This window comes from Chenopodium album, chromosome 24 (genome assembly GCF_948465745.1).
Source record: "Chenopodium album chromosome 24, dcCheAlbu1.1, whole genome shotgun sequence".
Taxonomy (NCBI): Eukaryota; Viridiplantae; Streptophyta; class Magnoliopsida; order Caryophyllales; family Amaranthaceae; genus Chenopodium; species Chenopodium album.
The window spans coordinates 25,413,008-25,525,494 of NC_137857.1; the positions used below are offsets into that span (position 1 = coordinate 25,413,008).

Below are 112,487 nucleotides of genomic sequence, written 5' to 3' on the forward strand. Positions count from 1 at the left end.
AGTATCATGCTAAGATTATGATTAGAAATTGTGGAAATATTGATATTGGTGATTAAATTGGAAAGCATGATTTATTTGTGATGGATTAATGGTTGGAAAATTATTGTTTGGCATGTTGTATATGAACCATACTTTTATTTATGACATGTTAGAATGCATGATTAATTAAACTACATGTTTAATTATGTTTGGGATATTGAAAAGGAATTTATTCATGGTTCATATAATTTTTATTGATGCTTTAAGCATGAGGAAAAAACTATTTAAGTGTCTTTGTACACGGTGCCTTAGTGCACTAAAGGTGTTTCCAACACCAAGGGATAGGATTTGTGGCGCTTTATGCTTTTAAGGTGTCTTTGAAACCGAGGTAGATTTAAAAAGGGTTCAACATTAAATATTATGTGGTCACTAATCATTCAAGAATTAAATTGGTGTGTTTGATCGATTGAATAATTATTGTTGATTGAATGAACATGGTTTGAGAGTCATCACCAAGTCTAATAATCTGTAAATAACGTAAAGTGAAAGAGATTACGCACCAAAACTCTTGGAATGTATATACCTTGAGTATGAACATATGGGGGGAGCTATGGGGTTTTATATTTAACCATAACTTCTACTGGAGTACAGGACGCTATACATTCCTTTTTATTATTATTATTATGCGCAGGAATTCCGCCACCTATGAGTGGTTTTGATGCTGGCACGATTAGCTCCCGTGTCAGTAACCTCATTTATTGGGGGATGTTGGGTGGGAAACCCGTTCGATGTGTAATCAACACTAAATAAATTATTTAGTGGTCTAGTTGAGAAGTCTTGTGGAATGTTGTGTGTACTTGTAAACAGGTGTATTGAGGTAAGTGTGTGTTGATAGGTTAAAGCATGATAGTGTGTTTAAATACGCTTATGTACTCAGCTTCGCTGATTGTGTGTGTTTGTGTGTTATTGGCGTTGTCTTTATCTTGGCTCTCTGATGACCCATTTTTAATGGTGAGTAGTGGAAACAAGTAGAGATAAGCTTTTCAGGTATTGAAGCATATTCATGATGGGGCATGAGTGAAGAGCGAATCATGCTAGTTTCTATTAGTTTATGATATGTTTAATGATTTGATTATTTATGATATTATTATTATGTGGGACTAACGCAAAGTTTTGTTTTTGGTTTGGTTTTAATAAGGGCCTACAATGGTTCCAAGTTGTAGGTAGATTTTATTTGACTTCGTTTGACTTTTGTTTTGACTTTACTTTCATTTGGTTGACTTTTAAGTTGACTTGTTTTGGATGGTTTTGAAGATAGTCTTCCGCTGTGTGTCTTTGATAATTGCCTTAGCCGTTTTCACGGTGGCAGTAATATCTTAGATTTTCCTATTTCGAGTTTTAAAAGAGCAAAACAGGTATTTTAAAGGAAAGAAATTTCTAGGGTGTTACAGTATCCAACACAGCAACAGGAGGCTAAGTGACCGGGACTGAGTTTTCTCGCTTACTTCCAAAACGGCCTCCAAATCATCCAAAAAATCAAGATCAATATCCACATTACCCTCACTCGACGTGGTCATTATGCTCACTGCAACACTATTTTCATAATCCCTCACACTAGCAAAAGGAAACTCGTTCTCATAAAATTTTACATCACGGGACACAAAAATATCACTCATGTCAAGTCATACAATTTCCAACCTTTTTACCATGAGGTAGCCAAAAAATACACACTTCCGACTCCTAGGTGCAAATTTATCTCCCTTGGTCTTTTGTTTATGGGCAAAGCAAAGAGAGCCAAAAACATGAACTCATCAAAGTTAGGTTCTTTTCCAAACAAAATCTCATATGCTGGCTAGTTTTGCAATAATCGGGAAGGAGTACGATTAATCAAATAAACCGCCCCTAGAATACACTCACCCCAAAAACCAATAGGCAAATTCCCTTGAAACATTAAAGCACGCCCCACATTAAAGATATCTTGATGTTTTCGCTCTACATGACCATTCTTTTGAGGTGTCCCAACACAAGAGGTTTGAAATAGAATGCCATGTTCTCTAAAATATGGGAGCATGCAATTGAATTCTGTTCCATTGGCACTCCTCACCAATTTGACGGACACACCAAATTGACGATTAATCATAGCAAAAAAGAACAAAATGCGGAATAAACTTCTGTTTTTGAAATAAACAAATCAACCCAAACACCTCTTGAATAATCATCAACCAAGGTCTCAAAATAATGTGCACCACAAGCAAAGGGAGTTTTATATGACCCCATAAGTCACAATGAATTAATTCAAAAATTCAACTATCTTTACTATCACTATTAGGATAGCTATCCCTTGATTGTTTCACTTGAGGACACACACCACAAACTTTATTAAAAAGTTTCTTAGCAGAACTACTACGAATATTAGGAAGTAATTTAACCACTATATTCGACGGATGCCCAAGTCTTCTATGACATAATCAAATTCTGACACCTCTGGAACTTGCACCGCATATACTATAGGAATTCGTCAAATTAGTATAATCCATCCTTCCGTTCACTGACTCCAATTAGGCTCCCCGAACGTTGGTCCTGTATAGCACACAAAGAATCAGTAAATCGTACAATACATTGTGAATCATCAATCATTTTAGACACCGATATTAAGTTGCATTGTAAATTAGGAACAAATAAAACATGCTCTAAGATTATATTGTCGGCCAAAATGACACAACCCTCCTTCAAAGCAACTAGTTGATCGCCATTAGGAAGGCCCACGGGCCACAGCGAGATCAAGTGAACATTCACCAAGCAAGATTCATTTCCGGTAACATGATGTGAAGCCCTGTATCAATAATCCAAGTAGACAAAACTCACCCTACATACGTTCTTGTTGATGGAGATGAGCCATATTCTGAAAATTAAAATCCGAACATCCTTAGGTTTGAGATCACCTAGAAAGACATTATCACCACACCCGGAGGATGCCACTGTCTCAAAAGCCAACCCACTCACTGCATTGGCATGGACAGCAATAGGAGGTGCTTCCTCGGAGCCCGAGTTTGAAGATGAGGCAACTGTGGTCATAGCAACAACCCCTTCCCACACCTCAGTTCATGCCACCAGTCAGGAAAACCGTGGAGAATAAAGCAGCCTTCAACGTCATGCCCTTTCTTCTTACAATTCGAGCAAAATGACTTCGCTTTATTACGACGATCCACAGTTCCCTTCGAACGTACAATTGAAACAACAAAGGCATGAGCATCCTTTGCCTCATCTTTTGCAGCCCAACCTTGAGCAATGGTGCGCAACTCCTCCTCTTCGAGAAGGGCTTGATAGGCAAGATTTAAATCAGCCACTGGTTGTTGAGACAACAAATTCGTCCTCACCAACCCATATAAATCATGATTTACTCCAAATAAAAATTGGCGCAACACTTCTTCATCTCTATCAATCACAATTTCGGCATTGTCACACAAACACTGACCACATGCACAGCCATAGGGTGGCTTAATTCGTGTGAGCTCATTAAACAACCACGTTAATTTGGTATAATAATCCTCGATGGTCATGCCTTTGGTTTGTTTACAATTAGTGATTTTCGACCTTAACTGTTGCAGCCTTGGGCCATTAGAGACACAAAACCGTTTCTCCAAATAATCCTAAAGCTTTTTCGCCTCATCAAAATAGGGTATTCTCACCGCAATCTTAGGGTCCATAGACCGTAAAATCAATGAAACCAGCATTGAGTTTACAGTTTCCCAATCAAGCAATTTCTTTTTCTCATTCAGCTTTGTAATTGTTCCATCAACATAGATGGATGTTCGATAAGATCGTAAAGACAATGTGATTACCCTTGACCACGCCAGATAGTTATCATTCATCAAGATTATGTGAGTAATCAAATTTCCGGGTTGATTACTCACGCCTAGGTAGAATAGAGAAGAGGGATCAAGCTTTCCATCCTCATCCATGGTTGAATATCAATCGAAATTAGAGAGGAAAAAAAAATCAGTGTTTAGGGATTAATTAGTAGGCCTAACACCATGTCAAGAATGTGAATCCTTAGTATGTATTGATGTATACATCGGTTTATATACAACCTAAATAAGAGTTCGGACCCTAAACGTTAGCCCATCATCTAATTGCAATATATGGCTTAACAATTCCTAATTTATGGTTACATTTTTAGCTTTCTACGAGGTTATGAGTATTAAGGATTTCTTTAGGAGTAGATAAAATGAGAATATTTGCTTTGTTTTAATTGATTTTTGGTATATGAAAACAGTATTAGAGTAATTTAGATCTGCCAATCCTGATCCAGACCCGACCCATGACCCGAAATTCACCTAGAAATAGTGACCCGAAATTGACATGAAACCCAAACTTAACCCGCCTTGAAGTGAAATTAATCCGACTTTGACCCAAAATTCGAAGATAATCCTACCCAAACCAACACGGCCTAAAGTTGACCAGATACGCGAAGTGACCCGACCTGAATCTAACTTGAATCAATTGACCCAAAAAGACCCGAAACTCGAAGTGACCCAAACTAAAATTACCTTATACCTGAAATGACCAAAAACCAATTTAAGTCAAATACTTTACTTGAGTAGACCCAAATAGAAAATAACCGCAATTAGGAATATCAACGGAGCGGATTCGAGTTGGATGTGGCTAAATCCGAATTTGATCCATTTCGGATCATGGACTCAGGTCTGAATCCGATTGACCCGAGTCCGATGACTCCGAATCCGACTCACATATTAACAGTTCGAATTCGGTCCATTTATTCGAGTATTTGGATTGATCTGAGTAATTTTTTTTAGAATAATATGTGATATGCGTATAAATGCTTGTAGTGTCTCTAATAATATTTTTTAATACCATATTAGTGCCTAAAAAATTCAGAAAAAACCCTAATAATGATATTAAAACTAACAACTATATTTTCCCTAACAGCAATTATAATTATTTCATATAATAAAAATAAACCTACGAATAAAGCTTGACTCAAAGTATCGCCCGAAATGACTTGACCTGATCTTGACCCAATACGTACTTGACCCGAAATGGACCCTACCTGAATTGACCCAACCCGTATTAAATCGACCAAAAATCATCTAACCTGACCTAAAGGCAACCCGAAGTATTAACTCGGTCTTGACCTGAAACTCAAAATGATGCGACCCGACCCAAAGCCAACCCGAATATCTGTTGACCCAAAATAACTTGACTCCAAAGGCCCATTTGCCAAGTCTAGTGTAAATGTGTAAAACAAATAAAAGGAAATTATTAAATTGTAACAAATAGAAAAAGGAAATGTTACAATAGATTAGGAATAAATAACTTAATCTTATTAATTAAAACTCGTAAATAAACTCCAAAAGCTCATTAAATTAAATAAACTCCATAAATTAAAACCTTTTTGAATAAATCCATTTTCTTTAGAAACAAATTAAGTCGATGATGAAAAAACACTATTAGAAACACAAGTCGCGGAAGAATTGACTGATCTTTGTAACTGCATTCCAAATATGGATAGGGAGCAATTCGCTCAAGGAAGTGGACAACAACCTCTCCATGAACACGTGACAGTCGTGGCTTATTGTAGGCGTCGTTCGAAGTACGCCTACGTTAAAGCATGTTGTGAGTATGCTTGGCACTCATAGGAAGTGGAAATTGACGTATACGATAGGGACAACGATTAGGGATGAGGAGAGTAGGGAGTCGCCAACAAGTTTTTAAGGAACTTGTAAACCGTTCACGGATCATTATAAGGCAACCACGAAAAGGGACAACGATAGGCAACAACGATTGACCCGTGAAGGTTACACCCTATTCATAATCCGTGAGATAACGAACCCCATATCGTTCGGAACCACGAAGGGAGGATCGGGGATGATAGTACAAAGTGAGTCATGGAGTCACATTCGCCCGTATTGGCCTCTACTCGATTCTTATTGTGAAAAGTGATAATAGCGTTAGTAAAATCAAATAATAATAACCCTAATCATGATACTAGCAATAAGAATAGAAATAAGTAATTAATTAATTAATTACTCACATTGCGAATGTTCCTTTAAATTGCTACATCATGAATAAATTGTTAGTAGCTTCAATAAAAATAAATCAAATTGAAATAATTAAATAAATAAAAGTAGAGTTGATTTGGTCCAAACCCTCAGTTATTTGTACCTTTTACGCCTTGGTTTAAAGACAGAACCTCGGGTCAAGTATAGACTCCTTGGAGTGCTTAGGGGAAGAAAATGATGGAATTAGAAATATAGGTTTAAGGCTTAGAATATGAGAGAAAGAGAAGAGAAATGATTTTAGTGTAAAAGAGAGGACGAAAGAATGATTTGGTGCCTCGAACTGTAGAAAGGAGGGGGGTATTTATAGGGAAAATGAGTAGGGGGAACACACGGAACCCTAAAAGGGATAAAAAAAACCCTAAAAAGGCTACCGTGACACGGCGGATTCTACCGCGACACGGCAGAAAATCCCGTGACACGAGGGAATATTGTGTGACGCGGGACAAAATTATGCTACGGGAGATAAAACGCATGAAGGGTTTATGCGGAAAGGACACGGAGCTGCCTTGTGTCACGGTAAGTGTACCGTGACGCGGAAAAGTCCACCGTGGCATGGTGCAGTATACCATGTCACGGTGAAAAAAGCACGTGGAAAATGACGCAAAAAGCACTGTGTCACGGTATGTGTACCGCGACACGGCAAACAACACCGCGACGCGGCAAGGTCCATCAAGGCACGGTACAGTACACCGTTTCACGGTGAAAAAATCATGTGGGGAATGACACGGAAAAGCACCGTGCCACGTCACTTTTCCTTGCGGCGCGGTAGTTTTGTTGCTTGCGCGACGATTCCAGTTTTTTACGCGTTATTAAAATTGCAATAACTTTTGATCCGTAACTCGGAATAAGACATATCATATATCATTGGAAATCTTATCAAGTCTACTTTCCAAATCAGTTAGATTCAGGTTAAAATAATATGTAGATTTTAAGATATGGCCGTTTTAGAAGAAGGGTGTTGGTTTTGGGCCGAGTTTAGCGTTTAGCTCATATCTTCTTCGTTTCAAATCAAAATTGGGCTTATGATATACCGTTGGAAATCTTATTGAAAGTCATATCCAACGAAATAATAATTGGATAAAAATTATAGGACCATAAAATCAGTTTCTCTCGGGTTTGTGATGTGGACACGAAAAGTGAAAAGTAAGTTATGGTTTAGGGAAATGACCTAGGAAACGGATTGGTTTATGAAATGTATTGAATGGAAATATGGATTGAGCACTCCAAAGGTTAAATACTCAACCCGACTAATAATGGCGGTGAAAGGTTGTTTATCATTGGTTTTGGTTTGGGGGAGACATTTTTAGGTTTCTACAGAAGCCCCCACTTTGACTGAGTTTGTAGAAACGTTAGTTTCAAAAAAGATAGTCAAAGTAGTCGATAGGGGCGGAGAATGATTTAAGACGTTCGGTGATCCTAAATCACTCTGTATACGCCAATACGTGCAGAAAAATGTTAGTTCCACAGATTAAAGAGTAAAGGGATAGAATGCGTGTCTAACACTAGTGTATCGGTGACAAATGAGTTTAGTAGCTTCCTATGCTTGAAGGAATCCACCGGATGACGATACTTTCCATGCTCGAGGAAAATCGATAGATGATATAATCGTTGACTTCTTCGCCTGGACTGGAGAGGTAGCAACGACCGACAATTTTCCATGCTTGAGGAAAAATTTGTCTGATAATGAGATTGCAAGTCTATGTGTATCGAGAACCTTGCGCTGTGAATCCTCTTTGCTTGGGAGATGATCACTAAAATGATGATGGTTCGCTTGTCGCCGAACGTGGGCTGTAAATGGTTTGCTTGTCCCCGGACGTGGGCTGTAAATGGTCCGCTTGTCCCCGGACGTGGGTTGTAAATGGTCCGCTTGTCCCCGAACATGGGCTGTAAATGGTCCGCTTGTCCCCGGACGTGGGCTGTAAATGGTCCGCTTGTCCCCGGACGTGGGCTGTAGATGGTTTGCTTGTCCTCAAACGTGGGTTGTAAATGTTCCGCTTGTCCTTGGACTGGGCTGTAAATGGTCCGCTTGTCCCCGGACGTGGGCTGTAGATGGTTCGCTTGTCCCCGAACGTGGGCTGTAAATGGTCCGTTTGTCCCCGGACGTGGGCTGTAAATGGTCCGCTTGTCCCAGAACGCGGGTTGTAGATGGTTCGCTTGTCCCCGAACGTGGGCTTTAGATGGTTCGTATGTACCCAAACATGGGCTGTAGATGAGACCTACAAATTAAATTTGCCAAAGGACTCGTATAGACTATCATTGACTTGACCAACTGACTTGATCAAGAATGAAATGACATGTGTATAACTTGTGATTGTGTGTATATGTGTATTGAGTGAGTGTGTGCATAGACACAAGCAACCGAAAATGCAAAAGCAAACATTTTCCGTCATTTTTGTCATGAGATGAGTGGAGGGTACCGACTTTCTCCGGAAAAAGAAAGACATGAAAAACTGAAGTTTCTTTTCCGAACTTTCCTCGATGAGAAAATTTTGAAAAAGTTTTAGAATTTCCTCAAAAGAAAAGACATAAAAAAGGGAAGAAGTTTTGAACTTCCTCGTTGAGCAAGACAAAATGAATCGCATGGATTGAATTGCTTATCTTGAAAATAATGTGTGCAGGATGCATGTTCTTAGGCCAGGAGGCTAAGGACAATTACATCATGTGTCACGATAGATGAATGAACTTAGGTCATGGAGCTAAGTATCACATTTGGTGTAAAGAAATGATCCTGAACGTCGCTTAGGTCTGGAAGCTAAGCACGTATAGGTGAAGTGATCGATGAGTTTTGCATAATGAAAGCTGCTTAGGTCAAGGAGCTAAGCACGATATGCAATGAACATTGCTTAGGTCTAGAAGCTAAGCAAACATACAATGTCTCTTTTGATGTTGTCTTGAAAGATGATGAAACATGCACAGTGTTGAAACAAGATTTCATGAACAAGGGTTCCTAAAGGGAAGGGTAATGATATGGCTATGTATGTGTGAGTGAAGTGTGTGAAAGTGATACTAAGGCTGGCTGCAAAGGTTGTGGTGATGGAAATAGACGTGAGAAGAGTCAAAGATGATGACTCTTGTTAGGTTGGGTAAGCGAATTGATGTGGGTTCAAGCCCCCAAGTCTAGTTCTATATGGGTAAGGATAAGCATTGGATATGACTTGATCATGCATAAATATGAATATGAATGTGGCCGCACCTCAATGTGAGGTTGCCTACGTATCTGTAAGGAATCAGGCCGAACGTAGCTCTAACCGAACTTTGCACAAGTGTATGTACACCTCAAAGAGGTCTTTCAAGGGTTGTAATATGGCTAAGCTGATGGTTTTAAGGAAGAAACGGGTACAAGGCTCAAGACTTGAGAGAAGCCCCCAAGATATTCAATTGTGTATTTGAAAATTTTAAATTCGCAAGTTTTAATTTTCACTTTTTTTTTTTTTTTTGCTTTGAATATTTTTTTCTTTTTAATCAATGTAGGCAATCCCGGATCATGCGGTCCATCACTCACTTAGCATTCTTGTTTCTCAGGCACGGTACCAAGAACTCGATTAGAGACGCAATTCGAGACATGTTCGTGTCAAAGACATTGGAACACTTGCCCTTAGACATTGTTTTATTGTTGCTTTGCTGCTTTTATTATTTGCACTTGCTTTCTGAATGTTACACAAATTACACATCTTTCCATCCCAAGGTTAGGTGAATGTGGGTTGAATAAATGAGGCCAAACGTTAGACGAGACTCAAAGTTATTGATGAAGAAATGGATATGTGATTGAATGGTTAATGAGAATAATAGGTTGCAAAGGTGCCTCAAGTCATTGGTGTACCTTGTGTTTAGTTCAGTGATTGATTTTTTTTTTCTTTTTTTTTGTGAATGAAAATTGCTATGATCGAGATGTAAAGGAAATATGCTCACTTTATTAATGGAATAAAGGTGAACAAAACACAAAACTCAGAATGGGAAATCTATGCTAGACTTGAAAGGGGAAAAAAAGAAAATAAAATGAAATCCTGCACGAAGGGCTCGCCACGCACTTGTCTTCATTTCTGCTTATCATTTCTTGCCACCTGGAGGGACTGGAAGTTTGTTGGCATCAACAAGATCTTGAATAACATCCTTCAAATTCCAGCATTGTTCGGTAGAGTGACCCCTTCCTTGATGGAACTTGCAATGGGCGTTGGGGTTCCACTTGGCGCTTTCTTCTTTAGGTTTAGGCTCTAAAAATGGCCCAATAGGTGTGATCAAGCCTTGACCGTAAAGGCGATCAAAGGCCACATCATAAGTCATTCCTAAAGGAGTGTAGGTTCTCCTTTTCTTAGGCAATGGAGCATCAAGAGCTAATACTTCATTGAGATCAACTTGGCTTATATTGTTGGTAGTATTTTCGTGCTTAGAAGCCGAAGAAAAAGGAAGGTCATTCTTCTTGTTTTTCCAAGTGTTGTTATTGTTACTATCAACAGTCTTTATTAGCTCGTCCTCGATATCGATGCCAATGTCAAATACAGCTTCGAAAGTGTTCAATGGAAGAAATTTGAGATGTTGCTTGTACTTGTGAGTCATATTTTGGATAAAGAGGCTAATCATGTCTTTTTCTTTGGGAGGATCTACCAAGAGTTCAGTTGTTTCCCTCCACCTGTTCAGATAAGAGGTGAAGCCTTCATTCTCTTTCTGTTTGAGAATGGAGAGTTCACGTTCAGAAGTTCTAGCTTGAATGTTACACTTGTAACGATTCATGAAACTTTCGATGACATCTTCCCAAGTTGCAATGTGTTTGGCATCTAGAGAATAAAACCATTGTTGACAAGCATGCTCTAAGGAGAGAGGGAACACCGTAGGGAATAGTGTTATGTCCAGTCCCTTGAGAGCCATGGTTACATAGAACGCCATCAAAGGGAACATTGGGTTGTCAGTTGGCTTGAACTTGGGGATATCAGCAGTGGAGAACTTCTCAGACAGTCTGTCCTTCATATCCAAAGGAGTGGCAGGCCGCTCCACATAGGTGAAATCCTCAGAAATCTTGCTCATTTGCTCTTTGATCTTGTCCATTGCAGCCCCAGTAACATTGTTTTGCTTCACTGTGTTGACTCTGGTAGTGAGTGCTTGCAACATGGTAGACATTGTCTCAATGGACTTGTTAATGTTCTCAATATCTTCCTTAGTGGCCATTGGGACAAACCATACTGAAAGTAGTTTGAAGGTGATGAGTGATGTGGAGATGACAAAGTTCTCTTTAAACGCCTCTTAGGTCTAAGAGGTTGATGCAGTAATGACTCGAACTGTACCAATCTACCCCTGCTCCTTGACCAAGTGCTTTGAAATAAAACAAATTCACTTAATTGTTTGACTCATTGCTCAAGATAAGGAAGGAAGGAGAAAAAAATAGACATTTGAAAAAAGTGAGAAAAACTCCACTCATCTTTTATTATGACGGAAAAGGGGTGCATGAACCTAGTATACGATCATAAACGACATGGTGTATGACTTGAATCGAAAAACAAAGATAGTGTGTGGACTAATACTAGACTCGTGAGTGATTAAGTGATGTTATAAGACTCGTGGTATGATCGTATGGCTAGACATGTAAATAGTAACCAAAATGACTGACGCGAGGACCAAATTAGAACGAAAGACTAAAAAACTGATTGGACATATTTCCTAGGCACCGTGGCACGGCAAACTGTACCGTGTCACGGTACAAGTTGCCGTGACACGACACTGATTGGCATGACGCGGCATTGATTGACGTGACGCGGTGATCAGTTCTAGGTATTTTTGTGTTGTTTTTTTTTTAGTTTTATCAATTTTAGAGTTTGTGCTAATTACTAAGTGAGTATAGTCCATTGGAAATCGTTAGTCATAAAATAATCCACCATAGACAAAGAAAGATCGTTAAGGTTAGGATCAAAACGATTAAATATGCACACGTAGAACACGTAGGCACAATGATGCAAAGAAGAGTTCGCAAGCTAAGATCAAGTTCTATGTTCGACTATGGTCAAGTTTATTTGGTGTCAATAGGGTACCATGGTTAAAAGAGTTTGGACGCGTTAGCAAGGTAGCCTCTCTTGAGGGTGCATGCCAACGAGCAGCTCCGCGAGTTCCTGATGAAATCGAACTTGACTCCATAGTTTGGGTGGATTTAAAAACTCAGATGAACCCTTATTGTCATGAGCATTTTTGGGTTGATAGAGCTTAAATCCCACGGGGCTAAGACGTATGTAGAACACACACGTTTTTTCAGAAAAATCGAAGGAAGCTGGCTATGAGAAGAGATAAGCCACTGGACAGATTTCAGGATTGTCGCGACACGGCAGAATCTACCGTGTCACGATGCTGGACACCGCGTCATAGTTCCTAGCGCCGGGACATGGCAAGCTCGCTCTGCCATGGCGCGGTAATCAGGAAACCTGATTGGTGCCCATATTTTCTTCGTTCACGACCAGATTATCCGATTTTTCCTACGGGATAGACTTGTTATGTCAATTTAATCACAGGAATATTTTCAAGAATCTTTCAAGTTTCATCCACTCATCTTAATTAAAAATCGATCACCCAAATCGATAAATAACCAAGAATCCTCCCAGTGGAGTCGCCAAATTGTAGGCATCGCTTGAAGTGCGCCTACGTTAAAGTATGTTGTGAGTGTGCTTGGCACTCATAGGAACCTGGAATTGACGAATACGATAGGGACAAGGAAAATAAGGAGCCGCCAACAAGTTTTTAAAGAACTTGTAAACTACTGACGGATCATTATAAGGCAACCACAAAAAGGGACAATGATAGGAAACAACGATTGACCTGTGAAGGTTACACCCCGTTCATAATTCATGAGATTACTAACTCCATATGGTTCGGAACCACAAAAGGAGGATCGCGGATGATGGTACGAAGTGAGTCATGGAGTCTCATTCACCCGTGTTGGCCTCTACTCGATTCTTATTGTGAAAAGTGATTCCTGCGATCTCAAAGGCATGCAAACAAAGATTCAATTCGCTCCAAACTATTATTATGCTAAATTGGTTAAATATTAATGCAACATATAATTCTAAAATATTTGTGATCACTTGATTAAATAATAAGATTAAAACGGAACCTAAACCGGTCGTCCAAATTATCTTATTAGGTGTTATTTTCAATTACATATTCCCTTTAAACATGAAATATGGTGATCATAAATAATAATAAAATAAACATTAAATATTGGAAGCAATTCAACAATAATAGCGTTAGTAAAATCAAATAATAATAGCGTTAGTAAAATCAAATAATAAAATCAAATCAATTCAACAATGATACTAGCAACAATAAAAAAAATAAGTAATTAATTAATTAATTACTCACATTGCGCGCGTTCTTTTAAATTGCTAAATCATGATAAAATTGTAACTTCAATAAAAATAAATCAAATTGAAATATTAAATTAAATAAAAGTAGAGTTGATTTGGTCCAAACCCTCAGTTATTTGTACCTTTTACGCTTGGTTTAAAGACGGAACCTCGGGTCAAGTATAGACTCCTTGGAGTGCTTAGGGGATGAAAATGATGCAATTAGAAATATAGGTTTAAGGCTTAGAATATGAGAGAAAGAGAAGAGAAATGATTTTTAGTTTAAAAGAGAGGAAGAGAGAATGATTTGGTGCCCTTAACTGTAGAAAGGAGGGGGTATTTATAGGGAGAATGAGTAGGGGGAACACACGAAACCCTAAAAAGGATAAAAACCCTAAAAAGGCTACTGCGACAAGGCGAATTCTACCGCGACACGACAGAAAATCCCGTGACACGAGGGAATATTGTGTGACGCGTGACAAAATTAGGCTACGGAAGATAAAACGCGTGAAGGGTTTACGCGGAAAGAACACGGAGCTGCCTTGTGTCACGGTAAGTGTACCATGACGCGACAAAGTCCACCCTGGCATGGTACAGTATACCGTGTCACGGTGGAAAAAGCACGTGGAAAATGACGCAAAAAGCACCATCTCACGATGTGTGTACCGCGACACGACAAACAACACTGCAACGCGGCAAGGTCCACCGTGGCACGGTACAGTACACCGTGTCACGGTGAAAAAATTACGTGGGGAATGACGTGGAAAAGCACCGTGCCACGTCACTTTTCCCCGCGACGCGGTAGTTTTGTTACTTGCGCGACGATTCTAGTTTTTTACGCGTTTTTAAAATTGCGATAACTTTTGATCCGTAACTCGGAATAAGACATATAATATATCATTGGAATCAGGTTAAAATAATTTGTAGATTTTAAGATATGGTCGTTTTAGAAGAAATGGTGTCGATTTTGGGCCAGATTTAGTGTTTGGCTCATATCTCCTTCGTTCAAATCGGAATGGGGCTTATGATATACAGTTGGAAAGCTTATTGAAAGGCTTATCCTACCAAATAATAATTGGATCATAATTATAGGACCATAAAATCATTTTCTCTCGGGTTTGTGATGTGGACACGAAAAGTGAAAAGTAAGTTATGGTTTAGGGAAATGGATTGGTTTATGAAATGTATTGAATGGAAATATGGATTAAGCACTCCAAGGTTAAATACTCAACCCGACCAATAATGGCGGTGAAAGGTTGTTCATCATCGGGTTTGGTTTTAGGGAGACATTTTTAGGTGTCTACACTTATCATTCCGTGAAGCTTACATGTTTGCAAATCTACGCATCTGCTCAATTTGGAGGCGTATCCATTAGGAAACCGCAACTGTTTAACCCACTCACACAACACTTTTCTCTGAACCTTGTCAAGAGAGAATGGGGCCTTTGTCATGAACTCTTTTCCTCTGTCGTCCTCTTGAAGATGAAGCTGTGGTCGTTTACAATATTTGGCTATGTCATTTCGAGCCGATGGTGTGTCACTTGTATGTTTTTTCACATCCATTATAGTGTGAATTAACTGATTAAAGAAGTTCTTTTCAATGTGCATGACATCTAAGTTGTGACGGATGAGCAAATGCTTCGAATAAGGAAGCTCCCAGAGCGAGTTTTGCTTGAACCACCCTTTTTTGGCTTTTTTGTGGCGTTTCAGTGCCTCTAGCCCATCTATTAGGTCTTTCACACATTCCCACATTTCCTCTCCTGACATGATGTGTGGTGGTGAACCTTTTTCGACTTTGGTTTTACAAAATGTAGTTTTACTATATCGAATAGGGTGATCTGCTAGAAGGAATTGGCGATGGCAAACAAACCAAGAAACTTTGCCACCATGTTCAAGCCAAAATTATTTGCTTTTCTCTATGCAATAAGGACAAGCCTTCTTACCAATTATGGTCCAACCAGACAACATACCGTAAGCCGGAAAGTCACTAATGGTCCAAAGGATGGTTGCTCGAAGATTGAAATTTTGTTTCCTTGAAATGTCATAAGTATTTGCGTCAACTTCAAATCCCATAATTGTTTCAACTCTTCTACCAACGGTTTCTTATACATATCCAAGTTTCCCTTAGGGTTTTTAGGACCAGGAACGAGCAACAAAAAGAACATGAATTGTCTTTTCATACACATTAAGAGAGGTAAGTTTTAAGGGGTCAAAATGACAGACCAACAAGAATATTGTACCCCTAACTTACCATGAGGAGCAAAACCATCTGTGCACAAGCCAAGTCAAACATTACGAAGATCATTGGCAAAATCGAGAAAGCAACTATCGAGTTTCCAAGCTTCACTATCACTATGGTGGGCCATTGTGCCTTGAACGCGAGGATTTTTCGAATGCCATATCATTTCCTCCGATATTTTCTTGGTTGCATAGAGCCTTTGCAACCTGGGTGTGATCGGGAAATAAAAAAGAACATTTAAAGGCACTAAAATACCTTTAGAAGTCTTCTTGTATCTGTTGCTACCACATACCCTACATGTGGATAACTGAGCATCATCCTTCTAAAACAGCATACATCCTTTCAAGCATGCATGAATCTTTTCATGAGGCAACTCCAACCCCTTCACAATCTTCTTCACCTCATAGAATGTGTCGGCCATATGGTTGTTGTTAGAAAAAGCTTCATTCACCAAAGAAGCAAACCCGTTAACACATCTGTAGGGCAAACTATACCCGCACTTAAGACTAGTAATTCTGGCAGCCATCTCTAACACAAACACTGAACTCCCTTCGTATAATGGTTGTTCCGAAGCCTTCAACAAATCCAGAAAATGCTTAGCTTGTGTGTAATACCTCGTATTTTTATGGTATTTTATAAATTATTTATTTATCTATAAAATAGGTTTTGGGTCAACCTATTTTGAATTATTGGATTTTGAATTAAATATGTTTTAAATTTTGGGTCAATAAGTATTCTATCCAAATACAACTGACAACCAACTATCCTATTTTTACATTTGGGCCAACTAATTTATCATCCAAGACCAAATATTTCTCCATTTATCTCCAAAAATTTCCCACACAACGTCAACAAGTCAAGAGGTTAGCTTTTCTTCTTATTTTCCTTTTCTTTCTTTTTCTTTTCGTTTTCTTATTCTCTTCCTCCTTTCTTTTCTTTGGCTATCACGTACGAAGTACTACTCCTATTTGCATCCTTGTGGGAGCCACGTGAGAAACAAGTGTAGCCATCCCCCTTCCGCCGTAGACTTGCTCACCTTCGGTTAGCGCGGCGCCGCCGCCAGCCGCCGATCAATGCCCCCACTGAAGGTCCTCTCTTCTTTTCCCCTTTTATTTTAATTGATTGGTTATAACTATATTGTAGGATTTTATTTTAAAAAATGATTAATTAGTATCAAAATGTTGTTTTAGTGATTAAAAAGTATAATGTCATATTATTTAGTTTGGATTTAATTTTCAGATTTTATATAATTCTATAAGTTAGGGTTTCAATTTAATAAAGATGTGACTTTTAAGGTTCTTGTATAAAATAATTTGGGGGTTTTGAATACCCATTGATTTTGATTATTAACCAAATATAAAGATATGATTTTGATGAGTTTTTAGGGGAGTATTATTGTTGGAATTTTGCCCAAAGTACTACTTTTGATGGTTTTATGAAAAGGTTTTAATTACCCATTAAAGGGAAGATTAATTAAGGTTTTTACTATAATTTTCAGATTATTATTAAGTTGTTCAAAGTAAGTTTAAGGTGCTGGAAATTGTGTATACAAGGGTAATTAAAATAGTATTATTGTCCTTTGTAGGAGACTTGGTTCGGGAATTGTTGTAGTGTACTCGGCTATTTTAAGAGCTTATTTGAGGTACGTTTGCGTAGTTAGCATATTTTTGATGATGTAGTAACATGCTAGGCTTGAGTAATTAATCCCAATTAGTATCATGCTAGATTATGATTGGAAATTGTGATTTGGTTGGTATTATGATTGAGTTATGAAGCATGATTTATTTGTGATGGATTAATGATTGGCAAATTATTGTTTGGCATGTTGTATATGAACCACACTTTTATTTATGGTATGATAAAAAATATGTTTAATTAAACTATATGTTTAATTGAGTTTGGAACATTGAAAAGGAATTTTATTATGGTTCATATAATTTTTTTATTGATGCTTTAAGTATGAGGAAAGAGCTATTTAAGTGTCTTTGTACACGAGGATTAAATTATATTTTGGTGCCTTAGTGCACTTTAGGTGTTTTCAACACCGAGGGATAGGATTTGTGGTGTATTATGCGTTTAAGGTGTCTTTGACATCGAGGTAAACTTAAAAAGGGTTCAACATTAAATATAATGTGGTCACTAATTATTCAAGAATTAAATTGGTATGTTTAATTGTTTGAATAATTATTATGATGAAATGATTATGGTTTGAGAGTCATCACCAAGTCTAATAATATGTAAATAACATAAAGTGAAAGAAATTACGCACCAAAACTCTTGGAACATATATACCTTGAGTATGAACATATGGGGGGGGGGGGGGGAAGTTATGCGACTTTATATTTGACCATTGTTGGGTTTGATGAGTCCGGCTGATCACGGAAGAAAACCCGAGCCAAGATTACACTCACAATAAATGTAATCAAAAGGCATAATAAACATAATCAACAAAAGAGATTAAGAGAAGAAGTAATTACCCTCGTAGCGTGCTTCGCTCGTACCTTGAGCTTTTACTTCGAAAAGCTTGAGTTTCGCGTTTAGCGGAAACCTCCTACGGTATCCACCTGCACACTCCCCGACAAGGTCTATTGCTTAGAGGTTAGCTAAGCCCAACCAAACTACTCGAGTAATTATATGTGTTCAAAGGTTTTCTCAATGGAGATGCCTTTTCCAACACCTTACTTAAGTGATTTTTCCCGGCCCATACCCCAACTTAGGTATTTATAAGGAAAAATATGAGTAAGATTTGCTCTTCCATCAATGTGAGAGAATTGATTATTCCTTTTATTTTTAAATCAAAAACAAAAGAAAATAAACATCAACTAATTAATCAACAAGTGTCACACTTAGAGGGAGGGTTAGGTAAGGACCACTTAGGAAAGGGGGGGGGGGACCAAACTTACTCCCCAAGCTCTCCTCACAACCGGCCACATACTCCCTCAACCCTCCAATCCACTCGCCCCACGTGGCAGCCCCACTTGGGCCCCAATGCAACCAAAGTGTGCACTGTAGCTGCTGCCGCTCACTCGGCCCAGCAAGCCACGCAAATCTGTGCCCTTGCTGCTTGCTGCTGCGGCATGGCTGCTAGTAAGCACGCCCATGCGCGCTTGATGTGCTACGGCCAGCCTTGCTAGCCATGGTGCGCTAGCACGCACCAGCCAACCTAGGCTTGTCTAGGTGCGCTTGCTAGCCACCTTGCTAGGCCATATGCCCCTAGCACTTGGTTTGCTCGGGGCATTCCGATGCTAGGTGTATTTTGGTATTTTTGTTGATTAACGTCTTTTATTATTTTCAACTCGACTTCCTACGCTCGGTTTCAACGCTCCTAGCTCGATATCCGACGTCTAAATATTAAATTCTCGAGCGACTCATTAATTCCTTCCGAATTAATTCATCGTGTCGGTTCGTTTGTTGCTTGGGGTGTGACCCGAAGGGTTCAGTCAAGATTAAGCTGTAATATTAATTATACATTAATATTACTGATCGGAAGCGGCCTCTACCTAGGCATTTTGATCACTTGACATCACTGAATAATTAGCTTTCTAATAATTTCGAACCCTCTATAAGAATAATACACTTGTTCGAAGGAACCATTCCTTTCAATCTCCCACTTGTCCTTCTGGACAAGTGAGCTTTTAATGTATAGCCCTTTTCCTATGTCACTTAATGTCTCTTCATGAACTATAAGGTAAGATTATTCGTCATCCTTATTATCTCCAGAAGTGTTTCTCAAAATCCAAGTTTGACTGTCAATAAACAGATGATTTCTTAAATCCATCCGAGCACGGCCATGCATTTTCACAGCCTCGCTCTTCAAGAGACTTGTAAACAACAAAGACATGTTCTCTATTGTTAGTAGGGGGCAATCCCAGTCTTTTAATGTCAGCTTCTCTTACTAAGAGGACCTAGCCGCCTAATTGCCGTTATTATAATCCACATGTATGGCAGACGTTTGACCAACATTAAAACGGACTAGTACTCAAACAAGAGAACTCACAATATTCATGATTGAGGAAAAAAGTTCGATAGCCATGATGAGAAATGTACTTATGACAAACTTTTAAATCTCTTAAAGTATTCTCATAAGTCGATCCGGTATTGTTCTAAACCAATACATGTGTAAATGATTTATGACAATCATGTCCTTGTAGCACAAGAAACGGTGCTATAAATCAATCTACACACTAATCTCAAGTGGTCACTAACCGTCCACCGTTTAAATGACGTTGATTAGGGATAATTTTCGATTAAAATATTCAATGTTCACTTACTAGGTGTTTCTTTATCCAAGACATTGTCTTGATACCCTATTTTTAATATTCTTCAAATCGAATGGACTCAATACTTAATTCTAAACCACAATTTAATAGTTTTGTGGAATATTTAGGAAAATTTTATTCCACTATGAAGCTGTGCAACGTTTCATCTTATGATAAATGGTTTTCCCAAATGTTTTAAGAGTAGTACTCTTCATAAAAAAATTATAGAAATCACACCCATATTCAATATGCTTTATTTCTTTTACGCAATTTGTGAATGTTATCATTCACTTATTGCATACATAGGTTTAGTCATGATTACTTTGCAAATCTTAGCATCTTCGTTATCGACTTTTTTCATAATAAGATGATAAAAGTCTGAAAGTGTTTATGGATTACATGTGATTTAGGATTTATCGTCCAAGTGATGGCTCCCATTCATTTTCATGATTTGAGACTTTCAACTTGACAACCTACAAACATCAACGTTCAACAATGAACTTTCCATTTAACATCTTTCTTATTATTGCCTTTAAGGCAACAATATTCTCAACATATATTTTAGTAGACTCCCTGATGATGCCTTGCTTGGGTTTTACTCCAAACGGCTCACAATGATTTGGGATACCCTAATCACTTGTGATCACAGAAATTTACCTTAAATTTCCGCACATTACACGGATGCACATCCATGTTACCATTTTCTAGCCACGAAACTTCTTACCTCGTGCTTACAAATGTCTTCCTTGTTAAGGATCTAATCCTTGTTAAGGTTTGTGCTTGCAACATTAATACTCAAATTATATTTGTTTCCATGCATCAATAACACATCCTCTCACTCATCCAAGTGCTTTGGATGTTCTTGACTATAATCTAATGATCTAATACTTAGATTCAAGTTGATTGATACTATATACGTACTTCACATGCTCTAAGCTAGTAAGCCGTGTGAAGATTCCATATCATACCATACATGATGGATTTAATTGTAGAATGGTTCTCAATCTTATTCCATCCATGTGATATTTTAGCTCATTCAGCTTTATTGAGTCTTGCTAAACTGATTGTTATGTGATACGGTTGAAAGTCTCTATTATAGTCTTTCATGTTTGACTTAGTATTTAGCCTATCTTATACCTAGTTCAAACATTTATTTAGTTTTATACATATGGGTCGAAAGGCTTTCAAGGTCCTTCATGTTTAACATGGTAAATTCCTTTACTTGTTTAAACTTTTAATTAAGTCTATACCATAGAACTTAATTCCCAATTTGTACTAATTATCGTCTTTAGTTTGGTCCATTGTCAAAAATACTTTCAAATCTAATCATTTAGCATTTGATTAGTTATTTCACAATAGAGTTCGTAAACTTCTCGTTGGACCTTTATATAATTTACTTTTGCTCCCACTAAACTTCTTATTCATGAGAATTTCTATGTTTCTCCATAAGCCAATCCTCTTATTAACTTCATGAGAAAACACGTTCCAATTCCTATATGCAATGCTTCCTTAAATCCTATAATGGATTTCTTGAGCTTGCTTTCAAATCTAGCATTATCTAGATTTTCAAAACCCTTAGACTATTTTATAGTCACTTCCAAAATCCTATTTTAGGAAGGCAGTTTGGGTATCTATTTTTCCATATTTCATATATGCAATTTTGCTAGAACAATCACGAAAAAACTTAAGCATCCTATTAGTGAATAGGTTTTCATTAAAATCAACTCCGTGAATTTAATTGTATCCTTTTCTACCAATCTAGCTATGTATGCATATACATTTCCACATTTGTTAGTTTTCTCCTTGAAAACCTTTTTGCGATTGATGGGTCTTTCACCCTACATCCAAATTAATCAAGTTTCAAACATGATTTTTCAAACGTGGAGTCTATTTCAGATTTTTATGGCCTCTAACCATAATTCGGAATTTGGATATGTCGCAGCTATCTTACAAGACATTATATAGTAAATAGTATGCTTGTAAGTCTTTAGGTTTATTTCTAACTTAATAGAAATTTATAAGATTCAATCCAAGCCTTTGGTGATCGAATTCTATACTTATACGGGGTAATTGCATCAAACACTGAGTTTCAAGGCGCTTTCAAAGCCTTTTAATGATTATGTTGATCTTACTCCAACATTTTTGATGTTTTGTGAGTAATGAATTCTATTCTAAGGCACTTGAAAATTCCTTTTGAGTATTCTTGATCAAGCATTCTCACAAAGTCCTTTTAAGATCTTCCGAGATTCTTAGTTCTAGTTTGTTGCTAAGCTCGATGGTCATCGAGTTCATTTTCCTCCCACTTGTCATTTTGGAAATGTGTTACATTCCAGAAAGACACCACTTAGAGCAACAAACATTATGTTCTCAATTAGGTTGTGGAGGTAATGCCTGTAGTCTCACTTGTATGCTTACAAAGAGACATGTATATTGTCTTTGGGTAAAAGTTCGTTGTGAAACAAACAATTAGCTCCCATTTCAGCTATCTTAGCCTATAATGAGCCATTAAGCTCCCACTGAGCCATCTAGCTTTCACTGAGCCAGTGAGCTCCCACTAAGACACTTTGCTCCCACTAAGCCAGTGAGCTCCCACTGAGACTAAGAGCCTTATAAATATACTTGAAAAGATGTTTAGAAGTTATTTCTATCCATAACTGAATATGACGTCCATTCTTAGCTTCGACATTTTGTTTAGTGTAACATTAATAATTTGTGCAAATCTTTAAGAACTTTATAGGAAGGGATGTGAACCATCATCATTCGAGTCATTTTCAAATGACATCGAGGTCTCCATGAAGACATACTATGTTCTTTTGTGGAGTTGTTTATGAAAATTTTCATTCATAACTTTGAGATGTTCACGCTTGGCTCAAGAAAACATCGCTCGATCTAATCTAGATGTTTTGATATCTTGCCAAGTCGATTCTGTACTTCACTGAACTCTTGATCACTCAGGTCAGGTTTGTTCACATTTTATGAATATAGCCATATCCTTTCAAATTCTTTGTGAAACATTGAAGTAACTGAATTTGCTTTAGCTTTCGGAGTTAATTGTCTATACCAAGAACAATAGCTCTTTGCTTTGTCGGTTTCAACAAGTAAGACTTGCTTGTCTTAGAACGATTCCGAATCGATCAACTATCAAGAGTCGATCTAATAGAGCCTTGAGTACGTTCTTGTTGATGCGACATTGCTAAAGATGTTCGGAACGCAAATCATGCCCATGACTTGAGCTTTTGTCAGTTTATCATGTTAGGGAAATGTTTGTTTATAATCAAGAATTCTTGACTCATCGCTTGGATAACCATGCCATTCAAATAAATTCGCAACTATTTCTCTTTACTTTAATTTGAATGTGAGTCTTCCCATGTGTGAACGGATCATTTGCTGATTACGGAACGTAATAATAACCATTATTCGTTCTAGCCTTTAGCTCAAAGGGTCTTTAAACAAACACGACCTTACAACTGATGTAGCTTTTCTTGTTTCATACAGAGCCTGTAAGTCGATAACTTAGCTTAACTTCAATAGTTTGAGGACACTTTCAAAGTGGAACACTCAAGCAGTATCCGATACTTGTGAAGATAATGAGTAGCTAAGTTAATAACATGAACTCATGGAAGCTAATTTCTTGTATGTGTTCCTCGTTTCCTATATTTCATATCATACGATATCTCATGACCTTACTTTAAGAACCATTTCTTTAAGTGCGTTGACTTTTACACTTTCTTAGACATAATTAAGCATCTAGTGCGCCGTAAAACAAAGTTCCATCTTTTCCTTAAATTCATGCTTGAATTACTACATTAATGAGTCCTACTCATTTATGTATGAAGCGAAAAGATATGTTGGTTGTCAAATATTGACAATTTGAGTTTGCAACTCAATACTTCATGTTTATCAAAACTACCTAGTATTTTGAATACATGATGTCCAAAAGTCATTTATGAGAATTGTATTTTAGAAATGTTTTTCTTTTCTTTGAGAACCATCCTCAAAGATTTCCTTTACCAATCATGGAAAACAATATAATTTGATTTAGAATACTACAAATATAAGTGCAAAGTATAACCATTTATCAAGAACATAATAAGTTTGAAATTTAAAAGCATTCATGCATACTTACAAACTTATTTAAACGTCTTATGCACACATATTTAAATTGTCCCTATTTTGTGAAAATAAGGCGATTCCAAGATCCAAGGAATCAACAAGTAATTAGGCTTGTCCTAACACTTGATACCCCAAGGTAAGCAACACTTTGCTAATGGCACCAAGCCATTCTTGGTCAGATGATCGTCGCATCTTATGCTCTCTTGACGATTTATCTCTTTTGCCTCAACATGTTAGGACTCCATCACTCATATCGTCGAGTACAACCAAAACCAACGTGTATGCGATGTCTTGCTTTGGCAAACCCATCTACATACCTTACGTTCCTAGGAGAGATAGTGATGCCTCGCTTTGGCGTAGCCCATCACCACCTTCGTTCGATCAGTAAGTGCTGTTTTGGAAAGGCAAGTTTTACTCAATACTCTTAGAAACCTAGAAATTTTATGTTGGTTGATTTAAGTGAACTTAATTAATCACCGCAACATAATGAAATCCTAAACATGCATCTAACATATCATTTATATATATAAGCACAAGCATAAATATATATAAAGCATAAGTAAATGATGCATTTGACAACTAGCATGACCCCTTGAGTCTTCAAGGATCTTCTTTTGCACCTTCATGGCTTCGTATTCTAAGAACCTCTGTCTTCAAGACTTGACCAAAATTATGCAACTACTAGTATTCTACAATTAGGACTAATCTAAATATTATGGTACAAAAATACTCAATGGTTTGTCGACCGTATTTAGATTTACAAAAATACATCACGAAACGTAGTCCGTATTTTCTATCCTAATCGGGCCCACTAATTACCATTTCATAAAACATGTGAGAGAATATACATTCCATTCATCCATTCACTATTTGTGAATGTCCCATGCGTTTTACAATGATAAACAAGTAACAATGTATAAACACACGTAAACTAGTAACTAACTTAGGTGGTTAATCTGATTAACGCACCTAATTAAAACTAGTCAAAGTTGTTTCGCCGATTAATATGATAAACTCTAATGTTCTTTCAAACTTCCATCACCGCTTTAGTGAGGCATAATCATGAATTGGACTTTATGGCAGATTGGGGGCACAACAATCCGATTATGTTGTATGCTATGTATTTATTCATCATCTTCAATAATGAGTATAACAAAGTTCCAAAATAAGTTGCCCACATAATAAAGTTCTTAAAAAGACATTATTCTTTCTTGATACTGTTACATCACATAGCCAATACAAGAAAATACCAAAACAATTTCAATTTAGAGCATTTTTGGCTTTTTTGCCAACCATCTTTTATTATTTAGATATATAAACAAAGAAAATATACAATTTTGTTTACCCCAAACAGTCGATTTTTCTTTTTGGACTAGTACACATAGGCCACCTAGAACACAAATTTTGTAAACCTCTTTACAAAGACAAAATCGTATATTCCACTTATTTTATACTACCCCCGTTACATATTATTTACAACGATTTGACATAAAGTAGAGAGAAAAAATGTCTAATCGTTGCAAATAATATGTAACGGAGGTAGTACGTATTAACATTTTACACCATTTACATACTACGTAAAATGTCGTGGTACAACGGCCAACACCATGATTTGCACAAACCATTACACTACCCCCTCAATCAGCACTTTTTTTTTTCTTTTTTTTTTTTTTTTTTTGGGGAGTGATTTTGCTAGCCATGATTTTCAGAGAATGTCTGAATCTTGTCACATAAAAATTCAGCAAAAAAAAGTCATCATTAGAAAGAGATGATAAGATTAAGCCGTGAAAGGCTGAAAGCTGCTTGCTTAGGCTGTAAGCACCTGCGTTTCCAATGGCTTTGGCCCCGCAATTGTCCCAAAAATTAGGGCCCTTCTTAAAAATATAAATGATTAGTTTATCTCATCAACACTTTATATCTTTTCCAAGAACTTACAGTTTATACTTTTCTTTACTACTATTGTCTATTGCAAGATTTGTTTGGTACTAAATCTAAATCTAATTATTATAAACGAGTATTATGTTTAAAGGTTTGAAGAAATTGTCAAACAATTTTTTGCAAGGTAAATGAGATTGTCTGTTTTCAAGCTCAGCTTGGCATGTTTTAGTGTCAAACTGAGCTCAGATCACTCTAGCTTAGTTCGTTGCTCTGCTCAGCTTGCGTGCAAGCTAAGTTCATTTGCGGTAATACTTCAAGTCCTTACTGAATTATTATTGTTTTTCGAGTCAATAGGACAATTTTTTCTGGTTGGATTTGTATACTAAATCTATGGATCTTCAGCCACCTCTGATGGGGAAATTATATCATCATCGCACTTGCTGGTTGATTTTTTACGCGGTGACGAACCAAAGAAAATTCAAAACAGTGTGTATGTGAATCAATTCAAACTTTCCAAAAGAAAAATGGAGCCTTGTTCGAAACAAGATCAACATATTTTACTATCAAGGAATAGTCTTCTCAAGCTTTTAGGCCCAGAAAACACCACCACCCAATTCTTAATATCTAACATCAACAAATAAGAGCAATGCAGAAATTTTTGTAGATATCTTTCTTCAGAAGTATCTTAAATATACATGACTGCCATAAGCCCATAATCAGTTGCTAGTCAAATTTCATTTTACAAAAAAAAAAAAAAAAAAAAAAAAAAAAAAAAAAAAAAAAAAAAAATAAAACATATAAGTACAGAATGATATGCCATAATCAGGAGAGCCTGCATGCAACAATCACCCAGCACTTGAAAGCTTTACAAATTACGACTAACGAGAACAATTTTCATATTTGATTTTTTACTCACAGGAATGCTTAGACATGCCAATATCAATAGCAATTCAGCTAGTAGTCCTAGTACCTGTTACTATAAGGTGTTCCGTAGACAATAAGAGCAGGTACAGTCCGCAATACAGTGTCAATAGGAATCGCAAAGTTAACACCAGAGGACATTCCAGAGCCTGCAATTAACAAAGTTTGACGGTAGAAAGAAACAGTACAGTATATTAGAATCAAATTCAGACAGTAAGAAAAAAGGAATAACAACCTACAAACATCACCAAACATTAAAATTAGTGACGTGTTAGAGCTTCCATGCGCTTATCACCTTAGATTTCTACAATAGTCTTTCAAAATATGGGTCCTCAACTCCTCATCTCATATACGTAGTAAATTAAACCTTTCATTCTGAATAAATGAGATTTTGAACTTAAAAAAACAAAAAGTTTAAATTAGTTTTTTTCTTTCTTTTAAATTTATATATTTTTTTTGGTTGATAATCCGTAGCCAAGTACCCACCCATATATCTTTATTATATACCACTATCAACACAGCTTAAACCAAATACTTCAAGAACATTTGACACATCTATACATAAAACTTTCATCTACATAGAAAATGAAAAAGAATATTTACATAAAGCTTACTTATTTTAATTTTTATTTATTTATGTTAAATGAAGGAGCAGAGCATTTATTATTGAATCATAAAGTTAAGCAAACAACCAACATCAAGATCGAGATGGGACGGGATACCTTCCAGGGAAGAATCCCTTAAACCTTACCCAATAGGCCTAACTATCAGACAAATTTGCCTGAAAAAAAATCTACACTCTACTGTTTTAGTGTTTATCAATTAATTTTATAATTAAGGACTAAAGATTGAAACATGAGAAGGTAAAAAGTCATATCTGTAGATTGCAACAGGACACATGCAAGAGACTGGGAGTGTAAAACAATAGGTGTCATTTATACTTCGTATGATATATCATAGCAAATCATGAGAGAGAATCAGCAAATTCAGAGTTAAGACTGCCAAAACAATTTTGACCAAATTATTATGTTTCTAATTGAAATAAATTACTTCTAACTTGTAAAAGATGAGATTCTACTTGGTGCAAATCCACTGTTTTCTTCTTGCTTCGAGAAAACAAACAAAAAGAAAAAAATATGATGAAATTTACTCACCTTTGAGAGTAAATGTCGAAGTATTCACACCAATGACATGACCATATGAATCAATCAAAGGCCCTCCTGAGTTTCCTGAGATCAATATGCTAATATAAGGATAAATTGTCAAAGAAAATGTAAACAAATTGCTGGCCCATCTTGTAAAAAGGGGTTGGTTCTTTGCAAAATTATACCTGATTTAGGCTCTAAGAAATGATGAGAAACAAGTATTGTAATATGCAAGTCTAGAATAAAAATTGAGAAATTTTTTATATGCTACTCTCAGGTTTTACCAGCATTAATGGCAGCATCTGTTTGTATGGCTCCTCGAATGGCCTGTCCATTTGGAGATGGTATCTCTCTGCCCAGACCACTTACTACCTGAGTTAAAATTTAAAAATCTAATACACATCAGTAAGTATTTGGTAATTATGATCTATATTTCTGACAGATAAGAGTGCAGACCCCAAAACATTCCAAGCTCATGAATTTAAAGTTTTTAAATCTAAGAATCCAGCTTTTGAAGCAGTAATCTGGTTGATTCTATAGCTACAAAAGTGACGTTGTTGCTCCAAAATATAGCATGAGTAAAGCATAAATCATCTATTAGTAAACCAGAAAAACTATTCCACGTGATACAAAGATATGATAAGATCTATGATAACAGCATTCATGTGGATAATGAGCACCTCACCCCCCCCCCCCCCCCAAACATATCATAGGAAAAAGTTGTGCGGGTGTATCCACACTTCTATAGTTTAGGACTTTAGGTAACAGCTATCCTGTGTTAACATTCACATATAACAGCCCAATGCTGTATTTCCAAGTAAATACATGTCATTCTAGTGTATTTTCTGGTACATTCAGTCCTTAACAAGCAAAATGCAAATCCGTATAACTGAAATCTTGCTCTTGTAAAAGTGTATAGGTAAACAATTATAAATCAGATCAGGGAAACAGGAATGAGGGGTAATTTGAAATTTCTTTTTATATATATAGGTGATTAGCATATTAGGTGTTAATCCTCCAAATTAAAAAAAATAAATAACAATTTGGTCAACATTCAAGAAATCCAGCATATCGCTCTAGCAGTAAAACAAAAAATTATCCAACTGTTACTAGTAGCAAATGTTGGCTTGCAAGGGTATACCCCAGTAGTTAGAGTGTTTTCGTAACCATAAGGATTCCCAATGGCAAAACAGTTCTGCCCGACATGCAGATTACTTGATGTTCCTAGAAGAGCAGGCGTTAATTCTTTTCCCTGAGGATGAAACTACACCAGAAATAAAATAATTAGAATTTACACCAAAATGCAGAATTGACAGAGAATTATGTGCTACCATTTACAAAAACAGATGTACTAAGGGTGAAAAAAATCCAATAAATAAAAACTGAAGAAAGCTGGGAGAAGATTTTATTGCCCTTACAGAATATTGACTGCATATTCACATTGCAGCGACAGACGAAATGGAGTCCCACTTACCATATGTGGTAATGATTAACTAGTATACTGTATAAGGGTTCCAAATTACCAAGCATGAAAAAATTAAAAATCTCTACTTTAATTTAGAAATCTGCTTCAATTTCTGTAAGAACTGCTTCTGATATTTACTTGCAATGGTACACCAACCTTGCTACCAGAGAAAGCATCAAAACACTCTAGCATAGTGGCAATCACAGAGGGCAAATTAAATTTAAGAAGATAAGATCCATCTCTCATCACCAACATTTAACTGATTTTACATGCCCCAATGTTGCAAAGAGGTCCAAATATTATAATGCAAAAATAAAGCCTCATCTGATACCTTAAGAACAGCCAGATCATATGTTGGATCAAAACCGATGATCTTGGCCTCAGTTGTGATTTTATTTCCTTTTGTATCTACTACAGTCACCTGTAACAAGTATTTCAGAATTCAGAGAGTTCATGCAGAAGTAAGAAGGAATAATAACCATTTAAACCTCAATGAGTATGAGTTGCAAAACCTTACAATACTGCAGTCCACTTTGATCAGTTGCCAACTTAGCCACGACATGGTAATTGGTAACCTATCAAACAAAACAGTAAACCAATATGTTTAAATTAAGAAAACTCTAATATAGTGCATACAACTGTCTAACAGAAGAAAGAAAGTGCTAGTGCTTAGTTTTACTCGTAAATGAACATGGAAAAAATACCAGTCATAGCAATATAAAGACAGAATGTGTTACAGAGATCATGAAGGCGTTTTGAGTGCATTCAGGCACATAATATCAAAAGTAGGCACAAGAATTAAGAAATAAAGAAAGAAGCTAGTACTCTTTTAATCAAAGATTATTTGAATACTGCCAGAAATAGCAGAAAATGGCCATATAAAAATCAGAAGTCCCAGTAAAGTTATAACCATGTAAAGAGAGATGAAAAGCTACATTCAACCATATTTGAAGTCATATAATACAAGGTTAATTTGATATGTGTAAGTTCCCTCTAGGTTTTCTCCTTGGGAGGGTTTTTTTTGTTCCCTCTAGGGTTTTTCCTTGGGAGGGTTTTCCCTTGCCTCCTTTGCTAGGTTTTTTCAATATTTTTGAAGGTTTTTCTTCTCTCCTCTCCCTTTTCTCTCCATCTCAATCTACCATCTCTTTTCCATTTGGTCTCGATTGTGAATCTTTGTAGGGGCCTCCACTGGGTGGTAAGCCCCAAAAAACCTTTTTATTGCTTTCAATAAATAGATCTCATCTTTGAGATGATGATTTTTCTCTTGGGTTTATTTTCTTTTTATGTTTCTTTGGCGAGAGTTGAAGATTTAGGGTTTCATAATCTCCACAAGAATTTGGAGGACCACATGAGTATTTTCACCCATACGACTACGCATCAGTGGATTTCAAGTGCGAACTCTCAAATTGTATTGCTTCAGATAAAGTTTTTTATAAATGCGCTTGTTAATCAAATCTACGATGTATTTAGTTTTAAGGTGTGTACTTGTGTTGGAAATTTTGATTTCTTAGGAATTATATGTAAGTGCTGTTTGGCTATATTTTATTAATGAAATCCCTTTTTCTTCTTGTCCAAAAAAAAAAAGAAGCTACAACACTCTCCATCTCACAAAATCTCTCAGATAGAGTTACATAATTAATGGCTTGAGTTGGCTATGCTAATCAATCTGAGCACTTCTAATTGTCCACCCAACGGCTCCTTATATAACATAAGAAAACCCTAAAGAAACCCTAAATTATTCCCCAAAAAATATCATTAGTAGCCGTCATAAGCGTACCCGTATATGGGAAGCAAAACGCCTTCAATCAAGTAAGCACTGGTGTGCTATGTAGGTCACTTCCGTGTCCCTTTCCTGGCTTCAACAACCCTTCGTAAAACGGCCATAACTTGCTCGTTTCTTATGTGAATTGGACACATGACCTATCGTTGGAAAGCTCTTGAAACAAGCTATAACTTCCAACTTAAATCACCTCAAGATCACTTATTGAGAGATATGTGAGTTTGAAGTCGACCCTTTGCCATTGCACTAGATTTCAAGTCACAATTAACAACCCAGAATGACACTTACAAGGGACTTTATCCCACAACAAATCAATGTTTGCAAAGTCCCCTAACCCAGAATGACACTTACAAGGGACTTTATCCCACAACAATCAATGTTTGCAAAGTCCCCTAGATATTCAGCTTTACTAGCATTAATAAAGTAAGGATACTATTATGCCCACAATATATTTGTAAGATTTCTATATTCCGTTATGAGTTCAATGAGTCCCTATTATTCCCATCATACTTCTAGTCCATCATTTTGTAAACTTTGAAGAAATCTTTCTCTTCTCAATTCCCAATGTTTTCTAATTGAATGCAAGTATGCAACAATAAATTTATAGTTTTTTTTTTTTTATTTATTCATGAAATCCCACTCCAGCTCCATTCTAGTTTGAACCAATATTTACTACCCCCGCAGCCCTTATGGAGGCTTGAGAGTGCAAACTATTGAAGGTTCTGATTAAACAACTTCTTGATGGATTTTAGGGACCATGTAATTCGGCCGTGAAGGAATCTATAAACATCTATTAATTTCTAATGTGTTAGGTGTAAGGTATTCTATCATATTGTGTTATACTCAGAAGGTTGTTTGGGGGGGGGGGGGGGGGGGGGATCTTTACATCTCTATTTTATAAATAGAGTCAGGTAGTTAAAACACTAACATTTTTAGCCTCGAAAACTGTTTTGTCTCTTTTGTATATCCCTTTCCCTCTTTTCATTGCAACAATTGAGGATGTAAATCATGTAATTTCCAGATTTACAAGCCTAGAGGTTATGCATGAGTATCTTATCTTGAGACCAGTTAGGAAATAAAAGCAGCAGTGATAATTGATGAATCACTTTTACTTCCACAAAAGCATTAGTTTAACTGAATGACCCAAGACATGCACAAATGCACGACACATGTAGCATAACCACATACTACGGCAGGTTATATAAAAAGCAATTTGAACGACTCACAGCAATCAATCAGATCTATTGATGTTTAGTGATATAAATTCGATGCTAAAAAAAAAACAAAAATTCCTACAATGTGACCGTATTTGTCCCAGAGGAAGCCAGAACCTGTCCCCTCAACTTTTGCACCACTTGCGTCAGCTAGAAAAGCTTCCTTTGACTTGTTGGAGCTATTCATTAGTTCTAGCACTTCAATGTATACCACAGACGGAGAGGTTTCCTGCGTGGTTTTAACAAGGGAAACATATAATTACAAAGAATTCAAAACTAGCACAAATAAACATGGCAGATGGAACAAATTATGCCCACATAGCTCACAATTTGTCCACTTATATGCATTATTGATGAAAAGCCACGTGAAAATATAGAGATAACCATGTAAATCTGTAACAAACACAATTATCACCCCTTTCCTGGAGTTAACACTAACATCACTTTAATCTTATTGCAATCTTCTCTATTACCTGTCTATTTCTGGTTTACTTTGTCTACTTTTTTTCATTGATACATTTAAAAGATTCAAATCATAAAATATTGGTACATTACAGCACCATTACTCAAGTAAACAAAATAAAAGCACACAATTGCATTTCAGAATGTAATTAAAGTTGATAATTTACATCATATAGCATACCATAAAGCATCAATATTGACTGGTAAACAAATATTTAATATCCTCAACATCCAGGCAGAGCAACTAACATATCCCCGAACCAGCTAGATATTATGTTGACATGTACATACTACGAAGACCATGAAGGCACATTACAGTAAGCCACAATAAACTCCATGAACAAATGGTTTATGTTTCATGCCTTAATATTAGTCTTCATTTTATCAAAAGCCCTGAAAATTATCTAGATTTTATTAGTTATTGTACGAACTATAATTCTTTATTGTAGTAGTTATCATTGTCATCTCCACAGGTTTATATCATATAACCAGCAATCATATTTCTGAGCCCACTGCAACTAATCTGGCAGAAAAAAAATGTAAATCTTTCAGTTGATAAGCTTATTCCGTCTTTCATATCCAACATGACATTGCTCAATAACTGTGGAGCTAATTCTACAACTCTACTAGATTCCTAGATAATTCAAGAATTTCCTGCAATATTCATCCTAAACACCAAACATACTACAAAATCGCGACCAACATACTACAAAATCATGGAAACTTCATCATATAAACGTACATTTCCAAAACACCACCAAAGCTACATACATTAATCAACAACCTAACTACAATATCTCAATTCTCATAAAACCAATTGTCATACAATTAAAATTCATCCTAATTCTTATCGTGGATGCAAACTAGCTTAGCCGATAAAGTTCTAGAGTCGCGGTAGTACAACAACCAATGACCACAGCTCGAATCACGTCTACATCATTTGCCTAGCCGCTCGAGGCTTTCTATAGTCTATACACACCAAAATCAAATGATACTAATCTTACTTCCCTCTCTTTTTCCAATGTGGAACAAAATCATTCACATAAGTTTGTCGCATACCCAATAAACAGCTACATATGAATTTCAACAAACATAATCAAATGGGGCAAATAAATTGAAATTGCAATGAATTGGGTAACCAGAATTCAGAAAAAAAAAAAAAAAAAAAAAAAAAAAAAAAAAAAAAGTTACCTGAAAAAGGCGGACAACAGTGGATTCTTCTTGTTCATCCAATTCTTGGGCATTAGCAGAAAGCAAAGGCGAAGATGAATTGGGGTTGAGATTAAGAAACAAAGTTAGAAAAGAAGCAGAAAGAAAGATGGAATTCCTCCTTGTTAAGATTCGGATATTTGGGAGTTTTGAATTAGTGGTGAAGTTGCAGCAGTTGATGCTGATGGGAAGTGAAAATGGCGGACGAAGATGAAGCACAATACCCAGCAATGGCGCCATTAGTTGTTTTTGGACATGAATGAAGATAACACTACTTCAGCTTGCGTGGTGTTCTTCCATTTTCATCGTCATTCATTTTTTTTTTTAGGCTAATTGTCATTCTAATTTGTTTTATTCTAGCAAGTTTTTTTTTTTTTTTTTTTTTTTCCAATAAGCTAATTGTATTTTCTAACTCAAATCCGTTAACATGCAATTAGTATTGGATACTCCTGGATCACGGTACTCCACTACTTTATAACCAATATACTTGAGTTATTTTGCATAAGTCTTATGTTAATTTTCTTAAAACCTTGTGTTATTTTGCTAAAATAATATGTTATTCACTTATTTACTTTAATATCATGTATAAAAAAAAAACATACATTTATTAAAATAACATGCATTTATTTAAAAAATAACTTATACTACGTATATAAATTGAAATAATAAGAGGTTCACATCAAAATAACATGAATTTTATAAATTTGGAGTGCAGCGAAAGTGTTTTGGGTGTTTTTGTCCCTTGGGAGAGTTACAACTCGAAAACTGGTCTTGCGGTCTCTGTACCTACAAAAGTAACGAAGACACCGGTTGGGTGGTGCTCCGCCTCCAATGCTCAAGTTAGTAACTCGAAGGAGAATAAAAAGTGCGGAAATTTAGGTGGGGATCTGCTTGGATTCCAAGCTCAGGAGTTCTCTGATTAGAGAGAAAGTATGATGTAATAAATGATAGTAAATTTCTGAATGTCCCCCAATTTGGGGGAATATCTCCCTATTTATAGGGTCATTGGGAAAAGTGCCCCTCCAATGACCTAGGACTGATGGGCTGCGCCAAAAAGCGGATTTCGGGGAATTGGGTCCTTGAAGGCCGCAATTCTACGAGAATATCTGGAGAGGCCACATGTCAACTGGAGATTGGTCAAGGGTGACCTGCCAACCTCCGCCACGTGGCACCTCCTCATTGGTCCACATGTCTGGGGTAAAAATACCCTAAACATTTGCCCCTCACAGGTGGCACGTGGCAGGCCACGTGGCACTTGTGATACGTGTCAGCCAGTGAGAGATGAACAGTAAAAATGGCTAGTTTTTGACGGAGGTGACGAGGATTTCCACCGTTTCACCCCCTATAAATAGGGATTTACCCCCCCCCCCCCCCTTTCTCTCCTCTTCATTTTTACATTCCTTGACTTTTTGGAGAGAGAAAGAGAGTTTTCTAGAGAGAGGTGCTCTGACCCCGGTTGCGTTTAAGCAAGTTCAAGATTTTCGTGTGCTCTTTCGAAGTCACCCGGTCACCGGTTACTTTGCCGTTTTCAGATTTTCAGAACTCAAAGTAAGGTAACTATCCGTTTCCTTCTTTAAGTTTTCTTCTTTTTCTTTTTCTTTAGCCTGTATACACTCGTTTCCGGCTGTATACATTGATTTTCAAAAATAAAATGGACTCTCCATTTGCACACACGGCACTGCCTAGGACGCTCAGCCGGTCACCACGGACGGCTGAGTCTAGAACCGGGGGTGCCTTGCCTGGAGTTTCTGGAGTGCTTTGCTCATCTCCGGCTTCTTCCCTCTCTGTGTCTGTGCAGGACACAATGGCTAGAACCAAACAGACGGCTACAAAGCCCAGCAGGCGGCGCACTAGGGAAGTGCCCGCAGATGAAGTTGTGAGGGAGGAGGACTACGAGGCGGCTGAGCAAAGTAACTCAGATGAGGACACCCCGTCTACCTCCAACAGTAACGATTCAAGGGGAGACGGTGAGGAGACCGCCTCCTCTCCAGACCAACCAAATAACTCAGCCGAGAAGGCTGCTGAAGAGTCAGAGGAATCCGGCTCTGATAAAGAGGACCTTGTTGAGGCTTATCGCCAAACAGCAAAGAAAGAAATAAATCCGGATCCTAGAAAACCCGGATGAAGCCAGGAGACATCTCTCTTCTGAAAAGTGGCTTTGAGGCCTTCAAACAACAACACCCATTCGGGGAAGATTGGGATATTATCATCCCTCCGCCTGATGTTGTACTAGCTTGGGGGGACGACATTGACAATGCGGACAATTACTTTGTCTGCTATGAGGCGGTGATAGAAGCCGGCCTCCGCTTCCCCCTCCACCGCGGCATCCGAAAAATTCTGAAGGGGTACGACTTGGGGGTGTGGCAGTTGACACCCAACTCCTGGGTCAATATCCTGAGCTACATTGCCGCCTGCGAGCTCCAGGACATTGAGCCCAGTTTCACTGCATTCGCCCATATGCACTACCTCAAGAGTGCCCCAGGCGGATACGGGGCGTGGTACACTATTTCCACGCTCCCGGAATACTTAATGACGTTGGACAAGGTGTCCAAGTGGGGAGGTTAGAAAGACAAGTGGTATCTAGTCTCCTCCCCTCATCTGAGAATGAACAAGATTCTCCGGCGCTACAATAAGGAGCCGGCTTTGGTGGGCCAGAAGTGTGTACGCCCAGCTCTCACTACCAAAGCCCGGGAGCAGATAATAGAGCCGGAGTTCTTCAAGACAACAACTGAGCCCTTGGGGGATGGGTCTCATATAGTTGTTCCAAAAAACTGGATCCCCCATCCGGATTTCTTTGCGGACGAGTGATTCTTGTCCGCCTGCGGGTTGAGTCCTATGTTTCCACAGGGTAGATACACTCACCCACCCGACGGTCTTCCGCCTGCAATTTTAATATTTTCATGCCTTGAACTTTTTTTTCGTCCTAACACTTTTATGCTTTTCTGCAGCGGAAGCAAGGAAAATGGTAGACCCAGCCAAAACTCCAGCTAAGTCTGCGGCTCAGCTCCGCAAAGAACAAGTTTTGGCCAAGAAGGCTTCTATTGAGGCCAAGAAAGGCGGGGTAAGATAAACTTCAACTTCTCTTGAATTTTTCAAGCCTTTCCGAAACCGGATGACTAATGTTTTACTTGCATTTTTGCAGGCTTCAACTGGCATCCTCCCCCGCTCAATGACAAAGGTCTTAAAAAGACCAGGGGATGAGCAACTTCAAAGGCCGGCTGCCAAAGCCGAGAAGAAGACAAGCTCAACGGTCTCCGGCTCGGATGCCAAAGACCGCCCAACAACCGGGGGAAAAGGCCCCAAGGCTATGGCGACTCTGAGTGAAAACTCAGAGAATTCAAGTAAGAAAAAGTCGGATGCTACTGAAGCATCGAAGGGTGGCGAGCCACCCAGGGCTGCAGGTGGTGCTGCAGTCGGAGGAGAGGAGCCGACGAGGGCCGACTCTAAAGGTAAGATAGAGATTCCTTGGCCGCTTGATTTTATACGCGTCAAGACTATGACCGACCTTTCCGGGGGTTCCGTGAGTAGCCGGCAAAGAATGAATGCCAAATATGCTACTAGTCTCTCACCGAGTCCTTCTTATGGTGCAGATGCTACTTCTGGGCCCCCGGACTTGGCGGGGTTCGGCAAAAGAATGGTGAGGACTCTCACCCAGACGGAGAAGAACTCCGTGCCCAACCGCCACGAGGTCGACTTCGACCAAATTCTAGGGCAGCTGGCGGAGGTAAGTAGAACTTGCCCCTTGTCTTTTCATTTCAATTCATTTCATTTTTCTTTTTTGTTGCTAAGTGTTTAATTTCCCGGATGACCTTGCACAGGTTATGGTCCGGGTGGATGGGCTATGAGTGCCATTCCGGAAGAAGTAGGAAGATGTAACTGATGCCAAGAGAAGGGCTCAACAAAATCTCAACTCTGCTGAATATGCATATAATATGTTTGATCTTGAGATTAAAGCACTGGAGTTGAAACAGGAGGAGCTGGTCAAGAGTTTAACGGCTGCTAATGATGCGGCCAATAACCGGATCAACGAACTGGAGCTCCAGCTGCAAAATGCCAACTCAGACCTCAAGGCCTTGGAGGGAGCAGACAAGGAGAATGCTGAACTCAGGCAGGATAAATCCCGGCTGGTTGTCGAGATTGTCAGCTTGAAAAATCAGCACCAAGAAGAGCTCAAGGGTGAGAAGGAGCGGCTCATCAAGGAGAATGAGCGGGATAATGAGATCCGCCTCTAGATGGCCTAGGGGCTTCTCTACCCTGAGGTAGACTTTGATGTCTACAAGCTGAGGTATGATTACGCCACTGCGGCGTATGATGCCAAGGTTCTTGGGGATCCTGCTCCGCCTCGGTTCAAGCCCTGGGCAGCGGAGAATGGCGCTGAGGTCTCGGACACTGAGGAGCCGGACCTTGATGAGATAATGAAGGAATTGGGCACCAAGGACAGCCAGCCTGAAGAGGCTGTGGTTCCGGAGGAAGTTCCTTCTACATCCCAGGCCCAGCTGGACCAGCCCCAAGAGTATGCCAATCATTTTCTTTTCCGGCCTATGTGCCGAGTACTTGTGTAATTGTTGTTGTTTTTCTGTACACCGGATGTAGATCCGGCTAACATTCATGCCTGGCCTTGAGCCAGTTTATTTGATGAAGTATTCCGACTCAGTCGGTTTTTCTTACACTTGCACTATTTTCAAGTTTTTCAGTTTTTTAATCTTGCATATATACTCAATATATACTTGTGATCTTGCCTGCCTTATGAAAAGTATGCAACAGGTACCAATCCGGCTGTCCTTGCCCTTGGACGGCTGTGTGGTTGGTTTAATCTGAAAAAGGATTGATTGTCTTGGAAACTTCTCATACTTAAAAGAGTATGGGATGTTTGTAAGACAATCAATCACAATAGTGATTGCCCCAAACCAAGTACACAGCCGGTCAAATGACAAGCATACAACCTCTGCCCCAGTCGGTATCAAACCGCCTGGATATTCTTTTATAGTCATTACGCAAAGAGGTTTTGCCCCAATAAGGGGAGTGCGCAACTTGAAGATAAAATTATCCTAAGTAAGAGCTTATGATGGTACTCCGGCTGATGCTTGAAACATCCGGAGTTTTCACGACCAAAAATTACTTTTGAAGAAAAAGTTTAGTCAGACAGCTATGAGTTGGCTAATTTAGCCGTTCAATCTTTGCCGCCTGCGTGGGTATATAGAACGAGCAAGGTGGTTGTTCTCTGCGACGATTGCACCCGGAGGGGTGTCGCCGGACGCCTACATCATAACAAGATAGACGAATTTGTAAAAAAGACAACGATCTGGCCTTTGGCCTCTGGTCTAGTTGGAGACCGGCTGCATAGCCACTAGGCGGTTTTGTGCTTAGCTTAAGGATTCGGCCATTGGCCTCTTGTCACTATGGACTTTTGATTTTGAATACTAAGTGTCAAACTTAGTTTTTTATCTGGCCATTGGCCTCAAGTTATTCACATAGTAATTTTGTAACTAAACTTTACAATGCTAGTATGGGTAAACCCAGACGGAAATAAAAAGACAATAAATGAAACAAAAGCATTTCTCCTTAACACTTCTTGTTACAAAAACTTTTACAATACTCAGAAGTAGTACTTTTTTAAGTTATCTACATTCCAAGTTCTAGGCAGACGTCTACCGTCTGGGGTTTCCAGGCGGTATGTGCCATCCCTAACTTCTTCATAAATCCGGTAGGGGCCTTCCCAATTAGGAGTTAGCTTTCCAAGCTCATTGGCCCTACCGGTTGCCTCCATTTTCCATAACACAAAATAGTCCACTTTCAAAGGGCGTTTGTGCACTTTTTTGTTGTAAGCTCTCGTCATTCTCAGACGGTATATCTCATGTCGCAGGGCAGCATTGCCCCTGCGTTCCGGGAGGGAGTCCAATGCCAGCCGCATGGCCTCCCAATTTGCCTCTTCATCATAGAGCATTACTCTGAGCGTAGGCTCATAGTGTTCAATGGACAAAACGGCTTCAGCTCCGTATACCATGAGAAATGGGGTTTCTCCGGTTGACCCCTTGGCATTTGTTCGGATGGCCCATAGGACATGAATTAACTCTTCAGCCCATAAACCACCGGCTCTTTCAATTTTCTTTTTGATGCCGTCTGAGATGAGTTTGTTGAATGCATCAACCTGACCATTTGCTTGAGGACGGCCAACTGAGGCAAAGTAACTTGAGATACCTTGATCTCCTAACCAAGTCTTGAGCTGAGGCGTCTCAAACTGAGGGCCGTTGTCAAATACCATAGACATAGGTACCTCAAACTGGGTGACGATGTTCTTCCAGATGAAAGAGATGACATCCTTTGTCTTGATATTTTTAACTGCCTCCGCCTCCACCCATTTGGTGAAATAGTCCACAGCCACCAAGATATAGCGTTTTCCGCCTAGAGCAGGCGTATAAGGACCCAAAATGTCCATGCCCCATTTAGCAAACGGGACTGGGCTGTGGATTGACGTCAGATCAGTAGCCGGGCGATGTATTAGCTTGCCAAACCTTTGGCATTTATCACATTTCTTCACAAATTCTTTGGCGTCTACCTCAAGGGTAGGCCAAAAATAATTCCGTCTGGCTCTGACGGCTAGGGACTTGCCGCCTATATGGGAGGCGCAAAATCCCGCATGCAGCTCTTCGAGAACCTCTTTCCCCTTCTCTGGGGTAACACACTTCAACAAGGGCTTGAGAAATCCAGCCTTGAAGAGTTCTCCGTTTCTCAACTCGAAGTTAGCTGCTCTCTTTTTCATGACGGCTGCCTCCTGAGGTGAATCAGGGAGCGTACCGTCTGCAAGATACGCTTGGATGCCATCCATCCAAGTAGAACTTCGATCCAGAATTCCAATGGGCTCTTCATAAATACTTCTTTTTTCAAGAACTTCCCAAAAGACTGACCGAGGCGTATCATGGCAGGCGGATGATGCCAACTTTGACAGCGCATCCGCCGGGTGGTTATCTGACCGGGGTACTTGATTCAATCTGAATTCCTCAAGTGTTCCGGCCTCATCTTTGACAGCCTGAAGATATTTGATCATAACCGGATGAGTTGCTTCATAAGTGCCCTCATACTGGCTAACAACCAACTGAGAATCAGAATGGGCGTCAATCTTTGTTGCCCCTGCCGCCTTACACATGCGGATTCCGGCTAGCAGGGCTTCATACTCTGCCTCGTTATTTGAGGCCTGAAACTTGAACCGTAGTGCATACTCATACTTATCTCCTTCTGGAGATTCACAAATAATGTCTGCACCACAGCCGTTCTTTGTAGAGCTCCCATCTACATACACCTTTCAAACCTGATCAATCCGGGAGGACCGGACGAGTCATTTCAACAATGAAGTCGGCAAACGCCTGACCTTTCACTGCTTTCCTTGGTTCGTAGGAGATTTCAAGACTTTGCATTTCAATAGCCCACTTCAACATTCTCCCGGATGACTCTAGAGTAGACATTGGCCGCTTGAGGGGCTGGTCGGTGTAAATTACAACCGGATGTGCCAGAAAGTATGGCTTCAACTTTTTGAAGGCTATATATAAAGCAAGACCAAATTTTTCCACCATAGGGTACCGGAGTTCAGCATTTTTCAACACATGGCTAATGAAATATACCGGGAGCTGAGTACCGTCTCGTTCATCAAGGAGAACGGCACTGAGGGCATGGTCCGAGACGGCTAAGTACATGTACAACTTCTCTCTAGGCAAAGGACTGACAAGTCTTGGCAAAGAATGCAAGTGTTCTTTCAATTTTTGGAAGGCCGCCTCAGCATCATCCCCCCATTCAAATATAGTCTTCTTCCTGATTGCTTGGAAGAAGTAAAGGCATTTGTCGCCTGACCGACTAAGGAATCTTCCCAATGCGGCCAGGCAACCGGTAAGTCTCTGTGCTTCCTTAACAGTGCGGGGTGACTTCATGTCAATTACCGCCTGTATCTTCTCAGGGTTAGCCTCTATCCCCCTTTGATCAATCAGGAATCCGAGAAACTTCCCAGACTCAACACCAAAGACGCATTTCTTAGGATTTAACATAACCTTATGCCGCCTGACTGTGGTGAAGGTTTCTCGGAGATCAGCAAGGTGATCCGCCTGCTGCTTGGATTTGACTATCATGTCATCAATATATGCCTCTATGTTCCTCCCAATTTGACTAATGAAGACTGTATTAATCATCCGTTGGAACGTAACCGACGCATTCTTCAAGCCAAACGGCATCACAGTATAACAGAATAGCCCCTGATCAGTGACGAAGGCCGTCTTTTCTTAATCTTTTTTCCACAGGGGTATCTGATGGAAGCCGGAATAGGCATCCATAAAACTCATCAAGGCATGACCGACTGTTGAATCAACCAAGCTGTCAATTTTTGGAAGTGGATAACTATCCTTTGGGCATGCCTTGTTGAGATCTGTGTAGTCTACACACATCCGCCAAGTACCATTCGGCTTCTTTACAAGCACAACGTTTGCCACCCAGTCGGGGAAATTACAAGGCCGAATGAACCTGGCATCCAGCAGCTTTTTTACTTTGGCAGCTGCCGCCTGACTTCTTTCCTCACCGTGGTTCCTCTTCTTTTGCCGGATGGGATTCATTTTTGGATCCACGGCGAGCTTGTGGACAGCGAGATCCGGGCTGATGCCTGGCATCTCTTCCACTTCAAAGGCAAACACATCTTTGAATTCTTTCAACAAAAGGTGCAGGTCTGCACCCAGAACAGCATTCGCAACCGTCCTAACCTTAACAGTTCGTTCTGGACGGCTGTCGTCCAGAATAAGATCAATACTTTCACCAGCCGGTTGGGGACGGAGCTCCTCTGACCGTTCACCGGTCAGTGATTGCTATTTCTTTTCTTTCTTCACCTCCACCAGCTCTGCAACTTTCCTCTTTTTTCCGGCTGCTGGTGGGGGTGAATTGGCATCCTTGACATTGTCAAGGTCTATTGGTTCCTTCCCTTGGCCGTCTGAGGCCACAGTGTCTTTGACGGCTGAGAGGTAGCACTCCCGGGCCGTCTTCTGATCCCCGTTCAGGGAACCAACAGAACCATCATCCTTCTCATACTTGATGAGCATAAGAGACGGGATGATCACCGCCTTGGCTTCGTTGAGGGTTGGCCTCCCAAGAATAATGTTATAGGCGGTTAACTCCTCAACGACCAAGAATCTGACGACAATATGTCGTCCCTGGCCCTTCTCTCCCAGCCGGATGGGTAAGTCAATTCTTCCGGCTGGGTAGACCATCCCACCCCCAAAACCAACCAAGGGGTGGGAGACCGGATGCATGCTGCTGGAGTTGTATTTCAGCTTTTGCAAGCACCGGAGGCTGATGATGTCCGACGAGCTGTCGGTGTCAATAAGGATGCGCCCAACTAACTGGTTGGAGACCTTGCATTCAATGACAACCGGATCGTCATGCGGGCGGCGGACGCTGCCCCTGTCCTTCTCAGTAATGTGGACATCCGGAAAGGTGGAGCTGGCAGACGCCTGCTCGTCATCATCCTTATCCATCTTTCGAAGATGGCTTTTGGTGCCCCGGATGGTAGGGCCACCACAAGAGAATCCGCCTACTATGGTGTAGGCCGGATCCCTGTCGGTATCCGAACTACTAGTAGGCTGGGGGGTAACCTTTGAGGGCTGACCCTTGTTTTTCTTTTTTGCCCCGGCTGGGGACTTAGAAATGTAGGACTTTAGAAGCCCTTTTTCAGCCAGACGGTCCAACGTCCGCTTAGACTGAAGCAGTCGTTGGTGTCATGGCCAACCTCCTCATGGAACTGGCAAAATTTATTTTTGTTCCGTGACTGGACGGAACTCTTCATTGGATTCGGCTTCTCAATGGACATCCGGTCCTTTACCTCCATGAGGATGGAGTTACAGTCTTTGTTGAACTCGTACCGGGGAACGTACGGTTTAAACTCTTTTTTCTTTTTCTGGGACGGCTGCTCAGAATCACTGACCGCCCAGACTTCTTTTCTTTTCTTGCTCTCTTCTTTTTTCTTTGCCGGCTGAGCAGACCGGCTCTCTTTTTGCTTGTCGGACTTTTTGGAGTCCGACTGGCTACCAGGCGTGCAGAGGTCGGTTGCTTGAATATAGCTTTCCGCCTCCCTCAGGGCCGCCTGTAGCGTAAATGCCCCTTTTCTGACAAGGTCGAACTTAAAAGTCGACCCATCTCTCAGACCCTTGAAGAAGTCTGTAAATGCTACCTCGTCAGACAGCCCCTGGATCTGAATCCTGACCAGGTTGAACCGCCTGACATATGAGCGTAGCCTTTCTCTCTCTGCCTGCTTAATAGTGCTCAAGTCTAAACTTGTTTTCTTAGCAGAGATGTTCATTTAGAAGTTGGTGGCAAACAAGAAGGCTAGCTTCTTGAAGCAATCAATAGACTCAGCTGGCAAGTTGCTAAACCATTGCTGGGCAATGCCCTTCAATGTAGCCGGGAAACAGCGACACCAGGTGGCATCGTCCCAACCTTGTAAACACATTAGGTTGGTATATGCCATCAGGTGGTCTTCTGGGTTGGTGGTGCCATCATAAGCACCAACCAAAACATTCTTAACCTTGGCCGGCTGAGCCGCCTCGGTTATATTGGCTGCAAAGGCAGACGGTTGTTCGCCTAGCCGCAGCTGCCAGTCCAGTGGCTGGATATTGGTATATGCCGCTTGACCTCCGAATGGGGGTGGCTGCATATACTGGAGGCCATATTGCCCATACTGCGCCTGGGGTGCGTATGGCATAGACCCTATCATGAGTTGAGGTTCGGTGTTGACGGATTTACCGCTTGTCCGACTCTCATGCAAGGACATAGAGTTCCTTGCAGAAGCTTCCTTGAAGCTATCTGGAAAGCTTGAGGTAGAAGCTGACTCAGACTGTTGCTGCCTCCTTCGATTGATGACTTGTCTAGCATCGAAGGTAGACGCCTTGTTGGCCTCCGGCTGGGGTTGCCGGGGCTGCCTCTGGGGCATCAGAATCTTGGACCAGTCAAGTTTTGCGGCTGCCTTCTCCTTTGGATGAGGAGTTGGCTGCCTGTCCTTGACCGGCTTCTTCTTCTTCCCATCATTGGGAGTCTTTTTAGCCGGCGGACTCTTACTAGAGCCAGCCTTGTTGTTGATCATCTCCTTAATTTCACTCTTGAAAAGAGTTCATGAATTTCATGAGCTCGTTCCGGGTGACTGGAGCCTCTCCTCTGGTCTTCCGGGTTTCCCCGTCTGACCTCCCAGTGGGCCGCCTGCTTGGACCCGCCTGGTCTAGATTTCGCTCCAGTTGATCTCTGGAACGAATGGATTTAGAGATGAGGGAGCCATCTTTGGTTATGTAGGTCTCCACATCATTGTCTTCTTCTTCCTCCTCCTCAGTGAATACCTTTGGCTGAGGCTGAGGTGGAGGTTGAGGGATTTCAAAACCTTCCGGTTGAATAACCGGCTGCAAGTCCTCTCGGTTACGTACCCGCCTGAGTAACCGGACATAGAGAAGTAGAATTAAGAATTGGTACAAAATTTTGAACCATCTTGAGGTACTCTCCCCACAGATGGCGCCAAATGTTTTGGGTGTTTTTGTCCCTTGGGAGAGTTACAACTCGAAGACTGGTCCTGCGGTCTCTGTACCTGCAAAAGTAACGAAGACACCGGTTGGGTGGTGCTCCGCCTCCAACGCTCAAGTTAGTAACTTGAAGGAGAATAAAAAGTGCGGAAATTTAGGTGGGGATCTGCTTGTATTCCAAGCTCAGTAGTTTTCTGATGAGAGAGAAAGTAGGATGTAATAAATGATAGTAAATTTCTGAATGTCCCCCAATTTGGGGGAATATCTCCCTATTTATAGGGTCATTGGGAAAAGTGTCCTCCCTAGGTCATTCTGACCTAGGACTGATGGGCTGCGCCGCCAAAAAGCGGATTTTGGGGAATTGGGCCCTTGAAGGCCGCAATTCTACGAGAATATCTGGAGAGGCCACATGTCAACTGGAGATTGGTCAAGGGTGACCTGCCAGCCTCCGCCACGTGGCACCTCCTCATTGGTCCACATGTCTGGGGTAAAAATACCCTAAACAGAAAGTATCAATGTTGAAAAAAAATTTACAACTTGCAAATATAAAATAACATATACTTATTTTAAAATAACATATATATAAATTTAAATAACAAGAAATTCATATTAAAATAACATAAATTTTATAAACCTGGAGTACCATGCACACGGTACTCCAGGAGTAGCATAGAATTTGCGGTTAACATGATTGCTAAATACAACCTTAATTTACTTACACACCCCCTAAAAATCCAAATTTACCCTCACACTCAAAATTTACTTGTTTCACACAAAGTGTACTCGAAGATAATAATAAAAAAAAAAACAAAAAACTTACATCAATTTTGAGAATGTCTTCCATTGCAATCTTTAATTAGTATTTTGAATCAATTTTGGTACTCGTGTGATAGAAAATTTCAAATTTATTAATATGTTTTACCAAGTTGAAAGAGGGGGAGAAAAGATAATTTTTATAATTTTATTAAGGTTGAAAAAATAAGGGAAAAAGGGTTGCGTCAAGTAAACTTAGGTCGCGTTTAGCAAACTCCAGTCCTATTTACAACCATTAGAGTTGCTCTTATACCTGGTTATATGCTAATATAATAAGATAAATAAATTATCTATAAACCAATTTTTATAACAAATCACTGATACAAGTATATAAAAGGTGTACAGCGCTTCTTTGGTGCAACTGGCCACACGACATGGCCAGCGTCCAGCTCAACAAAGTAACGGAGTGAACAACACGTGGGCGTTATTGCATCAAAAATAACGGAATCTAACATTTGCCAAAAATACGCGCTGACACCCTTATTTCATCTAAGAAGCGGTGACACAAATCCCTAAAAGAGAGCCGCCATATTTATTCTCAATTTTCACAAAATATCTCGAAATTTGCGAACAAATACACAGATTTTTTTACGAGAGCTAGACTGAAAAATTACAAAACTTTCTAGAATCACAAGAATCAATGGAGATCGAAGAAATAGAGAATTCATTGATGAATCTGGAGATCAAAGAGATCGAAAATATTCTAGAAAACAATGAATTACAAGGTAAACAACCCTCTTTCAAAAAACAGTCCTCTTTCAAATCTGTTAAAAAAAATAATAAATAAAAATTTCTCTTTCAAATTCATATTTATTACTGGTTACCAATAAAATGCTATACTCGTAACGTACTCATTGTGACACCCCAATAATTCTCCCATTCTCTAAAGCACTTAATTTAAATGAAATAGTGGGGAATCATTGGCATGCTACCGCCACCGTGCCACGTGTTAAAACGTTAAGGCTTTATCAAAGTATCGCAGCGAAAAATCAAACTTAAGTATTTAAAATAACATAGTTTAGAAAATCAATAAGTCAAAGCTTACAAATTGGAACCATATAAGGCCCTTATTTAAAACCAAAGCAATAATCAAAATCCAAAACATAAACGAAATAGCAAAGCATAAATAAGTTCAACACAAGAATCGAATACTCTCAATCACACCAATCCCTTGACAACGTGTTTGTCAAATCCCTGAACTTCACAACATCAAACTAACCTGTGCATACTGCTCCCCAATAATACAAGTGTAATAATTGGATCATCACAGGGTCATTGAAAGGCGAAGGCCATGACCAAAAGAAAACACACAAAAGCACGCAATCAGCAAAACTGAGTACATACAGGCTACAACGTACAAAACCTAGCATGCTCAATTAATTAAAGTAAATAAACATACCACACAAATTCATTAATCAAGACTCTACACTTAAACAATTCAATTGACTGAACTTACATACTAATCAATTCCAAACACTTGACTCTTTATATTCAATTTAAATAATTTAGTTTGGAGTAAGCAATAGACGAGGTTGTCCAATCCACCAAATCATTTTGGTCCCAAATGACCATTTAAAATAAAGTTTAGCGCGATGCAAGAATGGGCGCGACTCCATTCTCACAAAGTTAGTCTAGGATCCCATCTAACTTTCATTATAAAATAAAATGTAAATATCAAAAGAGAAGAGGACATGTTGATCAAACAAGCCTCGAAAAGCCACGGGCTACCACCGTGTACCCCAACCCATAATTGTCAATACTCTAGAAGTGCACGCTTTCCAGAGTTTTTTTCCTCATCCATGTTTCACTTTACGTGATTACAATTTTAATTAATAGCCGACTCATTCAAGAAGACCATACATAACAATCATACATCAATTCACTTTTAATCTTATTTAGGACAATGGTGATCACATAACAAATTGACCTTTAATTGCATTAAACATCCAAATTATCCAAAATTATTGAACATAGTCAACCCACCTAAATATTTCGGCTTGATAATCCACTTTACTCAACATAATAACAAGTCATGATTGAGTAATGAATAAATAAATAATAACCTTGCGGAATAATTAATAAACTCATTCCACTTAAACCATTCAATTCCAATCCTTTAATAATCTAAATGTGGTTAACAAACCAATCCAATAAAATATGCCTGTATCAATATTCCATACATACAAACAATTAAACCAATATAATTCCACAAGCTTGCATCTATAATTCCATACAAATATAATTAATTCACCAAAACTTGTCTCATAAATATAAGCACATGAATTAATCAAATGTATAACCAAACAATTTCCATCCAAGTGTTCTCTAATCATGAAACTAAATTCTTTTCATTAGTACCTAAACATGATACTACTTACAACGAGGTAGACATGTACGTACCTCGTATAAACAACCCTTTGAGCCACTTTTAATCACTTAAAATTCTCCTAGGGAATAATCACTTCCTAGAAAACAACCAACAATTAATATTACTAACCCAAGTAATTTCCAACAATATATTATGATGAAAAACCTATTAAAACTTCAATAAAAAAAAACATATATTTAAGTTAAGGAAGAGTGTCATGTTATAGACTTGAAAATTAATTAATATGAGGATATTTTCAAGCTTGCTTCTAATTTTGCAAATTTTAGTATTTCTCATGTAATACATGTGGGGAACTCAGTAGCCCATTTAATTGCAAGATGGGACATGTGAGATAATATAGCGTGTTTGTATGAACATTTTTCCCTAAAGCATCATAACTTTAAACATAATTAATTTTATTAATCAAACTCAAGGAAAAATTTTAAGCATAAAAAAACTTCGTCAAAAATCAAAATCTGCCCGAAAATCATATTTAGAGGCTGAATTTGGCCACGAGAGGGTGGTGATCACTAGCAAAGGTAGTGAGTCTTTTATAAAACATTGTTTCCACATGGAAAACACTACTTTTTTTTTTTTTTTTTTTTTTATCAAAATCCGATGAGCTCAGAACCTGATCGGGATTAAAACAGGATTAATATTAACGAACCAAAATCTAAAAATTAAAACACGAATTTACGTGTTCAAAATAATATGGAATTAAGTTAAACTAATCAATAGTTATAATCACCAAAATTCCAAAACATCATTACTATAAAATCCCTAAATCAATTGTTCATAAAATCCCTAAAATCACGATTTTCAATAATTAAAAAAAAAAACCCTAGGTTATAAAATTTACAAAATCTGAAAATTATGACATTTATAAAATCTGAAAATATAAAGTTCAATCATCAAAATACAATTTGATACTAATTTAATTAATTTCAAACAATAAAATCAAAACCCATAATCAATAATTATAATTACACAAATTAATAAAACAAAGGAGAAAGAAAATAAGACTAACCTTTTGTGTGGGGAAATTTTTGGGAATGTATTGGGTATTTATAGGAGAGAGGGTAGTAGGGTAAGTAGAGATATTGGGCCTTCTAAAATTAATGGATCAATTAAGAAAGTAAAGTGGGTTTGGTTTGTTTGTTGGACATAAATTACAGATGGAAGATTCATAAAAAGTTCTTTGTAATAAAATCGATTATGATCCCAAAAATAATTCGAAATTTTTGAAATTAAATCCTAGAAAAGTACAAATAAATATCGTAAATAAAATATAATTTCATTTATAATATATTTAAAAATATGGGGGATTACACTCATAAGTAAATCCTAAAAATCAACTATATTGTGAAGGTAATCCCTATTATGCAATAAGTAACCCTATTACACTGTGAAGGTAATCCCTATTATGCAATAAGTAACCCTATTACGCTGTGAAGGTAATCCCTATTCCCTATTAAGCAATAAGTAACCCTTATACATGTTTATACGTGACTTAAATGTAAATATAGTACGGAGTAGATGTTTTGTTTTGTTTTGTTTATTTTCGTTTGTTTTTGTTTTGTTTTTTTTTATAAATATTTTATTGTGTAAAACGTGAATATAGTTGAAAGTAGCAAGGTAGCAAACTAGCAACTAAGCAAGTAGCCAAGTACGAGTAGCCACTAGTTTGATAAAAAAGAAAAAAAAAAAAAAATGAAGCCACTAGTTAGTACAGACTGAGGATAACATTAAAAATACAGTATTTAAGAGGAATCTGATTGAGAAATTTTGGAACCAAAAACAGTGAGATTCATTTTAAATGAAATTGGGCAAAGTATATAGAATCTTCATCTATTAGCTAATCATTACCATTCTCCACTCTATAGCATAGAGACCAGGAACCCAACTCATCTAAATCAACAGAAAACACAAGCTTAAATCCAGAGAAAACAACCATAAGCTCCAATGGAAGGGACCATGAAACAGACTAGCAAGCTCGGCCGTCGACTACTACTATTTCCTGCACCATTTCACGGCCATTTAAATCCAATGCTACAACTAGCAACTCTCCTTTACTCAAAAGGCTTTTCCATTACCATCATTCAGACTCCTTACAATCCTATAAATCCAACTGATTTCCCACACTTCACTTTCTGCTCCTTTTACAACAGCTTACTCGAGTTCTATTCCAAGTCCCCTCCACCAGATACTTTTACCATCATATCTGTCATGGACACCTGCTCCGAGCCTTTCCAGGATTGCTTGTCTCAAATTTTACGCGAGGCTGCTGCTACTGCTGCTGCTGCTGCTGCTGATATTGATACTGATGCGATCAAGGAGCCTGTTGCTGCCTTGATCGCAGATCCTATGTGGAAATTTGTTGGGTCTGTTACTGCAAGCATTAACCTTCCTAGGATGGTGCTCAGGACTGGTAGCATATCGGCTTTGCTGGTTTATCTTTCTCTGCCTTCTTTACGAGAAAAGGGCTATCTCCCTGCTCGAGGTAACTTCAAATCTTGATATAGTTTCAAGAGATTTTTGCCAAAATTTCTGAATCACTACAGTTTATTTGATCTGACAATTAATACTATGTGCATATCAATGCATACCTGAATCGCTGGATGTAACTAAAGATTGATACATACATCAGCTTTTCAGGCAGCGTGCGTGTCACCCTAAACATGCCGATGTGTCTGACAAGTGTTCAGCATGCGTCACCTGAGTGCAGGTAGACACACAGTTATTTTATCAGCTTATATACTGATAGAGATCAGGTCCCCTGAAGAAAACTAATGGATGTCTCAAAAAAATTTTGGAGATCAACTAACTAGAATTACTAGATTAAATAGAAAATATACAGAATCACTACTAGCTCCAGGTTTTATTCAATTCTTAGATACTAATTGCTTTCTCAACTAAATTATGGAAACCAACAAACTAGATTAAATGAAGAAATATACAGAATCAGTACTAGCTGCAGATTTCATTCATTACTTAGAATTAACCTCTTAGCCTCTTAGGCCAGCACTCTCAGCAGCAGAATAGTAAGCAAACGAGTTGCAGGTTCTTCGTACAACTGCTATGTCTATGTGATTGCAGCCTGCAATAACATAGACATAGCAGTTTGCAGGAATAATGCAGGATACAATCAATTTATGCAAAATAAATTCTGCTATTAATATTCAAACACATGCTAAAAATAGTGTTCAGAAGGACAACACCCTTCAAAGACTATACTTCCTATGTTATATTAATAACTGCATTATGACACATAAGGAAATTTTAAGTGTTTGGAATGATTACTTTAAGTTTTTAAACTTCAGGTTGTTATATTGCTGTCAAATGCTTGACTTATCTGTCTTTCTTTACACATTTCAGACAACAATTTAGATGAAACACTGCAAGAGCTTTCCCCTTTAAAAGTCAGGGACCTTCCTTTAGAATGGCAACATCATTTACTGGAGGCACTAGTCCAAGAAACCGAGACTTCTCATGGTGTCATATGCAATAGCTTTGAGGAACTGGAAAGTTATGCAATGGCTCAAGTTAAACAATCCCTTCGTATTCCCATCTTTCCTATAGGCCCCTTACACAAACAATCTCCGACTTCTGATACCAACATATGGGCACAAGACCAAACTTCCATCACTTGGTTGAATAAACAAACACCCAAGTCTGTACTGTATGTTAGTTTTGGGAGTGTTGCAGCAATTAACAAAGCTGAATTTCTCGAGCTAGCTTGGGGACTGCTTGAAAGCAAGGTGCCAATCCTATGGGTGGTGCGCCACGGATTGATCCAGGGTTCAGAAGTCAACAACTCATTGCCAGAAGGCTACCTTGAAATGTTGGGTGAAAGAGGACATATTGTAAAATGGGCACCTCAATTAGAGGTTTTATCCCACCCAGCTGTTGGAGGATTTTGGACTCACAACGGATGGAACTCAACTTTGGAGAGTATTTGCGAAGGAGTGCCAATGATTTGCCAGCCTATCTTTGCGGACCAGGATATGAACGCGAGGCATGTGAGTGATGGTTGGAAGATAGGGATGAAATTGGAAAAGGGGATCAAAAGAGAAGAAATAGCAAGGTCGATAAGAAAACTAATGCTGGAAGAAGGGGAAGAAATGAGGAGCAGAATCACAGCTTTGAAGGAGAAGGCAACTCTTTGTGTCAAGGAAGGCGGTTCTTCATATACATATATAGAGAGGCTTACCAGCTACCTACTATCATTTTGATTTATTTATCTATTGTTTCATTGATTGCATACTGTCATCAACCGAATAAACTGAGAAAATATTTCTTTCTAAAGAAATAATGCCTGTCTAATGGGTGAGGTTTTGCTCCTTTAAATGTTGAGCACTTTTGTTTTAGAGTGATCTCTCTGTGTGTATCGATGAAAACTTCATTTGTAAATTATTTCTTGGTAAGCAAAGTGGTTACTGTAAAATTCTTCAGAACATTACATTATACAGTCTGATGCAAGGGTATACAGTTTAGAACGACCCCTCACAAGCAAAAGAGTAAGCAACTTAGGTGGCTTTTATAATGGAAAAGCAAGGTAGAACTCTTTACAAACTAGAAAACCAATTACTATTGATTAGGCTCATTAGTAACTACACATCTGCTGCATAATGAAGCTGCTATAATCACCTTTCGCCTAAACTGTGTGCCTTGGGGAACTTCTGCTCCCACACATACTAATCTGAAAAAGGATTGATTTTATAGAAGAGACACCACTTAATTGTTTCCAAGCATTAAGAGTTAAACTAGCAATTGAAAAGTAGATACTAGCGGATTTCAGTTGCACAGGCACACACTAAGCAGAGATCAGTAGCAAAGACCCCTGATCATGATCTATATTTTTTTTGTCTGATATTTTGTTTTTCTGTTGGAGCATGTCATAGGATAAATCTGTATTTCGGAACAGAAAATCTATATAGACCCCTTCCATCGAAGGTTGGTACTGTGTATTATCAGTGAGATACATCTTGGATGGACTAATTCTTTGATTGCCAATTATTAACTTGAGAACGTGCTGGTACTAAATTATCAATTTGTATTGCTCTTATTTTTGTTAGAAACCATACAACAGTATAGATTGCTGCCCTGTCATTAACAGCTTGATGGAGGTAATAGATGTTTCTGAATATAAATAGCTGGCGAAAGAGAGACAGCCGAAGATGATATATGATTATTGTGCATCAGGTGCTGAAGATGAATGGACTCTAGAAGTGAACAGACATGCATTTTTAAGGATTTTAAATGTGTTTCATATTCATGTAGTGTAGTAATCTTTAGTGTCTGTTGAATATTTCCTCATCCTTTGTCATTTAATCAGTGTCAGTTCTTAAGAATACTTTTTCTGCACATTTGCAGGCAGATAAAACGTGCAGTGTTCATGTACTTAGAAATTATTCTTGATTTTGATTTGATTTGATTTCTTGACAGTGGACAAAGGGTAACTGCACTCGAAATATTGCTTTTTGATATCAGTACCTTCTGTGGTGAAGTGGTCCTTTTCTTGCAGGAGAGTTTGCAGCAGGTCGGGCAGCATCCACTGCTGGCACAATCATGGTTCGGACTAACATTTCTTGTAGTTGTTTCCCTTCATATATCTCATCTTTTTCTGACCTTAATTGCATATTCATTCATTTATCTGCATCTGTGATTATTTGATCTAAACGCTGTCTACATTGGCCACATCTAGTGCTGTAGTGTTAGAATTCTTGATGAAAAAACAAGAAAAGAGTGGTATTAAAGTGAGGTAAATCTTCCACATTGAAAGAACCTAGACACTTGGTTGAACGAACCTAGACACCTTTGTGTTTGTAACGTATCCAGTCACTTGGCTAAATGAACCTAGACACCTTCGTGTTAGTGACGTATCTAGTCATTTGGCTGAATGAACCTAGACACATTCGTATGGTTACCATGAGTTGTTTTTCCCTATAAATTCCCTTGCTCTCATGAGTCATAACCACTACAACAATTCGTACCTCTCTCTCCTCAAAAATACTAAACACTGTTCTTGTTTTCTGGGCAAGTATTCTGAATTCCAGTTAGGTTTGTGAGTGCACATTAACTCTGGCGTCGTGCTTATCCTGGAGGGCAACCACTTCTAGTCTACTGCACTGGGAGGTAGTGCGGAATCGTCTTTTAGGACTGTGGTTCTCCACAACACGGTATTGTCAGTTTGGTTCACGCATCAAGAGATAAGTAATTTATGTTTTATTGCTTATTAGTATAACAATCTAAAAGACGATTATGGCTTCCAAATTCCTTATTCCTGATATGTCTAAGTTGGAACCTCTGGATGGCAAGAATTTTTAACGTTGGGCTGTTAGTATGCATTTTTATTTGGAGCAAATTGATATTGCATATGTTCTTGATGATATTGTTGAACCTGTTGATAAGGATGATTTGTCTGAAACTGATATTAAGTTTTCTAAGGATGATAGAACCTGTAAGGGCATGTTGTTGCATTATATGTCGAATAATCTGTTGGATATTTATATGGGTTTTTATCATGCTAAGGATATTTGGGATGCTTTAGAGAAAAAATATGGGACTGATGATGCTGGTACTAAACGTTATTGTGTTAGTAAGTGGTTGAGTTTTCAAGTTGATGATAAGCCTATTATTGATCAGATTCATGCTTATGAGAATGTGTGTATTATTATGGCTGGTGAAGGTCTGTCTATTTGTGATATTACCCTTGCTATTGTCTTGATTGAGAAACTCCCTCCCTCTTGGAAGGATTTTTGTAACCAATTGATGCACAAAAAGAAAGACCTAACCTTAGAGGAGCTTGTAGGACATCTCAAAATTGAGGAGGAAAATCGTATCATTGATAAAGGCCCATCTGTTATTCCATACTTCTCTTCTGCCAAAACCAATCTTGTTGAACCCAAATCAAACAACTAGTCCAAAGCCAAAAACAGTTATCTTAAGCCTAATGGGAAGGTTCAGAAGTACAAATTTAAGGGCTAAGGATTGCAGGGTCAAGAAGAAGAATGGGCAAAGTCAAGCAAATCTTATTGAGGATTATGATGTTATTGTTGCTGTTGTTTTAGAAGCTAACTTTACAGGTAATGCTGCTGAGTGGATTGTTGACACTAGAGCTACCAGGCACATCTGCGCCAACAAGGGCATGTTCACTACCTATGACAAGGTTGAAGGTGAAAATGTCTTCATGGGCAACTCAGCTTCTGCTTTTATCCAAGGCAAAGGGAAGATTGTTCTCACTCTCACTTCTGGAAAATTGCTTACTCTCACTAATGTTTTGCATGTTCCAGAAATGCGTAGGAATTTAATTTCTAGCAGTTTGCTCATGAAAGCTGGACTGAAACTCTTCTTTGATTCTAATAGATTAATTCTTACTCGCAATGGGGAATGTGGGAAACGGCTTTTGTAATGGGGGGCTTTTTACTCTTGATGTTAAAATTGACACTATGAATAAGAATGTTAGTACTTTTTTTGCTTATATTGCTGAGTCTATTGATTAATGGCATTCTAGATTAGGTCATGTTAATATTGATTCAATTAAAAGGCTTAAACAATTAAATTTGATTCCAAGTTTTTCTAACACTGATTTTTCGAAATGTCAAATTTGTGTTGAAGCCAAATTTACAACGAAGCCATTTAAATCAGTAGATAGACAGACTGAAGTACTAGAACTTGTTCATAGTGACTTGGGTGATTTTAATAATCATGAAAGTAAAGGGGGTAAAAAGTTCTATACTTAAACCAAGGCGTGGAAGGTATAATTAACTAAGGGTTTGGGCCAAATCAATTCTACTTTTAATTTAATTTAATTTCCATTTTATTTATATTTTTATTGAAGTTACTAACAATTTATTCATGATGTAGCAATTTAAGGAAACGCGGAAAGTGAGTAATTAATCACTAATTACTCTTACTTTTATTCTTGTTGCTAGTATCATGATTAGGGTTATTATTTGATTTGACTAACGCTATTATTGTTGAATTGCTTCCAATATTAATGTTGATTCTATTGTTATTATGATCACGATATTGCATGTTTAAAGGGAATATGTAACTGAAAATCACGTCTAATAAGATAATTTGGACAACCGGTTTAGGTTCCTTTTTAATCTTGTTATTTAATCAAGTGATCACCTATATTTTAGAATTTTATGTTGCATTAATATTCAACCAATTTAGCTTAATAATAGTTTGGAGCAAATTGAATCTTTGTTTGCATGCCTTTGAGATCGCATGAATTATTTTTCATAATAAGAATCGAGTAGAGGCCAATACGGGGGAATGTGAGTCCATGACTCAGTTCGTACCATCATCCCCGATCCTCTTTTCGTGGTTTTGAACCATATGGAGTTAGTAATCTCATGGATTATGAATGGGGTGTAATCTTCACGGGTCAATCGTTGTTGCCTTCGTCGTCCCTTAATCGTGGTTGCCTTAAATGATCCGTGAACGGTTTACAAGTTCCTTTAAAACTTGTTGGCGGCTCCCTACTTTCCTTGTCCCTAATCGTATATGTCAATTCCCACTTCCTATGAGTGCCAAGCATATTCATACATGCTTACGTAGGCGCACTTCAAACGACGCCTACAGTTAACTAAAGGCCTATATAGAAAACTAGTTTTGGAAACATCGGTAGAGATGGGGCTAAAGCCCGTTGTATTAATTGTGAAGTAATGAACTCCTACTCACTATATATGAGTTCAAAGGGGAACATTATGTAATAATTCGGAAGCACATTTTTTATTTTATTTTGTCCATCTCTAGATGTTTGTTTTGTGCTTAGCTACAAATTATGAGAAGGAGGTTGAGCATACGGCTCTTAATGAACTCATATCCATATTTTTGGAGGTGTGTTGTAGCTCACACTTGATGGGATTCACCTATTTAGGAGTGGAAGTGTGGCCGCTTCCTATGAGTATGTATTTCGCGGGCTTATACTCTAGAGCACCTATGAGCATCCAGGCTGGACGTATGGCCAGTATAATGCGTCACCTTTATTCACGGAATTTCAGAATATTATACATGTTCAATTGTGTGGGTCAAAGTGACGGGTCTCTAACTCTCTATTGAGTTCAAGATGAAGGTCACTTGGTAGGTAAGGGATCATAGCTTGATGTCCACTATGTGTTAATTTAAGTAGCGAGACATTGACACTATGCAATTGTTTTGTTTTGCCCAGAAATCATTTTTCCATTCTTTTCTTTTTCCTCATCTTCAAATCTATGGGGGGTTGTTGGAAATTCTTGATGAAAAAACAAGAAAAGAATGGCATTAAAGTGAGGTAAATCTTCCACATTGAAAGAACCTAGACACTTGGTTGAACGAACTTAAACACTTTTGTGTTTGTAATGTATCAGTCACTTGGTTAAATGAACCTAGACACCTTCGTGTTTGTGACGTATCTAGTCATTTGGCTGAATGAACCTAGACACATTCGTATGGTTACCATGAGTTGTTTTTCCCTATAAATACCCTTGCTCTCTTCAGTCATCACCACTACAATGATAGTACCTCTCTCTCTTCTCAAAAATACTAAACACTGTTCTTGTTTTCTGGGCAAGTATTATGAATTCCAGTTGGGTTTGTGAGTGCACATAAATTCCGACGTCGTGCTTATCTTGGAGGGCGACCGCTTCTAGTCTACTACACAGAGAGGTAGCGCGGAATCGTCTTTTAGGTCAGTGGTTCTCCACGACACGGCTATTGTCAGCTTGGTTCACGTATCAAAAGATAAGTAATTTATGTTTTATTGCTTATTAGTATAATATGAAGAAGTTGCTTTAACTGGAGTACTGGACCTGGAAATCGACTTTTCCAGCTTTATGGGAGTAAAAGTGCAAAATGGATTATAATTTTTTATTTTTTATTCTTTTAATCAAAAATGGATTGTAACTTAGTAACTCAATCATTTTTTTTCCCTCTATCTTAAATTAATTTGGCCTTGCCGATAATATTCCTTAATGGTGTGTAATTTCCAAATCATATATGCTTATTCCTTACCAAAAAAACCTGTTTTCTTAATTTCCAAACCAGTCGTTGTAAGATTATGCCATGGATTCGTAGTCTTATTATGCATTATATCTTGTACATAAGGACGTATATTTCAGTATGGTATCTTCTATGTATTTTCTTATATTTGTTTTGTACAAATCGCAGTATAACCCTGTAGACACCTAAAAATGTCTCCCCAAAACCAAACCCGATGATGAATAACCTTTCACCGCCATTATTGGTCGGGTTGAGTATTTAATCTTTGGAGTAATTAAATCCAATTCAATCCCGATACATTTCATAAACCAACCCAATTCCTAGCCCATTTCTCCAAACCATAAATTAATTTTCTCTTTTTGCGCCTTTAAACCCAAAATAATTCATTTCGTGTCCTTTAAAATCATTCATTTTGTGTCCTTTTTAATAAAAACGTTTAGACCAGTTTATTTTGGTCCATAATCTGGGTCCAATGATTAAATATTTGGATGGGGATTTAAAAGAGCTTTCCAACGATATATTATAAGCCCAAATCCGAGTTATAACGAATAAGTTATGGCCAAAATACTAAACTGAGCTCAAACCGAACCTAAGCCCATCTTACCTACGGCCCAATGATCATATAAAGGGTCCAAAGGATTTAATCTCATTCCTAATCTAATTAGGATTAATTGAAAGCTTCTATAAGCTTCTAAAAGATCTTAATTATCCTTTTTCAAAAGATAAGATTAAAGAGTTTGAAATTGAATAAAACTTCTCTTTTTGAAAGTCCTAATTCTATTCGAATTGAAAGACGTTCAAAGATTGTCAGATATTATTTCCGTGCTTCATAGTTTTTATCTAATTCTTATATGTTTGGATAGCTCTTGAAATTATCTTTCCAATGATATATTATAATATTAATTCCGAGTTATAACGAAAAAGATATAAAAGAAATACGAAACTCTATCCAAAACTGACACCGTCCCACTATTTCGGCCATATCTTTTATTCTACAAAATATTTTAATCTGATTCCAATTGGTTTAGAAAGTAGACTTCAAGAGCTTTCCAACAATATCTTATTATTATTTCTAGATCAAAAGATATGATAAAAACAAAAACCGCAAAAACTGCTGTCTATCGCAAGAGTTTTATCCGATTCGAATTCTTATCTTTTCTTGATTCGACCCCTTTTTTTCCCTATAAATAGAGGTCATATCACACCTTTTTCAATCGTCAACAGGCTTGATCATCAAAGCATTCTCTCTTCCTCTCTTCTACACCAAAAATCATTCTCTCTCCCTACACCAAAAATCATTCTCTTGCTCTAGCCTAAATTCTAGCCACCCTATTCTCTCATTTTATATCCCTTAAGCACTCTAAGGAGTCCATGCGATACCCGAAGTTCTATACTTAAACCAAGGCGTGAAAGGTAGAATTAACTAAGGGTTTGGACCAAATCAACTCTACGTTAATTTAATTTAATTTACATTTGATTTATTATTTATTGAAGTTACTAACAATTTATTCATGATGTAGCAATTTTAAGGAACGCGCGAAATGTGAGTAATTAATTAATTTAATTACTTATTATTATTTTATATTGCTAGTATCGTGATTAGGGTTATTATTATTTGATTTGACTAACGCTATTATTGTTAAATTGCTTCCAATATCAATGTTGATTCTATTGTTATTATGATCACCATATTGCATGTTTAAAGGGAATGTGTAATTGAAAATCACGTCTAATAAGATAATTTGGACAACCAGTTTAGGTTCCTTTAATCTTGTTATTTAATCAAGTGATCACCAATATTATAGAATTATGTGTTGCATTAACATTCAACCAATTTAGCTTAATAATAGTTTGGAGCAAATTAAATCTTTTTTTGCATGCCTTTGAGATCACAGGAATACTTTTCACTATAAGAATCGAGTAGAGGCCAATACGGGCGAATGTGACTCCATGACTCACTTCGTACCATCATCCTCGATCCTCCTTTCGTGGTTCCGAACCATATGGAGTTAGTAATCTCATGGATTATGAATGGGGTGTAACCTTCACGGGTCAATCGTTGTTGCCTTTCGTTGTCCCTTTTCGTGGTTGCCTTTTATGATCCGTGAACGGTTTACAAGTTCCTTAAAAACTTGTTGGCGGCTTCCTACTTTCCTTGTCCCTAATCGTGTCCCTAATTGTATATGTCAATTCCCACTTCCTATGAGTGCCAAGCATATTCACAACATGCTTTAACGTAGGCGCACTTCGAACGACGCCTACAAACCCTAACTTGTATCTAGGTTATATATGCTGCGATTTTCAGTGAAGAATACTTTCAGTGAAAATTGCTCATAGTTTTCTTGATGATAGAAACTTGTTATACGATATAATCGGTATTTGTTCCGTGCAGGGTGTTCTTTGATTGGTATGGTAATTCTCATGGCATAATGTTTTCTTTGATAACTAAGAGATAACTATCTCTAAAATTGATATGTTGTTGCTACTAAAACCTATCTAGTTTTTAATCAACCTCATCCTAATCATATTAAACCTAACTGAAATAAATCTAACTGCAATCAACCCGACCCTAAGTCATTCGACCCGAAATTAACCCAGTTTAACTCGTTTTGAACCCGATACAAATTTATTTGAATCGAATATGAACCGGTATGAAGTTACCCGACCCTAAAATGGCCCATAGTAGACAAAGTTTGACCCTAAATTGACCTGACCCATACCTGGACGGACTAAAAGGGTAACTTTGATACTAAACATAATCGACCCGAATAAATAAACCCTACTAGAGATGGGTCAACCCAGACACTATTCGATTACTTGAATTGACACCCCTACTCGAGGCATCGTAAGGAATTCACACTAATTTATATTTAAGGGAAAATACAAGTTAATAAAGCTTAAATATAAGGTAAAACCGCTACTTCAAATTTCCCTTATATTTAAAGGTTGTTCTTTATTAGTCTTATTAATCAGAGTTGACTCTATATTTAAATCATCTAATCTTAACTCTGTTCATTTCACCTTAAAAAAATGTTTTTTTTTGAAACCACGCGGAAAAATTCATTATAAGAGATCAATTTCCGCCAAAGATGTCAAGCTTTGGGGAAAAGGAGTTTTTCATCATGCAACACTATGGGCTAGAGTATTCCCCGCACGTTTAATATGAGTAAAACTAAATGAATTAAAACAGAGAGATAGCCTAGCAATATCATCATGCAGTAGAAAGAGAGGAGATTATCCCTTTGCCTTCGTTTTCACAGCATTAACAATATTTGCAGCGTCTGACTTAAGGTGAACATCACTAAATCCCAGCCTTTGTGCCACTTGCAACCCAAAGCTGTAGGCCACAGCTTCTGCCATTCCTACATCCCACCCTACTCCCATCTGTCTAATAGCAGCAACCAATAGCAATCCCTGCTCGTTTCGAATAACCACTCCCAAACCCGTTTGCATACCAAGGTGAGCATCACAATTCACCTTAACAACACCTGCCACAGGACAGCTCCAAGAGCTAGGAGCACAATGAACAGCAGGGGCAGGACTGCTACATACCTTAGCCGCATAATCATTACTTTCCCTAACAAAATTCACCCAACCTCTAGCCACTTCAACTGCATTAAAAGACCCTTGCTCGAAGATGCTTCTGTTTCTACAATGCCATGATGCCCACGCCAATGTTGCCACTGAGAGTAGATCCTCCTTTGACATGTTCTTCGAGCACCATATCCATCTCTCAACAAAACTGCTAGAAGGAGCAGCATTATTAACCTGGGCCATAAGAGGACTTACTGCCCAGATTTCCTTCGCAACTTTACACTCGAAGATGGCATGAATGATGGTCTCCTCAGGAGCGTTACAGATGCTGCACAATTTCTCCGCAACAATGTGACGATAGTATAAGCGTTCCTTAACAGCAAGGAAACCTTTACATGCCCTCCACAGGAAATGCTTTAGTTTTAATGGACACACCAACGACCATATAAGTCTCCACACCTCATTCATGTCTGACCCTTGCATCACAGCCGGCACTTTCTTGCACAACCAGTACCCCGACTTCACAGAATAAGAGCCATCTTTTGATGGCCACCAAAACATTTTATCGGGAGGGCTATTAGGAGATAGAGGGATAGTGAGGATTTTTGCCGCATCTTCATTATTAAAATTGCTAGAAATCATATTCACATCCCATTCGCAACAGTTGTGATCAATTAGATCACTCACTCTTAGCCCCATGTCACTTGTAGCACTCGGAGTTGGTACAATTGCAGACCAGGTAACCAAGCTTCACTCCATACATTGATTGCACTCCCATTCCCCACTCTCCATTTGAGGCCCTCTAACAAAAGACCTCTAGCACGCCACATACTTCTCCAAGCATAGCTTGGATCATACCCACAACTAGCCTCAAAGACTTCACAATTCTTGAAATATTTAGCTTTTAGAATTGTGTGAATGAGAGTCCCCGGGTTATGGTGCAACCTCCATAATTGCTTAGCCAAAAAAGCTTGGTTAAAGCATTTTAGATCTCGAAATCCCAAACCCTTAAGAGCCTTGGGACGACATAATAGCTCCCAACGTTGCCAATGCATCTTACTTGTAGTTTCCGTAGAGCCCCACCAAAATCTCGCAAGAATAAAGTGAATTTCATCAATAAATCCATCGGGAAGTCTAAAGATACTCATCATGTAGGTAGGGATAGCCTGAGCAACCGCTTTGATAAGCACCTCTTTTCCCGGCCTCGACAATAATTTTTCTTTCCACCCCTGCAATTTCTTCCACAACCTTTCCTTCAAACCTGCAAAAATAGCATTTTTCGACCTCCTAATGATAGTTAGTAACCCAAGGTACTTTTCGTGTCGTTTAACCTCTCTAACACCCAAAATATCAATAATTTCTTGCCTTCAGTTCGGACAGACTTTTTTGCTAAAAGCAACTTCGGTCTTGCATAGATTGACGTTATGACCCGATGCTCTCTCATATTTGCTGATAATTTCAGCTATAACCGAGCATTCTTGCACATTTGCTCTAGCAAAAAGTATACTGTCATTTGCAAAAAATAAATGAGACACTCTGGGGGCATTTCTGCATATTCGAGAACCATGAATTAAGTTACCATTAGCCGCTTTGGAAATCAAAGTCGGATGACGCATCCGCACATAACAGAAATAAGTACGGAGATATTGGATCACCCTGGCGTAATCCTCTAGATGGGATCACAGACCCCGATATATGTCTGTTAATCTTGAAAGTGAAAGAAACACTTTTAAGACAACACATTATACGATGAACCCAAGTATTCGAGAACCCCAATTTGATCATCACTTGCTCTAGAAAATCCCACTCCACACTGTCATATGCCTCGCTCATATCAAGTTTTAGAGCTACATTACCATCCTTCCCTTCACCACCTCTCTTCATGGCATGAAAATTTTCAAATGCCACAATAGCATGCATTATCAGTATTAAGTCTCTGCGGAACAAAAACACTTTGATTCGGAGAAATTATATCCCCCAAGGAAATTTTTCAATTTATTTGCCAAAACCTTAGAGATGATTTTATAAATAACATTGCAGCAGCAAATTGGCCTAAATTCCGAAATCAGAGTAGGTTTATCACATTTCGGAATAAGCACAACGCAAGTGTAATTTATCTTATCCATATTCACATTCCCATTCCACTAGTTCTGAACATAAGCAATAATATCTGACCCGACCACATGCCAAAATTTCTAAAAAAATAAAGCGTGCATACTGTCGAGGTCCGGAGCCTTGTGAGGGTGCATCTGGGAAAGTGTATGTCTTACTTCTTCTCCCGTAGGTTCTTTATCCAGGATTGAATTCATCTCGGGTGTAACCAATTTTTCGAGCCCCTCCATTGCATCCCGAAATCCAATTGGTGAACTCGTAGCGAAGAGCTTTGCAAAGTATGCGGCAATTAGCTTTTCAATGTCAACCTTTTTATTTTTGCACACACCATTATTTTCAAACAAACCAGTGATTCTATTTCGAGCTTTGCGTTGGCTAACCTTATGGTGAAAATATTTTGTTTTTTTGTCACCATCACGCAATTCATTTGCCCGAGCACGAGCAAACTAATACGACTCCTCCAATAAGTATAAGGACTTGAGTTCCGTCGAAAGGGAATGACAACGTTCTAATTTCTCGCCATCCATAACACCCTCCTTTAGAGCCTTGAGAGCCTTTTCTGCTTTTTTAATTTTCTTCTAGTCGTTCTCCACACATCGAAATTTTTTGCCGCATATTAAGTCCACCAGAATCAGTCCACACACCACTTATTACCTCATTACAACCTTCATTCGATAACCAAAAGCTTTCGAACTTAAAAGCCGAACCTCCCCAATCATCAGTGCTTCTAGTTTCGGTTGTCAGAATAATTGGTGCATGGTCATTAAAAATACAAAAAATTTTGTATACATCCGGTTTACAGTAATATTATTGTACATCAAGCAGTATAAGGGTAACTTTTAGCTAATTTTAGGGTAACTTTTTGCTTGTTTTTGGGTAACTTTAAACATAATACAACTTTTATATAAATAGACAACAAGAAAAGTTTTATAAAGGTAATTTAATTACATTTAATCACTTATAATTGATTTTTAGTCATTTAAAATGTGATTCTTTACTAATAAAGTGTAGATAATTTTTATTTGAATTGGGTTACTTTTACGTATATTGGGGTAACTTTTATTCATTTCAGAGGTAACTTTTATTCATTTCAGAGGTAACTTTTAATCACTTTAAGATATCTTTATAATGTATGTACAATTAGGGATGTCAACGGGGCGGGGCGGGGCGGGTTTTGGCATTCCCATCCCCATCCCCGCCTCAAATTTCTATCCCCATCCCCATCCTCGTCCCCGCTAGGGGTCTGAAATTTATCCCCATCCCCGCCCCGGCGGGTCCAACCCTAATACCATCCCCACCCCATCCCCGATGCGGATATCCATCCCCGCCTCAGCCCCACTTTCCCCGCCCCATCACCCACTTAGCCCTCCGCTCTAAACCCACTGCAATTCTACTGTAAATCAATAACATAGCCTGATGAAAAGGTATTAATTGTACCAATAAATAAAATAATGAAGTAAGAATACTAAAATTTAACTCCAAACTAATAAATTTAACTCCAAAATCCAATTATTATAAACTACAACAAATACAAAAATACATAAGAAACCTAAGAGGCCATGAATTACTCCACTTGCTCTGATTCACCTTGATCAAAGAGCTGCTTCAATGTTAGAAAATTGTTCTCAATGAAGAGACTTAGAAGCTGCTGCTTGATATGGAGCAAAAACTTGCTTATGTCGGCTGGAAAGGTGTCTTAGGAAATAGAAAAGGAAATTAGGTTTTTTTTGTCAGTATGAATGAATATGAGTTACAGTAAAAGAGTAGTATTGTTTTTACTACTATGTACTATTTCGTATTGAAAATGGATTGTGGGCCGTGTGGCCTTGTGGGCTTTACTCTAAATTAAAAAAAAATGCAATACTATTAAACAACAATACTGTACATGGTTTCAAAAAAACAGCAATACTGTACACTTTTTATTAATGTATTTATTATTTTTATATAGGGTCTATGGCGGGTATAGGGCGGGTCTAGCGGGTATGGGGCGGGTCAGGTTGGCGGGTATTGGTCGGGGCGGGTATAGCTTAAAATCCATCCCCGCCCCATCACCCACGGCGGGTATGGTTTTTATCCCCATCCCCGCCCCGCCACCCGTCAAACCTAGACCCATCCCCGCCCCATCGGGGCGGGGATGGGGCGGGTCTCCTACTTGACCCGCCCCGCTGACATCCCTATGTACAATAATTATTGTACACCCTTTTTAAAAATTTGTGTTAAAAATAATGTTATTTCATAAATAATACTCCCTCCGTCCCCTTTTCATAGTCTCTTATGAGCAAATTTTAGTCCCAAAATATTCACCCCATTTGTTTTTTCCAACAACCATTAATATTAATTTTTTACCAAAATTCCCTCCAATTTGCAACAATACTTATACAAATTTAAATTTCCCATGTAAATTTTGTTTTCCCATGTACTTTTATTACTTTCTCTCACTACTTTTTTGCATACCCAAAGTCAATTTACTTTTTAATAAACTTTTTCTATTCTTATTTGTGTTTATTAATTCCCGTGAAAAATGTCCATAAGGGACTATCAAAAGGGGACGGAGGGAGTAATTTTAAGTAAACGTGACAAAACACGATTTGGTAACTACACTACACGGAGTAAAAAAATTTAGCCGCCCGCCATCTTATTCGTCGTACCACTGTACTAATAGCAGCCACTTTGAATATAAAACTGAAGATACCCCGATTCATTTTTATTTTTTTTTGCAGTATTGGTTCAAACACTCTCGTTTTCTCTTGGACACTAATTCAGGTTAGTCACACCAATCCTCTAATAATGTTTCTCTTCAACTACTACGTATTTTGTTTTTTTTATTGTTTATTAATTTTTACTTTATAATTCACAACTTTGTTTTTATTTTTATCAACTATGGTTAGCAGAATATATTGTCCGCTTTTGATTCTTCAATCTCGTTTACTAATTTCGCAGTAATTTCGAATTTTTGTAAATTAATTGAAAAGAAAAAAATTGTACGTAGTGGTATGATTCAATTCGTTGCTGGTATTTTTAAAAGGTTGTATATACTTAATAATTAATTTTTAACAAGGTGCAAGTAATAATTTCATTTTTTAGCTCAAGTTATTTTTATTCTAGATGATCAATCAAACATAGAATATAATACAAATTTTGGGATTAGAGATTAAGTTATTTAAATTCTAAATTGAACTTAGTGATTATTTTCCCTGTTATATGTTTTTTTAATAAGGAAAATGCTATACATAGCCCTAAGGGTTGTATATAAGCATTAAAAAATACTCTAGGAAATTATTTAAATTTAAAAAATCACGACAAAAACACACTAATAACACTGATTTGCACGTGTTTTTGTCATGAATTCTTAATTTAATACAATTTTTAAGGGTATATTTAATGCTTATATGTATGTAGCCTAAGAGCTATATATATATATATATATATATATATATATATATATATATATATATATATATATATATATATATATATATATATATATATATATCCTAATAACATCAAGCACTAAAAAAAAGGGGAGAGAGTTTACACTATTAAGATTTTCCATGAGATTAGGAGGTTTAATGAAGAAGTTTGCCATACATGAGATAACGTTGTCACCTAATGAAGTTAAATTATTTCCTTCATATGAAAATAGTTTTTCATGGAAAACCTTTTACAATGGAAAATTCATTTTTAGTGAGGTTTTTCGTTGTTTGGTTGCATGTAAAATGATTTTCCATTTTAAGCATTTTTCATTGTTTAGTTGAACTGAAAATCAATTACATCAATTGTGAGGAAAAATGTTTTTCCTCCACTTGTGATGGAAAAAATGGGAGGAAATATTTCCAATAAGGTGGAAAATGATTTTCCACCCAAGTTTTACATTTTAATGTATTACACCAAACCAAAAAATGTAAAATGAGAAAACACTTTTCAGTGAAAATGTTTTATACCCTTCCAAACGGAGCCCTAGATGACATATTGAAGGAAATATCGTTGTTGTTGTGACTTGTGAGTGATCTCTCCGTGTGTAACATTTCAGCTTCTTATTAAATTCTTATTAAGAACGGTGATAGTGTATATAAACCGATCATGGCCTTCAACCAGCTTAAGTTTTTGGCTGAGTTAATCCTGGTCTTTAATATATTAGAGAGCCAGGAGCCAACATGACTTGAAAATCACGGGTTCAAATCTTATCTACCTCTTTTTTGAATTGAAATTTATTTCGCATTGGATATGAGGAGGCCCAAGCCGCATCCACATTTCAAACCTAAAGGGCTCTCATGTGAGGGGGCGTGATAGAGTATATAAACCATCTTGGGCTTATTGACATACTTTGAAAAAGGATTATAAAGACACCACTAAATTGTCAAAAATTTAGAGCTAATGTAGCAATTGGAAAATACATATTGGTGGCTTTTAGGTTCTTTGGTTTGATCAGTAGTCTTTCTGTTGTTGAAGTTATAGGATGAAGCTGCTTTTCAGAACCCCTTACACCAAAGGGTCGTACTGTATATTTTAAACGAGTCACATCTTCGATGGATTAATTCTTTGATTGCCAATTATAAACTTGAAAACGCTGCTGCTACTATATTATCGATTCATTTGGCTCTTAATTTTTGTTATAATCTTATGCTTTAGTGCTTTATTGTTTTCAGTGGAAATCATACAACTGAATCTATTGCTGGCCTGTCGTTAACAGCGTGATGGAGATAACAAATGTTTCTGAATATGATAAGTTGGCAAAAGAGAGACTGCCGAAGATGATATATGATTATTATGCATCAGGTGCTGAAGATGAATGGACTCTAGAAGAGAACAGAAATGCATTTTCCAGGATTTTGTATGTGTTTCTCTTTCATGTAGTGTCGAACTCTTTATCTTCTATTGAATATTTCCATACCATTTGTCATTTGACCTGTGTTAAGTTTTTGTGCCATTTGCAAGTATAACTTGCAGCTTTCATGTGCCAGGATATATTAGAAACATTAACAAATCATTAATTTTAATATATAAGATAAAAAGTGACATCTGAAATTTATTTTTGCATTCCTCTTATACTCTTATACCTATATCTATATCTTTGGCTGCCTATTGCAATTTACTTATTAGTTACTCCCAATGAAATCCAGGTTCCAGCCTCGCATCCTCATTGATGTCAGTCATATAGACATTACAACAACTGTCTTGGATTTCAAGATTCCCATGCCAATCATGATTGCTCCTTCAGCTATGCAAAAAATGGCTCACCCCGAAGGTAAAAATTCAAGTCCTTGACGTTCATTTTTATTTTCAAGTATCCTACTTTAATATGTCAATCTGTGTTTTGATTTATTGATGCCTCTATGCTGAAACTAATGCAATTGATTCTTATAGTATCCTCACTCTTAGATTTGGTATTGTTATTGCTACTCTTGTTTTCAGGATAGCTGGTCAAAATTAATGCCTGCAAGGCCGACAGACACCTGCAGTCATGTAGCCTGCAGGTTTTGGTGACATATGGATAATGGATTTAAGATCTGAATTTAGAAAAGCTTAATCAACCTGATATTTCATTTTACTTTATAAGCAGTACTGGATTAATGCTTTGAATCAAATGATGTAACTTGATGCTCTATCATATATTAATATGGTTCTGAAGATGATACTGTAATTAATGGTATTCTGACTGTGTTTGGACCTAGGAGTTAAATCTTAAGCTAATGATCATGAATACTCTAGTCTTATGAGCCATTTATGATATATGAGTTTATTCTCGAGCTAATGATCATGAATAGACACTTTATAATCTAATTTAAGTAACTGTTTTGGAAAATCCTCCTTTATTTGAAGTGATCATTTTCTTGCAGGAGAATTGGCAACAGCGAAGGCAGCATCCGCTGCTGGCACAATTATGGTTTGGACTCACATTTCCTTCCCTTAATATTCTTCCTCTTTTTCTGACTGTCAAACTCATTCTTTGATTTGCATGTGTGATTATTTGGTACAGGCATTGTCAACATTAGCCACATCTAGCATTGAAGAAGTTGCCTCAACTGGACCAGGAATTCGATTTTTCCAGCTTTATGTGAGTATAATAAGTGCAAAACAAATTGTAAATTAATATATGCTTATTCAGTATCAAAGAACCTGTTTTCTGAATTTCCGGGTTTCAACTTTCAAGTCCTCTTAAATTGTAAGATTGTGTCAAAGATTCATAATCTTAAAATTTATTTTCTCATGTACATTGTGACAATCTGGACGAATATCAGTATGCCATCAAAATTCTACTCTTTTTTTTTCAACTGCTAGCCCTGATGTAATGTCTTGTATTTTGTTTTGTACAAATTGCAGCATAACATAGATACAAACTTGTATCTCCAATTTTTGGTTCATGGTGAAGAATATTATAGTGCAAAAATGCATATAGTTTAAAGTCCTAATTTTCTTAGTCTGTATGTAAAATTTGTCTTCTTTAAGCTTCTGCTAAACTGCTGGTGATGACTGTATGTATCCATATAATCAAGGTAATGAAAGACAGAAGTATCGTCGCACAGCTTGTTGAACGAGCTGAGAAGGCTGGTTTTAAAGCTATTGTTCTCACAGTTGATACACCCAGGGTAGGTAGAAGGGAGGCAGATATTAAGAACAGGTAATTATATAATTTCTACTGTCTTTTTGCTTACTTTCTACGGTGAAAGGAGAAAGTTGTTACTGTTATATTGTGTTTAAGTTCACTTCTATAAGTACGAATAAACATGTGAGTATGATCTTACAGTTTAATTTAACATCGTTCGCAGATTTATTCTCCCACAGCACTTGACATTAAAGAACTTTGAGGGGCTGGATCTTGGTATGCTTAATCAGGTGAGTGAAAGTTAGACATCAAAGAAGACTACTGGTAACCTTTCAAGAGATTGAAAATAACAGTCCCAATCTTTTTCTGGAATGAACTAGCAGACAGACAGTCCCATTCAAGTTGATCGGTCATTGAATTGGAAGGTAAATAACAAAATAACTTGCCCTTTTTTTGGCTCTTTGCACTGCAGATTGTTTTATGTGTTATCTTTCCCTGTTAACACCTTTTGCAGGATGTAAAATGGCTTCAGACCATCACCAAGTTGCCAATTTTGCTGAAAGGTGTGCTAACTGCTGAGGATGGTAAGTACTGTATTTGTGATAAGTGTAGTTCATAAGGGAAATACTATTTCTATTATATCATGTTTGTGTGACCTTTATGTCAGAAAGTTTTCTTGTCAGCAGCGAGACTGGCAGTGCAAGCAGGTGCAGCAGGAATCATCGTCTCCAACCATGGAGCTCGACAACTTGATTTTGTTCCTGCAACCATCATGGCTTTGGAAGAGGTATTTTAATTTTACCTCCATACACTTGATAAATCTGTATATTTGTAGATCTGGATATTTTACCTTTGCTTCTGATTTGGTAAAGCTCCTTTTAAGTTATGTAATAAGCTCCATTTGAGTTATGTACCTCTATCAATAACCTACAACCAACCAATAAGCACTAGGGTCAAAAACCAATAAGCAATTAATGACGGTATAGGGATTTCTGACCTGAGTTCTGTTGCATTGCACGGATGCATACTTTTCAGTTTTCTCTGTATTCATCTTTTTTCTGTATTTGTGGAGAGTGTATGCACGGCGGATTTTCTATAATCGAGTGCAGGCATCTATTTCCACTTCAAAGCTCTCCAATTAAATTAATAACTCCCAAAAATATACCACTTCGCATTAATGTTGTATGTCATCGTTCCTACAAGCATAGAGACAAAGATAAACAAAAAATGACCTGGTAGTGCTCAACTCTCTAATTTTAATAAAATTTGAAAATTGAATGTTGTATGTATACTGGCTGTGAAACTTTAGCCAAATGAGTATACATAACTAATACAACTAACCAACATGTCAAATCGTCTAATGAAACTGTCTAACCAGCCAATGCAACCATCTACTCACTAATTACAAAACAAGGCCATTAGTACGGTGTGACCATCATGTCTATTAATGTAACAGAAATAATTAAAGCTCTGAACAAGGAAAGAATTATACGTAGAATTTGTATTATAAATATTCTTAGGAGTGCTTGATATACTAGTTCTAACATACCTACATATGTTCCCCATTGTTGCATATGGAAGATTGTGAAAGCTGTGGAGCGTAGAATTCCTGTTTTCTTGGATGGTGGTGTTCGTCGTGGCACAGATGTTTTCAAAGCATTAGCACTTGGAGCTTCTGGAGTATTTGTAAGTAACTATATTTGCTATATTCTTAGTGATCAAGTTTCCAGTAACTTGGATCTATAGCTAAATGTGTTGCAGAGATACTAATTTTCTAATATATCAGTTGACTGAAATTGCTATCAATGAAACTGGCTTGTGAAACTAGTAACTGCACTCGTATTTTAACTACATAAAAGCCTACTGGTAGTTATTATCCATATTCAGAAGTTTTAAAACTCTCTTTGTTTCCAGATTGGAAGGCCTATAGTTTTTTCATTAGCAGTTCATGGAGAAGCTGGTGTGCGAAAAGTGCTTCAAATGCTTCGTGATGAGTTTGAGCTCACCATGGCGCTAAGTGGGTGTCGTACAGTCAATGAAATTACTCGTAACCATGTTACGATAGGCACTGGAACTCCACAAATTTCCCCCAAGCTATAAGTTGTTTGAACTCAGAATCTGCGTGTTTAGTAAGATAGGATTTCAGGATCACGAATTCCATACAGGTGTATAAGAATTCTAGACCTTCTAGGTGTGTATTTTACGGTACAGGTTAGACTTAATTTGGAGATTAAGGCACCTCAAAATAATGTAAGGAATATATTGAAGCTACTCAGATTACAGCTACAGCTACAGAAGGACACATACAGTCAACAAATGCCCGTTCGGACTTTATATAACTGATTCCCTAGATTTCAAGGAGTTAGTTACAGATATTTGTTAAGTTAGTTACAGCTATTTTGGCTTTCTTACAGTAGCTACTAGATTCTGTATGTAATGATGTATATATACTCCTCTTAAATTAGCTTGTAAAATAAGTTATCTAATCACAATCAAAATTCTCTCAGCTTTTGCTTCCTTATTTTTCGCAAATTTTCCACAAATTAACATGGTATTAGAGCTGGAAATCTAGTTTTTTGTTTGATTTTTCCATTAATTCTTCATCAATTACTTGAAGTCCTTTATGATTTCTTCAATATGGCAATCTGAATTCTTTTACTTGTTTGATTGAAGTAGAAGCTAATTTAGTTGATTTCATCAAGGTTCTTCCAATTTGATTTACTATTACATTGAATTTCCTTAACCTATTTTTTATTTCTTTGAGTTCTTGATTAAGCAATGGCTATTGAAACAACACAAAATTCTTCCAATCTACCTCTGAATCAAAATCCTGCTAGCATCTAAATGCAAACTCTGCACAACTTTGTTTCCTTCAAGTTCAATGGTGATGGTTTCACTAGTTGAAAAAGGTCTATGTTGTTGACGTTGTCAGCTAAGAACAAGGCAGGATTTGTCGGTAGAACTTACTCTAGACTACTTGATGAATCGATTGTTGAGTTCAAAGGAAAGGTGCAATCAGGGGCGGAGCCAGCCCGGGGCAAGCCCACTTTAAAAAAATCAGATAAATATTATTTAATGCGCCATAATAGTTACAACATGATAGATGGAGCAGTGGTAAAACCCCAATAGAGTAGCTTGCGCAACCCGGGTTCAATACCTACCTAGCAGCTTTTTACTTTATTTTTTTTATTTTTATTTTACCTTTTTTTTTGAAAGGTCAATTTACCTTAGTTTTTAGTAAAGCATTTTATGTTTTCACTTTCTGTAATTTTTTGTTTACTTTTTTATATTACTTTTTTTTTATTTTACCTTTTTTTTTAGTTAAACCATTTTTACTTTTTTTGCTTTCTTTAATTTTTTGTATATATGTGATATGTGTAAGACAATTTCTCTTCCATTATTTTTAACAATAAAGTATAGGTATAATAAGGAACAATGATAAGTGCATTTAATTTCATATATTATCATATGTTCAAATTCGTCTAAAATTCAAACTCATAAGTAAATTTTTTATAGACCCGTCAGTATTCGAATTTTTTTATATTAGTATATGATGTTAGATTCTTTAGCAAGTATTTTGGACAAAATTGTTTAACTAATTATGTATTCAAGTATTGTTTTTTTTTTTCAACATACATTTTTGTCAGACTATACGACGTTCATTTGTCCCCCCGGATGGAAATTCCTGGCTCCGCCACTGGGTGCAATGATCTGGTTTGTTCATGGATTCTATTCAATCTAGATGAAAGTATTTCTAGGGGTGTTGTTATTTGTCGCTCCCATTTTACCGGGTAACGCTCCCTTTTTTTCTTGAAATTCCAATTTTACCCCTAATATATAAATACGGTTTTTTCCTTCCCGACCAACATTTCTCACTTCTTTACTTCTCTCTCTAACTCTCTTACTCTCTAAAACAATTTTTTTATTTAAAAAAAAATTCCAAAATTGTTCTTCGTTTTTTAAAAAAACAACAATCATCATAAACACAAAAGAAAATGGGCGATTCGAGGCGGATTAGGCTGAGATTCGGAGGGAGGACCTTCGGCGGCGCTGGTGGCAGGGGCGGAGGTGGCGGCGGCGGCGATGGTGGAGACGAGGTATTTTTTTTTTTTCGGATCCCAGGAACTTCCGCCCAAAATTTCCGGAAGTTCCATGGAGGATCCGCCTGGAATTTCCGGATCCTCCATGGAACATCCCGAAATTTTGGGCGGAAGTGTGACATCCGCCCAGAATTTCCGGATGTTCCATGGAGGATCCGGAAATTCCAGGCGGATCCTCCATGGAACTTCCGGAAATTTTGGGCGGAAGTTCCAATTTTTTTTTTTTTTTTTTTTTTTTTTTTTTTTTTTTGGCCCGTTAATAAAAGTGTTAATTTTATTTTTTTTTTCGGATTTTGTTTTTTTTTTTTGTTATTTTGAAGTGTTATGGTGATTATTGTTGATATTATTATTATTGTTGTTGTTATTATTGTGCTTATTATATTTTAAAAAATATGATAATTTTTATTATTTTGTTGATATTAGGTTTTTATTATTAATGTTAAGGTTATTGTTGTTGTTATTAATTTGTTTTTTTTTTTTTGGATTTTGTTATTTTTGTTGTTATTTTGAAGTGTTATGGTTAGTGTTATTATTATTGTTGTTATTATTATTGTTGATATTATTATTATTATTATTGTTATTATTATTATTATTATTAGTGTTATTATTTTTAAAAATATGATTAGTATTATTATTAAACTAATTTGATATTAGGGTTTTTATGGTTATTGTTGTTGTTTATTTATTTATTTTTTTTTTTGTTGTTGTTGTTATAATAATATTATTATTAGTGTTATTAGTAGTACTATTATTAATATTTTTAATTATGATTAGTATTATAGTTGTTGATATTAGTGTTATTATTATTGTTATTATGGTTATTGTTGTTGTTAATTTGTATTTGTTGTTGTTGTTGTTGTTGTTAGTTATTGTTGTTGTTAAGGTTATATTTGTTGTTGTTAATTTGTATTTGTTGTTGTTTTTGTTGTTGTTATTATTATTGTTGTTATTGTTATTATGGTTATTATGGTTATTGTTATTACTAAAATCGGATTATTTTTTAATTTTATGTAGATCGAGGGTTCTGGTGCTCGACATGCAATATCACGACGTCTGAATGCGTCTGTTAGGAGACAGACATCTCGATCTTCACCGGTTCAGCCCGAGCAGCAGCAATACGGGTCTACTAGTGGTTGGTCGAGAGACCAACAGTCTGGTAGTAGTCGGCCCTTGTACTCTGCAAGTGGAGCACCCATATCTGACGAGGAAGACGAATGTTCGGCTAGTCATGCTGGTGACCGGGATGAAGAACAGGACCCTCAGGATTTCCATATGGTATATAGGGGTCAGTTTGGGAGATTTGTTGGTAGTGGGTCGAGTCAGCCTACTTCCAGCTCTGCAGAGGCATGGTTAGTGCAGGAACCGATGCCGGGTGGGCCTGAGGATGGGTCAGTTATCCCTAGTTTTGGCGGTCACGTGGCACGGTATATCTGGATGGAGCAGGAGCGTAGTGTTTTACGCTGTTTGAGTAGGACAAAGTTATGTTCTGACTTGTTTACTTGGCGAGGCCGTCAATCTGTGGAGGACATTGCGGAGATTGATGCTAGTTGGTTGTCTCACTTGCCCGGCCTCATGTTTAAGAGACTTGATTGGCCGTTGATTTCTGCTTTTGTTGAGAGGTGGCAGCCAGATACGAACACCTTTCACATGCCATTTTGGGAGATTACGATCTTGCTGCACGACGTGTACAACATACTTGGGTTACGGGTTGCAGGCAATATGGTGTCCACTACTCCTAGCACGGACGTGTTACGGGACGAGTGCTCGGTCACCATGGATATGACTCCAGATGATCTGTCTGAGGTTTGCGGCACAAAGACCATTTGGCAGGGTAGTGGGGTGTTGACTGATAAGATTTTTGAGTCGACATTGGCGGTCGACCGGGATTTTAGTGAGCAGCTTGATGCATACTTGTGGTTAGTGCTTGGAGGTACACTGTTTGTAGACAAGAGTGGTAACCGTACGCATCCTTCCTTCCTCCACGAGCTATGTCACACGGATGTCCCTATTAACGAGTATGCTTGGGGAACAGCTGCACTGGCCTACTTGTATCGGCAATTGGGCCCGGCATCACGGAAAGGTGCTGATTCGATTGCTGGTTGTCTCACGCTTCTGCAAGCGTGGATTTACGAGTACTTTCCGTGCTTTCGGCCACAGCAGGGTACCTTGACCCGGGACCTTCAAATGCCTCGTGTGTCTGCTTGGGATGTAGGAGCGGGATGTCCTAGCAAGAACCTGGAGCGCCTGTTAGCTTTTCGTACTAGGATTGACGCGCTTACTGACCGTGAGGTGAACTGGCTACCGTACGGAGCTGATCCTGCATTACGAGTGCCCCCCACTTTATTCATTGGCTGCATCCAGTACCGTAACATCATTGAGCCGTACATGCCTGATAGAGTGGTGCGCCAGCTTGGTTTCGTGCAAGGCATTCCCCGCGAGATCATCAGGCCAGAGAAGGCCAAGAGGCCGACTAACTTGAAGATGTATCGGGTAGACTTCCCGACTGAGATGACAGTTGTGATGTGGAACAGGTTTGTCCCTGGGGTATCTCAGAGTGTTGTTTTAGGTGCCCTACCCAGGCTTAGTGCTGCAGCTCCTTCGGTTGCGCTCGGTTACATGCAGTGGCTGTACAGGTTTTCTCACCCGCGGGTATCTCCGGGTCCAGGAGTTACAAGCAACCTGCCTGAGCGGACTAACACTGATTACGTAAGTATTAATGCTTATTATTATATTAACAATGACTTCTATTAATTTTTGTGTTATAATATGTTATTGTTTTATTTGCAGTGGATGGGTCAGTCCATGGAGATTCACCAAAGAGCACTAGCTGAGTATCCTGAAATGTCGAGTGAGACTCGAACAATGACTGAGCAACTTGTATTTGATTGGAAGTCAAAAATGGGACTTTAGATTATTTTGATTAGATGTTCTGTTAGTGATGGTTTTAATTATGTTATGAACTTATTTGTATTTTATTTTTAAAAATGTAATGTATAAACTGGACACTTATTTTATTTTATATTTGATGTTTTGTTGCATATCATGTTAGATTAAAAGCAAATACATATAAAACTAATTTCATAAATCTAATTTTCTTACAAATGTTCAAAGTTAGTGAATGTACATTACAAACTACCTAACTAATGCATCCCACATGTCCCTTCTCAATTGATATGCTTGATCCCATCCATTGACACTATCCTCGTGGTGTTCCGTCCACCAACCGGCGATCGGCGGGAGTGGTGAATCAGGTACAAGGTCAAGACGGATAAAATGTGATCCACCAACTGTAGCAATCACAAACTCTCGAGTCGGTGACCGAACCCCGTTGCGTGCCCTAAGCGGTAAGACTGTGATGCATGGGTAGTAGCAAGTTGGTACTAGGCCTACTCCGAGACAAATCACCCTTGCGTTGAACCACGTAGCAATAGGAAATAAATCTTGAATTGTAACCATCCAATGCCGCTCCCCGACAGCCCCACCATCCCATCGAATACGCTCCACGTTCATCCAAATTCGCCCAAGCCCGTAAATCCGTTCGTACAAATCAGGATGACCAGCGACCTCGTTCGCTATTGTTTCCCGAGCGTCATACCACTTATTTTGATCGCCAAAGAAGAAGTCGGCGACACAACGAAAGCCACAGTTCCCATCACCAATGACATCCTTCCAAGACGAAATGTACGGCAACATTGGGGCTGGAAGCAAGTTCAAATACCTGCATTGACTAATGTCACTTGGATCTATAACACAAAATTAAAAGATAAATTATTAGTAAATCTACAAGTATTAAGTTTACATATTTTTATATTAAATATAGAATTTTAGTATTACCTGGTTCTTGGTCACCACCACGTTGAGTGTGTTGACGGTTCACATGCTCGAAATAGCTACGATCACGCCTGGTGTTATTTCTTTTCGGTCGACCACGAGTGTTAAGGTTGATATGTGGTTCTTCAAGGTGTGAATGATCTGGATGTAGCTCCTCTTCAATGATTCGTGTTACATTTCGACGTACGGCCGGGTCACTTTCCATGACTTCGTCGATTAGGGACCGAAAATGTGCAACCTCCTCGGTCGAATCATTTACCACTTCAGGAATGTTAACACCATCACCAATAACCAGTATCTTCCAGAAAGAATGAATTTGGCTGCTATACAATCCCGTCTGTGAAACTATCGAATCATGTATCTGGCAAGCACATGGAAGACCATGGGTCAGACGCATAGCACATCCACACCGTTCATGGACCTGGTAACTCAAATCCCGCATCCTTTTCGTCTCGTTATCCAGAACTTTCAAGCAATGTTGAGACACTTTGCCATTTATACGTGACAGTGGCAACTGTTTGTACATCTGACCAATTTTAGACCTTGATGCCTCCAAGTCATTACGAATTTGTATGATGCGATTACCGATATGACAATGGACTCGGGCCCATACGGTATCCAAAGCACCTGCCAATGATTCTAATTAGTAAATTCAAATACAATTACAATTAATACAATTACAATTACGTAACAACGAGAACAACTAATAAAATAATACAACTAACCTGTGGATGATTCTAACCAAGTTTTCACTGCTGAATGTTGGCTCTCAACTCTGCAGTTGGTGGTGTTACCAAAATGAAGAACCTGGTTTGTCCAAAATTTCACAAATTTCTCCTTATGACAAAGCCAAGTTCTCTGAACATACTGAATCACTTACGGATATTTTCCCCACCTCACTTGCATGGCAGTTAGAGCACGATCATACTCCGCCTGTGTTGTTGCATTCACGATTTTGAACCATCTCCCAGCTCTAAAACTGACACCAACTGTCTTGTTTCCAAACATCTTCGTCACCTTAGCCTCCACATCTCTGTTGATGTGCCATAGACAGAGTAAATGTGACGTCCCTGGAAAGACTTCTCTCAAAGCCGCACATAGCCCAAGATCACGGTCTGAAATAAATACAGATGGCTCTTTATCAAACCCAATCAGGAAATTGCTCGGCAATAGTGGACATGATTTTACGGGGAGCAACCTTGGACTTTGTCATGTCCCGCACAACCTGTTTTGCACCCGGACTCAATCCGCTCACTTTACGGTGACCCTCTGGGTACACAATCATTGGGTGGTTATGTGTCCCGGTGTGATCATTTTTCGCAATGATCTTCCAACTTTCGGTGCTGACATCATAATATATCTTGATGTAGAATGGACAACCATTAGCTTTGGTTTTGGTGTCCTTCCGTATCGCGTTCTCCAAATCTCTCGGCTTGCTCCTTCGTGACCGATCACATCGCAAATACCGATACGGCCGACCATATCTGGTTTTGTTATAAGACGATTTCACCAATATAAATCCCAATTTTATGGAAACACCATCAGCCCATGTAACAGCATCGTCAAATGTAGGAAAAAACGTATCGGTGACAAAATTCCCACTATAATTCACACCGTCACCGCCTTCCTCAGATTCCATATCCTATACAAATTACACAAAACATGCTTTATGTCAAAATAATAATAATAAAAACAATAATAATAATAATTATAATTAAAATAATAAAAATAATAAAAACAATACTAATAATAATAATAATAATAATAATAATAATAATAATAATAATAATAATAACAACAATACTAATAACAATACTAATAATAATAACAACAAATACAAAACAATAACAATATTAATGATAATAAAAAATTATAACAACAACTACAAAACAATTTATAAGACCATAACATTAATTAATAAATAAATAATAATAATAATAACAATAACAATAATAATAATAATAATAATATTAATATTAATATTAAAATTATATTTCTACTAATTAATAATAACAATATCAACAACAACAACAACAATAAAAATAACAGCAACAACAACAATAATAATATCAACTACAACAACAACAATAATATCAACATATTACTAATAATAATAATAATAATAATAATAATAATAATAATAATAATAATAATAATGAAACAAAAAATAAACATATTACTAATAATCATATTAATACAACAAAATTACATTAATTATCAAATACTAAATCACAACAATAATCACAAGACCACGAAAAAAAAATACATAAAAAAAAAACTTAATAAACGTACTTAACATTTTTTAAAAAAAAAAAAAAATCCCTTCAAAAAAAAAAAAAAAAAAAAAATTTATAGGGACATCCGCCTAAAATTTCCGGATGTCCTAGGTACATCCGCCTAAAATTTCCGGATGTTCCATGGTACATCCGGAAATTTTAGGCGGATGTACCTAGGACATCCGGAAATTTTAGGCGGATGTCCTAATTACCGAAAATAAAAAAAAAAAACTTACAGAATGATCCGACGCATTCTCCGGCGTACGTATGTTCCACTCGCCGTCCATGACCCAAGACCCGTCGAAAAATTTAACGATTTTTGAAAATAGAAAATTTAGGTGGTCGTGGGGACCGATTTGGTTGCAAGGTCGTGGGGACCGATTTTGGGAAGCTCGGGACAACAATGTCGTGAAGTAAGGGGACCGTTTCATGTATTGTGTCCAAATGGGGAACAAGGTCCTTTTTTATAACCCAAATTGCATAAAGGGCATAGTGGTCCATTCAAGTCAAAAAGGGAGCGTTACCTGGTAATTTGGGAGCGACAAATAGCAGTTGAGTATTTCTAGTAGTGTGACGTTCGAGAAATCTTGGTAGATATTGAAGAGAAGTTTGGTTACAGTTCTTTGGGCCAACTTTATGCTCTGGAGTAGAAGTTAGTTGAGGTTAGTCAAAATAATCAATTAGTTGCTTAATTTTTTTTACTGTAATAAAGCATGTTTGGGATGCAATTGATGAAGCATGTCCTCTGCCTTACTGTACCTACCATAATTGCACTTGCAATTTGTCTAAGTGAATTTTTAGAGACATCATCAAAAGATGGTGATTCAATTAATGATAAAATTGAATGATTAGCTTGCTACAGTAAGAGGAAATGTACTCATTCATGATGCAGTCATTGCCTATGGTGACAGAAGTGTATAGAATGTTTGCACAAGAAGAAAAGCTAGCATAGAGAGATTTCTCAGATGAATTCAGGCAGTGAATTCATGGCTTTTGCAACTGAAAGGAGATATAATAATCAAGGTGTTAACAAGTTTTCTAGACCTCAACACAATTTTAATAAGCATTTTACTCAGAATTCTAGAGCTATTGCAAAGCAGAATGTCAGTTATCAGAATTATCCTAAGCATGATTCAAAGTTCTATTCCACACATTGTGAGATTCTAGGGCATGGCATTGATAGGTGCTTCAAACTCCCTGAATATTTAATTAATATATGATCTTCGTCTTTTTTTTTTAAGGTTCCGAACCCACATTTCGGAATTCCTAGATACACCACTGGTAGCAGTTATGAGTTTTGACAATCAAAATACGGAAGTTGAAAATGATGATTTTGTCAAAACAATTTTAGCAGACCAATACAATCAATTCATGGCTTATCTTGGAAGTCAGAAATCCAACGAAAATGATGGTTCTTCATCCCATAGTCATGCTTTGATGGCAGGTAATCTCTGTCTTCTGTCTTGCTCAAATTCTTGTTGGTTGCTTGACAGTAGTGCTTTAAATCTGAAATCTCAACTCTTATTTCTCTCAATACAAACATGTTGTTAGTGGTTATATATATACTACTATACCTGATGGTAGAAGAATCTTTCGTTACACATATTGGATTGGTGAAATTACATGATTGAATTATTCTGCATAATGTGCTATATGTGCCAGAATTTAAGTTCAACCTTATTTATGTGCACAGATTATGCTAAGATATGAAGTATGAATTTCTTTTTAATCATGATTAGTGCTTCGTTTACACACCAAAAGGACAATCAATTCTTCTTGGTAATATGAGTCCGAAATAGAAGGAGAGTGAAGTCAAAGGTGGAAAACAAGTTAATAGTGCTTTTTTATCAAATAAGACATCTTGTGTGCCTCAGGATGCTAAACTATGACATTTAAGGTTGGGGCATTTGCCTTTCAAGAAATTAAAGATGTTAAGGCCTGATTGTGCATTGGATGATTTTATGGTAAATACTATTTGTCAAGTCTGTCCTAAAGCTAAGCAGAGTATTAAGATTAAGAAGCCTTTTGAACTTGTACATATTGATGTTTAGGGCCCACATTCTGTAAAAATAACTACTGGATGTAATCAATTCCTTATAATTGTTGATGATTACTCCAGATTTACTTGGGTTCATTTAATGAGAAATTAAATGAAAATGAGGCAGTTGGAATTATGTCAGATTTTATTGCTATGGTTTCTACTAGTTTAGTTCTAAACTCAGAATTGTGAGATCTGATAACGATCAGGAATTGTGTGAAGGAGAAATGAAACCTTTGTTTAATAAATATGGCATTTTATACCAAACCAGTTGTAGTGACACTCCTCAACAGAATGGTGTAGTGGAAAGGAAACATAGGCATATTTTGGAGACTGCTAGAGCACTATATATTCAATCTAGGGTGCCAGGAGAGGCGTATTTAGGATTTCCGAACAGTGGGTTCGGAATCGAGAAAAAAAGGAACGCAAATACATTAATTAAATATTCAATACATAAGCTCATATTTGCGGATTACAAATGGATTACACTTTGAAAAATGGAAAAAAAAAATAAACAAAAAAAAAATCCCTACAAAAGCATTGTTCGAGTTTTCATACTTTGGAAGCGTATCAATACATCATCATCACAACTCTAGTAAATAAGTCTCTATCTCTCAAGAAAAGTGATTAAACTATCATTCAATAAGTGATCGTCCATACTATTTCACGACTTATTTTTTCCATATATAAGTCATTGATGAAAACACTCGTTCCACTGAAGTGGAAGTCCCGATTTTTTTACAAAAATAAAAATTAAAAAAAAGGGGTTGAGAGGGTTTGAACCCCTAAATTCCTTGTAAGGAAGCAAAGGACGTGCACCAAAAATTACCACTGGGTTGTACGCTAACATTTTACTTTATACTATGCAAATGTTCTATTTAATTAACATGTTTTTTATTTTTATTTTTTTTTAAAAAAAAAATAAAAAACTTTTAGTGGGTTCAATGAACCCAATGAACCCAACCTGTATCCGCAACTGGTGCCAGACAAGTTTTGGGGTGATAGTGTACTTTATGTAGTCTATTTGATGAATAAGATGCCTCTTGCTACAATTAACAATGATGTTCCTTTTCAAAGAATACATGGTTTTGTTATTGATCTATCTCACTTAAGAGTGTTTGGTTGCTTATGTTTAGCTTCGATCTTCTTCAAGAGTGCATAGATCAAAGTTGTATGAAAGGGCTAACCCTTATGTGTTCTTAGGGTATTCAATAAGTCCAAAAGGTTATAAAGTGTATGATCTTGGTTCTCACGAAATCAAAGTGACTGGGAATATACAATTTCATGAAAGGCATTTCCCTTATCAATCATCTCTTTTATAACAAAAACCACTCTGCTTCTATTCTTTCAACTGCTACCACTCACCACTCTTGATATTCATGAAGACACCCCATCTTTTCTTACTGATCCCATTTTTCCTATATACATGATTCTCATTATACATTCTTATTCTCCTTTTCCTTCTTCCCCTTTTTCCCTTTCTTCTTCTTTTTTCTCTCTTGATTCTGCTGATTCTTCTCCTTCTAATCCTATTTCTGAACGTAATACTCCTATACAACCTATTACCTCCCAAAGAAAATCATCAGTACCTCACAAATTCCCTTCCAAATTTGACATATATCATTGTAATATAGCATGCTGATTCAGTTGCTCAACACTGGTGTAATTTGGTTACCTATGACGACTTTCCTAATAAACATAAATGTTTCTTACCTAACTTTAGGCCCTTAGATCATGTTAATCGGATGGCTCACATGCCTCCCGTGTCATTAATGGCATTTTTGTAATATTTTAACTTTATAAAATAGTTTCCAGTTTCATTTCTCAAAAGTAAATGAAAATTTAGTATAAATGAAATCAGTCTTAAAGTAAATGAAATTGGCTTAAACGTTAAAAAAAATGGAATTTTTTTTTAAAACAGCGAAATTACGATAATGCCATTATGAGAGCGGGTGCAATGTGAGCCATTAGATGGAGTGCGATCAATGGCTGAGATTAGATGGAGTGCGATCAATGGCTGAGATTAGTAGTTCCTATTATTCACCTTGATTCTCACACGATCTCAATTATATATATATATATATATATATATATATATATATATATATATATATATATATATATATATATATATATAAAATATATTATATAATCTTTTACTATATAATTACAATTTTATGAGTTAATGCACAAAAAAAATAAAGGAGTAATGTTTACTTTCTTACAAATTCTATTATTGTCAATTATTAAGGAGTTACATTCCAAGAGAAATTTAAATAGGGTGTTATGCAAATGAAAAGTTTTTTAATAATTAACTTAAACATTAATACATGAAGGTTTATGCATTGAATTTTTCAATCATTAATTGACTAGTATGATGTGGCGTCACATCTTGTGACACATGGCATAATACCATATATTGCCATGAGCTTTAATAATATATATAGATATAGATATAGATATAGATTATGAGTGTTCTACAAAAAAGATATAGATGAGGAGTAGGTATATGTGAGATAAGATATATTATGAAATAATAACGGAGTCTAAAGGAAAAGAGAATAAGAGCAACTCCAATGATTGTAGCTAGGGACTTGCTTGCAATTTCTATAATTCCCTAGCTACTAGCTTGACCATTGGAGCTAGAAAACTCAATTAGCTTGGCTAAGAAAATTAGCTTTGCCAACACTACAAGAAATGAGCCCAATACCGATGGTCAAAAACCATCGGTAAACATACCAAAACCATCGGTATCACATTTACCGATAGCTGCTATCGGTATTTGGCCAATGGAAAACCATTCGTCGGAAAAATAAGAAATACGGATGGAAATTAAAAGCCATCGGTAAAAAATTACCAAAGGTTTTACCGATGGCAAAAATCATCGAATTGTTTTTAAAAAATTACCGATGGCAAAAGTCATCGATATTTTTTACCGATGGCAAAAAGGCATAGGTATTTTAAGTTTAACGATGGCTTTTAGCCATCGGTTCTTTCAAAAAAAATAAAAATAAATAAATAAATACTACCCTTACCCCCTGCTGCCCCCTACCCACCCCCCATACGGTCATACCCAGTGCGGACCCAGCGTTGTTCACGCTGGGTCACGTGACCTTGGAAGTTTAAGGGTAAAAAGTTTAATTAAAGCAATGAGTAGCACAATTCAGCTTTGTGGTTCAGTAGTAAATTAAATGCTTTGAGTGGAGTCTTGCCAAGGTTGACAGGGGATCGAATCCCACAACCAAAATTTTTATTTTTTTTACCCATTTATATGCTAGCCCGTTAGACAATATTGAACTATAATTTTTTTTTTTAAGAATAATTTTTTTTAAGTATATTTTGTTTTTCTTTTGTTTCATTTGATTTGTATTATTGTTTGGGTCTAATTGTTTCTACTTTTCATCAAAATCAAAGAATATGTATATTTTTAATTTTAAAAAAAACTTTTACACTTTTTGTTTGACTATTTTTTTACTTCGCAATTTACATACTAGTCTGTTAATTTCTAAAAAAAAGTTTCTTCATTTCATTTTTATGACTATATACACACACACACACACACATATATATATATATATATAGTCATATATATATGTATATACACTATATATATATATATGTGTGTGTGTGTGTGTGTGTGTGTGTGTGTATATATATGTGTGTGTGTGTGTGTGTGTGTGTACACACACATACATACATATATATATATATATATATATTCATTTTGGTTTTTATTACATGTATTTAATATATACATCAATTAACTAATTTAAATTATCTTATGTAATGTTCGATAACTCCAAAAGTCTGAACCCATAATGGATATTTTTTAATCCGCTGCCGCCGCTTTTATCTATTTAATCCTAGCTATGTAGTCCATAATAGTAACCTACTCCGTATATTATACGAGTAATATCAATTAATCTCATTGAAATTGTAACTTAATTTTTAGAATTAAAAGAAAAATACATGTGATATAACAAGTTTTATTAGTCCTAAAATTTATCCTCTTCCTCCACAAAATCATCCTTCACAAAATCCGTTTTTTGGATCGATGGATAATGGTGACCTAGCACCCATAAAATCATGGATCCGCCAATGCCCATACCCCCTACCTCATTACCCCATACTAGCAACTCCACCCTAAACCACCTTCCACCACCACCCAAAGACCGATGCTCCAACCACTTCCCTTTTCACCATTAACCACCGTGAACCACCACCATCACCTTGTACCAACCACAACCACCATCCTGAAACAACCGAAAATTCGAAAAAACTACAACTAAAAAAACACAAAAATTTGAAAAACAAACCCACAACAATTACATAAAAAATCCATCAGAATAAAGAAATCAACACAAAAATTATAGATCTTGAACCCCACAAAATTCAAGAAATCAACCCACAACAATTAAACAACAATCAACCAAAAAAGACCCGAATTAAACAACAAAAATAAAAAATAATCACAAAAAAAACGAAATTAACCACAATATTAAATAAAAATCAACATACCTTTTGATATTTCATGTTTTTTGGGTTTAAGAATTTTCATTGTTGAGTTTGACCAAAAAGACCATTAGCTTCAAGAAAAAAAATGCCGGTCGTGATGGTGGTTGTAGTTTTGATGAGGGAGAATATATAGTGCGAAAAGAGTATAGAGAAGGAGAACCATGAAAGGAGATCAGAGAGAGAAGGAGAGAGGAGATCGAAGAGGAACGTAAGAGGAGAGGAGAAAGGAAAGAAGAGATAAGGCCTGAGAGGAGAGAGGAGAGAGAAGAGAGAAGGAGAAAGAGAAAAGAAGCGGCTGTGAGATAAGATAGAGAAGTTAGGGGAGCAGCTAGGGTTTGGGTGAATAAACTTCTGAATTTTATTTTTTTTTAAATTTTTTTTTAAAAATAAATACCGATGGCTTTTTACCATCGGTAAAAAAATTGATTTTTTTTTTAAAAAAATAAATGTCGACAGGCAAAAGGTATCGGATAGTTTTTATTGGCCATCGATATTTCCCATCGGTAAATGAGGTTATTTTAGTAGTGCAAGCTAATTTGCTTGGGAATTAAACTTTCCAAAATAAAATGCTCATTGCACCAATTAAGTTATTTCCATGTATTTTATATCCAACAACTACTACTAAGCTAATAGCTAGCCATTGGAGCAAAAAATAGCTTAAAAGCTTATGTGGCATGACAAACTAATTGCCAAATTAGCTTGTCATTGGAGTTGATCTAATAATACATACTTTGTATATAATGTGAGTGAGATTCTTAAATATAGGACACTTTAAAAAAGGAGTTATAACTTAATAATTACACACCTTATTTGAATATTGAATCTGGATAATAACCTGAACTAAATTCAAGATTTGGATTGAAATTGACCCAATACTCATATAATACAGTGAATTAACCTTATTCTCGTCACACTAAGGCCCTGTTCTTTTGAGCTTCTGGGAAGAGCATAGTAGAGTAGAGAATGGGTTAGCAGAGCAGAGCAGATTAAATTTCAGCAGAGCAGAGTAGAACAGATTTCAAGATAGCAGAGCCGAGCCGAGCAGAGCAGATTTCAACATTATTATTAATAGTATTATTAATGTTATTATTATTAATGTTGTGGTTGTTGTTTTTGTTGTTGTTGTTGTTGTTGTTGTTGTTGTTGTTGTTGTTGTTGTTGTTGTTGTGCATATACCATTGATTTAGGTGAGTGAAAACATAAATATATGTGTATCATATTTAACATATGTTAATAGTTGAAAGATAAAAGACAACGGTTTACTTATATTTACTTCACAAAAATTCTAAAATAAAATGATTTAATGAGTTATAATGATTTTACTTATAAATTTGTCTTAATCATATATTTTTAACCCTAAAAATAATAATGATATACAAAGTACTACTTGAAAACAACCTCTTTTTTTTTTTTTTTTTTTTTTTTTTTTTTAAAATTCTTAAATTGTATGGAAAGATTTGAAAATAACTCAACTCAATGAACTAACAATCAAAACCCACATAAAATGTTTCTACACATTGTGATACTAATATCAAATGTTTATAAAAGAAATTGTTATTAATTGTTAGTATTATTATTTAATTTTTTGAAAGAATTGTTATAATTATTAATTAATAATATTATTAAATATTAATTCTTATTAATTTGAATTATTAAATATTATTGATAATTATTATTAATTATTATTATGATTAATAAATATTAATTATTATTAATAATTATTAAAATTATTTTTAATATTAATAATTATTATATTTATTCAAAATAATAAATTATTATCATCAATACAATATTAATTATTATTGTTATTATTAATTATTGTTTAAAAATAAGAGCAAAGCAGATTTCTTTTGAGCAGAGCAAACAAAGCAGAGCAGATCTAAAGAACAGGGCCTAAGTCGAATTGAAATCAACAAAACCAGAATCACCCCGATTCAAAGTCATTCGACCCAATATTAACCAAGTCAAACTCATTTTGAACTCGATGGAAATTTGATTCGTCGTACCACTGTAATGGCAGCCTCTATGATTAAAATAATGAAGATACCCCGTCTTATTTTTCTGCAGTTTAGCTTCAAACACTCCCATTTTCACTTGGACTCTACTTCAGGTTAGTCACACCAACTTTCTAATAATGTTTCTTTCTTTCAACTATTTTTTTCTTTTATTGATTGTTGATTCTTTCCTTATGATTCGTAACTTTGTTTTTCATTTAAACTTTCATTGCTTTATTTTCTCTATTTTGGGTAATAATACGCAGTGGTATGATTCAAGTTCGTTGATGATTTTTGCAATCTTCTTTATTTTTTTGCAATTCTTTCGATCTTTTGTAAATTATACGTAGAGGTATGATTCTAGTTCGTTGATGATTTTTTTAAAAGTTATATGGTATATAATTACAAATTAATTAATGAATGATAATTAGCTGAGTAATAATTTTTATAGCTCAAGTTGATTTTTGCTTGATGATCAATCTAACTTTATATATAATACAAAATTTGGGATAAGAGATTAATTTACATAAATATAACTTAGTGATTTTTCCCCCTGTTAAATGTTTTGTAGTTAACATCTCTGAAGCACTATACTAATTATCATACTTGTATTAGGAACCAATAAAACAACTAATCTTACATATTGATCATGAAATTACCCTTTTCCATGAGACTAGGAGATTTAATAAAAAAGTTAGCCATACAATAGTGTAACCTTGTCACTTAATGATGTTAAATTAGTTACTTTAGATGTTGACCACTGTTGGAAATATTGTTGTTTGTGACGATTGTGTGTGATCTGTCTGTGTGTATCGATGAACATTTCATTATCGATGAACATTTCATCGCGTAAAGTAATATTTGGGGTAAGCAAAGTAATGTTAAGAAAAGTTTACATTCTGATGTGAAGGGACGCACCTTTGAACTTTTGAAGTATCCCCCGAAAACTTAATAGTGGAGGAAGAAACTCTTTACAAACTAGCAAACCAATTACTATCTATTAGGCTCTCTAGTCACTACACTCTACACAACTGCTGCATAAACTGCTATAAGCACCTTCCGCGCCTTGGTAACTTCTGCTCATTGACATACTATTTCAAACATTTAGAGCTAAGGTAGCAATTGAAATATAGATATTGGTGGCTTTTAGGTTCACTGACACACACACTAAGCATATATCAATAGCACTGACCCCTGATCTTAATCAATATTTCTTTGGTCTGATATGTAGTCTAGCTGTTGTAGAAAGTCATAGGATGAAACTTCTTTTTGGAACAGAAGATCTATCTTGATCCCTTACACCAAAGGGTGGTACGGAGTACATTTTAGGCGAGTCAGAACTTGGATGGAATAATTCTTTGATTGCCAATTATAAATTTGAAAACGCTGCTGCTATTAAATTATCAGTTTGTATTGTTCCTAATTTTTGTTGTAATCTTATTCTTCAGTGCTTTGATGTTTTCAGGGGAAATCATATAACAGAATATATTGCTGGCCTGTCACAAACGGCATAATGGAGATAACAAATGTTTCTGAATATACAAAGCTGGCAAAAGAGAGACTGCCGAAAATGATATATGATTATTATGCATCAGGTGCTGAAGATGAATGGACTCTAGAAGAGAACAGAAATGCATTTTCGAGGATTTTGTATGTGTTTCTCTTTCATGTAGTGTCGTAACATTTAAGGTCACTTGAATGTTTCCGTATCCTTTGTTATTTGACCAGTTTCAATTTTCAAGTATACTTTTTGTGCCATTTGCAACTATAACTTGCAGCTTTCATGTGCAAGGATATATTAGAATCATTAGCAAATCATTATTGTTAAACAACCGTTTAGAAGATTACTATATCTTTGGCTGACTATTGCAATTTACTTCTCGATTACTCCCAATGAAATTCAGGTTCCGGCCTCGCATCCTCATTGATGTAAGTCATATAGACATTACGACAACTGTCTTGGGTTTCAAGATTCCCATGCCAATCATGATTGCTCCTTCAGCTATGCAAAAAATGGCTCACCCCGAAGGTAAAAATTCAAGTCCTTGATGTTCATCTTAATGTTCAAGTATTCTACTTTGATATGTCAGTCTGTGTTTTGGTTTATTGATGCTCATATGCAAAAACTAATGCAAGTCATTCTAAAAGTATCCACAATATGTGATTTGGTATTGTTATTGCTACTCTTGTTTTCAGGATGGCTGGTCAAAATTAACACAAGTCCAGCAGACACCTGCTGTTTTATAGCCTGTAGGCTTTAGTAATACATTGATATATGATCTGAATTTTAATAATCTTAGTCAACTTGATACTTTATTTTACTTTAAAAGCAGTATTCGATCAATGGTTTGAATCCAATGCTGTCAACTAGATGCTCTATCATATATGATTATGATTTTGAAGATGATACTTGAATTATTAGTTTCTGACTGTGTTTGGGCCAAGGAGTTATTTCTTGAGCTAATGATCATGAATACTCTAGTCTCACAGTCTCAGGACCCACATTTTATATTAGTTCCTTCTTTTAAAATATATAATGAAAAATTGTATGAGTTATTTCTTGTTCCCCTCACCATGTTATTAATGTTTCTACTATGACATTCATTTTCTGAGTTTCCTCCTGAATAGTGGAGTGTTTAATTTCTTTGTCTAAGCTTGCTGAATTGACAATCTATACTTAATTGAGAAACTGGACTGGAAAAACCTCCTTTTTTTAACAGTGATTATTTTCTTGCAGGAGAATTTGCAACAGCGAGGGCAGCATCTGCTGCTGGCACAATTATGGTTCTGACTCACATTTCCTTCCTATTTTTCTGACCTTAAGTATCAAATTCATTCTTTGATTTGCATGTGTGATTAAATGATCCAGGCATTGTCTACAATGGCCACATCTAGCATTGAAGAAGTTGCCTCAACTGGACCTGGAATTCGATTTTTCCAGCTTTATGTGAGTAATTTTTGAGTCTGTATGTAAAATTTGTTTTCTGTAAGATTCTTCCAAAACAGCGGTCAAGCTGATGATGATTGTGTGTATCCAATTAATCAAGGCAATGAAAGACAGGAGTATTGTCGCACAGCTTGTTAAACGAGCTGAGAAGGCTGGTTTTAAAGCTATTGTTCTTACAGTTGATACACCCAGGATAGGTAGAAGGGAGGCAGATATCAAGAACAGGTAATTACATAATGTATACTGTCTTTTTTCTTTACTTTCTTCAGTGAAAGAAGAAAATTGTTGATGTTATATTAAGTTCACTTCTACGAATAGTAAGAGTAAACAGTTGAGTATGATCTTACAGTTAACATCCCTTGCAGATTTATTCTCCCACAACACTTGACATTAAAGAACTTTGAGGGGCTGGATCTTGGTAAGATTAATCGGGTGAGTGAAAGTAAGACATCAAAGCAGACTACTGGTAACCTATCAAGTGATTCAAAATAACAGTCCCATTCTTTTTCTGGAAAGAACTTGCAGTCAGATAACTCTGGATTAGCCTCGTATTTTTCTCATCAAGTTGATCGGTCATTGAATTGGAAGGTAAATAACAAAATAGTTTACCCTTTTGTTTTGCTCTTTGCAGTGCAGATTGTTTTATGTGTTATCTTTCCCTGTGAATACCTTTTGCAGGATGTAAAGTGGCTTCAGACCATCACCAAGTTGCCAATTTTGCTGAAAGGAGTGCTAACTGCTGAGGATGGTAAGTAAAGTGAATTTGTAAATAATTCCTACGGGAGACATGATTTCTATAATATCATATTTGTAAGACCTTTATGTCAGTAAATTATCTTGTCTGCAGCGAGACTGGCAGTGCAAGCAGGTGCAGCAGGAATCATCGTCTCCAACCATGGAGCTCGACAACTTGATTTTGTGCCTGCAACCATCATGGCTTTGGAAGAGGTATTCAAATTTAACCTCCATACACTTGATAAATCTGTATATTTGTAATCTGGATTTTTTTTTTTTTCCCTTTGCTTCCGATTTGGTAAAGCTCCTTTTGAGTTATGTAGTAAGTTCTTGATAAGAAGTATTATGGTTGTTGGACAAGAACCTCTATCAATAACCTATACTAGCCGATAAACACCTAGGGGCAAAAACCGATAAGCAGTTAATGATGGGAAAGGGATTTCTAACCTGACTAAGATCTTTTGTTGCACGGACGCACATTTTTCTCTGCATCCCTCTTATTTCTATATTTGTATAAGGTATTTGCACGGAACTACGTAAGATTTTCTAAAATCAAGTGCAGGCATGTATTTCCAGTTCAAAGCTCTCCCTACATTAATTACTTCTTAAAAATCTGCCACTTTTCATTAGTGCTATCTCTCATTGTTCTTACAAGCATATAGTTAAATCAATAAGCTGGTTGCGCTTAACTCTCTAATATTAATAAAGTTGGAAAAATGAATGTTTTAAGTATATTGGTTGTGAAGCTTTAGCCAAATGCCAATTGTATCATGAAATTATTAAAACTTACATCCCTACCAACCCTATATGTTACCCTATTTTTGTATATATTTGTCATTTCACATGTTCAAATAACATCAGAACTAAAGGATATCAGGTAATTATACCGAACCTTTTGTTTACATAACTGATACAACTAATTAACCAGCCAATGCAATCACTGATTTCTAGTACAAAACGTCTAATGCAACTATCTGACCAGCCAATTCAACCATCTACTCGCTAATTACAAAATATGGCCATTAGTACGGTCTGACCATCATGTCTATCAATGTAGCAGAAAATCATTGAAGCTCTGAATAAAGAAAGAATCATATTTGTATTATAAATATACTTGAGAATACTTAGTACTCGTATTGTGGTTGTGGCATACCTACATATGTTCTCCATTGTTGCATATGACAGATTGTGAAAGCTGTGGAGCATCGAATTCCTGTTTTCTTGGATGGTGGTGTTCGTCGTGGCACAGATGTTTTCAAAGCATTAGCACTTGGAGCTTCTGGAGTATTTGTAAGTGACTTTTTTAGTATCTTAGTATTCAAGTTTCCAGTAACTTGGATCTATAGTAAAATGTGCTGCAGACATTATTGATTTTCAAATATATCAGATGATAGAAAATGCTGTCAATGAAATAGGCTTGTGAAACTAGTATCTGCACTTTGAGTATTATAACTCAGAATGCCTACTAGTTATCATCCAAGTTCAGAAGTTCATAAACTCTCTTTGGTCCAGATTGGAAGGCCGGTGGTATTTTCATTAGCAGTTCATGGAGAAGCTGGTGTGCGGAAAGTGCTCCAAATGCTTCGTGATGAGTTTGAGCTCACCATGGCATTAAGTGGTTGTCGAACAGTTGAGGAAATTACCCGTAACCATGTCATGATGGACACCGAAACTCCAAGAATCTCTTCCAATCTATAAGTCGCTTGAAGTATAATCAGCGACTTTTGTAAGATAGGAGTTCAAGATCAAGACTCCCATTCAGAATTTTAGATGTACAAGGATTCTAGACTTAATTTATAAATAAAGGTTGCACAGCAAAATAATGTAACGATTACAAGAATTATTTGGTGATCATGTTCAATCTTTTTACTACTGTGCAATTTTGTAAGTTGATAAGTTTGAATTTTCATGATTACGCAATTTTGAATCGACAAAGTATCTTATCTACATGCAAGTAATGCAACACCTTTACAAAAAAGTTGGGGGAATTATAAAAAGTTTGGTAGTGGAAAGTGGAAACAACACAAACTAGTAGACTTTGTACAAGTGAATATATTTGGTTTTTTTTTTTTTTTTAATTTTTCTTTTTTTATGAAAGAATAAGAGAATTGAACATTAGGAGATCCTCCTTATGAGAGGAACACCTAAATTTCGAAACACAAATTTTTAATTAAGTCGGACTTTTATTAAATTACTATAAAACGGGTTAATAAAAGTATCCTACTAGTATTTAAAGTTACTTTTATTTTCTACAAAGATTACTATTTTCCTAACATAAACTTTATGCTTAAAAAACACTTATAATGTATTAGAATAATCACATTAGCCTTAATAGCATGTATACTGATAGACATTATAGTTATGATAATAGTTATCGCAGATTAGGATAATATTTGTAAACTAGATGTAAGCCCGTGCGATGCACGGTTTTAAAATATTTCATTTTGTATATTTTTTTGTAATTTCTTAATATTTTTTGTTTTTATTTTCTATTCTATTATTTTAACATTAATTTAAGGTAAAATATTTGGTTAAGTTTTAAATTATTCTTATTCAAATTTTACGTATATAGAACTTGAATTTATAAATTGAAATAAATATTATCTCATTCATCGGATAGTTAGATAAAATCATTAAATCAAAATATATTTTTTAATTTCTAATTATTTGTTAAAATAATATAAATCCTAATGTAAAAGATAATACAAAAGATAATTTTTGTTTTTTTCATAATTTAAATCTTAAATTACTATTTTTTGTTTTCAATTCTCAAATTTCATTTGTTAATTTTTTTTTTAAATGGCGAATGAAAATTTAAATTCTAAATTAATATATAAATCTAATTTTTCATTGGTCGAAATATTACTTTTGCTTATGTCTCGTGCGATGCACGAATTTTTATATACATTTTGTATATAAATATTTTTTTTTTTGGTGATCTCTTAATTTTTTTCTTGCATGATAAGTTTTAAAATTTTGTATGAAAATATCATATCATCAGATATTTACATAAAACCATTACCATCAAATGATAATTTATAATTTTTAAATATCAAAATATGATTTTTAGATTTTTAAATAATATAAATCCTAATATCTAAAGATAATTTTTAGTTTTGTAACAAACAAAAATGATAAAATTTAGTGTTTATAAATAATTAAAATCCTAATAAATTACCATTCGTCATTATTACCTACGTGGCAAAATTTTAAAATTTCATTCGTCACTTTTGTTTAGGTGGCGAGCGATTTTTTTAATTCTAAAATAAAATAGAAATCTAATTTTTAAGGAAAATTTGTCAAAAACAACCTTTTAAAGTGTCCACTTTATTTAAAACAACCTTTTAAATTTTTTTTTGCAATTTCAAACCACATTATAAATTTTTTTTATCAAAGACAACCAAATGTTACTTTTCGGCGTTAACTCTATTTTTCCCGATGTTGACCACGAGGGTGCGAGTCATGTGACCTCCTATTTTGCTTAATACACCCTCTTTTCCCTCCAATTAACTCTTATTAAAACCCCTGCTTCTCTTTCATCCCTATTTTAGTACGAATAAATTGGAGGAAAAATTAGTGTATTAAGCATATACGAGGTCATGTGCGTTGCACACTAGTGGTCAACATCGGGAAAAATAGAATCAACGCCAGAAAGTAGCATTTGGTTGTCTTTGATAAAAAAATTTTATAATGTGGTCTGAAGTTGCAAAAAAAAATTTAAAAGGTTGTTTTAAATAAAGTGGGTACTTTAAAAGGTTGTTTCTGACAAATTTTCCAATTTTTAATTGGTCGAAAATATACCTTTTCTTATGTGGCGCTTCCAATGCTCTCCAAAAATGCCTACTTTATTTATATATATTAGATTTTGTATCCTTATCGTTATTACAAGTCTTGTAAAACTTTATATATATTGATCCATGGTACACACTCCAGATTGAGGAGTTTTCTCAAAATCTAACATAGTATCAAAGCAAAACGCAAAATGCGTTTCAATGCATCATAATAAGATTCTCGGGGATTATGCATAAGAAGACACACATGTTGGCAATATTGGTGAAAGTGAGATACTAAAGAGCACTTGCTTATCTCCCGTGCATACTTTTCCTGTGAAAGTAGCAAATAAGAGCGAGTACGGGTCACTGCAATCCCTAAGAAATAGCTCAAAGGCCCCAAATTTGACGTAAAGAACTCAATTTGTATCTGAGAAATAATTTCTGCTCGCAACCTGTCAATAGAATTGACTAATATAATATCATCAACATCAAGAAGCAAAAATGTCATATCATCACCCCGCCGGAAAGTAAAAATGAGTCATTACTTTTGGCAATGACAAATCCCATTTTAATTAGATAATTCTCAAATTGATGGTACCAAGCCTGGGGATCTTGTTTTAAACCATATAGAGCCTTGCGAAGCCGACAAACATAATTGGGGAACCATCGATCAACGAACCCCGGAGGTTGATGCATATAAACAGTTTCCTGCAATTCACCATGTAAGAAAGCATTTTTGACTTCTTATAGATGAATAGAGCACTTCTTAGCCATAACTAAACTTAGCACAGTACGAATGGTTGTCTGTTTTTAACACCGGGCTAAAAGTCTCATCACAACATACACCTACTTCCTGTGACTTGCCATCACATACAAGACAAGCTTTGTACCTCTCAAGGTCACCATCAGACTTATATTTATGCTTAAATAGCCACATGCAATTGACAAATTTTACCCTCGTAGGCCTAGGCACTAAATCCCATGTCCCCGTTTTAATCAAAACCACCATATTCATCGTTCATCGCCGCATTCCAATTAGGGTCCGACAAAGCTTGTTTGTAGGTTTACATTATTGATCATGTCTTACATTTATATCAGTCTGCTTCTCATCGTTTGATTACTTACACTGACGCTCACCGAGGAGTTTGTCTCGATACCCGTCATTCCATATCGGGTTATTGCTGCTTTCTTGGGGACAGCCTCGTTTCTTGGTCATCTAAGAGTCAACATATATACTTTATCTAAATCGAGTGCAGAAGCAAGATATCGAGGTGTCGCAAATGTTGTCTATGAGGCATGCTGTCTTCGTAATATTTTACTTAAGTTACATTGTCCTCTTCGACAGGCAACTATTGTTTATTGTGATAATTTCAATGCCATCTACCTCTTTGGAAACCCAGTATAACACCAACACAACAAGCATGTGGAGATGAATATTCATTTTTTTCGAGAAAAGGTTGCTTTGGGACAAGTTCGGATTACATGTTCCTTCTAGATTGCGGACATTTTCACAAAAGGCTTGCCACGAGACTTATTTTTGGATTTTTGATCCAGTTTTAGCGTACGACTTCCTACCGCTATGACTGCAAGAGTGTAATAGATATTATAGTTATGATAATATTTGTGATAGATTAGGATAATATTTGTATATATATTTTGTATCTTTATCATACTAAGATTACGAGTCTTGTAAAACTCTATATATATTGTACAATGGTACACACTCCAGATTGAGGAATTTTCCCGAAATCTAACATATATATACATTAGAAATTATACATTAAATACAATTAAACTTATTACAAATTAAAATTACCCATAAATGGATTTAAGTCATCATTAAAAATTTTCAAATTACCATTTAAATTGACCATCTTAATTACAATAATACTAACGTAAGCACGCTTTGATACAAAATGAAAAACAAAGATCTATTTTCAAGGATCTTTTGAGTATTTAATTTGAGGCAACGAGAAATAAGGTTTTTCTAAGCTATGCCCCTAAACTTCTTCGGATTCTAAGCTGTGCTCATGCTTAGGGTTCGTTTTGTGCCCTTAACCTCACTTCTTTTAATTAGCAATAACCTTTGACGTCAACATTAATTAACGGACGTTAGGGTTCGTTAATTTTCGTTCCTATTTACATAATAAAAACATTAAAAAAAAAAAATTCTCCCCACCGCCAAACCCTAACCCCTCCCCTAAACTCGCTGGAAAACAGGTTAGCACTCCACCTTAACCACCTAAATCGGCCAGCCGGTACTCTACCTCCCTATCTGAGCCACCTCCGACCCCTTCCCTTAACCCCCGATGCATTCACCTTCTTTCTCGAAACCCCAACCAACCGTCCACCCTCATTCATCAATTATACCACCACGAAACAACCCCCAACTCCATTTCTGACACCCCAAACAACAATGGATGGTCGTTTCAAGGTGGGGGAAAGGGATTGTTGGCTGTTTCGTGGTGGTTTAACGGAGGAATGAGGGTGATCGATTTTCTAGGTTGCGTCACGTGGAGTGTTTAGGAAGGAAGGAGAGCGAGGGGGAAAGGGCGGGGCTCGCCTGTAGGAGGAATTGTCTGGGCGAGGGTGGGTAGTCGGTTGCCGGCAACGACGACGTGGGCTGATGGGCTGGGTTATGGTGGTGGGAGGGGTGGTTGGGTTTGTTTTCTAATTAATTCTTAATTAAGTTTTAATTATTTTATTTTCTGATTTTTCAATTTTTTAAAGTATTTAACCAATTAGAATAGGACATATGTCAAATTAATAACGCCACTTAATGTCCGTCAACGGATATGGTTGTCAGATGATATTGTTAATAAAATATTGTGAGGTTGAGGGCACAACTTATAACTTTGAAAAAGCATGGGTTCATGTACATAGAATTGGGAGTTTTATTTTAATTGTTGAAATTATTTAATTTGATGACATTTATATTGATAAGGTTATATTTAATTGTAGGGTATTTTTGACAAGAGTGCTTATTGAGGCTCTTTGTGTGTTGCTAAGCAAGAATTCAAGGTACGTTTAGGTGGATAGATACATTTGAAATAGATTGGTTTGAATAGCATGTTTCACATGATTTTATTGGTGATTGAATTAATTGATTTGAATTATGATTAATATCATGTTTTGAATGGTTTGAATTATTTATCATGATTTAAAAGGATTGATTTTGAAAGCATGTTGAATTAAATAAAAAAGAGTTTTGAGTTAGCCTACCTAATATAAAGGTTGATTTATTGATTTAATTAAAGGAGGAATTTTATGAGAATTATTGAATTATTAATAAAGCTTTAATTTAAAGTCATAATTATATTAATCCCGTTATGCGGATTTGGATGATAAGATTTTAGATTTTGTATAACCAAGTTTTTCCTCAAGGATAACCATTCAATATAAAGATACTAACTTGGGGGGTAGGGCACACTTAGGAAAGGAATTGAGTTTTAAAAGGAGGAATTGATTTTATAAATCATTATTATTAAATTATTGAGTTATTGGAATTATTTTAAGAATCTTGAAAATTGGTGTTGAATTATGGGGTTTGAGTAATTGGAATTTCCATAAAATATTGGTTTTTAAAACATGTTTTCTCATAAAATAAGCTTACTTATCTTGCACTTGAATGTACTTGACATATTTTGCTAATTCGTATTTTCTATTTGTTTTGGTTCGCCCTGTTTACCTTAATGGTAAGAAATGTTGATTATTTTAAGTTGAGTCATGATTGAACAAATAGGAGTCTCGGGATTCACTTTACCTTGTTTAGGGATGTTGGTTGTTTTGTCTTTATTTTTTGGAAAAATTGCCCGCAATAATCTGACCTTTTGCCCGTCCGCTGAAAATAATCCCACCTTTGGATTATTTTTTAATAATCCCACCTTTACCCCTATATTTTTTATTGGTCCCAACCGGTCACTTAACTTGCTTTAGCAAGTTACTTGACACGTGTCGACACCCGATTAGTCCAAATAATAAAATAAAAAAAATAAAAGAAAAAAGTTAAAAAAAAAGTTAATTAATATTAGAACAACCCACCAGCCAAACCACCTTCCCAGCCACCGTTCCCGGCGCGCGAACCTCCCCAACCACCGTTCCCGGCGCGCCGACTTTCCCAACCACCAATCCCGGCTTTTCCTACTTCCCCTGCCCCCTTTTCCACCCCTATTCCGACCTCGCAACCACCCCCATGTATTTTCCGACATCCCCTGCCCCCTCTTTCACCCTTTTCCGGCCGCGTCGACCTTCCCCTTTCCCGAATTCAGTCGCGTCGAGCGTCCTTGCCCCTACCCCCCTCCCCCAGCACGGTGCCTCCCCTACCCCCCTCCCCCGACCTGATTCCGGCCCCCCTTTTCGTCTGCCGTTTCTTGGGATCTGGGTTTATTGGGTTTCGAATGGGCATGGGGTTGGTGGGTTTCGAAGGACTCTTGGGGTTGGTTAGGGTAAGGTTCTGGTCGGCGTCGGTTGGGAGTGGCTTTTCGGTTTGGTGGATTGCTGTAGACACCCATTTGTGTCTCCCCAAAACCAAACCCAGTGATGAATGCCTTGCACGTTGTGTTATTATCGAATTAGGTGAAAGTGATTCGAAAGCCAAGTGTTGCGGTTTAGTTTTAATTAAATTCTTCTCTCTCTGTTTTTGAAAATGACCCTATTTTATGAAAACGTCCATTTCAGTTTATTTTGGTCCATGATAAGGGTCCAATAATGGTGTAGATGGATGGGGCTCGAAGAGACCTTTCCAACGATATGTTATGAGCCCGATTCCGATGAATATTGAGGAAGTTATGGCCAAAATACTAAACTGGGCCCAGTTATTTGTTTTAATACGGCCCAATGATCTAGAGGAGGGCGCAATATTAATTGTTATTCCTAAAATTATTAGGATTAATTATAGTTTTCTAGAAGTTTCTAGAAAGTTCCTTTTAATTCTAATATTGTTAGATTTAATAATTAATTATTTTTAAAAAGATTTTTATTTGGAATAAAATATTGTTTTGTTATCTTAAAAATACGTATTTTATCTTCTGTACGGATTCCGTAGATCAAGTTGATTAAAGACCGGATTCCGCGTGAAGAAAAAACGCGCTAATACAGGCTGTCGCCAAACGACAAGTCTGTCGCCGCGCGACAGACATTGTCGCGTCGCGACAGAGTTAGTTCCTGGCGACAGCGTGGAGTTTTATTCCTTATCAAATTCTATGTTTTTCCGGATTATTTTCATTATAAATAGCGTCCGAATTCCTGTTTTCAGAAATCATTCACAATCATCTACAAACAATATTCTCAATTCTCTTTCTTAATTCTCTCTATTCTCTCTCTAAGCAATATAGCTTAATTCTTTTCTTTCTCCCTATTTCTAAACTACCTTTTTACAAAATTCAATATTCCGCATTCACAAGACTTAGAATCTCTTAGCCAAGTTCGAAGTTGCCTTCGCCCTAGACGTGCAAGGTTTGATAATTTCTGAGGGTTTGGTCCAAAACTAGTCAAAACTTTATTTAGTTTGATTTCAATTTAATTCTTTAATTCTTTAATTGTTCTTTATTGATTTTCATTGAAGTTTACTAACTCGTGTATTTTGTTATTAGAAAGAGGTACGAGGCTTCAAAGTATGTAATCTTATTACTCTCTTTCAATGTAGAAAGCATGTTTATTATTGTCTTATAATTCCTAGTATCATGTTAGGATGCTTTTAATGCTTTCTAGTATCATGTTAGGATGTTATTTTATGCTTTCTAGTATCATGTTTAGGGTGCCTTTACTCTTTCTAATAGCATGTTAGTGCCATGTTAGGTTTGAAGCTTTGATCTTTATTGTTTAGTGACATGCTAGGATTTGTTATTAATCTTGTTAGTATCATGCCTAGGATCTTGCTATTATTATTGAGCTTTATTATGCCTTATCATGCTATTATCGTTATTATTATTATTGCTTTATTTATTATGTTGCTTGATATTATTTATGTTTCATTGTTATTGCTTGATCACACCTTTTATGCAGGTTTAAAGGGAATTTGTATTTGAAATCACGCTTAATAAGATAATTAATAATTTGGTTTAGGCTAATGTGATTTTAACTCAAGTGATCGCCAATAATAGTTTTATTTGTGCATTAATATTCAACCAACATAGATAAACAGGGTAGGTTTAATATAATGTTTGTATGTTATTCGAAAAGCGCACATGAATACGAGCAGAACAAAGTAGAGGCCTATTTTATAGGGCGGGTCCTTTCTTTTGTAGATTGGATTCGTACCCTCATCCCCGGACCCTGTTTGGTTCAAGACCTTATGGAGTAGTTGACGGTCCTTTGGATTGTCTTTTGGGTTTACGAGTTCCTAAAACTTGTTGGCGACTCTTTTTGCTCTTTGTCTTTCCCTTTGGAACGCCACCGTACTTTAGTGTATGATCACAGTGGGGTTCAAGTTTGGGGTTATCATGATGCTTGAAATATTCCCTACAGTTTTTGGCGACTCCACTGGGGAAGATTTCTATTTATATTCCTGAAATTTATTTAGTTTTGGCAATTATTTAGAATGAGCAGATGAGACTCGAAAAATTCTAAGTATTTCATGTGCGTGATTTGATTAACATTATTGTCATATGCATTAAAAGGTCCTCATGGGAGTACCCCATGAGTCAATCCATAGGAATTTTACACGTAGGAAATTTGGGAAATATCTTTCATGACTAGAATCGAAAAGATGATGCGAAATCTGGAAAATTCGAAGGACACAGAAACTTGCCAAGGCATGTAGGAACTAGCGTCTAGAAAACAGGGCTTGTCGCCCGTAAAAAGTTTCTGTCGCCTGGCGACAGAAGCTTTTTTGCGGCGACAGTCCCTGTAGTCTGGCGCCAAGTTCTTCCAATACCGAGCCAGGGGTCTGTCTTCTTGCTTTGACCATTTCTAGTGTTGTTGGCTCGATTTTGCTTATTGATTGAGTCATTTTCTCACTTTTCTGAACCCATATGTGTTCTACATATGGAAATAACCCTCTGGGGGTTCCTGCTTCACCTGCCCAATGGAATATCCCACGATCATGTGCAAAGTTCAGATTTGGGTACGTGTAATGTTTGTGAATCCACCAAACCATGGAGTCGAGTCCGATTTCATCTCGCACTCGCGGAATCCTGTCCATTCGCTCCAACCCTCCCGGTAGGCTTGTGTGCAATGCATATGGATTCTTAACCATGGACCTTTTTGACTTAACCCATATCCTCGAACTTTAGAGAACTAGAGCCATGGTTAGGTTGCAAACTCATTTGTGACTATGTGAACTACTTGTGCACCCTTGCTTGTATTTATTATATGTGCTAACCGTTTGTTTGACTTGTGTTAAAGACTAAATAAATTGACTAATGACTAAAAGGACTTTGTCTAATTAATTAATTTTGAATTAATTAAAGGCTAATAATTTAATCGATTCGACTTAGTACGACTTTAGGCATGTCCATTTAGAGTAAAATTACTGGAAACAGTCCAGATTAATGTTCCAGCAATGGCGTAGGAATTTGGACTGTGGCGCTGCAGTTTAGCGTCTGTCGCCTGGCGACAGGCTCTAAACCGTAGCGACAGTCCTGTTGTTTTAAGCGACAGTCCAGTTCTTTTGCTCGAGTCATCACGACGAGTTTAATTAACAGTCTACTAATCGGATTAATCAGTTTGTTAATGGTTCAAACCATGTTTAGGTCTTTAATTGAGCTTAGGCACTTAAAGTCCCATGGTCATACACTAGTAGTCAAAGCATGTCACTCACATACACATAAAGCCCACACATAACATGTTTGTCACATTATGACCATGTCTAGAGAGTCTTGAATGCGTGTTTTCCGTCATTTTTTTTAGGGGGGTAAGTCGGATATTAATCCTCCAATTTTTAAATTCCCTTAAAATATATACCCCATTTTTTTATTTTTTTTTTCTTCTTCACCTTTTTTCTTTTAAGTCTTTTAAACATAAAGTCAAGTCAATTAGAGTCAAATATTAACACAAATATGGTTTAAATTACAGCGCGTGGTCAAGAAAGGAAGGGCGTTTAATCAAAGACAACACTTTTGTTCAAATTTTACTTTTCGACAAACCAGTCGGTAGGAAAAGGAAAGCTAAGAAGGCAATGGCTAGTCAAGAAGAACTTAATGAAGTCAAGGGACAGGTAGCCAACTTGGCTGAAATGTTGCAAAACCTATCGCTGCAAATAAGTAATCCTGAAAAACAAAAACAAATGGACCTAATCCAGGAAAGCTTGGGCAAATTGTCCAGCGGCTTTAGATTTCAAGAGATTAGCTCCCAAGGGGTCTCGGTGGATAAGGACCTTCTTCCACGAAAGTTCAATCCCAATGACATCCCTAAGTTCAAGGCCATGGATAACCCCTATTTTCATTTAAGAGCTTTTGAAACTGTAATGGGTATTAAGGGGATAGATAGAAAGACATTTCATTCTGTATTTTCACTATCCTTAGAAGTTGTATGTCAACAGTGGTACTTTTCACTTGATAAAGAAAAGACCTCTAGTTGGGAATCTATTGTGAGCGCTTTCATTGAAAGATATAAATGCAATATACAAGTTGAAACCGATCATAGAGAATTAGAAATGCTGAAACAAAAAGAAAACGAGGGTTTCACCTCCTTCTTCCATAAATGGAGGGAAACCACTGCAAAAATGGTTGAAGTGCCTAGTGAAAAGGAATCCGTCAGGATGTTCATTAAAAACCTCCAAGAGAAATATTCTAAGCATCTCAAATATCAAAGCAACTTAAATACTTTCAAAGCGGTATATGACATTGGAATTAACATTGAAGATGACCTTGCTAAACAGAAAATTGCTAATAACAACTCAAGTAGTGGCTGGAAAAATAAGAAGAACGACAATCCTTCTTCATCCAAATCTACCCACTCAAATAATGTTAGCACTTATCCTCTTAATGAAGTATTGGCAATGAATAATAATCAAGGACAAAAGAAACCATTTAGGAAGAATTATACTCCTATTGGTATGAGTTATGACACCGCATTTGATCGCTTACATGCAAAAGGGTCTTATAACTCCCATTGGACCATTTGGGGACCCACCTGTCGAAAGGAGAATGGCTAGCTGGAACCCAAATGCGCATTGCAAATATCACCAAGGTAGGGGTCATCCTACAGAGAATTGTTGGAGATTAAAGGAAGCCATTCAAGATTTGATTGATAGTAACAAGCTCCCATTACCTCCTGCAAGTAAGAAGCCAAGTATCAATACTGCACCGCTATCGGATTCTTTGGCTATTTCCGACGAAGAAAACCAAGAGGATCCATCTAGTCTCATACAAACTATCGAGACCATTAAAGAAGAAATCTTTGAAGATGCTCTCGAATTCTCCGGTCAGGAACCCGCAACTAAGCAAGAAGTATTGGCATTGACATTAATACTTTCGGAATTGAAAGAATTAATTCACAAACCTTCGAGGCCATAAAAGAGAAAAATGAGTTGCTTAAAAATAAACCTCCTCTTAAGCAAAAGAAACCATTTTCTCTCCAAGTAATTGACACTCCCAAAAAGAACAATAGGAAATATACTCCAATTGGGACATCATACACAAATATGTTCAAAATGCTCTTCGAGAATGGAAAAGTTCAACCTCTCGAGCCAAGACCATTTGAATCGCTGAAAAGGATAGACAAATATTACTGTGCATATCATCAATCAGGAGGACATACAATAGAGCAATGCTTCAAGTTTAAGGACTTGGTTCAACGTTTGATTGATGAGAAAAAGTTAGTTCGACTTCCACAAGATGCCATGATTAATGGAGTATGGGACAGTGACGATGAGGATGTGTACCTTAAAGACATTGAAGAAACTCCTCTATCAACAATATACCCAGTAAGTGACATTTGGGACGAGGAGGACTCACCCATAGATGTCCTCAACAGGTCCGGGAGAATACAACCTCCCATTTCAACACAACCCATACCTTCTATTCAGCAAATTCCCGTGCCTATTATAGAAGACAACGATGTTGTCAAACAGCTAAAAAAGACTAAAGTAGAAATGAATGTATGGAAACTTTTAGCCACATCTCGAGAACATAGAGTCGCAGTCATGGATGCACTGGCTAAGGTAGGCATAGATTCGGACACCACTCCTGAGGGACTTGCAAACTTCCTCACGAGCGATCTCCCAAGTCCAATTAATTTGGTCACTTTTTCGGATAAAGATCTACCATCGGAAGGTGACAAACACAATAAAGCTCTAAACCTCACAGTCATATGCAAAAGAATGAATGTCCCTATGACTCTTGTGGATAACGGTTCAGCAATTAATGTGTGCCCACTTAGAACCGCAAGAATGTTAGGAATAAGAGATGAGGATTTATCCCCGTCAACCCAAGGAATAAGAGCCTATGATAATTCACGTCGTCAAGCATTAGGGACGATCACTATGAATGTAACTGCAGGCGCAATTGAACATGCTACTACATTTCAAGTAGTAGATATCAAAGCATCTTTTAACTTGCTATTAGGACGCCCTTGGCTTCATGATTTAAAGGCCGTCCCTTCGTCTCTCCGTCAACAAGTAAAGGCTATAGTGGGAGGCGTTCCAATAACCATTGATGCTTCATCTATGAGGATTAAAACAGTAGAAAATCCACTAATTAATGTGGAACACGACGAAAACGATGAAGATTTGTGGGGCTTTAGCGAAGAGGTCTCCTTAATAGAGGAAGATGAAAGGACCCCTCTTCATTATGACCTCCACTCAAACATGATAACAAATGCTATCCTAAGAAAACAAGGACACTTTCCTGGAATGACTCTAGGAAAGAAGAAAGGAGTAGCTAAACACATGGGCTTACCTGGCCTCCCTAAATTGGATACTTTCGGACTTGGTTTTGAACCAACCCGCGAAGACCTTAAACGAGCCCAGGAAAAATCAAAAGCACGAAGAAATGCCCGTATACAAAAAAAGGAAATACCCATGGATCAATATCCTCTCACTTTAAACGGGCAATTTATAAGAGAAGGAGAGGATTACCCTTGTCACGAATTTCCTGAACCTTTTGTTGTAAATGGTATAAGGTAGCCTGGATTCGAAATCTTTTTGGATTGTTGTTTCCTAGACGAGATCCCAGCCCCAACATATAAGGAAAAGGCACCCCCTTGTTTCGACTTTAATGTCATGGGGCTCCTCTTTGGAAGGGAAAAGAACGAATCAAGATATGCGGAAGATGATTCTTCACTCATCCAAGCAGTTCTCCAAAGCGAAAATTTCGATCCCTCGGAACTTATCACTCCAATAGAAGATCAAGAGCGTGGATGGCGCAAGACAGTGAAGATAGTTACTATAAATGGAAAGAAGATTTCAATAACTACAGGGCAAGGACCAATATTCGAAGAGTCATCTGAGTCAGAGTCTGAGTTAGAGTCTTCCCTCATCGAGTCTTCTAAGTCTTTAGTTGTAGCACCCTCACCTTCTTTTTCTACTCCTAGGATAGTTAGCAATCAAGTCCCGACGGACATCTCTTTATTTGATGTAATGATTTCTGAGTTCAATAATATGTCTTCTTCCCCTTATTCCTCTTGTTTTTCTTTATCTAAAGATGACGAGCATTGCTTAACTAATGATGAAAATGACAAAGAAATAATTAAAGCAATGGAAACACTTGAAAATAAGACACCAATAATTGAGGATACAGAAACAGTTGATATCTCAAAAGATCCAACCATTAAAAGAGAAGTTAAAATCGGACTGACACTAAACAAAGAAGAAAGAACCGATTTAATCAATCTACTTAAAGAATTTATCGATGTATTTGCTTGGTCATACGAAGATATGTCAGGCATTAATAGAGAAATAGCTCAACACACTATACCATTAATTCCAGGAATGAAACCTGTAAAACAAAAGTTACGTCGAATGAAACCCGACGTGGCCCTTAAAATAAAAGAAGAAGTACAAAAACAAATAACTGCAGGTTTTATCCGGGTATCCAAATACCCCGAATGGGTCGTCAATGTTGTCCCGGTTCCGAAAAAAGATGGTGGAGTTCGAATGTGTGTCGACTATCGAGATTTAAATAAGGCAAGTCCAAAGGACGACTTCCCTTTGCCACACATCGATATTTTGGTAGATAACACAGCAAACCATGCACTTCTCTCATTTATGGATGGATACGCAAGATACAATCAAATCCTCATGGCCGAAGAAGATATGGAGAAAACAACATTTATAACGCCTTGGGGTACTTATTGCTATACGGTAATGCCATTCGGGTTAAAAAACGCGGGTGCTACTTACCAACGAGCAGCAACTGCCCTACTCCATGATATGATGCATAAAGAAGTGGAGGTCTATGTGGATGACATGATTGTAAAGTCAAAAGACCGCCAAGGACATCCAATAGCCTTAAAGAAATTCTTTGAAAGATTAAGAAAATACAACATGAGGCTAAACCCTTCTAAATGTGCTTTTGGAGTTACCTCAGGGAAACTCTTGGGTTATGTCATAAGCTCTAGAGGAATAGAGATAGATCCCACCAAAATTAAAGCAATCATGTCCATGCCACCGCCCAAAACCGAAAAGCAAATTCGAGGATTTATTGGCCGGTTGCAATACATAAGTAGGTTCATATCCAAGTTAACCACGATATGCGAACCAATATTCAAAAAGCTTAAGAAAAATGTACCAATCATATGGGACGATGAGTGTCAAAAAGCCTTTGAGAAGATCAAAGCCTATCTTTCGAATCCTCCCGTATTAGCCCCAGCACTCCCCGGAATACCCTTAAGACTATACTTAACCGTCACAATGGAAACAATGGGAGCTATGCTCACACAAGAGGTAGAAAGCAAAGAAAAGGCTATTTACTACTTAAGTAAGAAAATGCTCGAGTATGAAACACGCTACACACCATTGGAAAAGCTGTGCCTCGCGTTGGTGTGGGCCACAACTAAATTGAGACATTACATGCTCGTGCATACCGTTTACGTAGTCTCACGAATGGATCCCCTAAAATACCGATTCGAAAGATCTACACTTAATGGACGAATCTCAAGATGGATAGTAAATTTGGCCCAATTCGACATAAGGTTTATGCCTCAAAAAGCAATTAAAGGATTAGTGGTCTCGGATTTTCTAGCAGATTTCCCAATAGAAGATTCAACACCCTTAGAAGAGAATGAATTCCCGGACGAAAATTTAATGATGACAGAGGATGATACATGGACTCTATATTTTGATGGAGCCTCAAACCAAAAGGGGTGCGGCGTAGGAGTCTTATTAGTATCACCTAAGGAAGAACATATCCCTATATCCATCAAATTAGATTTCGACGTCACCAACAACGCAGCTGAATATGAAGCATGCGTGGTAGGCCTCGAAACCGCTTTAGCCCTAGGTGTAAAGAAACTTCGGATATTCGGAGATTCATCCCTAATTATTAATCAAATCTCCAAAAGATGGAAGGTTAGGAGTGAAAGTTTAGCTCCTTACCAAACATATCTGGAAACTCTCACCGATCAATTGGAAAAAGTGGAATACACTTACCTACTTAGAGAGGAAAACCAATTCGCCGACGCCTTGGCAAGGCTAGCCTCAATGGTTAGAATACCTAAAGAAATTGAGCAAATGCCTTTAACCATAGAAAAAAGGCATAAACCAGCATACATTCAGGCCATAGTAATCCAAGAAGAAGAACCAGAGGAGGAACCATGGTTCGTAGATATATTGAATTATGTCACCAAAGGTGAATATCCTCCTCATGCTGACAAAAGAGCGAAAAGAGCATTAAGACTCTTAGCTTCCCAGTTTGTACTCATAGGAAATGAACTACACAAAAGGGTACCTAAGGGACGAGCTCTATTATGTGTAAACAAAAAAGATGCTCAAAGGGCTATGAGAGTAATCCATGAGGGTATATGCGGAACACATGTGAACGGCAAAATGCTAGTCCAAAAGATAATGCGAGAAGGATATTACTGGACTACCATGAATAAAGATTGTCATCAATATGTAAAAGATGCCCAAAATGTCAAATTTACGCAAATTTGCAATATATCCCACCATCTCTTCTCTACACCTACACTTCACCATGGCCTTTCTCTACATGGGGAATAGACATAATTGGAAAGATTACACCTCCCGGAACAGGAGGCCATGAATACATCTTGGTTGCAATAGATTACTTCACAAAGTGGGTGGAAGCACAATCATATGCTAAACTCACCGCCAAGCATGTAGCACTCTTTATCGAAAGAAACATAATTTGTCGATACGGAGTCCCACATGAAATGATAAGTGACAATGGAACTCACTTTCAAGCAGAATGTGAAGAATTGCTACAAAAGTATGGTATTCAACATCACCATTCTTCCCCGTATAGACCTCAAGCAAATGGAGCAGTTGAGGCCGCTAATAAGAATTTGAAAACGATCATTGAGAAAATGACGGAAATTTATAAAGATTGGCCTGAAAAACTTCACTTCGCACTGTGGGGTTATCGCACGTCAATCCGAACATCAACAGGAAATACGCCATTTAATTTAGTATATGGAATGGATGCCGTACAACCTGTAGAGTTAGAAATACCTTCTTTACGCATTGCGTTAGAAAGTAAACTCGATGAAGTTGAGTGGACTAGAGCACGATATGAAGAGCTAATCCTACTCGATGAAAAACGACTAGAAGCTCTACATCATACCCAATGTTATCAAACCCGCATGGCTAGACATTTCAACAAAAAGGTCAAAACTAGAAATATCAAGGTTGGGTACTTGGTATTAAAAGCATTAAGGAAAAATGTCTTAGATCCAAGAGGCAAATTCCGGCCTAATTGGTCTGGACCATATATTGTCAAAACAATCATGTCAGGAGGCGCGGCTAAATTAATTGATATGGATGGCAATGAATTTTCAAACATGACAAACCTTGACCAACTTAAGAAATACTACCCATAAGTACTTGAGTGAAACACTCAAGAGAGCTACGTTTGGCCTGATTCCTTAAATAAAGGATACGTAGGCAACCCGTACAGGGTGCGGCCACTTTAATTCCTTCAAATTCTGTATCCCCGAAGTAAAAAATGCACGTCCGCAAAATTTCAAGACTAGCACCAGAAAATAGACTCTGTCGCCAGACGACAATTTTGTCGCCAGGCGACAGAGCTAAATCGCCAGCGACAGTGCAGCAGATAGCAGCGCCAGTCTTCCGCAAGTGTCTAGACAAGTTTCATGTATTCTGAAATTTATTCGATCCTCGTATTCGAATTAATTCTCCAAAAAATAAATGTTGTAATTGTTTTCATTGCTTTAATGGAAAGTTAATTAAAATAAAAGCTGAAATTT

The 112,487-nt window shown here is 37.0% G+C and overlaps 5 protein-coding genes across 6 annotated transcripts; 3 read left to right on the forward strand and 2 right to left on the reverse strand.

The window, feature by feature from the left end:
* Positions 1 to 26,600: 26,600 nt before the first annotated feature.
* LOC145610347 (protease Do-like 5, chloroplastic) lies at positions 26,601 to 34,392 on the reverse strand. The gene is made up of 8 exons (XM_081665679.1): positions 34,048 to 34,392; positions 32,477 to 32,623; positions 29,913 to 29,975; positions 29,732 to 29,821; positions 29,077 to 29,199; positions 28,220 to 28,307; positions 27,945 to 28,019; positions 26,601 to 26,939 (listed from the first exon to the last, which is right to left on the reverse strand). The coding sequence occupies exons 1-8, from the start codon at positions 34,303 to 34,305 to the stop codon at positions 26,833 to 26,835; spliced, it is 951 nt and encodes a 316-aa protein (XP_081521805.1). The 5' UTR covers positions 34,306 to 34,392; the 3' UTR covers positions 26,601 to 26,832.
* A 16,164-nt stretch (positions 34,393 to 50,556) lies between these two features.
* On the forward strand, positions 50,557 to 53,225 carry LOC145611885 (UDP-glycosyltransferase 76B1-like). Its single transcript, XM_081667266.1, has 2 exons — positions 50,557 to 51,274; positions 52,150 to 53,225. Exons 1-2 carry the CDS (start codon positions 50,737 to 50,739, stop codon positions 53,004 to 53,006), a joined length of 1,395 nt encoding a protein of 464 aa, XP_081523392.1. The 5' UTR covers positions 50,557 to 50,736; the 3' UTR covers positions 53,007 to 53,225.
* Positions 53,226 to 61,998: 8,773 nt separating this feature from the next.
* Positions 61,999 to 62,940, reverse strand: LOC145610695 (uncharacterized). The gene has a single exon (XM_081665995.1). The coding sequence runs from the start codon at positions 62,938 to 62,940 to the stop codon at positions 61,999 to 62,001; it is 942 nt and encodes a 313-aa protein (XP_081522121.1).
* A 4,167-nt stretch (positions 62,941 to 67,107) lies between these two features.
* Positions 67,108 to 73,506, forward strand: LOC145612029 (glycolate oxidase 1-like). Of its 2 annotated transcripts, XM_081667407.1 has the most exons (12): positions 67,108 to 67,173; positions 69,057 to 69,241; positions 69,531 to 69,655; positions 70,248 to 70,294; positions 70,388 to 70,465; positions 70,905 to 71,029; positions 71,178 to 71,244; positions 71,338 to 71,379; positions 71,469 to 71,538; positions 71,641 to 71,741; positions 72,536 to 72,640; positions 72,869 to 73,506. In XM_081667407.1, exons 2-12 carry the CDS (start codon positions 69,105 to 69,107, stop codon positions 73,052 to 73,054), a joined length of 1,083 nt encoding a protein of 360 aa, XP_081523533.1. In that variant the 5' UTR covers positions 67,108 to 67,173; positions 69,057 to 69,104; the 3' UTR covers positions 73,055 to 73,506. The 2 variants fall into 2 exon arrangements, with proteins under 2 accessions (XP_081523533.1, XP_081523532.1); XM_081667406.1 differs by lacking the exon at positions 67,108 to 67,173 and having other exon boundaries at positions 69,040 to 69,241.
* A 16,171-nt stretch (positions 73,507 to 89,677) lies between these two features.
* Positions 89,678 to 95,302, forward strand: LOC145611623 (glycolate oxidase 1-like). Its single transcript, XM_081666966.1, has 12 exons — positions 89,678 to 89,824; positions 91,174 to 91,358; positions 91,613 to 91,737; positions 92,446 to 92,492; positions 92,578 to 92,655; positions 92,756 to 92,880; positions 93,021 to 93,087; positions 93,181 to 93,243; positions 93,334 to 93,403; positions 93,503 to 93,603; positions 94,576 to 94,680; positions 94,903 to 95,302. Exons 2-12 carry the CDS (start codon positions 91,222 to 91,224, stop codon positions 95,086 to 95,088), a joined length of 1,104 nt encoding a protein of 367 aa, XP_081523092.1. The 5' UTR covers positions 89,678 to 89,824; positions 91,174 to 91,221; the 3' UTR covers positions 95,089 to 95,302.
* Positions 95,303 to 112,487: the final 17,185 nt, after the last annotated feature.

Bases quoted from the DNA above. Each gene is read 5' to 3' on its own strand.
- LOC145611623 (XM_081666966.1), top strand. From the start codon at position 91,222: ATGGAGATAACAAATGTTTCTGAATATACAAAGCTGGCAAAAGAGAGA. The intron at 93,088-93,180 runs GTGAGTGAAAGT...AAGAACTTGCAG, and splicing joins ATCTTGGTAAGATTAATCGG to TCAGATAACTCTGGATTAGC. The intron at 93,404-93,502 runs GTAAGTAAAGTG...TCTTGTCTGCAG, and splicing joins AGTGCTAACTGCTGAGGATG to CGAGACTGGCAGTGCAAGCA.
- LOC145610347 (XM_081665679.1), bottom strand. From the start codon at position 34,305: ATGGCGCCATTGCTGGGTATTGTGCTTCATCTTCGTCCGCCATTTTCA. The intron at 28,308-29,076 runs GTATACCCTTGC...ATTTTAACTCAG, and splicing joins AAAACACTCTAACTACTGGG to GTAGTAAGTGGTCTGGGCAG. The intron at 26,940-27,944 runs GTGAGTAAATTT...TGTTAATTGCAG, and splicing joins TTCGACATTTACTCTCAAAG to GCTCTGGAATGTCCTCTGGT.
- LOC145611885 (XM_081667266.1), top strand. From the start codon at position 50,737: ATGGAAGGGACCATGAAACAGACTAGCAAGCTCGGCCGTCGACTACTA. The intron at 51,275-52,149 runs GTAACTTCAAAT...TACACATTTCAG, and splicing joins GGGCTATCTCCCTGCTCGAG to ACAACAATTTAGATGAAACA.
- LOC145610695 (XM_081665995.1), bottom strand. From the start codon at position 62,940: ATGATTTCTAGCAATTTTAATAATGAAGATGCGGCAAAAATCCTCACT.
- LOC145612029 (XM_081667407.1), top strand. From the start codon at position 69,105: ATGGAGATAACAAATGTTTCTGAATATGATAAGTTGGCAAAAGAGAGA. The intron at 71,030-71,177 runs GTAATTATATAA...CATCGTTCGCAG, and splicing joins GAGGCAGATATTAAGAACAG to ATTTATTCTCCCACAGCACT. The intron at 71,380-71,468 runs GTAAATAACAAA...CACCTTTTGCAG, and splicing joins ATCGGTCATTGAATTGGAAG to GATGTAAAATGGCTTCAGAC.